The 144,179-nt window shown below is 42.3% G+C and overlaps 1 protein-coding gene across 1 annotated transcript; it reads right to left on the minus strand.

Moving 5' to 3' along the window:
- Window positions 1-4,854: 4,854 nt before the first annotated feature.
- Window positions 4,855-113,105, minus strand: LOC144727988 (polypeptide N-acetylgalactosaminyltransferase 1-like). The gene is made up of 12 exons (XM_078607165.1): window positions 112,865-113,105; window positions 98,195-98,403; window positions 67,459-67,627; window positions 44,920-45,086; window positions 41,381-41,588; window positions 36,874-37,044; window positions 36,282-36,399; window positions 28,002-28,182; window positions 21,241-21,380; window positions 11,477-11,575; window positions 9,988-10,122; window positions 4,855-6,292 (listed from the first exon to the last, which is right to left on the minus strand). Exons 2-12 carry the CDS (start codon window positions 98,334-98,336, stop codon window positions 6,146-6,148), a joined length of 1,677 nt encoding a protein of 558 aa, XP_078463291.1. The 5' UTR covers window positions 98,337-98,403; window positions 112,865-113,105; the 3' UTR covers window positions 4,855-6,145.
- Window positions 113,106-144,179: the final 31,074 nt, after the last annotated feature.

Consider the following 144,179-nt stretch of genomic DNA (forward strand, 5'->3'; position numbering starts at 1 on the left):
GGATAGCTAGTGCTGCATGGAAACGAATCATCAAATAATACATTATTTAAATGCATGAATACAAAGGGCAGCATACTTCAATAGGGATCACCTTTGGTACGGCTATTTTATTACACACAATAGACAGGAATGACAAGTTCAAAGGGCTCGCATAATGCACATACATAATGTACGTTGCCTCAGTCATCCCCCTCCCCTACGTGGCGCAAGAGCGCAGAAGCGTGGTCACCACATCTACGCCTCTATATAAGGAACGAAACAGTTAAGACTTCTCCAAAAATCTGGCTGTCGTCTGATGTAGCTAGTTGTAATTACTGGCGAAACGTCGAACTCAGTTTGTAAATGTTGGGGCTTGCCTCCAACACGCCGGTGTGCTGTACTAGTGACGAATTGGCATGTTCTGTTTACGTGACAACCCTTACTAGTTCTAGATTTGAAGCTTGATGCAGTAATTGTTGCTGTGACGGTCCCACCTGATGACGGAGACTTGTGTTGCCTCCGAAACGTCGTGATTTATTACTTTCTTTTATTTCCATGATTACTTTTATTAACTTTTAATTTTATGTTTTACCTACGTGACTTTACCGAAAAAAACCCTAAGAGTATAACCCTTACTAGTTGGCTGTGTCGGGTGGCGGCGGGTTTTAACAACACATTTATATATTTACGCAATCTATACCCAAAAAACCTCTATTATGGATATCGTAATTTCTTTTTACTATTTAACATTCCTAAAACATTGTCTGCCCTTTTATGTACAGTATTTCCTGTGCGTGTAGGCCATTGTGTGCCGGCGTCATGGTTCAAATATGTCCTGAAAAAATTTCAATCATTGCCCCCGACTGTGAATACTTCAGAATCAGAATATGTATTCATACTGGAGGAATCCGATGAGTTATACATCTATTTTTCCACAGACGTCCAGTAGGGCCGAGTCAAAATGTTACAACAACAAACAATATGAAACCACAATGCGAGTGCAAAGTATAGGAAAGGTAAATAACTAAACATAATACAAATAAAACTAAACTGCTTTCATTTTTATCAGGTAATGCCAACAACTATTAGCTTCCTTTTCAGAAGCGACCTGGCCACAAATGAAAGCTCAACGAAGTGGCTTATCACGTGGAAATGTATAGCAGCTAAATAATCTAAGCACATGAATATAGAGTCATGATATTCATGAAGGCTTAATCCCTGGAGAAAGAAGCTCTCGCGTGTATTCAGCAATATTGGTAGACAACATGTACAACCGTGGTGCCTCTGGCTGATAACGGTTAACGGCTGATCCAGAGGTGAAGTACATGTGTATTACATTATGATTCATCATCATCAGCCATGGTCAATCCACTGCTGGATAAAGGCATCTCCAATGCACAGCCACTTCTCACTATTCTGCAATGTAATGATCCGTCAGGCACTGGCACAAACTGATTTCATCACAAGCATCTCCCCGGTGGACGCACTCTTGGACGCGTTCCATTCCTTGGCTGCAACTCCGTTATTATCCTTGACCATCATCCATAACGCCTTTTCTTAATAATTTTAATGAAGTCATACTATGATTTATTATTTGTACCCTTAGCAACCACTGTGCGGTGATGTCAACACTTACGAATACACATTGGAGATCTCATGTTTAATTGTGCTCTATACAGATATATTCTACAACGTTTATCCGGAATACTATTCATCGTATTGTTTATTCGCACAAAAAAAATAAGCGAAAGACACAGTCCAAATAAAAAAAGGTAAAAAACGTGTGCAGGTGAGGTTCGAACCTCAAGAGGGCTTATATGAAGACCACAGCAAAAAAAATAACAATGTACATACAAAACGGACTGATCAATTAATTAAACAAAGCATACTAATTACAATTAAACATGTTAAACTCAGTGTTAAAAAAAACATGTTTGCTTTTGTGAGTGCATGTGTGCGTATATGAATGATCAGATTCTATGAATTAATGAATGGAAATGACAGTGCAAGTGAGCTGCTCATTGAACTGCATGGATTGTATTGTTATCATTATGATCCCTTTGTATACACGAGTCTTCTCTGGGTACTTCACGTTTCTTTCACGTGCATAGCACACATTAAAGAACTGGTAATTTCCCGTAGTCAATTTCCTTTTATTGCTGCAATGACACAGTCATCAGCTCATGAAAACCAATGACAAAACATGCAACAGCTGCAATGAAATTGCACAGAGGAATTGAACAAAATACGGATTTCTTTTGCATAGTTATTCACGGAGATATTTCAAGGTCGGTTCCCCGCCACCCCACTAATGGATTTGAGAAATAAATGCATCAATTGAAATGTGTGTGTCTGTACAAGGGTTAAGCAATATAATGTGTTGTCCTGGTAAATGTTGGTGGTGGAAAGGTGTCTCTTCTCGTGAGAAGAGAAACATGGAATACAATGTCCAGATAAATTTATATGCAACGCTTACTTCATTCAAACATACCCTTAGGTTGTTTAACATTTATTCGTAAGCTAACTCGTATATGCAATTTACATTTGTTGGCTATAAGAAGTACTTTGAGGCGTTGTGTGAATTGTGCTATAGTAAACCGAGTTTATTATTATAACGGACTATTCCAATATGTAATTCCTATTGCTGTATTGTGTGCCCCAAGCTGATAATTAAGTTACTTTAAAAGTGTGGCTGGTTAGTGTCATTCTAAATTATATAATGATTTCCATTTTTAATATTGTTTGGCAGAATATATATATAGTTTTAACAATGTATCCATTGAACATCATGACACTGCCAGGGCTACCGTGTTAAATCATTCCAAATTATGAGCAAACTCATGGCTAACTGATGCTCATCAAGTCTGCGGTGACGCAGGTGCACTCATGCGAAAGGGCGCGTGACTTACAACTGCAACCCTAAAAGGGTTTCGAGTGCTACCGAGAAATATTCGCGCGTGAGATGCTGAGAACGGCATCAGAGAGCACCTTTGGGCCAAAGAGACATGCACTGCGTAGGCAGAAGTCCAGTTCCCTATGCCTGGGCGTGAGAGGAATGGTGTTGTGTTGGGAAGAGCCGCAGCTTGTCCGACACAAATCAACGCCGTGCAGCTTCCGTCACCAACAAAGTCAATGAGCAAATCGATGAGCAAACCACTCTACAAATGTCATCTCAATAGCTCACGACATCTAACGAGCTAAATCAATGGAAGCACGTCTTTCTATAATCAATAAAAATCGTGCTGAAAGAAACTCTTCAGCCTTTACAGAGACACTTGGAAGTGAATTCTGATATCACCCCCATCACTGGCGCCAACATTGTGCATTGGCTTCATTGCATTGATCGGTAAGGTGTTGTTTCATTAATTTTTGCGATGTTACAAGGGTGTAACCGAATGTTAAGTTGCACAACTGATTGAGATGCGGAGTTCTCTCATTAAACAATATAGATTAGATACACTTTGACCTCATGAGTCATGGTTTTTGTGTCCATATATTATGTAACACGACTCTGGGCCTGCCTGGTTCACGTGGCAAAATCAAACATTTTCGGAAGGCGAGCAGGTATTTGATCAATTATCTTGAGATAACCTTTATACAATCAATCAAAATTTATCAAGATTTAGACTACAACGGGTGGCGGTCAAATTGACGGCTTCCGCTTGGGATTTGTATAAGTTGCTGTGGCGGATTTGTGAGCCCCCATTTGACCCTTCGGGTCACTGCAGCTTAAAGCTGCCTACACTCAAAAGTGCCATTTTTAATTGCAGTCACTTCCACGAGATGTGTGTGGGCATTGATGGTGGATCCATCATTTATGGTATTGCAGAAGAACAATGTGGTACAGTAATTTGCATGTCACCTTGCTTTTTTCGTAGGTGGCGTCACAATTTCACCAGAACCAGGAGATTGTTCATTTATTTTGTTCAACCTTTTTAGGTCAGATAAGCAACGTAGGTTGCACAAGCTCAGAATCAAACTTTATTTCAACTGCCAAGGTCCCTTGAGCTGTACAGCTCTTTTAGAAGGATGACCAGCCCAGGACAAGGTGGATGTGGTAAAAGCTCTGTCATTCTATCGAGATCGGACGGTAGAGTTTCACAAATCTGAACTTGCTTTTTGTTCATGTATGGGGACCAGAGGAGGGAGAGGCTGTGTCCAAGGAGCGCAGTGATGCTCGGTGCAGCCTCTACATTGTGGTGGGCGTGCAGGCTATCGGAGCTACTGCTGAGGAACCGTGAGCCCGTTCAGCGAGAGCCGAGGTGCTTGTCACGTAGATTTGTAGAGTGGCGTCCTCAGAGGGGTCTTCCTCGTTTGCTCCTCATCGATTGGAATCCCCTGTGCTTTTTGGCCGATTCAAAATTTATAATGGTTCTTTCAATAGTTTTGGAACCATAATTTAAGCTGCTCCTCCAGTGGTGTAGGCTCTGATGTTGTTTATCTTCATTGAGGGAGCATGTCAATGGCCACTGGTTTATGACGGCTGTTTATTGGGCAGCCGTTAATTTTCTGCATCACCCCTCCGCCACCCCTATCAGGGGCCTGAGCGTGTTTAGAATCAGAACCTAGATTGTTATTGTGGTTGAATATTTGTGTGTTATGTTTGTTGCAGGTGCGTTATTGTTGTCGTAGCTTGGATTTTCGACTGTTACCGATAGAGGTAAACAGAATGTAACAGGGCTGGAATAAATTTTCATTGTTCATGATTTTGTGTGATATTATGGCAAAGTAGGTACACGAGATGAGAGGGTCATTGTTCTTCCTTGAGGGGGGAGCATGTCAACAGCTGCCCGACGTGACATTACAGCTCTGGAATAGCTACAAGTTAAAAAATAATTACAAGATAGTGCAATCTCCAAAAACAGGACATGGAGATTTGGACTTTGATTTAGTTTATAAATACCTCCACTTTAATTTCAGTCACAAAATATACAGACATCATTATACGAGCAGTCTCGTCGCAAGTAAATCATTATCATCACCTTTAGAATCTCCCCATACAAGACAAAGTCTGACCACTGGGACAAAAAGGAACAAATAAACCCCCCCCCCCATACAACAGCAGCGTACACAGCAGCTACAACAGGTCCCCATGAAAAGCAAGCTGTAAGTCTGATCCCCCCAACACCAGTTTGCCATTGTGTTCATCTGCTTGTTCATGCAGAGGTTCACTGTTTGTGCTATATAACACAACCAAGTTGTGCGCATTAATATGATTGTTAACAAATGAAACACATTGCCTTTTTGTTGTTGTTGCTGGATAAATAAAAAAATCTTTGAAAAGATATTTAATCTCGAAGCATAAATTAATAAGCTCATCAGATTCGCTAAGATATTTGATTTATGAGTATTTTTTTATTATAACCAAGTCACTGTCTTTATGAACGTTGCCTTTGAAGCACTTAAAATACATTGAAATCTATGTTTTAATACACACAAGCAATTTAATAATCTTGATTTTTGTTTAAATTACACATTCAAATAATATTTTGAAAACAACACAATTCATGTAAGGCCATACAGTGTTTACCGACATTAAAATACCCAGAAAAAAAAGTTTTCATAATCTCAAACTAATTTATACTTTACATACTTTATATACAAATGCAGGAAAATGTTAAAAACAAGAAATGCATACGTTGTTCATAAGTCCAATGTTTGATTTTGTTTTTACATCACACTGCAGTAAGGAGCATTATAAAATAAGAGTGGTCAGTTGTTGCAACACCTTCTTCACAGCTTAGAGTGGCAAATCTATAGAAAATTAACTATGGATAAATTCATTTTAACTTTGCACACTTTGATTCCATTACCCATCCGTAAACACACATTTCACAATCAGATAGAGGGTAATGTGTATAGAAAATCCCGAAACTGCATTTGTATCAAAAGCCTTATAATTCTATAATTTGTCAGCAATATTAGCCACTAACAGAAACCCGCAATTGTGTCAAAAATGTGGACGAGGCCACAAGGCATGACGTGCCACACAATTTCGCCGTCGTTACTTATCGCCACATTCAGTCCCAAGCATTGGTTTGGTTTCTGTTTCACGTGTGTTTTTTTACGTAAATATTCCGCTCCACCTTAAAAAGCAAAGGAGGGGTGTGTGATGGGTTATGCACGCGTAATGAAGAGCAACAAAAGCGATGTCGAATGACCCGCTTCAAGATATCGCTGCCACCGTCATGTTGCGCAGGATCCACTGCTGGGAGCGGCCGCCGTCGCACTCTCGCATGGTGGGCACCTGGCGGTCCTGCTCCGTGGCCTTGTCCAGACACTGGTTACTGTTTGTGTGACGCATGATCAGTTTCTGCATTTATAAAAAAAGAAAGAGAAGTGCGCACACAGTTAGCAAGGTCTAGATGTTGCCAAAGAGAGACACAGAAGAGACACATACACGTAATTACCGAGAGAGAGAGAGACGAGCCTGATAAAAACTCTTTAATTATTAAAGGGTGTTGGTGACATTGGCTCAGTAGTATGATGTATCTGCCACTTATTGCAGAGATTCTCGGTTAAAGCCTATTGCCCACCCTGGTTTATATTTGCAGACGTATTAACCATAAAAAGTGCCGTCTGCTTCAGTGGACAATAAAGATTCCATGACGTTATTCCAAGAAGAGTAGACCATGTGTGTCGGCGTCATGGTCCGAATTTGAAAAAACATACAAATGATTTAATTGGGGAGCAGAGAGCAATCGTTGCTCCCGACTGCAAAAGCTTGGCAGGACCTTCCTGACAAAGAGTCTTGAGACTCAGGCTTTTTCTGGGTAAACAAAAGTAATAAGGTTGTTTAAATAAATACAGGCATACTGGAAGCGAATACAAACATTTTAAAAAGTAAAATTTTGCATGATAATATGTATATAACAATACATAGTCAACTTCAAAGCAATAAATATGCTACTCTATGTTGGACACAATTCCTTCGAAGGACTCTACTGCCAGTCTACCACACTTTTGCACTACGTTCATATAAAGACGAACTAGAAAAGCCATTCGCGATATCACACGGTCACAACACTCACTGAAGCTTGAGAAACAATATCACGCAGGATATTGCAAAATCATTTACATTTGCTGCTACGGTCTACGGGAGAAGCCACATGCATTCGTAATCGGCCATCTACCGTTTGTAGAAAGTCGGCAATGCAATTCTGTTACACGCACAGATGGGTACCCTCTCCCACTAGAGCACATATTCATCGGGGCTGTCGAAGACGTTGCGTAGGACCTCGGTGAGCGTCAAGTTGCGGAGCAGCCACCTCTGCGAGTGGCTCTCCGGGTCACAGCGCTGCATGATAGGGGCCGTGTCCCCTCTGCCCTCTGGCTTACTCAGTGACAGGCACTGCTTCGTGCCCGAGTGTCTAAACGTATGCTTCTGCGCCAAATGGTAGCCGCATGAAAAACAAAAGTGCAAGTGCAACTAAAAACCACTTCAAATAATGAACATTTATGCTACACATTTATTTCGATGTTAATGGTCACGTTAAGAAACAGCGACGTGGAAAACAGAAATGCATCACGTTTTAAATGAATAATTATTCGTAATAAGCCTTGATGAAAAGATTTGTGCAAACCACACCCCCCCCACCCAAACTGAACACTAACAGAAGATAAATTAAATCGTGTTACCAGGCTTTTAACAAGTGGTAAGGGGGACACGGAGGAACAAATTCATACTTTAATTTAATTGTGGAAGAATGCTGGCGAACATTACCATATTTTTTACGGTGCGAGTGTGGAGAAAATGTGCACATGTTTTTTCGGCTCAATTTGATTCCAGTTCACAATGGTGCAGTGAAGAGGCTTAACATGGTGTACCAGCGAGCACGATGCACTGGGGAATGAGCCACGGAGTGAGGAGAAGAGGACGGTGGTGTGAACACGCGTTAGAACGCGACACAATGAGACTCGTGTGCAAATGCCTGATTACACACACACACACACACAACCTGCACGGGTATGCACACGCGCACTGGTACACACGAATGCATGGACACACGTGCACATTTTTCAGGGTGTGAGTATGCAGATATTTTCCCATATTGCATTTTGTATGTAAATATACAAACACATACCAGTGTCAATGAAATTTGCGAGAAATGCTGTGCCAAACATAATTTTCCTTGCTTCAACGTATTTGGTAGCATTTCCAAAACAGCTGTTTGTGCAGGAAATCTGGGACCTTGTGACAAATGCTCAGGTGAGATGCACTCTCAGTTACCCCTTCCATTTCTAGGCCCTTGAATAAATAAAAAAAAGAGTGCTGTCAAGTGCTCATTGACAGTGAAGCAGAGGAAACATTTATGAGACAAATGGGAGTAGGTTAAAGAGCTGTTAGAGAAAAGAAAGTTCATGAATATATTCGAGTTACACAAAGGCAACACTAACCAGATGCCCAGTATCCAAATGTTCTAAATAATATGTAAATGGTGAGATTCATCTTTTGAATTCTAGATGAATGATGTGCTTTAATTACACAGAAGCATCACAAAGGGACAAGGAAGTGCCTCTTAAAAGGTGTACGCATGCCTGGCTTTGTCAGGCTTGGCTTAAATGTGTTTACTAGCACATCTGATCCGACCATTTTAGCAGAATAAACTCATCTCTCCTGGAAACGGTGCAATTGTTTCACAGGGGATGACTGAGGAAGCAATCTGCCAACAGGGTTCATTAACCTGCATGGCTTCATAGGCTTCTTAGAATCATCCATTCATGGGATCGCATATATGCATTTACTCATACATATATGGACCATGCGGACATAGAGTATAACTGCCTACATATAGAATTTAAAAAATATGTTTTTGCGAATCTTTCCCTGTCTTATCATCGGATTATCATAATTTCAAATGTGGCCCATCTGAAGCCTTACCTTGAAGTCATAGTCCCATTTGCCTGCATTCTGACACAGTAAAGATGGACACAACAAGTAGACGTAATGCTGAGAGCTCAGCAGGAAAGGAGAGTCAAGGCGGGGAATGAGAGTCAAGGCGGGGAATGAGAGCATGCGATGGAGCGAGAAGAGAACAGCTGGAAGCTCTGACAAAGTGGATGCATGAAATGAGAAAAGGGATTAGTTTGCTCTGAATAAAAACGTGAAACCCATGTATTAATAAATGGTTTGAAGAGCCAGGGTGATTTCTGGATACTCGTGTAAAATATACTGGGCTATGTATATTTTAGCAGAATGTGTTTGCTCTGTCCCAGAGATAAACTCTTTGTCTCAAAGCCAACCCAGAGGTATAATAAATTACACTGCACTGCAAAATGATATTAAAACCTATTCCTTATTAACACAATGGAATAGTGGTGCACACCGGTGCTAAAATGTATCACATTGCCTGTTCTGCCACAGTCGCACGGATTAGACACACTGCACGATCATCCAACTGATTCCAGCATAAAAAAGGGAATCCTGCAGTGCCAAAAGGCATCGTAAAGCAGCGTGTTGTAAGCATGTCACTGTCAATCACTGAGCTCAGAAGGCGTTATATCAATATACTTGGAGCATCCACGCTTTACTACTTCACTCACTCGTGGGAGAAAACTGACAAAGTCACAGCAAGAATCCAGGAAAGCGTTTTATGCAAATAACCTTTTGATGCAAGGCACAATGGGAATCCAATTAAAACACAGCTGGTAAAAGCAATGCCATGAAACTGTTTTTTTATTGAGTAATTGAATTTCATATTTATCCTTAATTTCAAAGGCTTATTCTTTCTTTCACGTAAAGCGTAGCAGTAATTGCAGGTAGAGTTTTGCATTATAACAATGCTCTTTGTCTAGCTGACAAATGGTAAAATAATTATGCACCCGAGCCAATGCCAAATGCACTGTGGGCCCGCATGTTATACTTGCAAGGGACAAATTCACAGCCACTTCGAACGTCAGCCGATAAAACCCTCAGGTATTTGTGTTTCTCTGGACTGGGCTGTGATGTTCTGTGAAGAACACGCAAAGTGATACTTGGTGTCCAACAATGCAGACGCTTTTTTTTACCTGCTGGTCGTAGTCCCACAGCTGGTTGCCCTTCATGTGGTGGCACTTCAGCATAAGCACAGGGCCGTTCATGCGAGACACGTCCAGACAAAGGTCGTCCGTCCGGAGCTCCTTGTCCGCAGTGTACGAAAATACCTGGGAAATGGAAACAGCTCCAATAGGCATCATCGTTTTTTTAAATCAATAAATTGTACAGTGATGGCAGTGTGATGAAATAAATACGTGGGTTTTTTAGTATTTAGTTTAGGGTGCCTTGTGGCGTCATGCAACCACGGAATATTATTAGCATTTTGTGAAGGCGAGCAATACGGCAGAGGTTTCAAATTACAAAATGTATAATGCATGAGACAATTAGCAATGATATACAGCAGCGACATGGTTCATAATTCAGTGATCTACACCATTTGTAATTAGGAGGAACCCATTCATATATATTATAGCATGTGCAACCAGGCATCAAAGGTCGTTAAAAACACAAAAATGCTAAATATATAATTCGTGTGGTTTGATACGTGAACATCTGAACCATCCCCTGAGAACCAGTAGAGGGCATATTTCATGAATCCAGCACAAGAAACATATCATTGAAGCCTGCAACAGCAAAAAACTACATCTACTTTTGCAAGCCACATCATAAAATTCACCCTTCATGCATTTATTTTCATCATTACCCATTACACTGGTTGGTGAACACAATTAAGTCACATTAAATGTGATATATAAGCCCAGGTGCTCATCAGAATCTGCCCTGCAGGTAATTTACTTCGAGAGATTTGTTTTAAGTCTTGGAGAGGGGGGGGGTCGGGTATTTCTTGAAAAAAAAAGAGAATGAGAGTACAATAAAGATTTTAATAAAAATGGGGGAGCCAGCAGGAGACGTGTTTATAGACATATGTTTTGATTAATATTGTCTTAGTCAAGACGGCAACTGAAAGTAGGGGTCGGTGGCAGTTTGAAAAGGCATAAAAAATTATAACAAATTACTGACAACTTGTGCGTGTGCTCAGTGTTCTGTTACATTAATGTATTTGACAGGTTCCAGCATATGAGTTTGTAAGTGCTAAGGCGAGGTCTTCACCTTAGCACTTATACAACTTATAACAGTGAATCACATAATAAAAAACAGTAATCCTATATCGTGAGTAAAAGTGTCATTTATTACTACAGCATGGCTTTTCCTGTAGCACTTGGCCTGCCAGCCAGGTGGATCAGTGGTTACAAGCAGTGGTTCACAATCAAAAGCTTGCAAGATGAAATCCCAGCTGGGGGGGGGGGGGTTAAATTGGCCCATCATCCCTCTGGGATTGATAAAATACGTACCACTTTGTGGGGAGGTCAATAGTGGTTGAACCTACGAATACTCACCCTCACCACAGGAATGTGGAATTCCATCAGTGGCTCAGGGCTGTAAATGGGTAATGAGCAAATGAGCACCACCTCAATGCCAATTTAAGTAGGAAATCACATTGATTTCTTCTGTACAACTTACCTGGTTTCCACCCATGCTGTGGCAGTTGAAGATCCCAATCTTTTCATTCTCTTTCCGACCCATGTTGTCCAGGCACTGGTTTGTCTCCACATTTCTCACCTGCAGTCACACAGTATGCATTGATCTCCGCCAGAATATTTACATGAACATCATTTGCATGCACATGCTAATCTAACGTTTCTACATTCAAAATGAAATGGAACCCCGTTTGCAAAATACAGTTCTTAATGTACACATATATGTCTCTGAAAAAAAAATCTGCCTTTTCGCCATAAACAAACATCCCAAATATTTAATTGATATGCTTGAAAGTTTAACTTTGGCGCAAAAAAGAGTTGTGAGAATTAACGTCAACAAAAAAAACATTTTTTTCTGGCCTGGACTTTTGCAGCTGTTTTAGACTAATTTCAGGGTGCTGATTCCAAATCTGATCTCAGATTTGCTCTATCACATAATTTTTATGCTATCCGCATACCCCATTTTCATTGATTTTACCCGAAATTAACTCTATCACTTATGATTGCAAGTTGTTGCGAGTCAGTGACTGCTTTAGTGTTAAAATATGATGCTGTATTTTTAGGATAGTGTGTTTATAATATAATTTTATGTAGATATCCACATTTATTTAATATTTTTCTTCTTCAGTTTTTATTGAAAATGCAATATTTGATGTCTCAAAAACCTGATGTGATAGACAAAAACTGATGCCAGATTTGGAATCAGCACCCCAAAATTACCTTAAAACCGTTGGAATACCTTATGCCAGAAAAAGTGTGTTGACCAGTGTAATCAGTGCTGAGATTCCAGCACAATTGAAGCATGCATTCAACATTACAATGTACAATGCACAGGACAATATACACCAACATTTGCTAAAATCCCAACAGTGTGATGAGAATATCAACCCTAAAAATGTTTACAGACCTGCATAACACACATTTTTTTTAAACACATTTCTCTTCATATAACTAAGTATTGAGAACCACTAAAGTCTGATGTTCAATGCACAACCTACTCAAACAATTCGGTGACTCAAAAAGTGTTTTAGGTTTATGTATTAAATCATGTTTGGTTTTCCGAGCGACTGCAAGCAAACGAAAATTGAGTTGCAAGCTTGGAATCTCTTGGACATTAACCTCTGCCTCATAATAAATGGCTGATAATATATTGCACGCAAGACTAATAATTCAGGCTGCAGTTCTGGCCAGAAAATGTAATGTTGCAGATTTCCTGTTCCAACAGTTACATGCTCAATTAAGAATGCACGCCAGGCACGGTTTGTACAATCTCGCAATCAAATCACTAAAAACGCAATCTCTGCCAGCCCAAACCAAGCCTCCTAATACCTGCAAAGTGGCACATCGCAATGCTTGAAATTAACATTTACATCCACTTCTGCGCGCCACGAAAACCCAAGCTCTGAGAGAGCAATGATAGCAGATTGGCTCGACGCGTCCCCTGCCAGCAGCACTGCCATGTGGCGGCGAGGAGTGACTCGTAATGAGATTGTATCAAAGGGCTCCGGTTCCACACGGTGACAACGGTAAGAGGTCTGTTCAGCATACGGTACACCTAAAACTAAAACGGCAGGAAAAAAAGGTACATGCCGTATGAACTGACCACGTTTTACATGTGCACCATAGTCTTATGGTTATGACAACATGCATTTCATACTGAACAAAACCATTTTGTTAAATGTAAATTTTCGTACCAAGGTTTAATTAAATTATGGGGCACATAAAATACTTAACCTCATAAAAATGCTCTTGCCACGTAACTGGAACCAGACTGCAATGTGCCGTAAATGTGACAGTTTTCATTCCTTTGCAGAAATGAGATCCCTTTAAAAAAAAGTTGGATTTTCTATTTAGATTGTTTAAATAACATGCTGCTTAAAACAGTCCTATTTGTCTGTCCACCTTCATATTTGGCCGTGGAGGCAATTAATTTGCAATTACAACATAAATAACAGTTGTGTGGAATTTTCACAATTGGTTGAGTAGATGAATTTATATTCAAGCACTGGCCACGTATATGATAATTTTATTCTGGAGAAACACTTCTATTTATAATACTTATACTAAAATGAATGATACTCTGACAAGAAAAATCTACTGTCGTGGCTACATCCTAGGGTATTGAGTGTGTTCAAAGGAAGAGTGCATGCAAACTTTTAAACATGTGAAGTGACATTGAATGAGTCATTGTAGCGCGTGGCGCTGGGAGAATGGTAAACAATGGAATTAGGGGTAGCAGCCCGTTCTACCAGTTGGACCAGTGGGCCAAGCCCAGAGCCTTCTGGGGGATCAAGAAGGGTGCCTGGCCGAGGGCGGAGCCTGGCCACGCTAGGGAGAATAAAAGGCGAGGTCAGACTCCCAGTCGGGGCCGGCTGCCATCAGGAATGGAACTTGTCATGCTGCTGTCGTCGTGGTCTTCGCCTCTTTAAGCTGTGCGTCATCCCGACCCGGTATGGAGTTATCCCCTATGACTGTGAGATCCGGAATAAACAAGATGGATAACGCCTCCTACTAGTGTCTCTGAATTAGTACACTACATTTGGTGTCAGAAGCGTTAACGAAAATTTTTTTTTGTTAGGGTTGATAGGAATTTTCTTTTTTCCTTTGGAAATGCTTGTGGGGGGAATAGACTATGTCGAAATCCGCGAAGAGGAGGGCCCACATCAGCATATCCTCCTGGGCAGCCCCGGCAGCCGGGACCCCAATGGGGGGTCTCGGAGAGGCGGTCTCAGTGGGGCAACAGGCGAAGGACGACGATCCCACGCCGCCGCCGGCTGGAGAAGGGCTGCGGGCCACTCAGCGCGTGCATCGTGGAGTTGCTCTCTGTGGTGACGGAGCTGGTGGAACAGCTGGGTAAGCAAGAGCCGGTGGAGGGGGCTGTGACTCAGTGGTAGCGAACAGGCGACTCCGCCATCACTGCCGACCAAGGGCGGGAATTGAGTCCCGCCGAATGTAACTTGCCGCCGACAGCTCATCCGGGGGCGCCTTCCCTTGTGCAGTGGCTGCCGTTTATGAAGCAATTTTTGGCTGCGGGGGGTAATTGGGTGGCCTTCTGGCGGCGTTTTGTTCGGAGGAAGACGACCTATCCTTGATTCAGGCAGCCCGATGCATCCAGGCCCATTGTAACCTGCGACGGTGTGCCGGGGTGGCGGCCTGGGCTGTATTCCCGGGAGAAGGGGGCATCCAGGAGCACCGAGAGTCTTCTCGGGTCTGCACATCGGGGAGTTGGAGCCCGCACGGGAGAGTCGGCGTGGGACGACGATGAGACCAGCGGGGAGGGGACCTTCCCTCCGCCATGGCAGGGACCCTTTACCTGTTTCAGATGTGGCCTACCGGGGCACATCTCCAGGGGCTGCCATGCTGATTTGGGGCAGTTTTTCCCGGCTTCGCCGTCCTCCACCCTGCCAGTCTCCGCTCCTCTGGACCCAAAGGCAGGTCGCGATACATCACTCACCCGGCCGATACAGTCGCCTCATGCATCTCCATTGCAGTCGGTGTCGATTGCACATGCCATTGCCCCCCATAGGGATACGGGGTGCGAAGATGGTGCTTCGGTGTGCGATTGTTGGCCATGGGGGTCCGGGCAATGGACTGCATTGGCACACCGTGTTATGGCAGCGGGAGCAGGATCATCCACAGTCAGAGGATTTGTGCAGGGTGCTGAGGTACGGGTGCTCATAGATACGGGAGCATCCGCCACCATTGTTTTGGAGTTTGTTTACAGGACTTTGCCGTCGACGGTGGGTTGCCTTGGTCCTGTGAGTAGTGTTGCCGCTAATGGCAGGAGCTTAGGTATTATGGGCCAAATTGCGGCGTCGATACGGATGGAAGATATTGAATGCACAGACCCGGTGTTAGTTTCAAGTTCATTGGCGGTGCCGTGTTTATTGGGGACCGATTTTTTTAAGAGAATGCCCCTCTAGATTTTGATTGACCTGGGTTGTGTTGAGTTACCGTTGGGGCTTCGGTTGAACTTTTTGGAGTCCCCTACTGGGTTGCGTATGGCTAACGCTGTGGTTCGGGCCCTGGTGCGTGAAACTGTTTGGGTTCCCCCGGGTGCACAGATGCTCGTACCCTTGAGGCTGCGGAAGCGGCTCGGCCAGAAAATCACTGGGGGTGGGGTTTCTTTTAACCCCTTCTAATAGAGCGGTTCATGGTCTCACTTTGATAGGGGCCCAGACGATAGTGAGAGGGGATCAGGGGCCCTTCCTGCAAGTATTAAATGCTGGGCTGGGTACCGCAGTCATACAGGTGGGTATGGTGTTGGCCCATCCAACGGCGGCGTGTTGTTGAGAAACGAATAGTGTAACCACTCGGGTCGTGGCCGTGGTTGAACGGAAAGCGGTGTCGGATGATTCATGGATGCATCCGCTTTGTGCGGGTAATCCGGATTTGTCGTGGGAGCAGAGGGGCGAGTTGTGGGCATTGCTTCAGGAATTCTCCGATGTATTTAGTCAGGGTAAATTCGATGTAGGCCACACGTCCCTGATGCGTCACCATATTGATACGGGTGGCGACGTTCCCATTCATCAGAACTCATTTCGGTCCGAAGGAAAAGGACTACGTTCGTCAGGCGGTCGACGAGATGTTCGGTTGGGAAATGGACCGGTACAGCCTGGATCTCTGTGGTATTCAGGAGGTCTGGTAGACCGGCTCTGGCTCCTGCCACCATGAGAGGAGGACAGTCCTCTACTCAGGGCAGGAGACTGCCAAACAACAGGAAGTGGCTCTGAACAAAAGAATGAAGGGGGCGTGGGAGCGTGGCGGTGAGGTGTGGGAAGCTGTAAGCCCCAGGCTACTTTGGGCTCGCCTTCCCATCAACCAGAGGCGAGGAATGGTGGTCGTGGTTACTTATTTCCCCACCGAAGACGAACATCCGTGGAGGGATGCAGGCAAGACCATTAAGTCAGATGCCTTCTATGATCTCCTGTCGGGATAGAGTCATCCTGTTGGGTGACTTCAATGCCCGAGTTGGTCATGATGCTGGCACCTGGTCTGGAGTGATTGGAAGGCATGGGCCAGATCAGCTCAATAACAACGGCAGGAGGCTGCTAGATTTTTGTACAGCCCATGGGCTTCTAATTACCAACACTCTGTTCCGGCATCGGCGTATCCACACAACATCATGAATGCATCATGGATGCATAATGTTGTGTGGACATCTGCTGGACTACGTAGTGACGGAACAGCGGATGCGGGCCCATGTCCACGAGCTACCGTGGAGCTGATATGCCCACTGACCATCGACTTGTCATCTGTAAGATGCGCCTGCCATGCTTCCGCTCCGGTCGTGGGTGTACACCCAGGACCCCATTCAAACCATAGTGGCATGGTCTCAGCTAGCTGATGAAAGGTGCAAGCGAGAATTTAATCATCGCTTGCGGCCGGGGTTGGCATCGTCCCCCACTCCTCCTGATGTCGAGGGGAAATGGGCGAGATTTAGGACTGTTGCTCATGCAGCTGCAATGGCTGCTTTGGGTACGCGGCCAGACCTCCCCAGAGACCTTGGCTGACAGAGGTGGTGTTCAGGCTGGCTGAGAAAAAGCGACAGGCCCACTCTAATCGGCTACAGCATCCCACATTGGAGAATGAGGAGGCTTACCGCAGCCTTTGCACTGGAGGTTCGGAGAACCGTGAGGCGCTGCAATGATGGGTGGTGGTCGCGGGTTGCGGAGGAGATGGAGTCTGCCTCAATGGCTGCAATCACAAGTCGCTCTTTAACTCCATCAAAAAAGTAACCTGCAGCACCATACCTATTACCATAATTAGGGGAAATAATAGTGATCCAATCTCCGACACCCAGGAACAGGTTTACAGATTTGCTGAGCATTTCTGTGAGGTCCTGGGGAAGGGGAAATCTCTCAGCCTGGAAAACGTGGGACAAATTGGGGATGACCCTGCTGAGGCTGCAGTGCCTCAAATATTGGAAGAAGTCACTCCCTGTGAGTGGCTGGCTGAGGTGCCATCTATTGAGGAAGTACTGAAGGCAATCCGGAGTCTGAGACCAGGAAAGACACCGGGCAGAGATGATCTCCCAAGCGAAATGCTGAGGGAGGGTGACGTTTGTGCACAGACTGCCCTACATGACATCATAACAGTCTGGACCACTGGACAGGTTCCGTAGGATTGGAAGGATGCCCTGGTGGTCCCCTGTAACAACTAGAGGGGCATCACACTCCTCAGTGTGCCGGGAAAGGTCCTGGCAAGAATTATTCAACATCGCTTTGCTAGGTTCGCTGAGGAGAGGGTTGCGGAGCCCCAATGCGGTTTTAGGAAATGGTGGTCCTGCACAGATGCCATATTTTCTGTTCGCCTATTACAGCAGAGGTGGAGACAATTCCAAGAAGACCTACATCTCTGCTTTATTGACCTGGTCAAGGCCTATGATACCATCAGTAGGTCTTGGCTCTAGGTTGTTCTTTGTGCTTTCGGAGTCCCTGACCCTCTGCTAATGATCATTAAGGACCTTCATGATAGTGAGCGGGCCCAGGTAAAACTATGTGGCCGGGAGTCGGAGCCTTACCATCAGCCCCACCAAAACTAAGCACCTGCCTGGCTATTTTGTACCATCGGACACTCCACCCCTACAACTCCCAATTGGTGATGGGGCAGTTGTGGAGAGAGTGGAGTTTCCCATACCTGGGCTGTGTGCTTATGACCGGCTCCGGTTTAACAGCAGAGGTCTCACTCCAAATCAGTCGAGTGGCATTATCTTTTCATCGGTTGTGCAACACTGTGTGGAAGCTACCTAGTCTGTCGCTCCGCACGAAGCTTCAGGTCTTCTCGGCCACAGTCCTTCCCTCCCTTCTCTACGCTTGCGAAACGTGGACCCCCCTAATGGAACATCTTCGCCGGTTAGAAACATTTAGGCTGGCCTGCCTACAATACATCCTGGGTTTAACCAGGCTGGATTGTGGGAGGAGCTCACAAATCCTTAAAAGATCTGGACAAAGTCCCATCGGTGAGCTCCTCCAGCAGGCAAGGCTGCGTTGGATGGGTCATGTTGCCCGCATGCCCACCCACCGCATGCCTGAACAGCTTTTGTTTGGCCGGATCGAGGGGACTAGATGGGCGTGGAACGGGCTAGGGAAGAGATGGAGTGATGTGGTACAGGAGGATGTGGAGCTGAGTGGACTTACCGATGACTGGTACCAGCAGTGTCAAGATCGGCCTCTGTGGAGGAGGCTCGTGAAGGACGCTACTGGGCAGTTGGAGGCAGTCGCCCTCCAACAACAACGGAGGGCGGAGGTGCAACGCTCACAACGAGCGGAGCGCCGGGTGACTAAAGCACAGCAAGTAGGCACAGTAGGGGACACAGGTGGTGCATCAGCCACTCATTTCAGTCCGTCAACCTGTGGCACCTGGGTCTGCCCCGTGACCTCGTGCCAGCGGGCGTTCGACACTTCACGTGGCCTCAACGTGCGCATAGCCTGGCACAAGCGTCGTGATAATGTCACCGCCACTTAGTGGTGAATGGCGATTGTTGTTCCTCCATCTGCAGGATCCCAGGGCCTGACGCCCATGGAACCGCCGGCGGCACCACCCACAGGCGGATCGGGGTGGTCGGGACGACCGCCACCCGCTTCTTCTTTTTCTCCATCTTCATCCCAGGAGGGACCGTGCCCGTTGGGCCATCCTCGGGTTACCCCCGGGGTCCTCGGAGGACCCGTGGCTGGGCCCATACGAGGGGCTGGCAACAAGGGCCCGTTCCAAGACGGTTCGGTTCAGATGGCCACTCCTACATGTCTTTGGGTTGCTGTTACTTTGGGGGCTGGATTGTTGCCATGCATTGTGAATGTTGCGTGGATATTGTTGTATTTGTCATCCCGCGACGTGACGTATAAAGGTCAGCCGTGACAGCTGTTTTTTTTCATGGGGGGGGGGGGGGTGATGTAGTGACATTGAATGAGTCACTGTAGCGCGTGGTGCTGGGAGATTAGTAGACAATGGAATTAGGGGTAGCAGCCCGTTCTACCAGTTGGACCCGTGGGCCAAGCCCGGAGCCATCTGGGGGATCCAGAAGGGTGCGTGGCCGAGGGCGGAGCCTGGTCACGCTGGGGAGAATAAAAGGTGAGCTCCGACTCCCAGTCGGGGCCGGCTGCTATCGGGAATGGAACTCGTCATGCTGCTACCGTCGTGGTCTTCGCCTCTTCAAGCTGTGGGTCTGGAAGCATGTTGGCTGTCCCGACCTGGTATGGAGTTATCCCCTATGGCTGTGAGAACTGGAATAAATAAGAGGGATAACGCTTCCTACTAGTGTCTCTGAAATAGTACACGAGATATGCAATCACCCTCACTTTGTCCTTGCCACTCTACTGCTCACAAATAACATGCTTCACTCGGAGTTTATTATACCTGAAATACTAAGCTATTTTTGTCTCGTAACCACTCTCCCCCCTGCAATTTTGATACTGCCAAAAAAAAAAACTTCATGCAATTCTTACATACTTCTTGATATTTGGATCGGAGCCTTTAATAGTAAAACTCTACGAAAATAATGCATAAAATGACCATGCTAGCACTCAGAATAAATTTTGCATAACTCGCTAAATTATCATGACGAGAATAGATATATATGTTTATCAAAAAGCACATATAAAAGGATAAAAACAAGAACACAAACCCACATGCACAACAAGGCTTGAGCAATCTGAAGGTTTGAGCTTGGGGGACTAAACTCATAAAATAATTTTAATAGAAGTCATTAATAATAAGCTCTTGTGCAACCCTTTCAAATGTAACTTAATATTGCAACCATCTGCACAGCAAAGCAACAAAGTGGTTATTACAAACTGTACGATAATAAGGATGAAGATGAAAAAATCAACCCATGCTTTTGTCACTGTTTTAAAATAATAAATTTAGTAATGCTACAAAGAGACCAAAAGTGAAAATCTCCCTAATAATAAAGCAAACGCTGCCTCCAATGAGAGCTTCAGTTAAATAACAGCCATTACTAGTAAAGTGGTGCTCCCATCCACTGCAATAACGGATTTGTTAAAAAGAAATCATCGTCGATGAATTGTAACTATTGTTGATATTTGCTGTGCTGAAGTTCAACTTACTTTATTCAAAACCAAACTCTGTTAATGACTTATTTTACACATAAGATAACAATGTAAGATTCACTTTATTACATGTATGCACGACACTATTTTAAGGAAAAACATGCACACTCATCGTGCTTTAATAAAGGGAAACTCTTGCACCGGTTTTCCTGGTGTACGCACGGAGAACACTGGGCCACCAAACATTGCAGACGTGTGCTGCAAAAGGGGTAAAACACATACCAGCTCTCTTCCCAGAGGGACAGCTGTAAAGCCCAGACCTAGGATATCTGGCTATATTGAAAGGCTCATTTACTAACACCTCCAGGGAGATATAATGGTGGTGTAATCAACTGGTAACATCTCAGGACAGATTTACTCTTGTCCTTGGAGCAATCTCAATGGCCGTATTGTCTGCCAAGAAGAATAGGGGGGGGGGAAGTGCTTCAATTGCTCATGTGGTCCTGGGGGATGTTAACGTATTTTTTAATTGCAAGGGAAAATGCAGCTTGCCACTATACCAACTTAACAGCAAAAATAAAAGTATCTTCTGCGAATTTGAAAAGTATAAAAATGGGATTGACAGATGAGCCTCGCCTTGAGAATAGAATTTTCGGAGTGCAATCTTCTCTCAGGATTGGAACGTGCTTTTACTTTAAGAGGTGGTTGAGGAAAGGGAGCACGCGCTTGGTTTACCCACCTCGCCCAGTGAGTAGTAATGCCTGGGAATCTGGGAGTTGGGGTATACATTCTCCAGGAACCAGGAGAATGGCTTGCACTTCAGGCGATCGCGTAGGGCCTTCCTCTGCGAGACGTCGCCATACTCCACTTTGGTCACACCTATACAGAGCCATTACACCACATGCAGCAACATCACAATGTTACATTTTCAGCTTCAAATTAGCTAAACACCCTTAACTAAAATAACCAGGTAAGAACCTCTTGAGGTAAAATATCCTCTTTATGAAAGGGAGATATTGAGGACCATTGCAAAGAAGAACAATTATTTCTTTTCTTAACGGATAATTCAAAAATATTGGCTGGCTCACAATATTCTGCTCTTGCAAATGATGTCCCGGAGTGTTTAATGTCCACTTAAAGTAGATGACATGGCTTGTTAGACCGCCATAAAAATGAGCGCGTGACTGCAGGAAACCAACCATCCACTCGATGCAAACTGGCTCCATGGAGTGTGCAGACCGCTGGGCTTTCTAATTTACCTAAGGCTTAATTGGTCATGGCTGGATACAAAGAAGCAAGGTCCTGCCCTCTACAGTTCCAGCACACTGGGGGAGTCACTGGAAGCATCGGCTCCAGTTTATACGTCTGCCTAGGCATTTAACATTGTCTCCAATTCAAATTCGGACCCGAGAAAGTGCCATGAACACTTAAACCGTAAATATCAGAACAACCTAAATTATTCAGTGACCTGTCTGTCAAAATTAATATATTTCTTCTTCTTCCTAGCGTTGTTCCCGCTGTGGCGCAGGGTCCGCTTTTCGGCATTGTCTTCTCCATTTGGCTCGGTCCAGGGCATCTTCAGGGGATGCGTTGACCGTCTTCATGTCTTCCTTTATTCGGTCCATCCATCGCTTCTTCGGACGCCCGCGTGGACGGCGGCCCTCTGGCTCAATACGCAAGGCAGTCTTGGCCACTGATGACTCTTCACTTCGCATCACGTGGCCGTACCACCGAAGCCTTGCCTCAAGCATCTTGTCCACAATGGGGGCCACACCAAGTCGCTTCCGAACGTCTTCGTTCCTGACACGATCCCATCGAGTGAGCCCGAGGCTCCATCTGAGCATCTTCATCTCCATGGTGTGGAGAGCTTGTTCGTGTACAGTTGTGGCTGGCCAGCACTCGGATCCATAGAGTGCCACCGGTCGGACGATGGTCTTGTATATTTTTCCCTTCAGCCTATCCGGAATTTTCCGATCACAGAGGACTCCGGTGACTTGCCTCCATTTCATCCACGCCGCATTGACTCGTGACCTCACATCAGTCGTGATGCTACCATCTGAGCTGATGGTGGAGCCCAGGTACTTAAAGTCCGTCACTTTCTTCAGATCTTCTCCGTCAACACTGATGGTGCCGTCGGTTTGGGGGCCACACTCCATATACTCCGTCTTTTTGATGTTGAACCTCATCCCGTTTTCGTCCAAACGTTCCTTCCACAGGCGCGTTTGTCTTTCCACTTCTCCTCTCTCTTCATCTGAGAGGAGGACGTCATCCGCGTAGAGAATTGACCATGGAAGGGGCGTGTGCAGGTCGGCAGTGATCGTGTCCATGCACAGGATAAACAGGAGTGGTGACAGGGCCGATCCTTGGTGCACTCCAACGCTGATGGGAAATGGCGGTGATATGCCCACTGCACACCTGACTGCACTGGTGACGTTCTTGTATATGAGTTGCACCCAATGCACGTAGGTTTCAGGGACTCCATGGGATCGAAGCGAGTGCCAGATGAGGTCGTGGGGGACCCTGTCAAATGCCTTTTCAAGGTCGAGGAACGACACGTGCACAGCTTGGTTCTTCTCTCTGTGCCTCTCCAGCAGGAGCCTCGCCGTCAAAATTAATATATAAAAAGGGCATAACAATGCAAAATTGGTCTTCAGGCTCTTATGTACAAGCCAGTTTTCAGAGGCGGCTGTCAACTCCATCCTGTGTCTGCACTCAGAAATCTAACACAATACATTGCACCCCTTAGGGCATTATTATATTACACAACTGCCCTATCTCATAATTCCCGAGCCGCCATTTTTACTGTGAAATCACCATCCTGGTCAACCTCACCAGGGTATGTCGACTCATTCACCAAAATAATGCAACACCAAATCAAGGCCCACAAAACCAACACGAGGTCTATAACAAGAAAGCAGTAAACAGCGTCCTTCTTGCCATCCCCTTATACAATGTATTGCTCAGCAGTTGAGAGAGTGGAGTGTAGACAGCTGCCTAAAAAAATAGGCTTAATATCACTAAAGCCCAGTGTTTCATACGGTGGCCATTGAAATGCCAATCCTCATAAATAGATAAGCTAGTAACAAAGCCCACGTAAGGTGATGGAAAAATCAATAAAATGGAGAAGGCAGCTAACAGTGGCATTGCCGTTGGGAGAAGAGCTAAAGCGGCCATCGGACATACCAGCGTGTCCAACCTATAACGCCTTGTAAAAGTGTGTGGTGACCACTATTGATGCTGCTGCCCTAAACATTTCCGGCAGGGACACCCCAGCCATGCTTGCCCTTGAGGAATGTGGTTGCATTTGCAAAACTGCCCCTAACCCATAGACCTATATGCTTCCTGGATCGACTTACAGTCTTGGGGCCAAATAATGCATTGAAAGCCTGATCTCCTCATCTTCTTTTTCAAGTCATGAGGGACAAAGAACTGATTCAATTCATACCAAGCCTCCCGTCCTCAAATGATCTCAGCGATGCATCCTCTCCGCCATCTGAAGGTCCTGGAACGTTCTCTTTGTGGCCACACTTGTGGAATTACTTGACATCGATTTCTGCGGTACCTCCTGGGATAACTACCTGGCATGTGCCATGTACACACCTTCTCACATTGACAACGCCACTGCTGAATGATTGCCTCACTTTTCTGTCCAAGGACTTATCCATTGTGTGCTGTAGAAGCAAGCAAAAATCACCGTGCAACCGAAGGCTTGTGTGGTAGCTGGCGTCTCCCATTCATGTTTAATAGGATCCACCATATGCTGGTCAAAGAATAATTATGTAGACCCTGAGGCCCCTTCTCATTTAAACACCAATGTCTTTGTATTTTCTTTATTATGATATTTTAAATTACGGGGTGCTTAAATGCCTCAGCTTCTCCAATCGCCTGACATTTCATCTCAACCATTCGAAGGAGCAACAGGAGCAGCTGTCCTAGTGTGGCACATGGTTGACTCTGCGCTAGGTTGCAAGTGGGCATTAGTCTGCCTGTATTGAGCCATGATTGCTGTGTAGTTCTAATTGAGTAATTTGCAGGATTCTTTTCAAATATGAAGTGGGATGCTGGCATACAACGGGCCAACCCTTAATGTATCTCTGATTTTCAACGATAAAATTGAAAAAAAATCCTCCTCCTCTCTTGGGGAATGGCCTTTATCTGTTGATAAAGAGGGACACGATGCAGAAGATGACTGGGATAAGGAAGATGGAGATCCTTTCCTCTTCGCCTATTTGCCTTAAAGTCACGTGAAGAGGAGGCTGCCTTCCCGTGGCTTCTCTTCCTGGAAAGATCTCCAGCAACATTCCTGCTCCTAAATTCCTTAAGAATAAAATCAAGTGAACACTCTTCATGATTGATATCTCGACCTGAAAACTGTTTTTGTATCCTTTAAAACTTCCAATTCAGTTTTCTTACTCTCTCTCTCTCTCTCTCGGGCCTCCACTTCATTCACCGCCACTTCTTCATATTCCGAGGTATATGCCTCCCAACAATGAGGTTCTACCATCACTGAAGGAACCCAGGTGACTCATACCCTCTCACTCCTGGTTTTTGCTCTCTGCAAGGTACTCTTCCACAACAGCATCCTGTCCTCTAACATGGCCGGCATGGAACCCGTGGGAGTAAGCGGTCCTTGCCCGGTGAAGGAACCCGCTGAGCTGCTCCGAGATCTCTGTCAGCTCACTGGCACCGCACCGTGGCTCCACTCGGGTTCATACCCAACCCGAAAATTTCCAGGGCCCTGCCGGTCTGGGGCCACGTCTTTTTGTGGGCCCGAAAGGCGATAGTGCTACAGGCACTATTCCCACGTGTCCAGGGTGACACTGCTGCTGTTGCCATCTATGCTCTGGGCCTCCACCTTTTCCGCACCAAACTTTTTAGGCGTCACACTCGGTCGTTACCATCTCGCGGTGCCAGCGCGATACACGGTGCGTACTCGTCCATCCCGTGGCTGGTCTCGAGACACTTGACAGCACAGGGAGTGGGGTCACTCACTTTGAGAGAAACCACACTCCCCACACCTTCCCACACACGCAGCCACACTTCGCAGGGACAGCGTAGGTCATGAGTAGCAATGACGGCCAGCGGGATACGCTTGTCCACACAAAAGTGACCTTGCCACGACAGCCGCTGCAACTCTCTTGGAGTGCAAAACTTTGCCCTAATTCCAACAAACGGGGCAAAAGACCCAAAAATGTTCCTCATTCTGGAGCCCAGAAAAAGACATCTGGGCACAGGACCGAAAATATAACACACTGACAAAATGGCAACTCTGAATTAACATGGTCGGGTGGGTGTGTAACAGAATGACACCACGAGGGAGCCTTGCATGTGGTTTGTGTCGTGGGTGTGGGCACCGGATGGAGTTCATACATCTGCTGTATGAGGAGCGTGTCACAATGGCACCCATATAAAAACCCTTCATTTAAGGAACTAATGTTTATTTGTGTCTAATGCATGAGATGAATGACTTTATATGCACAGTTTGAAAATTTTAGTTTTTTTTAAGTCAGTACCAGTGTTCAGTGAATATTTACATTTTTAGGATACATTTGTTTCTTAGTAGAAACTTAAAATAGCATATATATTAGACGTAATACAAATGAAAAAACAGTAGTTGATACCTCTGATATAAAGAACATCACGAATACAACTAACACATTTTAAAATTATATACTCGTATAACTTTCAAGTATAAAAGTAAATGAAGAAGACATGGGCACACATTATTCACCATTCACAATGCTGAAAGCCACCGATGCCTTAAGTGTGATATACAGCAGTGGAGCCTGCCGCGAATGAGTTTTATATTATTTAATAGGTTTTTGTTGCTGCGCACCCAGGGGATTTCAGGTACAAAAAAACCCGTAAAGTTTAAAGGACAAGTTTCCTAAACAAATTTCACACAACACACAACAAAGATTCATTTGTAAACACATTAGGCACGGATGCTCTTTAAAGAGCCCAGACATAAAAAAAAGGAAATGAGTATGAGAAGTATATCCCAAGAATTCCATTAGGATTTACTCTTCTGCAAAACAATTTTTGAGGTCAACATTTCTCATGGATAGCTCTTGCCAATAATATCAAGCCACTAGGTAATATTTATTTAATAGGCCAGAACCTGCCGATGACATGAAACCGTCAAAACCAATCCAGGGTTTGCGTTGTTTAACAAAAGCTATTGGAATACATTGATCCAGAAGTTCAATTGGTAGATTAATTCATCACCATCGTCATCAATGATCGATCCACGGCTGGATGAAGGTCTCCGTAAGCCATCGCCATCCCTCACGGCCCTGCAACGCAACAATCCATCTCGCGCCTGCACACGAGACGATCTTCTCGATTCATCTCCACGGCGGGTGTATTATCCTGTGCGTTCCGTCCCTTGGTTGCCACTTCGTTTTTGTTCGTCTCAACCACTGGCCATAATTTCACTTGGTGACTTGTTCTGGCAAGTCTAATTATTAATGGTCAAAGTGATGGATCTAACTTTCTGATTGTTCTCCGATCCGTGTGTTCTTCGCTCTGTCTCTCAGTGTAATTTCCAACATGTGCTTAACGCATATTTGCACACTTTTCAACTTTAATTAAAAATATTTTTTGTCTAATGTTTCTTATCCATGTAACAGCAGGTAAGAGGCACTGATTAAATATATGCTTGTACTTACCATCAATCAGGTTCCAGAAAGACTACAGAATATCAAATATCATTTAACTATGAAGAAGGATTTGATTCAGTGGGCAATTATGCCATTATCCATGCTATCACAAACCCAGGCTTAAAGAAAATACACACAAATAATCAAAACCATATATAAAGATGGAACTGCGTCACTGAGGTTTCATAACGGAATAAAATATAAATATGAAAAGAAGTCAGAACATGCGATTTTATCTCACCAAGGCTTTCAACAGCAACACTAGAATACATTTTGCGGAAATTATTTTGGAGAAATAAAGCCATAAATATAAATAAATAAAGTATTACACACCTCAATTTTTGTTGACCTGGTCATTGCAACAACCAATGGAAGTTAATTACATAAAATTACTGAGGAACTTTAAAAATAATGCTGCCAAGTGGGGTTCAATGTAAATATGAGCAAAGAAAAAGCCAAGTGCAACAAAAGTTCACACAATGGGAAAAGATAAGGATGGCAACCAAATTAATAAGAGCCATTTTTGTCCGAATTCTGTAAAAAAACTCAATATTTCAAGACCTGCAATGCACATGAATACGAGACAATCCTTAAGAAATAACGTCATGAAGCAGTCCTTAAGGAGCTGCATTCAGCTCCGGAGCCACAGGTTGCCGACCCTAGGACAATCATTGAAGGTGGACCAGGAACAAATAGGTCAATGGATTAATGCAATTTAATTTTCAGAAAGGGAAATGCAATTCACATTAATTTCATTATTCACAATCCACCAGAACTCACGATAATTTTGCATCACATAAGCGGCTCACACGCCAAGCGCGTGAGATTCCTGACAAACCTGGCGAGATGATGTAAAAGAAATCTTTAAAGTTGTCCATCCACACTTCGGCGAGCCTGCGGTTGTTCTTGTTGATGACTTGTCCCGTGCCTCCGGGGAACGTGTACGGTGTCGCCTTGCGGAACACGTGGCCCACGTGGGAGCAGGTAACAATCTCCAGTGTCCCACCGCACTGCCAGATCTGCTCGTATGCACCGTTTAGCACATGGGGGGAAAAGGCACATTTAAAACCTATACTTAAAAAATGAAGATTGTTGTATCACAGGTGTGGAATATCAACTTCATCATAAATGTCACCATTGCATCTACAACTGCTCTCCTAGCGATTGAGAGCTTAGTTCGAGCAAGACGGCTGTCACTTTTTGGACACGTCGCCCCATCTTGATGCATAAACTCCAGCAAATTGTACACTTCAGTTGCCGGTTGACGTTCGAAGTGGACTGCGACCCTCAAAGGAATGGCGCCGCCCCCGTGGTCGCCTCCGTGATACGTGGATCAAACAAATCACTCGAGACACGGGTACGGCAGCAATAGCAGTTTATGCGAATGCTGTCACAAGAGGTCACACGTTTGGCACAAAGGTTCTTTGCTATGCATGATAAATGAATGAACGTGGAATATCAACGAAAATATTTCACGTGTCTAACAGCTTAAATATTTGATGCAGGGATATTTTTTATGAACCACCACACATTTTCAACAAACTAATGCACGTATGCACTAATGGCTGTGTGCACATTGCACGTATAATGATGCACACGTTAATTGATATCACGTGTATGATCGCATGCATTGAACTGTGTGTGAGAATTACTTATTTACAATTTGTGCAAATTATATGCGTGCGCTACATATACCCGAATGCAAGCTAAATTGTACAAATGAAATAACACAAAAAATGAAAAAATACGAGATAGAAAACAGGACCCAAAATTGTGACAATTAATGAGATTTATACATCTATTGCATTAATACAACGCAATTAGTATGTATTCAAAAGTCAAGTCAAATTGTCTCCACACTCAAAGAAGCAGTGGGGTGTAGCCCTCATGTTGGTTGGCAACTCTGAGCCATGAGTAGAAATTGTGATCCCCATGGAGAAGGCTGATGAACTACGGCAATCCCTCGCCAACTGTGGACTTGCCAAACGTGGAATTCACATACATCCGGTTTATTATTTATTCACCGATTTACCAATCACGGCCTGGAAATTGTGTGTATCCATGAGCAACCGCGGGTGCGCAACACGCATTTACAAATTTTGTGGGGCCACGGTTCTCCTCCGTGCCACCGCTGCGTCATAGCTCATCGGCTGTCCGTCTGTTTTGTTGTGATTCGAGCAGCGCATAGACCCCGTCGCATCGTAACATGGTCTCGGTGTACCGGGACGTACAAAAAATGCACCAGCCAATTAATCCTCACTTTTTTAAAGAAAAGAATCAGCACCACCAGTTCAGCCACCAGCACCAGTGATCGAGCCAACAGCCCCACTGTGCCTGCCTCCTCGCCTGCCCACTCATCTGTCATTGATGACCGGGAGGAAGAGGGGAGGGTGGGCTGAGCCCCTCCTCCTTTAAACCACCCCTTCCCCCATCATCTCATTGTGATTGTCACCATCGTCATTATCATGGACTTCTACCCTCAATAGGTATGTAAAGTTACTTTAATGTTCATTTTATATTATGTAATTGTGTAATGTACTGCATTTTATTTTATTCGGTGTTTAGTGAAGAAACAGGCGACGTAGTTAAGCTATGATGAGTCTAACCGCAGCTGTGGTTCCCATAACCCCCTATTTTACATAGGCCATGTACTTTACCAACCGCGGATTTGCCTAACACGGCCTTTTCCAGGAACCTTAATCCCCCCGTGGTTGGCATGGGATTACAGTACCACAATCCAAATCTCCACTTTATCAAACGTGGAAAGGGATGATCGGCTGAGACAACCCACATTTGGGAATTGGACTTGCAACCTGATTTCAGATAGATAGTAATACTTTATTACTTATAATCACGCAAGAGCTCATTGAGACAAGAAATCCCTTTTTCAAAGGAGACCTGCGATTACTTGCAAATCGAGAGCTCTGCCACAGAACTATCCAGCTGAAGTGTTCCACGTGAAAAAAAATACAATAATTATCCCTAGACTGTAATTCAGTGCAAATGTTATAGCTTCCAAATGCATACGATTGAAAGGTGGATAATTTTTCTGATACAGTTGCATTAGAAAATCTCAATCACATACATCAAAGCCACTGGAACATTTCTGTTCTTATTATATGTGACCTAGAATGCACAGCATACACGCAATTCCAACACAAACAAAAACACACACACCAACACTTTAAACATGAGATAAATTGACAGTTCCTTGTAGTAGTACCGATACTCATATGCACAGTTACATTAATTAGCGCTCGTAATAATGTTACTGCAGACTGCATTATGGAAAGTGAAAAAGAACAAATTGGTGTGGTCGAATGCAACATGGCAAGCAGCTATATTTTCTCTACTGCCATGGTGATAACACCCGAGCCACATTCGTTTTTAATACACTATATGTACAGCAATACAGTTGCATTACGCCACAACGCCGGAGTCTTTTGATATACAATGAGATTGGTTATGACCCACCCACGTACGCATGTGTAATGAGCGACTTCCACGACACATCGTGTCGAGGGTACATCTTCTTTATTACTCAAACTGGGCACAACACAGGCCAACACTTGTTCTTCCTCAAACTTGAGTATGACTCTAGGTATTAACACCTCTACTGGCTACACACACAGCTGATCACTCGGCGTGGTCCCATCGCCCTTACTCGGCTATGCCGCTGACTGGCGGCATGACGATGACGGCGATGGAAACCACGCAGGAGATCTTCCATGTGGCCGGAAGACAGAGAGAGATGTTGGCAAGCAGCAACAGAGTCAGGACCCAGAACCCCACACACGAGCCCCGAGCCTGCTCCCCCTTAGATCCCCCCAGGCGTGGCTAGACCCCGCCTCCAGCCACACCCTCTCGTGGAACCTTCGAGCAGGTTCCCGATGTATCTCGGCTAGCCCCACCTTATACCTTTGCCCCAGATACACCTCCTTCTCTGATTGGTTGGTACTTAACCGTGCCCGTACCCGTGATTCCCTTTCTGGCCAGCAGGTGTCACCCTGTCATTACACATGCACTTAGAATTTAAATGAGTTTTGAGAAGTAAAAGCAACATAATAAACTATGAAAAAAATATTGAGACTGCAAGAATATTTTAAAATCTTCAAAATAGGACATACTGTATAGACTTGAATTTCTGGGAGTAAATTATTTTAGTTACACATTTTTTGTAAGAATGCATGAAATTTTTATTTTATTTTTTGTTTTATATATTTCTTATTTTATTACTTCCCTTCTACGTGACTTTACCGAAAGAACCAAGAAGATGTTTTCTGTAACTTAGCAAGTCAGTTTATTAAATGAGTATCACACTTAAATGCTCAGTTTACAGATGCTGCTCAATGAGCCTTGGCTAATCGCTAAAATTATCATTTTAAATACATTCTAAAATACTGAGAGCATACAAATAATACCATCATAAGCAATGGTGCTTTCGATGCACGTACGTGGCACCGATAGTGTATGTATGGTGAACTTCTTTCGCACGGTACGTAGCCAACCATGCTAATCGGAGGTACGGGAAATTGGAGGTGATTATATGAATTAATAAAATTATCCAACTTAGACTGCAATACTGGAACAAACAGAATAGGATGCAACCATCAAAATAAAAGATACAATATATAATATTATAAAAAAATTCAAATTACAATTGTACTCATGTCTGTGTAAGGAAAATTAATCGCTACACAAAACAATTACATAAAGCAACTAAAAGAAACCAAACATCACACTGCAATGCAAAGGTCAAGAGCATCTAGACATCATTTCATAGAAACGTGAGCTGAGAGTTTTAATTAGTATCACATTTCAAACACTACTTAATTACATTAGACTCTGAATGCTTAAATTACATTACTGTAATAATTCCAAGCTTAAAATACAAACGACAGTGTAATTCCGACTACTGTATTATCTACGTATAATTTGAGTATTAGAATACCACTTGCATGTTTGCAATCTATTAAAAAAGCATTATTCCTCACGTGAAAGATCCAAATGGTTTACACAAGACGACATGCTGAAATAATTACACGTGGCTTAAGCTTGTCTGACCAAAAATCTACAAAATGAAAGAACAGTGATGATGACTGTTTTAATCTGAAGTGTGAAATAGAATGTGTTAACTCATCTGTTATTATTATTTGGTTCTTTCGGTTAAGTCACGTCTAAAGATAAAATAATAAATTAAATTAAATAATAGAATACGACGTTTCGATTGCAACACAAGCAATCATCATCAGGTATAATGAAATAGCGACATAATATCTAACCAGAAAACTATAGACAGACATATTAGCAGACAGATATCACAAGATACATACATAGCGAGAGCAACACAGGTGACAGAGAGGGGTGATCGTCTCTGTGGGGTGGCCTTAAATAGACAGAGGGGGGGGCGGAGGCAGAGAGAGGGAGGGGGGTTAGAAAAAATTAGCATATCAATGAGTGGTCCAAAAGAAAACGTGGTGCTGCGAGTACGATGGCACAGCAAGCAAGCCTGAAAATCAGGAGAAAGACACACTAAAATTAAATAACCTAGTAAAATATCGAAATGTAATGTAATACAACACAGAGGGTCGGTCAACACACAATTAACGCATAGCCTGGTTGATTACGTATTTCAAAGATTGCTAAGTTAGAATTTAAGTGTGAACATTCTAAAGAGGACACAGGCAGAGAAAACAAGTCGCCAGAGAGAGAGAAAAAAGATAAGCTTAAAACTTCCCCGTAGAAGTGGTTCAATCTTAATTTTAGAACTTTCGTGACTGCAGGAATTATTATTTGGTTCTTTCGGTTAAGTCACGTCTAAAGATAAAATAATAAATTAAATTAAATAATAGAATACGACGTTTCGATTGCAACACAAGCAATCATCATCAGGTATAATGAAATAGCGACATAATATCTAACCAGAAAACTATAGACAGACATATTAGCAGACAGATATCACAAGATACATACATAGCGAGAGCAACACAGGTGACAGAGAGGGGTGATCGTCTCTGTGGGGTGGCCTTAAATAGACAGAGGGGGGGGCGGAGGCAGAGAGAGGGAGGGGGGTTAGAAAAAATTAGCATATCAATGAGTGGTCCAAAAGAAAACGTGGTGCTGCGAGTACGATGGCACAGCAAGCAAGCCTGAAAATCAGGAGAAAGACACACTAAAATTAAATAACCTAGTAAAATATCGAAATGTAATGTAATACAACACAGAGGGTCGGTCAACACACAATTAACGCATAGCCTGGTTGATTACGTATTTCAAAGATTGCTAAGTTAGAATTTAAGTGTGAACATTCTAAAGAGGACACAGGCAGAGAAAACAAGTCGCCAGAGAGAGAGAAAAAAGATAAGCTTAAAACTTCCCCGTAGAAGTGGTTCAATCTTAATTTTAGAACTTTCGTGACTGCAGGAATTATTATTTGGTTCTTTCGGTTAAGTCACGTCTAAAGATAAAATAATAAATTAAATTAAATAATAGAATACGACGTTTCGATTGCAACACAAGCAATCATCATCAGGTATAATGAAATAGCGACATAATATCTAACCAGAAAACTATAGACAGACATATTAGCAGACAGATATCACAAGATACATACATAGCGAGAGCAACACAGGTGACAGAGAGGGGTGATCGTCTCTGTGGGGTGGCCTTAAATAGACAGAGGGGGGGGCGGAGGCAGAGAGAGGGAGGGGGGTTAGAAAAAATTAGCATATCAATGAGTGGTCCAAAAGAAAACGTGGTGCTGCGAGTACGATGGCACAGCAAGCAAGCCTGAAAATCAGGAGAAAGACACACTAAAATTAAATAACCTAGTAAAATATCGAAATGTAATGTAATACAACACAGAGGGTCGGTCAACACACAATTAACGCATAGCCTGGTTGATTACGTATTTCAAAGATTGCTAAGTTAGAATTTAAGTGTGAACATTCTAAAGAGGACACAGGCAGAGAAAACAAGTCGCCAGAGAGAGAGAAAAAAGATAAGCTTAAAACTTCCCCGTAGAAGTGGTTCAATCTTAATTTTAGAACTTTCGTGACTGCAGGAATTATTATTTGGTTCTTTCGGTTAAGTCACGTCTAAAGATAAAATAATAAATTAAATTAAATAATAGAATACGACGTTTCGATTGCAACACAAGCAATCATCATCAGGTATAATGAAATAGCGACATAATATCTAACCAGAAAACTATAGACAGACATATTAGCAGACAGATATCACAAGATACATACATAGCGAGAGCAACACAGGTGACAGAGAGGGGTGATCGTCTCTGTGGGGTGGCCTTAAATAGACAGAGGGGGGGGCGGAGGCAGAGAGAGGGAGGGGGGTTAGAAAAAATTAGCATATCAATGAGTGGTCCAAAAGAAAACGTGGTGCTGCGAGTACGATGGCACAGCAAGCAAGCCTGAAAATCAGGAGAAAGACACACTAAAATTAAATAACCTAGTAAAATATCGAAATGTAATGTAATACAACACAGAGGGTCGGTCAACACACAATTAACGCATAGCCTGGTTGATTACGTATTTCAAAGATTGCTAAGTTAGAATTTAAGTGTGAACATTCTAAAGAGGACACAGGCAGAGAAAACAAGTCGCCAGAGAGAGAGAAAAAAGATAAGCTTAAAACTTCCCCGTAGAAGTGGTTCAATCTTAATTTTAGAACTTTCGTGACTGCAGGAATTATTATTTGGTTCTTTCGGTTAAGTCACGTCTCTGGCGACTTGTTTTCTCTGCCTGTGTCCTCTTTAGAATGTTCACACTTAAATTCTAACTTAGCAATCTTTGAAATACGTAATCAACCAGGCTATGCGTTAATTGTGTGTTGACCGACCCTCTGTGTTGTATTACATTACATTTCGATATTTTACTAGGTTATTTAATTTTAGTGTGTCTTTCTCCTGATTTTCAGGCTTGCTTGCTGTGCCATCGTACTCGCAGCACCACGTTTTCTTTTGGACCACTCATTGATATGCTAATTTTTTCTAACCCCCCTCCCTCTCTCTGCCTCCGCCCCCCCCTCTGTCTATTTAAGGCCACCCCACAGAGACGATCACCCCTCTCTGTCACCTGTGTTGCTCTCGCTATGTATGTATCTTGTGATATCTGTCTGCTAATATGTCTGTCTATAGTTTTCTGGTTAGATATTATGTCGCTATTTCATTATACCTGATGATGATTGCTTGTGTTGCAATCGAAACGTCGTATTCTATTATTTAATTTAATTTATTATTTTATCTTTAGACGTGACTTAACCGAAAGAACCAAATAATAATTCCTGCAGTCACGAAAGTTCTAAAATTAAGAATTCATCTGTTATTCATGCATGTATGACAAAAAAAATACTGCATATGCTCTCCTGATGACTTATTTATCTGTCCTTTTAAGCCAAAATAATAAAAAGTAATGGAGTACTCGTATGCACAAGGCAAAGCATGAAAATGCCAAGCAGTGCTAATTAACCAACACAAAACCAGATGTTTAATGAGGACATTTATTTTCCTGGTTCAAGTACAGTTTTGTAATGGTGACCTCTACTGAGACACATTCATGCATGACTAGCGCTGTAATTCCATCTCGATACGCAAGACCTGCATTTGCAGAGACAAACTACATGGGAAAGGAAGCACCACTCATCACCAGGTCAATGCCACGACATGTACCAGAGGCAGCGATGCTCAGAGAAACCACAGCGACATTGCTACGCCTCCTTAGAAGTCTTCACTAAATGACTGCCTTCAACATGTAGTTATATAATTGTATTCACCTTAGCATTCTATTATTATGACATTAGATTGCACAACTAGACTGGTTTCTACATATTATTGGTTCTTTCGGTAAAGTTACGTAGAAGGGAAATAATAATAATAACAATTACACGTCCTAGGGACCAGGTTGTTATCCATTATCCCTGCATGGAGCTCATGAATCGGCGGCTAATATGGAGACCCAAATGCGTTGAAAGGGTCCAAAATATAATAGAGGCTCAGCTTAGGTCCCAGGCTGTTTAATTGTTTTACTTCATATTGGCATCGTGTATTGACAGACACAAGTTGTTAAAGGCAAAGGGTATCGTGAGTGCAGCAGTCACTGACCCGAAATGACATTTCCAGGTTCTCTCCACCCCAAATGTCCATGCCGGCATCATACGTGCCAATCTCTTGAAAGTAGTCACGATCGATGGCAAACAGCCCTCCTGCCATTGTAGGTGACCTGCCAAATGCACCAAAACGTCACTCTATTTCACATGGAACGATGTTAAAGCATCATTGTCTCTGCAGCCACACAAATGATTACGTACTTCTGTGAACAGGCTGATGGTTCTTTATCTTTCACGATCGAGCCATTGGATTTTATGTAATTATGTAATGCTTTTTTATATAACGACCTGAACGTCCATTACAATACACGATACCAATATGAAGTAAAACAATTAAACACCCTAATTAAATCTTGATTTTAAACTTTCGTGACTGGAGGAATCCACTCTTTGGTTTTTTCAGTAAAGTCACGTAGATAGAAAAAGCCTAATTAGGGTCCACAGATATTATAAAGGATGAAATAGAGGCTCAACATGAGTGTGAAAACTGTCCATATTGTTTTGTTCAAACATATAATATGTGAACTGGCACAAAAGCCACCACTGTACTTAATCTCTTATACAGTACAATACCATCTCCAGATTACCTGACAGGTATTGTCCGGTCTCCTTTCCGTCGGTCCATCTCACTCTGGGGCACTGGGTACCAGCGGAAGTTCAGTTTCCAGTTGAATCCACCATAGGTCATGTCAGAGCCAGCAAGATACTCAAATGTCTCATCGCTGATCACATCAATAATGGGACATACCACATTTTTCCTGCAATGACAAGGACACAGATCCAGTGAGCAACGAGAACAGCAAGATCAAAGACGAGATATTTTTTTAAATCTGGTTCGACGCTATCGATTTATTTCACGTGTTTATTATGCATGAATTACATTCTGGCTTACAAGACGACACAATCCAATCGGATTCATAATTAATCAATATACTGTTGCAGCTTGGTATACTGGACAAGAAAACAGATGACATGAATCATGAGGCCTTGTGAAGAGAGGGGTTGTGATCAGCGAAATTGAGGAATGATTTTTTTTTCTGCATGAGAAAAAAGAGGAATTTTGGGGGTATTTTGCTAAACAAAATAAAAAAAAAACTGTTGAAGGAGAATTGGGATCAAAATGACAACATGATCATGAAAATGAGATACCAATGTGTCCGAAGAATAAAGTTTTCAATAAGCGCATACGGCCAAATATGGCACAAATCAGAAAAAAAGACACTGACAAAGTTAACAGAAAAAAAATCTGCAAAGTGCAGAAAAACGCATGGGGAAATGCAACTTTGCATTACACCAAGGGACAAAAAAGGAACCCACACATGAGGGAACAGACACAAATCAGAGATGCGATATTAACAATGGACAATATTGAAGACGGAATGGCAGCCAAAAGAGAGAATGTGTCCAAGAGGAAGATCACCGTGGAGATGTAGTGATGAGATCAGTTTATTCATAGGAGTGAAATGGATGATAGCAGTGGTGGACTGTGAGAGATGGGGATAGCATGCGGAGGCCTTAATCCAGCAGTGGGCAGACAATGAATGATAATGAACGGAGGGAGTGATAAAATTATACATTATAATTTTGGTTAGAATAATATAAAACAGATAAATTATTGTACGCAGAAGAGAAGACAAAAAGCACGTATAAAAAAACAAAACGTGAGTTTTCCATATCTGCTACAGGCAAGTCAGCACATTTGTAATAGCCTTTGAACATTCTTTAAAAGGGAAATAAAGTCTTTAGAAATTTTAAGATGGTGCCATGGGAGTACTATATTTAAAAAAAACATATCTACTGGAGAAAACACACAGAACTCTGCATGTCACAAGGCATCTTTTTTGCTAATTAGAGAAGACAATGCATGCCATCTATAATCAAACGAACTAAAACATTTAATTTACACATAAAAGGGATAACTCACTGGCCAAGTGGTACATCCTTTGCCTCTAGGTTTAGGGATTGAGCTGCCATCTCGGCCCCACCGTAATGATCCACTGATGCATTATTAATAAATGTGGCTTCCTCAAAGCAGATGCTAAGCCTGTTGTTCCATCTGCTTCCAGGCAGCTATGAAAAAAAAATCCCTTTAACTCATGTAGGCCATCGTGTGCAAGGATAGAATCTTGGCATAAAGACTCTCTTAGAACACAATAGTGAGTAATATAATGAATAAAACATATAGTAGGCCGGGGAATAAAGTAGATGACAAATTGTTATTTTAACACATTATTTTTAAAACAATGGATTCGTATATGTGATGGAGTATCAGATTTTTGGCTTTTTAGATCATTTATTTTACGTACTAATGGAAACTGTCTCTCTGTGCTAATGATAGCGACATCACCCAATGTCATTTTGGTGGCAAAAGCGTGGAAGTGACGTTGTGTCAATTACATCACTTACCATTTTCAGATTAATCTGGATTGTCTGAAATGTCATAGCTAGGCCTGATTTTGGGATTTTTAGGATTAACATGAAATTTGGGATTAAATCCCGAGCATATGTAAGTATATATTTATATCATTGAACACGTAAATATATTTATATCTTTGAACACATATAAATATAAATAAAAGCCGTGATTGGATCATTGCAATCATAAGTTGAGTCAAGTGGCCTAAACATGATAATGCCCTATCTTTCTACCCTCTGCCAGTTTTTCCGCAGCTTCTGTACAGTTGACAACCTGACCTCCAAGATCTGCCTGAACAATATCCCACCATCTAGGACGGTGGCGACCACTCCAATGTATGTCTCGGCATTGAGCCCCCCCCCCAACCACCTATCCCATACACGCCCCACCCGGCTAACCGTTTTTGCCTCTCACATCAAAAACACTCACCTGCCATGTGTTCTTCCAGACTTCTGCATTACTTATTCTGTCTTGCCATGCAATTCCAAACATCTGTCTCAGACACTTGTGCTCACGCAAATGTCAATTTTTTTTGAACTACTTACTTAGCGTCCAGCTCTCTGATCCATACACTAATCCAGATAAAACTCCTGCCTCAAATATCCTGTTCATTACACTCAAACTTCTCTTTTTTATTCCAAAGTAGTTTTTCACAGCCCATCAAAAACCCACTCTGCAAAAGTAATACGCCACATTTGCTATATCTTTTCCTTGCTGTGTTCCTTCAACGTAACCCACATCCTCCCCTGTTCTTCCCTACTGTTCTCACCATGCAACTTTGGCATTAATTCCCCACCCATATCTACGGCTTCTTCAGTTTAAACACTTTTCCACTACATTATTTAAAGATAGTGTTTCTGCTGCTGCCTCAACTATAATCGCCTTCAAGTTTTCCCAGAGTCTCTTTTGCTTCTGGCTCAGTCCCCTTCTGCTGTCAAGTTCACAAGCACTGCAAACCTACCTCCAATGCTAACCTGAAAATGTTGTAACACCTTGGGGGTCTTTTGCTTTGCTGTGTCAATGCTAGAAACAATAGCTCCTCTGGCTCGCTTACCGCCTAGCTTCACAACTAGTTTGTTGTCTGAGTAGATATCTGCAGCTCTGTAAGCTCTCATCCTAAGAACAGATGTGTTATGCTGCTCACTGGTTACAATTAAATCAGAGCTTCAGTCTTATCATCGGCCGATTTTCATGTCAGTTTGCGTGACTTCTTCTGTTCCAACTGTGTTACAGATAATTAATGTGTTGCTGCTGCACAACTCAAGTCTCATGGTTCCATTATCATTCAGCTGTCCTACATCACGTCGCCCTAGAAAACGCCCCCCACTCATCATAATTAACTCTTTCCTGGGCAATGGCGTCCCCGAGCTTGGGTGCTGTGCCCAAAACCGACTGTAGTGGATTATCAATTGCTTTGCCATCTCCTCTTCTGTGGTCTCAGAAGATGAATTAAGCTTCCACAACTCCTACATTACAATTTCTGAACCGTAGCCCGACTGTAATGATCCACTCACCCACTGATACAAACCTGGACACGGTACTTCACTATCCCGTTACTAAATGACAATCCCTATTTCCTGCCCGATGCCTCCTATGTAGTCCTTTAATCCAGACCTGTCCCGAGTCAATTCACCTCGTTTCACTTGTCCCACAATTCGTGACGTACCGTTTTAGCTCACCAACAAGCATCCTTGGCTCCTCCCTTTCTGTTGCAGTGTCCTGACATTCCCAAGTCCCATTCTGGTTCTTGTCTTGCCATTGATCTCTAGTCTTCCCCTTGAATCTTCTTTCATCTCAGTCGGTGAGTCGGTTCATTTCTGGTAGAACCCATTGACCTCAGAAGTTCTTTTTCAATCGCAATCTACTTTCTTCCTTCTATTATCTTTCGTTAAGTGCCCTAAAATGATCATTTACGATATGACCATTTTTGTAACCAGAGATGCATTACATTAAATGTATCATCTATAACGTACAATTCTAAGGGTGCAGATATCACTAATTTGCCGCAAAATGTTACAATTCATACCATGATGCCGCCGTCTGTGATACAATGTCAAAAAGGCACGTGACATTTGCATGCATTTTTCTAAATAGACTGTGGGTAAAAAAAAAATTAGGGGTGCATATGAAAATATAATCTGAGAAAATCCCATATCAAGCACCTCACAGTGTAAATTTAATTATGTAGATTTACACGTGTGATAATGGGGTGAAGGGATTACTTTTCAATTTTAACAGTTAACATAATGGTAATGCTCCCTTGTCAATGCTGAAAGTATTGCCAGTCTAAATCACCTAAAGGTAAAGCATAGCAGGAGCAATTATTGTTAATCATGTGAGTTCTCATTAGTATAAATGTAATCGATCACTGCACCACATTTCGTAATCAGTTACATTTATTCCATTTCTACATTTCTATTTATAGCTTTATATGTGTTATGTAAATGATGATGATGGCCTATCTACACCCTTGAGAAAGACTGTTTTTATAAGATTCATAGGTAACAAAACATTATCGGATCGTCCAATAATATATAACTGGCTGTGGACGGTTGGCTATGTATGGTGCGAAAAAAGTTCAACATGCATACATACATACAAAATCCTTTTATCATTAATAAGATTCATAGGTATTGGGCTATGCACTGTGGTCAATGCTTAAGCTCACGCGGTCTCACCGGTCAGCCTTGATGCGTGCAAGGAGCGGCTCCAGCCATCCCGTAGTGCACTCACAGTGCGCATCCAGGAACGTGATCACCTGACCTCGCGACACGGCCGCCCCCCGGAGCCTGGCACGGATAAGGCCGGAGCGTGACTCCATGCGCACGATGTGCACCGGCACCGGCAGCTTGCTGGCGTACTCCTCCAGCGGACTCTTCAGAAAATCTACCAAGAAAGAGTCCTCGGAATTATTCTTTAGCGACAGTAACGGTAAGTCTTCTTGGTTCTTTCGGTAAAGTCACGTAGAAGGGAAGTAATAAAATAATAAAAAACAAAACATGATGAAATAATTCTCACGACGTTTCGGCCACAACGCAAGCAGCCGTCCTCAGGTGAAGACGGCTGCTTGCGTTGTGGCCGAAACGTCGTGAGAATTATTTTATTATGTTTTGTTTTTTATTATTTTATTACTTCCCTTCTACGTGACTTTACCGAAAGAACCAAGAAGATGAATCCCTGCAGTCACGAAAGCTTTAAATCGAAAAGTAACGGTAAGCTTCCGAGTCGACGTGTGACGGCGCAAGGTGACGCTACAACACAGGTGCGTGACGTCATCGCCTTAACGCAAAGGGCATATCCATTTAGCACTGTTTTTTTTGTTGTTGTTGTTGACAAATTATGGGCATACCTTTCAAATCAATTTAGCTTGGGTTTTTTTTGGGTAAGTCACTAACAGCAAAACAACATTTAACAAGACTTTTATTTATACTGGATAAAAGTTGAAGACAAAGATATTGAGACAGACAAGGCTTATGTTTTAAAGCTTAGTTAGAAAGTGTCAATAAACAACACCATTTCACTAGATAAATATCAGCTTCACGAATCATCTATCTGACATTTGTATAATTGATATTTGAGTGTTATCTCATCCTCTGTGGGTTTTCTTTGGACACTGAGGTTCTCCCCACTCACCCAAATAGAGTATTCATCCAGGAATTGGCCAAATATCAAAAGGAGGGCTGTAGTGAAATTCTTGAAACTACAAAATGTCATTTATTTAAAAAAAAAAAAACCTTTTATTTAAGAAAATAGTTTATCAAGCCATCTCCCTTCACGAATGTAACACCACTAATTACACAGCCAAACATGAACTAAAAAACAAACTATCTTACAATTCCCTTTGCAGCACAAACAAATAATGAAATCATCAGACACAATTCTTATATAAGTGGCTGAGTGTTGCAGAGGTCTAGTATAAAGCATACTGGAATCAAGACCCAGAAATGACAGGTATAAAATAACAGCTATTGCATATCTTTCAAAAGGTTGACTCGCATATTGCCAGCTATATCGTCTAAATCCAGTAACATACAGCTCGAGGGAAAGAAAAAAAACTGTCACAAAATGTAAGTTAATATGAATTGTAGATAATGAAGCAGAATTGTGTGCCGTCAGTTTCTTTCCGGGGCTTCACCCCATCGAGTCAAAACCCCTTGCAGTAAGTTAAGCCTCCAGCCAGAAGGCTTATAGTAGCGTACTTATTGCTCACTAATTGGATTTGAGAATTAACAAAAGTTTCTTCTCAGCAGTTGCACTTGCAGAGTTAACTACTACAGAGGACATGACTTCTGATCAAAGCTAGCGCTTGTCAATCCACCTAAAACAAATGTTTAATCCAAACGCAGCCATTTAAGCGTTGCACTGCCTCTTCAGGAAGCATGGCTGAATCTATCAGAAAATCCATTCATCAGGGTGATACCGAAATGTCCACGGACAAGTGCATTGTGCGCATGTTGATCGAAGAATTGCAGCGTTCACTTAGCTGCTTCAGGCTATCTCCTTTTGGCACCGCCTAGGGACACTGTTTATTAAGATGGAAAGCGACAGCGGACAGATTAGCCCTGAGCATTCCTCGACACTCAACATGCACACCACACACTATTCCTTAGCTTCAGGATGTAACGCTACACTTTGATAAATAGGAGCCTAATTATGGCCAACATGAAAACAGGAGAAAGAAATACTGAGCAAACAAAAAACTGGAAATATTACATATGTTCGCTAAATATTGCGAAGCAGAGTAGTTAGTTTACATAACGACGGGCATCTGCTATACATTATTAGATTTACTGTATCTCAATCAAAGCGTGCACCATTCATTACAAGAACCGGAAGAAAATGGACACTTTTATAAACAGATGCTTCTAAAATGACATCTGTAATGCGGAAATGGTAGGAAATCACACATAAACTATCCACTATTATAATAAACCTGGCAAAGCACCATCATTACTGTCAGTTACTATAATCTACTTTAAAGGTCACCTTGACCTTTTCAGGAGTACAGAAGAATCTGTATCACATTCAGAGCACGTCTTTGTATTCGAGCACATTTACTTTCCTCCAGCAAATGCAAACCAATGGCGTAGTCCAGATTAAAAGAATTACAGTCTACAATTTACTCTGGCAAAATCCTTCCACATGCGACTCGTGGCGGCAATGACCCAGACAAGTGTGTATCGATCACAGTCACATTTATACTATTGAAACCACCATGGGTCACTCTGAATTCTCACGTATTATCGGGAAAGAAAACCGACAAATATAACACAAAGGTTATCCATCAATATGTTCCGGTCACGAAAGGAGGGAGTAAATACAGCACTTCCTCTGCCACAGAACGTCTCGAACAGTGTCTCACGGTGCGCCCCCTAATAACCGTGCAGAAGAACAGACATCCATATAGAATTGAAAACATATGACAAAGTGCTTATCAGGCAATTTATAGCTACAGGACTGTTCTGTTCCTATTGTTGCCCAATAATTTAGGTAAGTAATTACCATAGTATGCCATCTGCTGTAAAATGGAAATTAAAGGCTCAATTAAATGTTGTGCACACATTGTCTACCGTTTCATAACCCAAATAAAATTTGACAATCTCATGCAGCTAACATATGAAAGTGTTATTTTTATATTCATGTGGGTGTTCCTTTTTATTAAATTTATTCCCCCTATTTTTTTCCAATTCCCCCAATTTTATCCCGATTGTGCTATAGGCGTCACGGCAAGAGACAAAGGGCGCTGTTGGATCTGTCGCAGTGTAATGCAATCCTTCATGTTGGAGAATGGCCCTCGGAAATAGATATCACAGAGTAACCTCTGATCAACAAAAAGCAGATGGCTGTACTTTTTGCTCGCTCTGCTGATGAGAGCAAGGTTTGTAGCATGACAGTGAAACAATATTAAATTCTCGGAGCTGAAATCTAGCCAAATAACGTGCAGAACCAAATTGAATGTGATGGATATTTTTTTTGGTGCAATCATCGGTGACTGGGCGGAGACCATCATTTCACTTAACTTGAGGACCCAATTTAATCGCAGGAGGCTGCCTGGAATTGAACCCAGGGACCTCGACGGTTGCCAAGTCGGCACTCTCACCTCCAAGCCACGCCGCCACCCCACAACGGGTGTTCCTCGCAAAAGAGACAATGCGCCACCCAGTTAAATTAAGGCCACCGAGTTAAACCGAAGGGTGCTATATGCACGAACGCTTACCTCGCTCGCTGGCGTCATCCACCAAGATTATCTCCTCGAGCATGTGGCGTGGGGAGCGGCCAATAATGCTGTGCACTGTGCGCAACAGTGTGCTCCAAGCCTCGTTGTGAAACACAATCACCACACTCGTCTTCGGCAGCCCGTCTGGGTACACCTTGGTTTTGCAGCTGGAAAAACAGAGTTGTGCAGGGAGGAAACAAATGGGAGAACCTTGAAACTCTCAACAATGAGCATTCTTCAGAAACGTAATATCCAAATCATAGACTGTTGTGTCGAGCTTCAAATGACTATCAGCATGTCAGTGTCAAAAATAGCAGTCACGTATTGATATTTAAACTTGTTCTAGGGAGGTCAATAATTAATTCCCAAAACCAGATGCATCTGCATTATTTACTGGAACAACAAAGAAAACAACAATTATCATCAATTACTTATAATGTCTCGTGCAATTAAAAGTTTGTTCTCTATGCCTTACACAAGCATGTCAGAATGCTGACCGCATGTTCCAATTAAGAAAATTATTATCTTCCTGTCTGAAGTGTTAAAGGAGCTGTCAACCACAAGCACATTATTGTAATGAAATAAAAAAAAGGTCCACATTCAAAATCGGTAGTAGGTAAATTTACTGTCTACTCCTGAGATTGGTTACCTTAATTTATGCATTTTAACAATTCCTTTTAAAGCTTAGTTTTTTTGCTCCAGCTGTCTATCAACCCCCGGCTTCTTTAGGGATTCTAGGCTGCAGGTTGGTGTGCAGATTAAGCCATTAAGGCAATGCAAGGGGACGACTGCAGATTAGGCCTGAAGAGCTTTTCCAGATGCTGGCTCCAAGCCCGGCTTGGGCGACCAAAGTAGCACGGGTCATGGCTCGAGCCCTAATTGAAACATTGCAGCACTCTCTGCCATTAGGGACAATGTTGGTAGCTAATCCAGTTTGTCAGATATAACTTAGAGCTGTCAAAAATCGCAGGCAAATATTGAATAAATGAGCGTTCTCATGCAGATGTGGTATTTCATTTTGCAGGAAAAAAATTGCTCCATGTCACTAATTGCTATCTAGAAGGATGTTGCCATGTGATAAATGTTGGGAAGATATTTCAGAAGGATTGCTTGATTTGAAAAAAGAAATTAAATGGGTAGGCGTTCCAAAAAATATTCAAAGGCTGGATGCATAACGCACCATAACTAATTTATGTAATACAAATCATAGTTTTCACGAAGACTCTCTCATTCCGCTGTAAATTGTGAATTCCACATGTGGCTTCAGTTTGCTTGGTTCATGTCCAAAAGGCAAGACCAGCATCTAACACACCCCTAAAAGTGCTGACCTGGATCCAACTACTCTGTTATTTCACACCACAGCCACAGAATGCCACCTCTGTGGTGCCGCCTTTGTTGTGCGTATTCACAATACAAATAAGCAGAACAGTTAAATGCATGTAGTGGTCCTTGAGTGCATACTTTGTGATAAAAAAAAACTGCGGCAGCCACAAAGCGCACAGTCTTGCATTTTAACATTTAAGCCTTCCATGTTTATCCTCCTTGCCCAAGCTCCTAATACCACAGACGAGCTCCAGGACAGTCTGCTCATCACTGGTCCTCTAAATCTTCTTATATTTTTAGATATAATACGAAACTGCTGACTCTCATTAAGTGCGTGCTGCTTCCCCTGAAGATTCTGAAACATCTGGAACCACATATCTTCTGGAAAGCGACTTGGTTTGTTTGTGGATAACAAGTCTGTTGCCAATGCTGCACACAAATGTACTTTAAAAAAGGCAAGTGGTGCTCTAACTCAAATGAGCATTAGGACAATGTTCTGCTCCAGTGGTGGCCCTGAGTGAGTGGTGGATATTCCATGTTATAATGTCAGAGGCCAGTCTCCACATAGGACAAACATTGTTGACTTCCTACAGAATGCAACTAATTTCATGAACTACAAAAAGGATAATATGCCTAAGTGACCACGATCCTGGTTTTAAACTTGCAACCTTCGGGGTTGAACACTCTGCTAGCATCACCAGCAGGCTGAACATATGCATATAATATTTCCAGCCTTATACAACCCATTAAGTGAATTAGTTATACATTAGAATGGTACGACAATTGAGTTACTTGCTCAGCAGCAATACAACATTTAAAGCGGTTGCCATATGTAACCAGTGCTTAAAATTCTGTATTGGACATGCGTTCAGCCTCCCTGCGCAGAGAACGTGCGCTAAGAGAGGAGCAAATGAGGCGGCCTGGTGGCACGAGACCAGAACGGCCTACAGCGACACGGGCTCCGTGCCTTGTGAATAGATGGCCAATGGGCGGGAGCAGTGCTCATGGCCCTGTGAGATACATGTGCCACTTGATATAGTGGCGGTGTCAGTTTTGTGTACACGCACAAGTAACACCATTACCTGTTGAGAAACAGCGAACATCAGTTCGTGGGAAGAAGCGTACGATAGCAAAATGACATGCTTTAGACAATGAATGGACAATTATTGCTGGTTTTGAACAAGAATATTACAAGTGCACACATAGGCTAGATACATTTGCTATTACGTTTGTGTGACGGAATAGCAATGGCTTTGCAAAGAAAATTATTGCATCACATGGACTCAATGGCTAGTGTTCTTGGAATCTGTGTATAATAATTTTGTACTGTGTCACTAAGAAGTACTGTTCATTTGAGAGTAAGTGAATTATCTGCCTATTCATCAACAACAAAGCGAAAGATGATTTGTAAGTGACATGAGTATTTGGCCAGAACAAAATATAATTGTACTCTAGAATAACATGCTGCATTTTTAAATGCTCTCTTCATTGTAGCATCTATTGCAGCTTATACTTTTTTTTATTGTGATCTTCCATAAAAATGAAATATAGCATTACCATAAGGCAAATTCTTCTCAAACATAATTGAAAAATAAACATTGCAAGTTTGGATACTTCAAATAAAAATTAATTAACTGCACAAGCCTTTATATAAAACGATGAGTGAACTGGAAGAGATAAGAGTTATAAACAATGGCATGCATATCTTTCTAAAATACCATGCCCAACCCACTCTCCTCCACCAATGGCTCTACCACATGCACTCCACTTCAGTAGAGCGATTCATGGTCATTGCTCTTCAGAGCAGACAAATCTCATTCTCCCAAGAGTGCCACTCACTCGATAACCCCGCTGTTAACATCCCACCAGTACTGAAAAGTTCTTTATGTAGGCATAACTAGACAATCATACCAAGTCCGTTTTTCCCCAAATGCACTTCTAAACAGAGCCCCACTACCTGAAAATTGCATTGCTGAAACTTTAAATCGTCACCAGATTTTAGGCCATACTGACATCAGCTTCTGACTGAAAAAAAAATAACAACGCATGGGTAACCTCCATGGGCACACGAGGGATTCACAATGCGAGAAATTATCATGTATTTTTGATTATAGTGTGCTGCTGCTGCTACTACTATTGTTACTCCAGCTATTATGGACTGACTCATACAGTTAGCGAAGGATGCTAGGTTTAGTAATATATGTTATGTATGTCGCTATTGTAAACTTTCAATCACATTTCTTATGATCACTGTTACATTGTTTTTTAGCATTATTTTAGTAATTTCTAGAAAGGTTTAGTTTAGCCCGATTTTTTGATGTAGTATAAAGTTATACTTAAAATTTTAATCTATATTGTATTATGATTGTTATTGTGATCTAACATAAAAATGGGATTTTTTGCATATTGTTGTACGCAGCATAAACAAATGGTGCATCTTCTGGAAGATTTTATTGTTTTTGTAGGGGATGTTTCAATTTGCGTACAGTAAATGTTAAATGTATCTTGTAATTTTATTGTTTGTTGTGGTTGCACCCGAATCAAGAGCCGAATGGCTCAGGGTTATTCCAAATAAATGAAACTGATAAATCAACTGTCCATAGAAGCCACTTAGCTGGATTTTTTATTTATACATGGATTGCCATTCAATTAATATCGCTAGAAAAGTAGAATTAAAACATTAATTGTTTTAAATACCAATCTAATGCAAAATTATGATTTGCTTACAGGATAATCTTTAAACATGTGCATGCACCACAGGTGAAAGTGAACAGAGTAGTTTGTGTTCTATGTAATGTACATGTTACCAGCGCCTGATCAACATACCCAAGCCTGCTAAGGCAGCAGGCAGGTTTAATGGGAGGCCTGCATAGTTTGGTTTTAGTAATTTAAGCTGCTATCTGGCCACGGTGTGGCTGGTGACATCTCAAAACAATGGAAGGTAGTTGCCATCTCTTAAGATGCCCCAATGAAAAAAAAGTCAATCATATAAAGGGCATGGCCAGTCTGATGGAGAGCATCAATCAAAATGCTTTTTGTGCAGATAAAAATGAGATTTTACTGAGTATAATGTTTTTAAACGCTGACAGAAAGGCAACATACACAGAAATGTTGTTCATTTGTTGTAGTTTATTTACATACACCTCATTCTAAAATTGTAATCAAGCTATCAGCCCTAAATAACAATAACCCCAAGAGTCAGAAAAGCCTCACTCAGTAAAAAACTATTTCAATATTGTGCTACACCAAAATACTCCACCAGTTTCACTTTGAGTAGTTTTCATGTTGCAGGGATTCGTTCTTTAGTTCTTTTTGGATTATCAGAGAAGGTTAAAATTACACTGCACATGAATACGTTTTAATTTTCAGAGGAAATGTGGTATATAAATATGATAATATCGTGTAAATTATTCCTCAGTGGTTAATATGAAATAGTAAAAAAAAAATCACTTAGAAGCTATCTACCAGAGGTTGATGGGAACATTTTTATTCATGAGCATTTGATGATAATCATCACGTTCTTAAACCTTTTCATGTGCATTAAGTTAAGGGCTGGAAATTCTGTATAAAAATCATGTGAAAAACATCCATTATATTTACAATGGTCAAAAACATGGGTCTGTAAATCCATGTATGCTATGCTATACAGGCATCCCTCGATTTACAAACATTCCAAAGTGCCACACTGGCCAACGTAAACGTAATTGATAAGTTATCGACCCTTTTCAATTAACGAAATCGAATTTCCACGTGAACAAAATTTCACATGGCATGCGGCATGAGATCCAACAAGAACCACCTGGGAGGCTGCGTTATCCGTCCATGACAGTGTCACGGTATTCCTCCAGTTGCAACAGTAACGCCGATACATCACCTTGCCAGTCAATCCAACATGCAGATCTGTTGGTGCGCGTTCTCTGAAAAAGGTTCATTGTTTGAATTTCATTTTTATTCAGTCGTTTTAATATTTATGTTCTTTATCATTATTTTTATATTGTGAAAAGTGATTGCGGTGAATGTATTTAGGCTAGGAGTAGAGTTGGAATGGATGTCCAAAAAAATCCCTGTTTTTAGTATTAAATTAATGGTAAAAGCCATTCTATTTTACAAAATGTTATTTTATGCATGTTTTTTGAAGAACGCATCCCTTTCGTACATTGAGGGATACCTGCATTTAAATTAATGTGTGCTTCTTCGTATTTTCTGCTGTACCGTTTAATTTGAATCATCCGTCTCCGTTACACTATCCGTTGCATATATGCGCTTTCATATGTATCGTCTCTCATTTGCACTGGTTTTACAATCTGCACGATGCAATATGTTTCGTATGATCCGACTGTATTACCTGCATTGTAAGTGTTGTTTTGGTCATTCTCTATTGTTTAAATTGTGTTGCCTATTCTGCCTGTTATTTGTGTGCCATTTGATATCGTTTGCTTTATATTTCGACTTTCACGTGTCTGTAACGTACTGGTTCTCTGGCCCGTATATATTGTCGAATTTGTACCATCTATTTTGGTCCTGCCTGTATCCCTCGTTGATGATTAAATGAAACCTGGCTGTGACATTCCTAATCATAATCTACTCAGCTACAACCCTCCCTTGCTCTCAAATGCAGGAGTGCTGTTGGCCATACCCCTTTCCAGGGCCCAAGGAGAATGAGACCACCCCAGCTCACTGTTCAGCCATTCCAACACCGACCAGTACTCCTACCCCAGGACACAATCTAATTGTACCACCACCACCACAGAGTATGGTGGTGGTACCATTAGATTCCCCAATATTTCAACTCGACCACACACCTCTACCTGAGTCTACCACCCACTTAAACAATCCCATACCTATCTTCTTGGTTCTTTCGGTAAAGTCACGTAGAAGGGAAGTAATAAAATAATACAAATAAAACATAATAAAATTATTCTTACGACGTTTCGGCCACAACGCAAGTATCCGTCCTCAGGTGAAAACCAGGTCTGTCGAGGCGACAGCGTCGACAGACCTGGTTTTTTTTTTTCTTTCATTCAGACGCTGTCGCCTCGACAGACCTGGTTTTCACCTGAGGACGGCTACTTGCGTTGTGGCCGAAACGTCGTGAGAATAATTTTATTATGTTTTATTTTTATTATTTTATTACTTCCCTTCTACGTGACTTTACCGAAATAACCAAGAAGATGAATCCCTGCAGTCACGAAAGCTTTCAATCGAAATTTAATCCCATACCTACTTCCCCGGACTAAAAATGCTCACTGCCGTGAGCTTCCTACCCACTCCGCACATCTCACAGGATATCCCCAAGAGCCCCACGAGTCCGAATGGCTCTGCCACCTCATCACCACGAAGTTTTATCCACAGGGACAGCAGCCACCTCCTGTTCATCTGGCCCCGCCGAATGTCCGCTCAATTAATTCAGTCACTTCTCATCCACGATCTCCTGCAAGAGGGCACCACTGACATCCTCTGTCTCAATGAGGATTGGCATGCCCCCTCTGCACTTTAATCACTCTCTGACACTGTCCTCCCTGGCTACCGCCTCCAACAAGCATGCACCTTCCTCTGGCATGGGTGGCAGGACTGTTATCATCTCTAAACCGAATTCTCTGACGTAAATTCCCAATTAGTACCTCTTTTGAGCATCTCTCCCTTCACGTCGCACCCCTCTACAACATCAAACTCTTCATCGGCTACCAACCACCGCAGCCAAACACAAATTTCATGTCCAACAGATTTAATAATCTCACCTTGGCATTGCCCCTCATCCCCTCCCTCTAACCATTACTGGTGCTTTTAACAAAAAATGTTGAGGATCCATCGCTCAACTCTCTGCCAGCCTCATCTTCTAATCCACCTGTCCACCCCCCTCCCCCACACCAGTACTCCCACCCACTTCCACATGATAACGACTCTCTTCACTGCTTTCTCTCTCAAATCGTTATTCAAACTCTCCATCATAGCAAAAGCCCATCCTACCTACTCTCCTTTGGACCCCATCCCTGCTTCTCTTTTACCTCCACTCATCCCTCTTATCCTTCCCAATCCCTCGTCTCTCGTCAATCTTTCACTCACCTCTGGTGTTTTTTCTGCCATCTTCAAGTCAGCCATCACAATCCCCCCCTTCTAAAATATACCCTCTATCGACCCTTCCAGTCCTGCCAACTACCGGACAAACCTCCCTTCTCTAAGCTTCTTGAACGTCTTTGTCCATTCTTGCCATACTCACGACATCTCATCAAATTCTCATTATCCTAATTTCCTATTTGAATTCCACCCATTCCAATCCACTGAAACGGCCCTCCTTTACTCTATGAAGTCACCTCCCAAACTCTGCCCATTCTGGCCTCTCCTCAATCTCCATCTTTCATTCGATAACCCCACATTTATTTCCTCTATCTCCGGTCTCGGTATGTCCAGCACAGCCCTTTCCTGGCTCCAGTCTTAGCTCTCTTCACACACTTCTGTTTCTTTGAACCATCTTCTTGGTTCTTTCGGTAAAGTCACCACTCCACCATTTCTTCATTTTACTGTTCACATCACTTCTTCGCCGACGACACCCACATTTTATTTTCCTTTTTCTCCTTTACCCCTGACCTCTCATCCCGCAATTCTGACTGCTTAAACGCTGTCCTGGATGTCACACCAGGACCTGGTGGAAGGTTCTGGAAGGAAGGCGGGGCCGGGGCGGAGCAAGCCCCGGACCTGTATATAAGGCGGACCTCTAAACGATAGAGTCAGTCTCCTCCACTCCGAAGACCTGGGCTGAAGCTTGGACCCTGGACCCCAAGCTCCATCGTCCTTCTAAGGGCCAGAGCTCAGTGAGGCCAGTGGTCAGGACCTGACGACCCGGGCAGGGTCGGATCAGCATCGCCTCCACTAGGGCCCCAGCCGGATGTCGGGGAAATTATCAGGGTTCCCAGTGTTAGGGCAGCGTAGCCCGGAGACCATACCTCCCCAGGTATCGGGTAAAGGGGCCACTACCCCTTTGTGTTAGGGACCCTGTAGGAAAAGAGTAATAATATTGTGTTGCCTCAACTAGTGTCTCCCCTGGTTTCTGACCCACTACACCCTCATCTCACTATCTGCTGCTAAACTCCTGGTTCACTCCCTCGTTTTCACTCACCTTGACTATTGCAACTCTCTTCTTCTCGGCCTTCCTGCCTATGCCTTCACTCTGCTCGAACAGATACAACATTCCTCAGCCCGGATCATGGTTAACCTACCTCAGTTCCCACACTTCTACTGTACCTTCCCAACTCCACTGGCTCCCTGTCTCCTATCACCGTCTGTTTCCCTCTAGTATATAAATCCCTCCGTCGTTTTGCCCCACCTCCCCTTGCTTCTCTAATATCTTAATCCATCCCCTCCTCTACACTCCCAGTCTCACTTTCGTTCCTTTTCCCTTCTTGCTCCCCTTCACTGGAACAAACTGCTACTGCACATAAAACAATCATCTTCACCGACCTGCTTCCATTCCTCACTTAACAGTCATCTCTTCTCCCTTGCCCATCCTACTGCTACTCCCTGCCCCCCAGCTACGACCAGGCCAACCGCAACCCATCCTCAACGACTCCCACCAGTCCTCCTAACCGCCACCACAACTACATCACCACTTTTAACAACCCCACTCTTTATTTTAAGCACTATCATCTTAAATACAATTTTATAACGATTGTAAAGTGCCTTGGACTAAGGCGCTATATACATCTATATAAGATACGATATGTAGGTGTCTCTGTAACACTTCTCTCCTGGTTCCATCCTTACTTCTCAAACCCCTTATAGGGTTACATGTAACGACAATCAAACTATATTAAAGTGTCCCACAAGATGCCATCATCAGCCCCCTACACTTACCAATAAAATTCTCCCTTCTACTTGGAAAAATAATCTCCAGGTCTCACCTTGAGCATCAAATTTCATAACGAGGACACCCTCACTCTGTCATCTTAGATTGATTAAAACTTCTTCCAGCTAGTTGTTATTAAAACATTATTTTAAAAAGGCCACGCTTTGTAAATATTCCAGTCTGAGCGGGAAACCTTCTAAACTGAACTCTGCAGGACCTCATGCCTCGACCTGCAAAACATCTCCCACACCTGCCTTAGTTCCTTAGCCTCATCCATGCCTTCATCACGTCGACTTGACAACGGCGACTCTCTCCACTTTGGCCTCAACAAATCCCTCATCTAAAACTTCTGCATGCTTCAACATGCCGCTGCAGGACTTCTCACCCGCAATCCCCTCCATGTACTTTCTGCGACATCAACCAAGGCTTTCTGTCAAAGCCCCCAGTCGACATTAACTTTGTGAGTGAGTGATCACTAATTTCCCTATGCGGTCCTCAATGTGCGAAACTTCCATCCCCATCCAGCTATCAACTCCATGCCTTTATTGCAGTAAAGGCTCAAGAGCTTAATTTTTGCCTCGATAAAAAAAACCCCACTGCCTCTGTAGTGTGCCTCGATATGGGGCTGAATTTGGGTACTATTTTATATATCCAAATTATACTGTATTGTATAGCAGCGTACAATGTCACACAACGTTGCAGAGGAGGTTTGATGCTCAATCAAAAGATAAATTGTGTATCACTTACAGCTAAATGGAAAGTGGCAGTCAATGATTCACGGCCATACAATGTCTCATCTCTAATGGCTGCTGGCAAATATTCTTATCACGCTGGACTGTTATGTTTATCATTTAAATGCTGCCAAAGATCTGTGCTTGAAAATTGTATGCATCTTGACATAGCTGACAAGAACAGTTGTTGAGTTATAGATCACATCATGTCTTTTTATGACCTTTCAAATGGTAACGCAATTAATTTAACAAATGGCCCAAGCTAATGCTATTTATAGTACTTAATTAGTGTTTTCGTTTTGTGATGCATTAATTCAATTTGACTCAACGTTCCTTATTTATCCAGAGCACGGCTCATTACGGTTCACTCGCTTTGCAGGGGAGCAGCTTTCTTGTAATTTAGTTGCAAGGAAACTGTGAAATGTTAAAATTGGAAAGTAAAGCAACACAGCGGCATCCCTATTATAATCATTTTTATTGTAAAAGTTAAAGGATATTGCGCTTCTTGGGTTTCGTTTTTACGGGTTTTATTTGTTGTTAAATGCTCTTTTAATACCCATCTTAAAGGAACTAGCCAAATATATCAATGTAGGAATTTTTCGGGAAAAAAGTATGTGCTCAATGAGGCTGTTCCAGATCAAAAAAGGATATTTAATAATTTCCAAATCATGTCATACATACAAAATACTCCTGCGTAATACAGCAAAAACAATAAAACTTTTTTTAATCATTATCATGCACGTGTAAAATTCAACTACTTAAAACACACAGTGGAATTTGTAGAGCCTGAAATTTTAAACTCGTGTTATTTCTTTTCGCCGCTTGCTATCAAATACCGCACGTCCGTGTCACGTGAAGCCAGATCTGTTCACGTAGCAGTGAAGCACTCTGCGTCAGCTGCCATCGCTGTTCTTAAGGAAATCTGAGAGCTATTACGTGTGTCAATACTCTTACAGTACTATTACTCCTATGTTGTATAATGCGAATACGAAAAATGACTTAAAAGACATCATACGCTTGGTCGTATGAGGTGGCTTCTTAGCAGATTTTGTTGCAGAGGGACAAGAGGTGGAAATGCTTACGTCCATTATTCTGTCAGGGAATCCAGAAGGAATGTTTTATAGCGAGTGGGAACAGTGTGGCGCTACGAGTTAAACGCTGTTCTTAATTTGATGTATAGTCGCCATTACTCAGATGGATATCATCAGAAAGCCAGCCTGAAGGGGTTTTTTTCCATACGCAAGTACAGCTGTAATGTTTTTATTTTGCAACCCAACTAAAAAACGGCTAATTAATACCTGTGCCTGTGGGAATCCCTTGGTGTCCACTGTATAGCGCTCGTTCATTCGCAATTCAAGAACTTGACACAAGGCCAGCTGCAGGTTTTCAATGTGGCATACACAACCATCATCTCATGAACGGATAGGACAGAAAGTGTTTTGTCATCCACAATTGACATGAATGAAAGTGCAACGGATACAAATGAAATATTACATGTTGGCATCCAAGAGGATGAGTTAGCAAATTGGTCTGTTTTGATAAATTACATGATATAGGAGACTAATAGATTCGTAAATTAGTTGAAAGCTATAACTAACACCAAACAGTAATTGGATCATTGCCTAAGTGGCACTGATTAATAATACATTTTACTGTTTTTTATTCCTTTTAGCTAAATACAAATAAATCACCAACCACTGCTGCAATTACAGCTGGTTTATTATTTAATTTGTATCGTAGTGCACTGTGTATAAGCCAAAGTTTTATCCAATAACCGTAATTCAGTAGCTACCATTTACAAATACGGAGGCACTCTCAAAGCAGGCCTACTGCTCAAAATGTATTACTATAAACTTTAAGTTCAAAGGCAGTGTTTGTTAATCAGCACAGCTGGTGGAAAGCTTTTGGCATGTACTTTTAAGACCACAGCTCAGAGTTGTACGTCCTATTAAATAACGTACGAACATTGGTAGCCCGTGACAATATCGGCTACGAACATTGGTAGGCTGTGGTACATACCACCACAAGGCATTTCTAACGCTATTCACAGCTAGACCATATATTGTGGTTGAAAATATTCTTTGGGGAACTGAATTTTTCTTGAGGAAAGCTGAATAATTCTTTTTTTTACAAAAAAAATATGTTTAACATATATATTTTCCAAGTCAATCAATGTCCAAAAACAAGGTTGCCAGGAGCAGAGCACATGGTGGGGGGACTGATGTGTCCAAAGGCACTGGTTCACCAATCGCGCCAGTTGACCACATGCCCTGCTAGTAGTGACTTTGCGCTCTCGAGGTTTTACCCAAGGGGCTGTGTGCGCTTGAATGCTGGCTGGTAAACACGTTTGAGGGGGCTGATCCTGATTAGCCCTAGCCACCTACCACCACCTATGGTAAAGACCACACTCAGCATTTCACAACATTTGCTAAATTCTGCGTGGGATGAGAATAGCAGACTACAGCACATCTCAACAGCAGCACTGTTGATGAGAAGGCAGAGTTGTTTGAATGGATGCCGAGACATAACAATGTAGAAGAGAATACATTTATTTTGTATTGATGTGTTGGTATGCTCATTGACAGTGGAATGGCCTTGCTCATAGTGAATCTCATTGAGACCAATCTTCAAATCTGCCAAAACAATACCTAATCTACTTGTTAGAGTCTGGGTTCTGTGACCTGTTCTGCAATCACACAGACTGCACAGCTCTTAGCCTGTTGTGACAGACACTATCAAAGCTCCAGGGCTTATCTTAACATGTTGTAAAGCAGTTGACGCTTCAGACGCTATGCACCAAACTATCTTCATGCTGTTGCTAAGCCTTTTTTAATTTCATTTTACACTGTAACTGCGAGATTAATGTCATATGATCATAAAATAAATAACACGAAACTACACGTAAAAGGAGCCTACTCTTGTGGAGGAAAACACGAGGCATGTACTCTCCAGAAACCTGGTTTTCTAAGGCAGCCATCAGCATGTTCTGTAACATCGAGAACGTGAATCAGTGACCAGTCAAAACAGAAGGCCATTTTTTAAAATACAATCATCTGCACTGGAACTCTAAACAAATGCCACTTCTGCAGCCCTGTGTAATAGATCACGTGGCCTTCCACAACCAGAAGTCCTCAGTGACAATACCAAAGCGACCAAATACAAAGACAATAATATATCCTGCCAGACCAAAAACGGACTCAACGCAACGTAAAAATTAGAAACATAACTCACAACTCTAACCAATATTCGAGTGGCAAAGAAGGCAGGAAGTGGAACATGCTGAAGGCTGACTTAGAAGACCAGGTTTCAGGTAAGTGCAAACCTATTTTTACTTCCGTCAGCATTTTCAATAATATCGTGAACCAATAGCAGAGCAGTGCCCTAGGGAGGGAGAATAAGAAACGACCGCCTCCAAATTCTGCAAGGCACCAGCACCCAATCGAAGTTGACGTCTCTTGCAGAAGGTGTCCAGCTTATAGCGCACAAAAAATGGGAGCGGGGAAGGCTGAGCAGCCACCATACAAATTTTTCGAAGAGGAACCCCTGCTCTGCTGGCCCCATGACAGCGCCATGGCCCTCGTGCATTGAGCCCTGCAAATCACTGGAAGCTGGATAACCCTCAGCTCATTGCCTACGCAATGCACATTGTGCTGCAATGCATCATATTCAATGTGGCTGACCTCCAATTCTGACTTAGAAGGACCAATTGCCCTTCTGCAGAGACCCTACCTCAGAAAAGATCAGATTCGGAATCAAAACATGAAAATGAAGATAAGGATGAGGTTGAAGCAGCAGAAGAAGCAGAACACGTATAATGAGCAGCAAAATAAAGATTATAAGCCTGGATTTTGGTCTATTCTTTTCCCCTTTCCTTCCCATTTTCCTTCCCATTTTCCTTCCCCTTTGCAGCTGTCTTATTTTTTGATTCAGAGACATTCTCAGAGATATTGCCGAGGCATATTATGCACTTAGCCAGCCTATTATTTTTCTTCCCCTTATGGGCTATAAGCCTGGAATGATCCAGAAGCGTCTTGATCCTTTCAGTAAGGTCACAAGATTGATTAATCATAGTCCTCTTACCCAACATATTTTCAAGGGAGGCAAGTTCGACTTCTGTCTGCTCATCCTCGGATTTCTCTCCATCTCCAACACGTTTCACTTCCTCAGCTCTTAAAACTCAAGCTTTTAAACAGAGGTATGGGATGCTATTAGCATGAATGACACAAAATAAAACAAAAGTATTGTTATTACTATACTACTAAATGCCCCCGCCACAGAAGGCCCAATCCAAATCCGCCTCCCAATTTGCTTAATTACCTTCCTCACCCTCTGAGGGTCTGAAGCCCCCCTGTGTCGGGAACTGTACCTTGGCCTGGAGTCTAACATCTTGCTTATCCACCTTCAACCCCTGATTCTGCTGAGAACACAACTCACTTGAGAGGACGAGTGCGGGGGGGGCTGTGAGGCATCCTGTGTGGTCTGACACCCTGATCCATGAGTTTGGATTGGTGAATTCACCTGTGTGAATCGACGGGTCTAAGGACCCTGCGAGGAAGTCTCCTGGCCCGTTGTGGTATGCCAACCCTTTGTGTCACTTGTACTTGCCAATGTCTCCTCTCTTTGCTCCGTGCTTTTCCCGTAATCTAAACGTGAGAGGTGCGGGTGGCCCGTCGTCGAGTCTACAAACCACTGCACAAGATTGCCAAGCATGGAGCTTGGTCATGCGCTACTGCCTCTCCCACTGGGGTCAAGCAGGAGGGAAGCTATGGGAATGAACATTGGGGGTCCACAAATTCGGCACAGGCAACTGCTCGGGTTGCCACGACGGTTGCACATTTGCGCACTGTTTCCCACGTCACGGCGACGTGGCAAGGGGTGTTGTGGTGGGAGAAAACAAACACTGCTGGAATGTGCAGGGTGTGTCTTCTAAAGACGTTCAATGCAGCACCACACGCTTGTGTTGCGATCGAAACGTCGTGAGCTATTAATTTTCTATCTACGTGACTTTACCTAAAGAACCAAAGAGTATGGATTCCTGCAGTCACGAAAGCTTCAAATCAAGATCGAAATACACTCTTAAACAAATGTAAACGGGAGCTTCCAGAAAGTCACATGAGCTGTGACGGTGGGTTGGGGGGCAGAAATGGCAAGTGTTTATGCTTCCGAGGCAAACTGTCGTTCATTGGATAGGACTTCTGGTGTGACTGGGCAAGGAGGCTTGTTCATGGTTTTATGGAATAAGCTAACGGATGCTAATGGCATATTAAAAAAAAAATCATTTTGCCGTACAACTGACTTTAATAAATCTGAATAAATTATGCTGAAAACACACCCAGAGCTTCTTCTTCTTTAGTGCTGCCTAACGGCGTGTGCGACTTCACGATGAACGGCGTGTAGAGTTTGTGCTGCTGTTGTTAATTGTAGCCATGTTTTGATGTTACTGAGCCATGTCGTTTTTGGCCGTCCTGGTCGTTTTTTCTCTTCGATTTTTCCTTCCAGGATTTGCTTTAATAGCTGGTATTTGTGGTCGTTTCGGGCAATGTGGCCTAGGTAGTAACACTACTCGTGTTTAATGTATGAATACAAGCATTTATTTAATCACGATGTTTTATGGGGCACACCTAAACATGATTACAGAAACAAACCTTAATTAAAGTGCACAATTTTTGGTTGAAATATACAACACTAACATCCAATAGTTGTAATATTTTGGCTAAAACTAAAATGTTTCCTAGCTGTTCATCTTAATGACCACGACAACATTTGTGTGCAAAGAGCACTTCATTAAAAAGCAAAAGTTATGCACCGATGAATGAAAGTACACAACTAAGGCACGTTTATGTTCTGTACAAAAACAAAAAAGAATGGCTGGATAACAACATGTTCTCGGAGCAGCAAGAGCCACATTTGAAATATGTGTTTTTACACAATAATAGATCAACACTAATTGGATTCTGGTTAATTTTGCATGCAAAGGGGGCTGACGAAAGCGGTAATTACCTGACCTACTTTTTTTTAAGCAACAGACGCTGACTGCTGCCCACTATCGTGTGATCTAACCTCTGTGAGTTGCGCTTCATCAAACAAGATCAGCTTTGAAAAGATCACAGATGAAAACCAAGCCTGTTTGCAGATGTACCGCATGCATTTTATAAATACTGTGAATACCAAATAGATTATGTCACGGTAAGAAGCATTAGGGCCAAAGCGCCCATGTAATAATTTTTTTTAGCTTTTTAAAGCACAAAGAACATGACCAAGCATTTACTGCAGTTAAAAAAACTGTGTTCCCTTCAACAACCTGCACCATGTGCCAACCAGCCTGGTACAGGATGGTTTACAAGGTCGTGCTTATTATGCACAAAGTGCTTGCCACAAATGAACCACAATACCTTGCTGATCTCGTCAAGGAGCAGGAACCATCACGCAAACTCCGGGCATCCTCGCAGCGGCTTTTGGCTAACCATCGAACAAAGACAGTCACTGCAACACGCACTTTTAGATGCGCTTCTGTGGCCATCTGGAACGCTCTTCCTTCTGATATTAGGAAGCCATTGGAGCTATGCACTTTTAAATCTGAATTGAAAACTCATTTGTTGAGAGTTGCTTTTTGACTTTAGTTTGTTGTCCTTCCTCCTCACCTCCGATTAGCATGGTTGGCTACGTACGGTGCAAAATAAAGTTCAACATACATACACACCAGATGACTAACAGGCCTACACCATGGTCCCAATTCCCCAGCAGCTCTGCATCAACTAGTCATCGTATTGCCTAGCTAGGTGAATCAGCAGATGATGCTAATATTCACTTGGTATGAATACACCTTTTCGATTTGGCCATTGTTGCACACAAGACACTGTTTGGTGAACACATCTTCGTCAAATCGGAGGAAAAATAAAAAAAAAATTTATTACTACGTTGTCAGGCTCAGTAATGTGAAGAGAAAAACAAAGACCTTTATATATTTCATCAGTGGTGACCTTTTATATAATAGGAATGATGATAGCAATTGTCAAGAAGTAGGCTTTTTAGTTTCCTGTGAATTCAACAATACTTCAGATAGAGTTGACTAGAGAATATAAGGGCTCTCGAACCAATACAAATGAAAGGTACTTCAAATATATGCTCCCACAACAAGCCATGGACATGTAAAAGTAGACAAAATATGAACAAATTACTCAACTTATAAATGGGAAAAATAAACGACATGGTTGTAATGGGTTACTTCGATGCAAGAGATGAGATTGTTTTTGGTGAGTTTGGCAAAGGAGACAGGAAAGAGAAGAGAATGTCTCCAAGAGTTTACAGCCATCATGAAGACGAAGTTTATCAACGTATCTTTCTCAAATAAGTAGTCTAGAGAAAGGACATGTAGGAGTGCAAATGTAAATATCTGAAATTAAACTGACTCCATTCTCATGGACATAACTCAGATTGTCAGAGATGTCCTCAAGAAAGTCCACATGGGAAGTGATCACGGATGCAAGTTACAGTTCAACAACATTGCCAAAGAGACGTCAAATTTAATTACAGGCAAAATTAAGGCAGCTAATAGCAAAAATACACTTCAGGAGACAAACGGAGATGTGAAGAAACAAACGGAGAGACAGATGGAGAGGCAATCCAATGTCCTCCCATATCATCACAGAATAATGGAGTTCCACTCAAGTATATCGAGTGCAGTCACTGAGAGTGGATCTGGATCAAAATGATCAAAATAATTGAGTGCTTTTAGAATACTACACATTACCCACGAATACATTCGGATAACAAACATGGATGCTGACAAAACTAAATACAAACTGAAGAGTACAACATAGAAGCATGGAGTGGTGCTAATAAAGAAAAAAAAGGAACACAGATCAGACAGCAAATGTAAATGAAATACATATTCACTGTTAAGGGAATTAATTGGGCTTGGACACGACCAATTGCTCGAAGGGCCGATCGCCGATGCATGCGACTATTGAAGTGGCAGCCAAAGCAGAGAACAATAATAATAATAATTTACATTTGTAAGGCACATTTCATCTGTAGATCCCAATGCACTCATGTGTGAAAAGCAGGAAATAAACAGAAACAGGGTAAGCGTCCAGAACGAGGGCGTGAAGGCCAATTTAAAGAAGTAAGTTTTCAAGACAGGCTTAATATATCTCACGACTCTGTCTTATTTGCAAAGGCAAAGCATTCCAAAGCTTGGAAGCTGCACCGGCAAAAGCCCGATCACCCTGGGAGCAGAGCCTTGACGGAGAGGATGACCACCACAGAAATGGAGGGATGCAACCTACTCATGTGCAGGATTGAGCCGACAATGAGAGATGGCGACGACGTGTCGAGGCCTTCATCCAGTAGTTGATAGACCATGGCTGATGATGATGCGAGAGGGTGTGCGTTTTGGTGGCTTTTCAACATGGGTAAGGTAAATCGGTACTTGGTAGATTTAGTAAAATGATAACCGATGCTTATTTTAAAACATGCATCTTTATTTTCCATCATTCCATGATCCATAGGCATATATGCTATGAAAGGCACTATATAAAAATATTTTAAATAATATCGATAATATCATTTATGTGTCTCCAACCTATTTGTAAGAAATAAAGGTTGTGTGTCTGTTTGAAATATATAACGGGAATGCATTGAACTGTCCAAAGAAACATCACATTTTGAAGATGCTATAATTCAGAGGCTACCATAAAAAAAACTCCGTTATTGACTTTCCCACTGCAGCTATGTTTAATATTTTTTGAAAAGCATTTTTTAAGGGTTGGATACTATTTTTATGTTACTATTAAAACATCTTAGTTTTTTGTGCTGTATATTGTAGCACTGCAGAAGTTTAGAAAATCACACTACACAATTAACACATACAAAATGTGTTTTTTTCTGAGTAATGAACATGTCACTTTATTTTGATTTAGTACCCATGACTAGTTGATTTGATTTTCCTCTCTTGTTAGTAAAAAAATATAAATATCCAGGGTGATCCATTTATAGATACACGACTGATTTATGATGACCCTCTTAGATACGTGACTGCGGCCATCCGAACCAAACAATGGACCGTATCGTGAACGATTGCACCATTGTATGCCTGCTCTCCGGCGGACTGGACATAGAATTATTCGTGCTACTCCAGAAGCTATCACATGGCTCACAATCTTAAACCTAGACGTATTACTTGCACACATTTGTCATACGTAAGAGGAAGCAGAAGATGTCAATGACCTCAGCCTACGCATCATATAAGCAAATCTGAGCAGCTATGGTGGGGAAAAAGTATTTCAGGACTGTTAAAATATGCATCATGTGTTTTGAGATTGATGGATGACATGGAGTGACTTTCAATTAAAATTAAGTTAATATTCTTGGTTCTTTCGGTAAAGTCACGTAGATAGAAAACAAAAATCAAAATTAAAAGCAAAAAAATCCACGACGTTTCGATCGCAACACAAGCGGTCTGCATCAGGTGGAGAGAAAAGCGGGGGCAAGCCTCCAAATGTCGCTGCTTATAAGGGCTCCAGAGTGAGTGGGTGGGGGAAACTGCTGTGCAAGAGACAAGGGGAGAGGGATGGGGTTGAGCAAAGATGGGGGGGGGGGGTAGAGATGTGAGGAGGAGGGAATTGCACCTCGGTACACCCATCAGACAATGGGGGGGAAGGAATGGGGATACACAAATTCAAGTGCTCCAGAGTGAGTGGGCGGGGGGGGGAAGGCTGCGCGAGAGACAGGGGGAGAGAGAGGGGGTGGAGCAGAGATGGGGGGGGGAGGGGTAGAGATGGGGGGGGCATTGCACCTTGCTACACCCACCCACACTGCTGACGGTAGAGGTTGACAAGGAAACACAAATTCAAGTTATATGACCCAAAGTGGTTGATGACATCTTTCCAATGATTGCTGAGTTTAAAACCGTCGTGGATGGCTTCGTGAACGAATCTTTGTTGATAGCCAGTCGACTTGCAAAGTACCATCGTCTTAAAGAAATCAATTGCATGTGAGCCAGCCGCATTAAAGCAATGATCAGCTACGGCAGAAGGATTGGTCCTGCCGTGTTTCAGATCTGCCTTGTGTTTACGAACACGGTCCGAGACATGTCGTTTGGTTTCCCCAATGTAACTGCTGCCACAGGTACAGCATAGTTTGTAGACGCCGGGATATTGCATGTCAGGAATCTTGTCCTTCACAGATAGGATCAGGTCAAGAATGTTGTGCACTGTGTCGGACCTGGATCTTGTGTTTGTTCAAAATTTTGGAAATATTTTTGATTATCCCTGATATGTAAGGTAAGGTGACGGTTTTGATTGGATCTTCAGATGGCTCCTTCCTCACGGTTGGGTTGATGGCTTTGCAGATTGTGTATTCAGAGTATCCATTAGCCTTGAGAGCCCGGTGTACGTGTTTGAGTTCACTAGTTAGATGTCCATGGCCGGAGATACATTGAGCTCTATGGTGTAGCCTTTTGATGAGGGAATTCTTCTGGGATAGACGGTGGTGGGAATCAGGTTTTAGGTAGGCGTCAGTATGGGTTACTTTCCTGTAGACAGAGTGGCTCATTGAGCCATCTGGTCTCCTTTTGATTAAGACATCCAAGAAGGTAGCATACAATCCTTTTCTACCTACATGGTGAATTTGATGGCTGGGTGTATGGAATTGATGTGGTTGAGAAATTGTTTCAGAGCCGGTCGGCAATGTGGCCAGATGACAAACGTGTCATCCACGTACCTCTTCCACAAGGATGGGCGTAGAGTGGATGCCTGGATGGCGTTTGTCTCAAATTTTTCCATGAAAACGTTGGCCACAACCGGAGATAAGGGAGAACCCATTGGGATGCCCTCAGTTTGTTTGTAGAATGTTCCATTCCAGGTGAAGTATGTATTGGTGAGGCAGTGTCTCACTAGGGCTGGTACATCAGCATTCAGTCCTTGTTGGACCAAATCTTCAATTATTGCAATGGTATCGGGCACAGTAACTTTGGTGAACATAGAAACTACATCGAAACTAACGAGCAAATCACCTGGGGACAGTGAGATGTCTTTAATACCAGGTGAGCTGAGTTAAGAACAGAAGCGATAGCATTACTAGTGAATGGCTGCAAGGTCTCAGGCAGATATCCTCCTCCTCCCATCTCTACCCCCACCCCCCTATCTCTGCTTCACCCCCTCTCTCTCCCCGTCTCTGCCCCACTCCCATTGTCTGATGGGTGTACCGAGGTGCAATTCCTCCCTCCTCCCATCTCTACCCCTCTCTCCTCCATCCTATCTCTTTCCAACCCCCTCTCTCTCCCCCTGTCTCTGGCATGGCCCTTTCCCCCGCCCACTCACTCTGGAGCCCTGAAAGCAGCTACATTTGGAGGCTGGCACCCTCTTTTCTCTCCACCTGATGAAGACCGCTTGTGTTGCGATCGAAACGTCGTGGGATTTTTGCTTTTCATTTAGATTTTTGTTTTCTATCTACGTGACTTTACCGAAAGAACCAAGAATAACACATTCCTGCGGAGGGAGCTGGTAGGAACGTTGGGTTGCTCGTTCAATGGCCAGGGTCAATGGCGGCGTGGTGTATTCCGCAAATATGGCCGACTGTGAGGGCGGGCACAAGCCGGCGAGAGTAGGTTAAACGTTGAGTTTTATAAGGGCACCACGGGGTGACCAGCCCCTCCCCACCCAGCCCCTCCCCACGCTCCCCTCCCCACCAGCCCCTCCCCACCCAGCCCCTCCCCACCCTCCCCTCTCCACCCCTCCCATTTTTGGATGAACGACGGACGGACACAATAATCCCCTGTGGGCTGGTGGAACCAGGTGGTTCCTACCAGTATGAATTCCTGCAGTCATTAAAGTTTTAAGACTAAATACAATTAAGTTCACTATTATTTATTCCTATTATTTTCGTGGGGTATACGTGGATAATAATAATAATGAGTATTTGTTTTTGCTAGGCACCATTTACACTGGGGGATCTCAGAGTGCTTGAATCATGATATGCGACTTACATCACTTCTCAAACATCTGAAAGGGTACCCCCCCCCGAGTAGTTAGCTATCCCTGTGTGGCACACGGTGACTCAGCACCTGGCCTGCAACTGGTTATTAATCTGCCAGTAGGAGGTGAGGATTGCTATGTGCAATGCCAATTGAGTATTAATAAAGGATTATATACAGGATCACCCTGCTTACAAGGGGGGAGGGGCGGGGGGAAATAATCTCGGCATTGTGGCCTCGTTCAATTTAATCCAGGGTGTTCACTCAAGGCAAGAACTCCAGGTAAAGAGAAGCACTGAGAGTTAAACATGTTTACGATGGAGAAACTGTCAAGTCAAGTTTGTTTGTTTGTTTAAACAGGTGAGATCACAAGAGACCAGGGTAGTCTCATTTTCAAGAGTGACCCGTTGCCAGAAAAATGGCAAAATCAAAACAAATAAAAGTGCCTCAAATGAAGTACAGAGAAAACAACAAAAACAACCATGTCACAGGAGAAATGCAATGTATTGCTCAAACATAAATCAATGCAAAAAAAACCCTTTCCCGTAACGTAAATCGGCTTGAGCAGATTGTTTTCAGACTGATCATACACAGGACAATTACAAACCAAGTTAGAGTAACGTTAAACAGACGTAGGGTGCCTATTAAGTGTGACGATGGTAATGACTCACCCCTCCAGACGCACATCAGGGAGGCTCCTGTTGAGAGCGATGCGCTTGCTAGCCAGAAGGTTGAACTGATTGATCTTGAAAAGCTCTCGCATGTTCTCGTGCTCCTCCTTGGGAATCAACACCGCCTTTCCCATCTCCCCTGGCCCCTCCGGAGGCTTCATGTTCAGGTCTGAAAATTACACACAGGTTTCATCACTATTTTATTTCGGGTTATTTTAGCATGTGGCCCAATCCCGGGATGGCGACAGTCAGCTGTAATGTAACTCGAGCAACGAATGTAGAAGACATGTTAATGCACCGACCGACTTAAAATGGCATTGCTGTTGGTAAAAAAAAGGTCTTGGTTATAATCTTAAACAACAGTCAATCCCGTGTTTTCTCAAAGAAAATGTTTACCCCCTTCAAGGTACCCAGGTCGACCGATCAATGTCTTCGTAAAACCCTTTGATGGTCATTCTGTTGACATAAAGGCAGCATTTTACCACGTTCACCAAATGCATTCATAGATGCTTTAACACGGAGACATAAGCAATGCACATTACATAAATATATATATATATGCCAACGTCTTACATGTTTAAGGAATTAATTAATTCCAGAGCTGCACAATAAGAACATTTATGGCTAAACAATGAAATGGCAAATATGTATAATCATCAAAATGACTAACTATGATAAGAACTTCGGACATTCACGCAAAAACTACACAAACTGTTAATCTAAAAGTTTATGTTTTACTGCATGCCAGGCAATTGTTTGGCTTTAATGAATCCATGCATGTGTGATAATGCGCCTATTTATTTCCATGGTCGAATTGACATGAAAACTACGCCACTTCTCAAAACAGCAAAATTAACAACTTCTCACCTGCCACACAAAGAGAGCAGCACACATCCACGCTTGCACATAAATACAGTAATGACCTTTTATACAACAGTAACAAATGTAATATCAAAGAACACGCCTCTCCTCCTCCACGCAAAGATAAGAGTATTTTTTTAACACATCCCATCAGCCACATTGCTTTCTGGTAGTGCATTAATTCAGCAGCATTGGCTCAACACACGCAAACTCTGGACCAGTTTTGATATTCAGTGTCTCATCATTTAAACCAACACTGGTGAACTTATAGATGTTTAGAAATAAGCCTTAGTTCGACACAACAACTATATGTATATAAACACAAAAATAATAAGCGTTTTTGCGGAGAACATTACGTATCAAGCCAATGAACACATAATTGAAATAAACATTTACAGGGTGCAAGCCTGTTATGGCCTTTGAAAGCAACCATTTGACCACTGTTTATAATTTGTATTCGCTTAATGACTATGTGTGTGTGTAACTCATGATGCTGTGTTCTGTACCTTCCCATCTCTCATTGCTTTGGAAATGGCTCTCTCAGTAAAATACAACTGCACAACAATGAGTCATGTCCAAAATATAACAGGTAATGGAGAAAAAAAACTGCTTTTATGCTCCCAATGTCACCAGAGCATTGCCATTACAAACTGATTGACCGTATACGTGTGATTGTGGCAGGACTGTACTCGGTTATTTCCCACCTTACACTATTCACCGTGTACGAAGGCCATCGCCTGAAGCCTAACAGTTGTGCTATATTCCATGCTGTTACGGAGATCAAAATGCATGGAAGACATCGCACGTAAAAAAAGCCCACACACGAATGAATAAATAAATGGTCAAAATGTACACGGAAATAAAGGTTAGTCCTGAGGTCTAGTTTCTTCATAAACACAATTAATCAGAATGACAGAGCCACTTGGCTTACCAAATACACAACACGCAAGCGGTAGAAGTCAGTGCTGCATTCAAAGTATGTAGAATTGCACTTGGCAGGAGGGCATGTTGAGGTGGCTCCTGCGTATACAGGTCACATTGGTGAGAATTGACAGCGAATGTTAATCTAATTTTTAGAAGTCACGCTACTGCTTCACCATTCACGCCGTGGTTCTGAAATACTGTGTTGTATTATTATTATTGCACTGCTGCAGTAATTACTGAAGTATGGTATCTACATGACACAAATTGCCATCTGAACTAGAGTGCAAAGGGAAAACAATGGAAACAAATGCTGACGAATGAGTTTTGTAGATTAGTAAGCCTTGGTGTCGATTGTACATCCAGTTAGATCACACAGTATTTGGCCCAGTATTATGTGAATTACGCTCCAGGAGCTTTCACAATCTGATGAGAAATATGCAAGAACAAATATCCTGGAAAATAACGCTTTGTCAGCTTGAAGCTGGAGATGCGGAAGATTGACCGCACATTGTAGTTTTCGCTGGCCCTGTGATTACGAGCACACGTCATGGGTAGAGCGAAATTGAGAGAGCGTTTTGAGCACACAGACCGCCGCTGCTCACCCACTAAATTTAATGCTCCAGGAACCTGTCCAGCATCAATGGAGGCATTACATATAGGCATCTTAAAAGCTGATTTTATTTTACCTTTTGTGCCGGCTTCCTTTACACCGTATAAGAGGTTTTATATTCAATTGAACATGTGCATTTTTAAAATAAATAAATGGTGAAAAAAGGGGGTGTATAATTAGAAGCCTCTCCACTTTGAGGATATATCAATCACAGCACCACTGAACTCGTAAAACACTATAAAGAAAGGTTAATCTGTGAAACAATCACACATGAAGCTGATTGATGTTGATCTGTAAAAGTAGATTGGAATAAAATCCTTTTTTGTTGTTGTTACATTACCGGTAATCACCTAAAAAACACCAGCTCCCGGTTTAATTGCCGCATGTACAGAAATCTCTGGAAATAAAAAAAAATAACACCGTTGCCTTTTAAACTTAGAAACGAAAGGGAACTGTAATGGTGTCATGGCGAGCACGCCGAACTGGCAATCCTCTGAAACATTGGTGCAATTTTCTTAAATCTGTCTACACCCAGGGGAATAATGGGGTAGCTGATCGGCAGGTCGTGTGTGGCCAATTGTGGTTACACTCCCCCCTCTTTCAACACATGAGAAGCTCACTTGCCACCATGACCCGTTACAATTCCTTGTAGTGGAACGTGTTCCAAATCTGTGCCGAACACTAATTTTAACAAAAGTCTAATTGCATACCAAAGTTAATTGATCGGAATGCCACGTGTGCGGTGGGGTAAAGTGTAGGTAATCCCATCTTTTCCAAGATGTCTGGCTAGGCATGAATGAGTAGACCAAATACCCTGCAAAGATCACTCTCGTGGTGGCCCTTTCGGCCAGCAGTGGAGTGAGCATAGCAGGCAACTGCAGAGTTACATCTTTGCCTTTCAACTGAAAAACGTGGACGAATTTGCCACGTGGTGACTTCAGCCGCGTCTTGCCGTTGGAACGTTCACGGGGGCCATTCAGTGCATTCATTATGAACATTCAAACAATTACCAGTTCCTGACTGTCATAAGTGCTAATCGATTCTGTAAACGGGTACCGGTTTACCATTTAATAAGCCTATATTGTACCTGCCGAACAAAAAAAGAACTAACTAGATTCGAAGCTTTGGTTCTTTCGGTAAAGTCACGTAGAAAATATTTATTTGATTTTATTTTCTACGTGACTTTACCGAAAGAACCAAAAAGTAAAAAAATAACAGCCATAAAAACACATTTAAGGATATTTTTGCTATCACTTTTAAACACATATATAACGTTACTATTTCCAAACATGATCCAAGCAGCGTATTATACCAAGTACTTTTTTACACATGCCCCACCACTTTAGGCCTTTAAGTTTCGGCATCTTGTGACCATTGAGAGGTCGTGCTAACTGGTGATTTTTGTACAGCCTTGATTTGTGTTACGTTGGCGAAATCACAGCTCATTCAGTCAGCCCGGGGTAGTCTCTTTGTCTTCATATCAGTTTGCTGGAAGATATTTGCAGCACTGTTCATGGGCAAAAGCTGGCCAAGTGAAACAAATGGACAATATATACAATAACTATTATCCGTGACCAAATAACCCGCAACTCCGATTCTTCGCGAGGGGCAGTAGGGTCCATGAAAACTCATTATGCACGGTCTTATTCCTTCTCATTCAGTCAGCCCGGGGTAGTCTCTTTGTCTTCATATCAGTTTGCTGGAAGATATTTGCAGCACTGTTCATGGGCAAAAGCTGGCCAAGTGAAACAAATGGACAATATATACAATAACTATTATCCGTGACCAAATAACCCGCAACTCCGATTCTTCGCGAGGGGTAGTAGGGTCCATGAAAACTCATTATGCACGGTCTTATTCCTTCTTATTGTTCGTGACTTGTCCCAGATGTCTACATGAAAACGGTATCAAATTACAGATTCACAGACACACACACATAGACAAGGTGACACCGAGAGAGACACGGAAACATCCGCAGAGACAAGGAGACACCCACAGTCATACCAAAACACACGCAATAACCCTTCAACGGAAGTGGGCTTGGGTAGGACACATTGATAGAGCGGGGGATGGATGATGATACTTGCTAACAGCACTTTCCCCAAAAGTATGTTAAGGCTATACTGTACGGCGGGGGAAGGGGGGGTCTTTGTCATCCAGTTGGCTGTCAGTGTTCTCACCATTGGGTCAGTTTAAACAGGGCTGTTGGTGTGATTTTTCACACTGACCCTCCATTCTCTCAGAAAAATTGGCAAATCACACCACCTGCTGTAATGGCAGTGTAAAAAAAAACAACAATTTGAAAAGTTGACCAAAAATCTCAAACATATAAAGTTATATTACAGGAAAAACTCATGGGAATTTCTTTGACATACAAAGCTGTTCGCCATTAAACTCCTACCTTCACTGATCTTTTATAAAAATGCTGTTAGAGGCAAAAACTGTGTTCATGTAAATCCTTTCTAAAACTGAAATACATTTTCTCTGCAGCTTGTGATGGTGAGCTATTTTGTATGCGTGTTGAACTTTATTTTGCACCGTACGTAGCCAACTGCGCTAAACGGAGATGCGGCGGCGGCGGGGGACAACAAACGAAATACACAACAATCAGTTCTAAAGAAGTGAGTGTTCAATCGACATTCAAAAGTGCACAGCTCCAGTGGATTCCTAATATCCGAAGGAAGAGCGTTCCAGACGGCCGCAGAAGCACATCTGAAAGCGTGCGATGCAACAAAGCACTCTGCTTGTATGCAGCATCAGCGACCTTTTCAGTGCCCAAGATACTGCATGTGGCTCTTTACAGCTCTTTGTCCACCAATAGACACCACTCCAAATACAATGAACAAAACACCATCCACCCTCTTCTTTTAAGCCATAAACTTTCAGGATGTTTTTTTTAATGCACGTGTTATGAAGTGTTGCCACAACACATTCTGTTTTATACCACAGAGCATGATATCGAGTTACATCAAACTGGCATCGGGAATTCTCAAGGGGGCAACAACCACGACTTTGGCAATGAACCGTTTAACCACGTGCGTTGGCACATGTGGGATTCAGAAAAAAGCAGAACGGCTTCGTGTGAAAAAAAATAATAATCTATGCCCATATTTCATCTGTATTATTAATAAGGACGCCTTCAACATAATCTCTGTCATGCATTAGTCATGCCGCAACACAACCGGCCTCATCTCCGACACAAAAAACAAGCCCAGTCCAGTACAGAACTGGAATATGCCCTTGCAATTGTGCAACTGTGCACGTGCTAACGCGTTGGTCAGGAAATTCAGGATTGCTACATTATGAAAAAAAATCACAGCAGGCGTGAGAGCTATGGTTTGTACGGAAAGAGAAAACTGCAACAATCGGTTAATACTCCGGAGAATTCACACTGCACTTTATCCACCATTTCATTCAGTCATTCTTTTGTGTTCAATTCCTCTTCCACTTTACAGCAACGTGAGCAATATCAGCAAGAGGGAATGCCATAAACGACATATACCGTGCCACTTCTTCAACGCGACTACGTACGAGGCTTTGAATTGAATGCTATCGTAATTCTGCACATCTTATCAGAGCTGGTAAAGCATCTATTCAGTGGGCACAGTGGGATACAGAGAGAGGTGAACGGTGGGGGCCAATGTGACGCCAACAGGCATTTTTGTCATCGTGGCTCTCGCTACTTTGACAGGCATGTTCAAGGTACACGTCAGCTTTACAGGTTCACTGCCACGTGTACAAAGAGCATTAAAAATGTCAGACCCAGAAAGCAAGTCGACAAACGTGGCTGGCTATTGGTGTGTGTAAAACGCTTGTGGCGTTATTGAAGAGGTTAAAAACTGGTTTTTTTTCTCTCGTACATACGTAAACATTTTGAGAAAGTTCTCCAGTCACTATTAACGTAATATATTTAGGTCTAACATAATTACATATATAATGCGATGTTATAGACATTTTTATGAAAATGTATGCTTGACTTAAAGAGGGAGCACATTAACAGCGTTAGAAGGAACCTCATGGGTCCCTTAATTGTGGTGAACATTCATAATAATGATTCATTATTAAGCGTAGATAAAACAAGTGCTCGGTCACGTCACTGCCAGATATAGAATCTGATGCATTGCTAAGCCTTCTTATTACATTCGAAACAGTGTATTAAACAAGAAAAACACACCTCCCAATTTGACACAAACTGACATTAGTTTATCTCCATTATAATTAATTAGATTAGATATCGAATTTTTGAAAGAAACACACAGACATGGTAAATAACACAATGGAACCATAATATGACTACAAGAAAACAACAAATTACATATAAAACACGATATTAATTCATTCATATACTGCTGTTGGTTAAGATGGCATAAATAATACAATAAAAAACTCCAGCTCTCTATTATCCAATGGCCCAAGAAAAATCTACTAACCTTGCCAAGAGATGCATCATATTTCAATTTAACAGCATTCTATAGTCCAACCCATCACCCCAGGGGTTAATTACTTTCTTGTTCATCAGACTAAACCTGTGCGAACACAATGGCAATTCCCATATGAGTCGCTTATTTCATTATGCAGTGAGATTTATGAGCTGGTTTGTGCCTTCATAGCGATGGTATAATGTGCTAAGGAAATCTAAGCAATCCTCCTGCAAGCCTCAAGGTGCAAGTGTTTGAATAATGTGATATGTGATGGGTTTTTTTATTCTACACTGATGCATTAAGAGCAATGTCATTATCTCTTAAGTTTATGTTTACCCATTGGCTCAGGATTGCATTATGCAATGTACAATGTCCATGTGTCTTTTTACAGAACACAGCCTATGAGCTGTATTGATAGGATTGAGCCAAATTGTTTGGGTAAATGAGGATAAGAATAATTAAAATCAATATCATACGTTCATTGCTCCATTTCTCTGTCAAATTCCACTACAGCACTGTATAAATATGGAAACAGTTCATGTGTTGTCTGAAGTTTACATTCATATGACAATTATAATTGCCCATTCTAAATATTACAATGCCATTTTCAAAAATACATTCTCAAAGATCTCTACATCATTCTATTATTATAAAGTAATAAACAAAATATATATAAACGTAGGGCCCTTTAAAATTGTATACTTAAAATGTACCAATCACCAGCCGCCTGGTCCCTATTTGCAGACGAGAACCTCCATGCAAATGATGCGACTCGCACCACGAAGCAATATATTCTATTAAAAGTTATCCGGCGAGATATGTCAGGCAACCAGAGAAAAGTAAGGCTATAATTTTTTTCCACTTTGTAAGTTCATATGAACAGAGAGCAAATTACGAGGTGGAAATATTGCTGCAAGTTTTATAAGATGCAAGATCAATTAACATGATGCATTTCCTCAACTTTTCAGTGCTTTAGCGGGAATGTAATTGCAGTGTTATACACCACAATTTTATCTCTTGCAACATTACATCTTAATTAGTATATTATTGGTATCTTACAGTATTTTCAAAGCTCCAACCATGATCAAACGGATGTTGATGTGCTCCGATGCCCTGCTGGTAGATCAATCAATTCCGGCAGTGAGCTTTTGAGTCAGGATGTTTTGAGCTGGAATAGTATAAAGAAATTGTTATAAATGATTTAGGGGTTGAATCTATTTGGAGGGACAAAAAAAAATCTGTGGCCAGGCCAAGGTGGGATCCATGTGTGTATATAATGGACAGAGGAAGACTTTCAGGGCATGATATGGATTCTGAAATGTTAGGAAAGGGGCCAGAGGGAAAGCAAGGACATGACGGATAGCAGGATTTATTAAAGCTGTTAGGCCGCGAAATGACGACAACAAGCCATCTTGGAATAGAACGGGCGAGGACAAAACAGCCCCTTATGCACAAAAGAGCCGTAGAAAACCCAATCGTGATTTTGTGTGACTTGGCAGCAACCTAAAAACCACGTTCACTGTCACACAACCTAAACCACTTTTAACTTTTGCACAGTGCTGTATAGTATTTATTTTAATCTTCCCACACGGACAGTTTATGGCAAGCATGTATGTTCATGAAGTGGCCTAAAATGGCTCGTTATGCGATTTGATTTTGTGACTTTTTTTCTCATTCAAATAATATTTAAGAAACAACGTAGAGAAATGGATTTAGGTATTCTGTTGCTTTATAGTTTTAATATAAATGTGGCCTGTTTCAGTGTACTTCTATTGCTACCTAATTTTCAACCAGGATTTGTACATTGTCCTTTTTAAAACCGATATCCAATAAAAATCTGGCTCATCGATCTCTAAACACATTTAATAAAAGTTACCTTTACCTGTCTTTAAAAATCAAATGAATCTCAAAAGATATATTTTTGTTAATAAAGTTTATGAATTTATTCAACGTAAAAATGCTTTAAAATTTATAATTTGAGCAGTTAAGATCATTCTAAGGAGGTTATTTTCAAATATTCCCAAAGAATAACTGCTATTAACCCAACTTTCTTTTAGAGTTTTATCTTATTTTAACAAAATGTGGTACACGTGGGTTGATTAAAAACTATTCAGGCTCTTCTATTTACTTTATAATACGTCAATACAGACTGCAAGTGTATATTGTTACACTGTGTAGTATTAGGTTTCTATCAACTGCACATTAAATTGCTCGCAAACAGGTTTAACAAGTTACCAGCCAGGCTTGTATTAAAGGAGGCCAAGTTTGTAGAGAGCATTTTTTTTACAAGGTGCAATGAAGCTTTTCACTTGCATTTTTTGTGTTGACTTAGCTCGTGATAATACCGCTGAGTTTGCCTCTTGGCTCATATCCTCTCCACTTGCCACTCCCATCCAGCGTCGATATAAAAAAAATGCTCATGACTGCTCCTACAAGATGCTAATGGTGCGTCTCACTGGGGGTATAAAAAAAATGCATATTAAGCGAACAGCCTCTGCACACATGCAAAAACGAAATTGGAGCAAATGTAACAGAACGACCACCATGTGGCAGCAAGACAGAGAGTCTCAAAACAGAATTTTCCAGGTCTGCCTGTATAGATAGTGGTGCAGTTTACACAGACATACTTATACTGCATGTGTAGAATATATATAGGACCTCTGTTTAACCGTACATAGTCAACCACCATGCTAATCATATACTCACATGCTATATATATATAAACAACCCAGCTTAAATATACGCTGCCAAGCATGGTGGTGTTCATTTAGACGCTGTCTTTCCGACAGACCTGTTCTTCACCTGAGGACGGCTGCTTGCGTTGTGGCCGAAACGTCGTTAGAATTGTATTTTATTATGTTTCAATTGTATTATTTTATTATTTCCCTTCTACGTGACTTTACCGAAAGAACCAATAAGATGAATCCCTGCAGTCCCGAAAGCTTTAAATCGAAATATATACATATAGTTCTTCCAAATATAGGGTTTTAGTCAGCAAAGTAATATTCAATAACACTGCCTTAACAGGAAAGTTATATGCTAGGCGACGTTTTGGGCAATGGGTCTTCTTCACCTCACGTACCTCTGGCCTCTCGATGCGCTGTGAAGAAGGACCATTGCCTGAAACGCTACATATATACTTTATTTTAAGGCAGTGTTATTGACGAATGTGATGAGTTATTTAGCAATTGTAATAGTACGGGTGTGTGTTTCAAAATGTAAATCTGAGGACTAGCTTTCAGCAACCACAAAAATGGCGAGGCAAAACAAAGATAACGGATTAAAATGCCAAAAAATAGACACAATACGGTAGGCAACAACTCTGTAAGAACCATTAGGCAGAGCATGAGAATATACATCAAAGAACATTGAATAAGTCCTAATAAACAATGCAGCATGAAAGCAGAAAATTGGTAAATTACCAATGGCGGCCCTTAGAGAGCATGATGGAACCATACTACATGAGAGCGAGAGAGAGCGAATGATAACGCTCGTGGAGACATTTTATACAGAGCTCTAGAGGAGAAAGAAATACAGAACTGTAATATATCCCAGGAGAAAAAAACAGCCTCAGATGAGGATGTTCCAGATGTCACACTTGAAAGAACCACTGCCTTTCAAAGGCCAAGGGGCCAGTGCATAAACGGGTAGCACCTAAGTTAGCAAACCTTTAGTGGTACTGATTTATTTATATAGCGAATGAGAGGGAATTATGTGATAGCCCACTCATATCAAATGGTTATTTATTGTTATTGGCCACATAAATTACAACCACTAAATGTATGCCACCTCGGATGGTACACAAGCAAAGTGAAATAGTCTGGGTCTGGACACAATGGACTAGACTATGAAAACAAAGGAACACTCCTAGGCAGGATGAAATAACCCTGTGTATGCCATCAAAGAAGAGGAATTTGGATGGTGGAGAAAAAACAAACATTGCACCTATTAATTAAATGTTTTCACAGAAATTAAATACCTCAATCGTTGCACACGACGCTCATTATCATTTTCTATTTAAAACAGGCGAGGAAGCCAATTTGTATAATTTAAAACCCAATAGCCTGCCATCCCATGTAGATTGTTTCCGGAGATCATAGGAACAAAGTAATGGATAGTTTGGAGGACAACAAACTATATCAACAAGCTGGATTTAAATAAGCATTTTCTTCCGATGACCACATGCATATACCATTAAACAGATCCAAGAAAAGACACAGTAACTTCTAACGAGTATTATTGATTAAACAAACCATTTTTCCACTCTTTTGCATATTTTGAACAAGGCAACTGATTCAGTGTAAACTGACCACAGTCATCCAAGTTGTCACTTACCAAGGCCTTAATAAAAAGTTAAATTATAAAAAAAAACATTGACAAGGATGGAACAGCTTAACCAGAATTGCATAACGAAAAAAATGCTCATCTAAAGAGTTAGACAAGGACATATGCAAGAGCAACTGTAGAAAATTGAATGGGAAGAAATATAGCCACAAACATACATTGAGACAACCAGATGATTGACTATTTTAGATGTGCTAATCAGTCATAATAACAACCCTTGGAAAGGTGGTACAAAAGGTGATGAGCTGTGAAGTCGGGCTCAAGATAAATAGATGCGCAACAATAGTCATATTACAAACATTCTAAAACAATAATGAAATACATCTTGGAGAGACAACTGAGAAACAGCAAAAATGTGTAATACTGTACAAAGGAATATTGTTGAAAGAAAAACAGGATACAAATTTATGACATTAAAACGTGAATGAGATTAGGCCGGAGTGCTTTTGGAAAACTGAACTTGAAAAATTAACCCGTAAAAACAAAGTTTTTCACTATAAATCCTTTATACAGTATGCGTGGCATCGGTTTTATTTTATTATTCATTTCTGTTTTTCTTGAGTAAGAGTTTCATTTTTATCACATTGGTATTTAAAATTAAATATGAAAAAAAAAAAATCCTAAAAAGTGGGAAATTTTGGAAAAAAATGTTCACGAAAATAAATTGTCACGCACAACGAGTCTGTGTGCAAAATGTCAGCTCGCCTGGATCACGGGAAGTGGGTAAAAAACGACCGAAAGATTTGCACGGCCGTAAGCGCGCAAGCAAGCAAGCAAGTGAACTTAATATAAAGGATTTAAAAAAAGCAACGTATCCCATGGTTTAGAAAATAACTGCTCGTATCAGTTTATCAGTACCTGGTCTGACATATCGATCAGAAACACACATGCTGACAGTGGTAATAAAAAAAAACTAAAAGCATGCAACATAAATCAGGAAACAAACCCAAATTAGAGACATGATATTGCGATTGGGAGCGCTGTGATCAGCCCATGCGCTGCAGCAATACGAACTGTGGCCTTCAATGAGCAATGGATTGACCTGACCATAGGCCTTCATATAACACAAAATAATCACTCCCAGAAGGCAGTGCAGCTGATGGGAAGTGTAACAAAATATATTAACAAAACAACAAAGCAGACAATACACCTCTTTCACTTATCTGTCCATCGACATAAAAAATAAAGCATTTTTTACACATCCAATCAGCCACACAGCCTTCTGGGGTGCAGCATTTCAGCAACATAGGTTCAACAAAAGCAACCTCTGGACTGGTTTCAAGATTCAGTGTCTCATCAGCAGTTATGCTTGCTTGAACTATGCTGGTGAACTGCCAGATATTTATAGGAACGGGCCCCCTCTGTTAGATATGGATTCAACAAAGCACTATATTATACACCACACAAGATTATCATGAGCATTGTTGTGGAGAATACAAGCAAGAAACTAAGCACACAATATGCCTCCTTCACATATCTGCCCTCTACATAAAACATCAAAGTGATATAATGCTTCGTACAATGAATGTCACAACATTTCGGCTATGAGATTGGTGCGGGTGTCGATATTTATTGCCAATGTCTACAGAAGCCTCTTCACATGAGTATGTCCGCCTACATCAGCCATATCGACTCTATTTTATCCACCTAAAGTTCAAGTTTATTTTGAAAGTCTCATTTTCAAGAGTGACCTGGGGCATTAGCCTGCCGGTAGGGGACGGTGATTGCTATGCATAATCACAACTCGGTAATTTAGCAGGCACATTTGGAAATTGGCAATGTAGGAACCTCACACCGGCCTATTCTGGCGAATTATATCACAAGATCTTTAACGTTCATTGTGATGCATATGGCACATATCATTATTGCTATTACCAAGTAGTCATGATCGGGGCGTCCGCTCGATTCGAATCGTGAACCTCTGCAACAATCGTTGAGCGCGCTACCGCTGCAGCCCACATCTACAAGGAGTGAACTAAACACATTTTAACGATATAGCATTTCCATATGGAAATTATGATCACAGAACTCACGTTGACATGCTTATGTCAAAATAAAACCTCCACATGTGGAAAGCCCCATTGCGAGCACCATGTGTTCCGTACCAGGTGTGTTTATGCACTGGCACAAGATTGTACCAGCAGGAAGCAGAGCCACAACTTTAGCCATGTATAGCTGCCACTTTATGGCTGTGTGCAGAAATGTGCGAGTCGTACTGACTGTGGAAAATTTACATTTTATAAACCTTCTGTGTGTAGCCCTCTCTCATTCTTTGCCACTGAAGTTCTATTATTGAATCCCAATGCAATGTACTTGACCCGAAAATAAATGGCAAACCCACTATCTAAAATGTGGATGGAAGGTTAGGAGCAAGCCTTGACATGAACCCTTGGTGCCAATCATGCATGTGACGAGTCATTCTGTTATATTGGATGTTGGGTAAGCTCATAATTGGTAAGTGCCATGGGCTGTATGGTGATATAAATCTATGAATAAATAAATGCTTCATACATGATATACCATACAACAGTAGTTTTAAAACAATGTATAGTGGCATGCATGCTATCATTAAGGTCACAATGTAAAAGAGACATTTACATTCATTATACGTGAAATGTGTTGCTTCGTATCACAGTTTAAAACAACAAGATATACCCCCCACTCTCTGAGCTTCGTCATAAGCGAATAACTTTTAATGAATTAAAACAAAATCAATATCACAGGCTTTCACCAGCTGTCAAATGTTGGAGCTTGGAAATAGCAGACACATTCTGTTATATTAAGCTTAGCATGAGCTCCAATTTATCCGAAGGCATTTCACAGCATTTCATTGTTGCAAAGCCTCAGCCACAGCACAGTGCTGATAGAACGATACCAATCTCAAACCAGGAAATCATTGGAAACAGAAGAAAACTGAATGCATGGGAAGCGGTAAAATGTCACACAATGGGTGGTTGGATGGGCTCTATGGACTCTTAAGGTTTCCTATACACGCTGTACAGGGTTTAAAATCAAATGTTCTGCCATTTTATAAAAAAAAAAACATCTGCCAATGGATTTGTATTATCCATTTTTTTAAACGCAGGTCCTATTCCCATACAAGTCCTCAAAATACACAATTCTCACAATGTGCACCACACAAACATATAAACCTATCACATTAACTTAGTGTAAGTGCTGATAAAACCTTGCACACGACTGTTAGCTGTGCTCCAGCCATGAAATGAAATGCCATTCACACAAATCAGCACCCTGCCTCGTGTATTGAGCAAGGCGTTTTCAACATAATAAATTACAGTGAAAAAAACGAATCTAATATATTTAACAATATTGTTTTACAATCGACACAACTATTTAAAAATGTATTGTAAGAAATATTTCTTTCCAGAAACGATGACCGTTTGTGAGGTTTGTTATATTAATACCCAATTTTTGATTGGCTAGAAAATGTACTGAATAACAAAAATCCATTGTAATTCAACCGAAATACAAATGTTGCACATCAATAAATGTTGAATAAGATGTCCTATTAAGTTTCATACTATAATATACAATTGTGTACATTTCGCGATTAACATGTATAAAAATGTACTTCTGTAAAAAAGGCGATGAAATATATATATTTTTAAACACACTTTTGGCCCAAAATTTTAAAAAATAACATCTATTTCATAATTATCATTAATTGTACATTAACTTAAATTATGTATAATTATGGAATGACACATTTTAAAAACTGCGTGAAAAATCATTTAAACTAAAATGTGTTATACAAACAAGAAAGTGTTTCAAAAATTATGGGGGAAATGCAAAAACAACATTTTATGGATTTCTTTCTTAAAAATGTGTAACTCAGCCACTAATACCACGAAATGTGGTTGAAGGTTTTGTGAAAACTTGGCAAAGGAAGCAAGCCGAGAGCCCACAGCTAGGAGGGCACTTTGATTCTCCAACTGCCCGACTTTAGCATGCTAGAACTGTAAGAACACAAGTGTACATTTTAACATAATAAGAATATTCAATCATGCTCATGACACACAGAGGGAAACGGCAACCCTTCCAACATTGTTTGGAAGCTTCCAGCAACAATTACTGCAACATTTTGCAGCAGCACATCCACCAAAGTACTGTGCTGTGCAAAGGCAACTACTGCACAAATCAATCTGTGACCAAAAAGAACAGATGGTTATTTAAAGTTGTAATGGGCGCGTGAATTCAAGAACCCCATTATGTAAATATCCATTCATGCTACTTATCAAAGATTTTTAAAGGATTAATTTACATCGTAGTCTAAACGTTGATAAAAACCACACATGCACGGTCTGTTCGTACACATCCATGACTGTTTATAGACCAGTTAATTGCGAAATATTAAAAGTTATTATATATTTTGTTGATATTGCAAATATGCAATACCTGAAGTATCCTATATTGTCAAATTACATAGAGTAATTTACAATTACTTTATAAAAAAAAAAACACTTAATTGTAGGTGCATATCCAGTTGAAGCAATTTTGCTGCTTTGTGCAAATTCAAACTCTTTGTTGAAAGACCTATTTTAAACCAAGAAACCTCGAATTGTCTCTCATACAGCAAATTCATGGAAACACTTTTCCCACACTACTGTGCATTATTTCTTCATGCAAAAATAGAATCATAACGTTCAACGTTAATTCGGTGAAATGTTTTCACTAAATAATAACAACAAAATGTGGCTCTTCAACACCGCCGTCACTTGCCTGCCAAACTGGTTTCAATTACATCTGGTCAAAACAGCCACAAACACAGAGCGACCAGTTTATTCAGATGGAGCACCAGTTCGCCAATGTCCTCTCCACAAGGACGTCCTTGTGAGAGCACCCGCGGGTGTTTGCACAGACCCTCCATTCAACCCCAAGCCATACTTACAGCAGCCAGCCAGGGCTGCTGCACCTGATGCCAGCACAGAAGCAAACTCTCGTCAGGCTCCAGTGTAAACAGGGCAGCGGTCCACGTCATTGTTATACACAAATTTGGCGAAAGGTTTGTTTGCCAAAAGTGTAAGCGCAAACATTTACACTCTCACAAGTGTTGATACTTGAACGGGATTTTAAATTGATATTAATATCAATGTGTTGTGTTTTTTTTTCTGATCCTTGATGCAATTATTTTTTCTCCACAGAACAATGTGTTGCTCATCAAAAGCTCTGATACCAAATTGATTTACCATTATTACGACCAAGCACGACGCTTCGCTGCCATGGAGTAACTGGCCTGAGCCAACAAAATGATCATCTAAATATGGGTTACGTGTGGATCCTAGTCTTCGCGAGTAGTGCCCCCACTTCTACCAACAACTTGGTGAATATTTGGGGCACAGATGTGAGCCCAAACGGAATAATTACAAATAAATGATGGCCTACGCATCATTGAGGCCACCGCCCCCCCACTTCAATGATGATGCTGGTGAAGAAGAGAGGATGATGATAATAAATATTTAAAAAGGATGCGACACACCCCTTGTGCCGAGTCGACTTCTTTGCAAATGTCATTCTGAGACTTATTTTTCTTCCTGCTCTTACTCGGGATTCCCTTGATGCTCTATGAAAGCACTTTTCTCAGGTAACTCTTGAGGGGGGCGCCCTTTCCCAATGCCTTCTTGGCCCTTTTTAGGCTTTCTAGGCGAAACGCCTTCCCAGCATTGTCTTCCTCCCCCTCTCTATCCTACTTCCTCTCCTCGTTTCCCTCCTCTTCCTCCAGGACCGTGGCATAGTCCTCCTAAATCTGTGGCAGCTGAGGTTTCACGCCCTGCCTCGGTGTCGAACATGGCTCATCCGAGTGTCTCCCAGTCAACCGAGTCAATAATAAAGACAGGTTGCACCCCAGGGTCGACCCAGAGAATGAGACGCCATACTCTTGCGACTGGGCATTAAGTCAGTTTTTTCAAGTGGTGGGAGGCTTAAGAACCCCCCCCCCCCCATTGTCCATGCACCTGAGTGCAGCCGCTTGCCTATTCTGTGCAGGGTCTGTGACCCTGAGACCTATCATGCCCCCTGCGTCAGCGTTGATTGCGGTTACCCCCACAGACGCATGGGGGTCATCGTGACCCTGCCAGTCGGCCCAGTCTACCGTCAACCTAAGTATCAATGGTTGCGGCCCAAGCCGCATGCTTGCTGTACCTCTCTTGGAGCTCCCCGATAGGCATCAGCTCAAACGCAAAAAAACCTATCTTGCTGTGAAGTGGCCCTGGTCAATTTTATAATACTCGGAATGGGCATCATTGCTTCCAAGCAGTGTCAAACTCTGCACACTCTCGCTGCTTGTCTATCGCTAGTATACCATCATCTTAAATTTTGTGCAAAAAAGCCACCCTCCACAATGGTGAGGCGCAGACATTTTTTTTCTCTCGTCGCCCGTGGAGCACAGGAAAACCCAATGATGGGGAATTGGCACAAAGAATAGGAAAGACTGTTTCTAGTAGAACAGGTAGGGGCTGACAGCATGGGGTGGCCAAAACTATTTTAGGTTTCAGACATTCTCCCCAGAAGGGATCCGCAGGATGAAGTTATTGATCTCGGATGAGGAGGGAGTGTGTAAACCGCTGTAAAAATAAATACATAAATACAATTACTGCAGTGTTTAAAATGCAATGTATGGTGTACAAGTATAATAGCCTGGGTTAATAATCAACCAAAGCACCGAGTGGTACCATGTTTGTGAGTCTTAAATCCGACCAAACACAAGCATTCAGGGGTTGCTAAGCAGTGTAAAAACGTAAGTCAACCCCTAAATCAGATGCACCTTCCATTACACTGCCACTACCATAGATCAATGGCAGCAAATCCCGCATCCTGCTGGAAATAGTTGAAAAATTCAGAAAAACTCCTAGTTTACTTTTCAGGATTGTGTTCAAAAATATCAACAGATGACCTTTCTAATTAACTAGCCTTTTGCCCGTTCAAGGACGGGTGTATTGCAGTAAATCTGAAACTTGCAAACGAAAAGCAGACTGCGACGTGATATTCATTGCATTAATGCGTGTGCAATTTGTAAGGGCACGGTGACACAGAGCCATTTCATTTTCAGGTTATAATCCCTTGTTCATCATGACGTCCTTTTTACTTCTATGTCTCAATAGCGTTACGGAGATCGCGTGACGTGAGGATTCTGCCTTTGTAGTGAGGGTTGTAAGTTGACGCCGAGGAGGGGGGAGGAGGCGACTCGCCCCCCCCCCCCAACAATGTGGAGTGACGTCAGCCGCTAATTATTATGAATGGGGGGGGGGGTGTCCATTTGGAGGACGTCAGCTGTTAATGATTATGATGAGGGGGGCTGTTCGATGTGGAGTGACGTCACCTGCTCATGATTATTAATGAGGGGGAGAGTGCTCAATGTGGTGACACCACCTGCTCATGATTATTAACGAGGGGGGGGGCGGGTCCATGTGGAGGACGTAACCTCTTCATGAATATTAATGAGGGGGGCTGGTCGACGTGAAGTGACGTCACGAGTGTTAAGAACAGACATTCCTGGGTGATTATAGTAGGTATACTGCAAGCCACACTACTCGTGCAGGGAAAATGGGAATTTGTATTATTTTATGGCATTGACAGACCATGTAAACCAACAAAATGTAGTTAAAATAAGTATCCTGCGTTGCGTGACAAGTACACAGCAGTATACATCCACATTTGGCTTACAGTGCACAGCGCAGACTGAGGTCTGGCCCAGCAGGGCAATGAGATTCTTACTTAGAGGATGGAGTCTTTTGGCTCAATTCTCCAGCTCAATTCAAAATAAATGAAAACAAACAGCTTCCCTTCTGGGTGCTTAAGACGACAAGGGTGGATATTTAGTAGATAATTTTTTTCAATGCCTTCACCGCCTACAGCTTTCTGCGTTGTCTCCTTCTGGCAAAATGTAGCTTCATTGCGTCGTGTACCCTGGAGAGAATCCAGCATTACCACTTCAAAACTTTTCCAAGATATTTGTAAAAAATGGACATGTGATGAATGAAAATTCATTCATAGGGTATTAATAAAGTATATTCTGCAAATATACTGAATAAATTAAATGTTTCACTCAAAAGGAACACTCAGAGTGACGCTTAGATTTCAACATTTGCACATTAATTATATATCATGTGGCCCTGGTGGCCCATGGGCTGATTACATAAAATTTCAAAATTATGATGGAACAATTGTGGATATATTAATATAAATGTGAAACAGATGCAGCTCACGATGGGCAGCACATCTGATGAAAGTGGCCTCATCACACATCTTATTCTCCACAACATTCTGACAGTTTTTTTTTTAAGATGTCCATGTCGAAGCAACATTGAACTGGTTGGTGCGAGAGGTTTGACTCGGGCCTGTGATCAATACATCCTGCTTTAAACCATGCACACTTGATTACATTCTTATACCAAGGAGCTTATAACCGGTTGTGTGTGAGGCACTGGAGCTTCAACACATTGATTCAGACCACAATCTTATATTTTCCTGACAAATTATTTCCACATTCGGAAGAAGTGAAACATCCAATGGCTGGACCTCAGCTTCTGATGGTGCTCATGTGGTTGTCCAATGGGGAAATGTGGCCTCTAAAAGCTTAACAACATGAAGGCCGCTATGGCAAATAATGGAACACAAGCAGCTAAACAGCACGTGGTGTGTGATGGGATGTGGATGCGAGGAGTTATTCCTCTCTTGCACCTGAATGAAGCAATAAGGGCAACATAAACTTTCACCGGTCCTGTTCTATCACCGCACAGAAGCTAAGACAGCCAGTCAGGTTTTTCAATGATAGTGGAGGTTCACACTCCATGCTGAGAAGATTAAAATGACAGTTTCTAGAAATTCTAGTCCTTTTTGACAAACATTTGTCTACATTTCATTGAACTCTTAAGAACTAGAAAAGATGATTTGCTCCAAGAGGGCAAGTGAGTTAGGTCTTAACTTTTACAACTAATGAAGACTTTTGGAGGTACAATCTGTACAACAGAAACCATTGTATGCATGTAACATTATATATAAGGTATAATTTATGTGCGCGTGTACATATTATGTGCATTAATATGTATTTTTCAAATTAATTTTTACAGATTACGATGGAAACGGCAGCTTTAATTTTACATTGCCAATGGAAACGCAGTAGGGTAGTTAAAAGTATAATGCACACCTTACTGTATGTTTCCTAAGGGAACAGATTTGTCGATTGGCTTTCCACCATGACAGCATGGTCCACTTATTGGCTTTGTCGTGTGTTTGGACCTGGGCCGAGTGCCAAGGAGCAACCGATACTGAGCTCTCCGTGCGGTGGAAATTAACATTCTACATGCGCCACCCGCTCTACGGTATTTTGGAGCAGGGAATCTTTTGAATTAATTTTTACAAAAGTCGAAACAATACTTGTGTTAAGACTATGCAAGCTTTCTGAAAATACCAAAGCATATTGTTAAATACGCAGTGTCAATGGGCACATTGTACAACTATATATACGACTGTAAATATATTTATTTATTCTATGTATTAAACTATTTTCTAGACAATAACACAACATTAAATGTGATACTATACCAAATACAAAACACAAATCAGTTACGACATCCATTTTTGGGCTACGTTTTGTTTAAGCAATAAATATAATATAAATATATATCTTTAACTGATTATGATGATGATGATTAAGTAATTTTCTGTATCATGGGCTGAATAATTGTTTTATAATATTGTAATTAATAAAGTAGAACTCCAAAAATCTGTCTTCTAATAAGCCGCGAGCCCTAAAATTTGCGACGCCGAAGCAGTTCGTGTCAACTCCCGTCATTTTCTGGGAGCGGAAATTATAATTTTTTATTTGAAGGCTGCTAAAAACGCCTCTAACCAGTAAAAAAAGAAAATTGCACATTATCGAAGCTAATTTCTCCTAAAGTTTGCAGGAATAATTTTTTTGTAACCAATTGCAGCTTCTTTCAAGCTCACCCCGTGCTTAAAATGTTTTATTCCCATTGTGGTGCCTCACGCCACCCACGCTGTAGCAGCACTTTAGCTAATCTCTCTATCTCCAAGATACAGTGAGATGCAGAGAGACAAATGGAGATGAGAAAAGACATTCGGAGAGGCAACGCAGCTGAAGAGAGACAAATGGACATGCAAAGATAAAATAGAGCTGCAGATAAAAGTTATTTAGATTTTTTTTTACATCACACAGAATAATGCTACTACCTTATTTTGTTGTCTAGTGTACGATATATTTAGACTTCGATTTTAAGTAAAAAAAAATTGAACCCTAAATCCCTATTACAGATTTTCTTACTTTGGGTTTCCAAATAAAAAAGGCAAAACTCCGATGTGCATTTTTGTGGATTATTTGGATGGTTAGTCTCATGTCCCACCACTCATAAACCACAACGTACTTGTGGATTATTGGAGTCGTGTGGCTAAAAAAAATCCTGAAATTTGTGAAAATCCAAGTATTCAATGCGGATTATTGGAGCAATATCATACATTTCCTCAGATTACAGGGTCAGCAACACGTTCCCCTCACATCACCACAGAAAATAGTGTTAGATTGTAATGCATGTTTACAGCATAATACGTAGCAACTAAATGCATTTTTATTGTAACACAAAACAAAGTTATACATGACTATCACGTTTCTTGTAAATAGTATGCATAGTATCATCTTCTTGGTTCTTTCGGTAAAGTCATGTAGAAGGGAAATAATAAAATAAAACATAATAAAAGAATTCTCACGACGTTTCGGCCACAACGCAAGCAGCCGTCCTCAGGTGAAGACCAGGTCTGTCGGGGAGCATGCACACAGACGCTGTCTCCCCGACAGACCTGTTCTTCACCTGAGGACGGCTGCTTGCGTTGTGGCCGAAACGTCGTGAGAATTCATCTTTTTGGTTCTTTCGGTGAAGTCACGTAGAAGGAAAATATTAAAATAATAAAAATAAAACATAATAAAATAATTCTCACGACGTTTCGGCCACAACGCAAGCAGCCGTCTTCAGGTGGAGAACAGGTCTGTCGAGAAGGCAGAGTCTCATTCAGACTCATTCATTACAATGGATATCTATAACTGGTTGGATTATTCATAGGTTAATCAACATACATAATGCATGCATATCATGCATGCACACAATGCATGTCCATCCTGCTAGGTTTTGGGTGCAAGAAATTGCAATACCTGCTATTGTCTGCTCACAGTTTATCACCATCGAAGTATGGTGACCTGTATAGGCATGCACTTAAACAGCTTCCAAGCAGCACTAAGCCTAGAACTATCAGAACAGTTCAAATCATATTTTATTTCTCTCAATTTCGATAAATTATCTAATTGGTCTTGGCGAGTAGTAACTAGTTTAATAAAGAACTTCAACATTATCTAAATAAATTGAGTGTCCATGTTGGGACGCATGTTCTGCCTCTGCCAACAGTTGTATTTGGGAGTATTTAATATTCATTTAGTGTTCTTCGTCTCATGCTGATCATTCATCCTGTCTGACCAACATAGCATTTGACACAGGAACAATTCATCTGGTATACACCTTAAATAATGTTCCCTGCTGCGTCATTTGGTTTGGGCATATATTTCGACTGATAATTGTACAATTAAGTTAAATAAACTTTATACAGCTATAGGGTGACTATTATACTAATATGTAAACAGACAAGGAAAAATGCCAAATGCCACTGAAAATAAACTTATCACGAAAATTTGACAGCTTTTACATCAAACTGTGATTGAGATGGGAGCGTAACCAAGGACATTTTTAAAGGGATGGAATGCCAGGCCGTTTCGGGCATCAACAGCCTGAGTGAGAACAATGTGCGGTTTTTGTCCTTGGTGAAAAGCACTTCGTGGTTGCGGGAAGACTTTTTAATGAAACAATAAAAATGCATTTCCAAAACTACACCTTGTTATCATTTGCGACTGCACTGAGATTAAGCCAATGGCTGCACTTGAACAATTAAAACCGATAAATATATTTATATATATTCTTATGAAAATTGTTCAGCAAGACCAAGAATTTGCTACGTATAAATGTTTTCATGCTTTGTGTTAAAGAGAACAAACCTAAAAGTATCTAATTACTGCAGCTAGTCAATGAACAAGTTTGTATAACTTTGACCGTGGCATAAAATAAAATGATACCAACATTTTTTGCAAATATACAGGTTAAGAAAGTTATGAAATGTTTTTTGCTATTTAAATAATGCACCTACAACAAATACTGAAAATAATATACGTGAACATAGAAACAGGAGTCTACGTTAACCAAGCGAAATTCTGAAAACTTGCCGTCCCAGATGTCTTGAACATTGCATTTGTTGAAACTCGTCTACAGAATACAATGTCTATCAGGAGCCCCAAACACACACACGCATGTGATGCAGCGACTGGAAAACTCCCCACTGAATTTATTTTTAGGCTTAAAAACCGATATTCTTGGAAACAATACGCCAGATAAAAAAAAATCCCCCATGGTCTATACAGTAGTTTCAAAATATGTTGTGCACATTTTACTGCAGATTTCGTGTGAATCAATTCGACATATCCCTTTGAAAAGTCAACACCACAAAAGTTAAATTGGACCAATAACCTTTTCACCACATTTCTAACGGTTGGGAAAAGTTATTCAATTTAAACATTCAAATTAGCTCAATCTGCTTGTTCTGCTCACATGTAGACTGAATTTAGTTGGAGAGATTGTACTTTCGAAGTAAACATTCTGCGTGGGATTTACAGACGAGTTTACCCTCGTATGAAATTATTTTAACATCTTTCCGTGCTCATACCATACCTTCCGTCGATTAAACTGGTCTACAAAGCATATGATTGTGTAAACAATACCAACTAAATACATAGGCGCAGAAGTTAAATGGGCAGCCACATCCCATGTGTGCAAAATTCCCAGGACATCAATAATTCAACTGACCTTTTGTATTTGGCATCGTCCAATGTGGCAGCCAACGCAGTACTTGCTTAGCTATCGAGTGAAAGGGGACAGTTTACTGTACAAGCCCATTAAGATGCCTCCTTCTGCCTTCAGCGCCAAGAATCCTAGCACCCAACCAATTCTCGGCACGCAAGCCGGATGCTCTAGAGCGTGGGGATCACGCTGCATAAATAAATCATCACAGACGACTGCACACGAAGCTGCCGCCTCGTTGATGTCCTCTGGGGAGGAGTCCTAAACCGTACCAAGCTTAAAAAGAGGTTTCCCGGAATTAAGGAGAGTTGGGAAAATGTAATCCCCTAATGATAATCCAGTGAGCCAATTTTAACGCAGGGCATGCAGACAGAGAAGAGATATATTCAATAAACTACTTTATTGTGATTAATTATAAGTAATTCTAATATACAATGACCTATTTTGGTGTACATTGTTAACCTGAAACCATCAAATTAAACAGCTGTCATTTGAATGCATCTTCAAAGTGGATCGCAACATATTTATAAACACGATCAATATAAACTTTTATAATCAATGAATATTAAATGCATAAGTAATTTGTGTAGAGGTACATTTTTAAAAAATACGTGTTTTATTCCCCAGTGAAAGGACACGATCAATTCTTATGCCAATAGTCGTCGTTAAAACTCTTGGAGAATTTCAATTTGAACAGGAAATAATTCATTTACTTTCTCTACAATATTTTTTTCATCCATTTGTATTTTTCTATTATACAGGAATGTAGTTTCTGTAGGTTTTTTCTAAAAATCAATCACATTATGCACACGTGAACATTCGAGTACATTCTCCAAATAGGTTTGAAATCAAAAGCAAGCAAAGTAAAAAAAACCTCAGCTAGCCAGACCCCTGCCGAGCCGAATATCGCATTCAGTCAGACCAATGACCGGCAAAATAATAAACTAATTCAGAACATTTCCATTTAAAGCTTTCATGACTGCAGGGATTCATCTTCTTGGTTCTTTCGGTAAAGTCACGTAGAATGGAAATAATAAAATAATAAAAAGAAAACATAATAAAATAATTCTCACGACGTTTCGGCCACAACGCAAGCAGCCGTCCTCAGGTGGAGAGCAGGTCTGACTTTACCGAAAGAACCAAGAAGATAATTCAGCACAGCCTCCAGCGCGCAACACTCGTTGGTGGCAGCGCAGGTTTTGTAATTGTGCGCAGTGTCCTTTTGGCCTTTATTGAGGTTTTTTTGGGGTTGGATCACACAAATATAATCGTGTAATTCAACCCGCCACCACCCGACACAGACAATTAATAAGGTTCATGACGTAAACAAAACATGAAAATCAGTTACGAGTTAAGAAAACCGGTGTGTTGGAGAGTAAACCCGCAACATTTACAATTTGATTATGACGTTTCGCCCGGAAATTATAACCAGCCTCATCAGGCAACAATCATACTAATTGTCTGTGTCTGGTGTTGGCGGGTTTAATGACACATTTATATTTATGTGATCTAACCCAAAAAAGCTATATTATAGATATTGGTCGCGAAAGCCTACATGTTAAACTTTCCTGTTGGCTTGTCTCACTCTGTAGCCCAATGTCTTTCTTTGTGCGCCTTGCGTTGTCTCTCACTCAACGTTTGTCCCTCTTGCTGTAATTTACTCCGGTTTGATGTTCACTGTCTTTATTACATCTCAGAAAGCATCAACACACCTCACCGGCGAGTACAATGCAGCACACAGACCGATTATTTTCGCTAGTCAAGGTTTTACTGTTTTGATAAAGGCAAAACAGGGCCACAATCGACAGCGTACAACTACAAACAAAACATCTGATCATCTTCACTTCAACAATGGGAAAAAATACAACAGGCTAACATTTCGGTCACATTTAAAATCCTCATATCTTCTTGAAAGCTCTTAGTACACCCGACAAACAAGTTGATTGTTCACGCATCATTGTCAAAACAGAAATCGATTATTCAACTTAAGTATTTGTGTTCTGTCTTTTTTTCATAGCCACTCTTAACCTTAGTGTGAAGAACGCTTTCGTCCTCATCCAGTACTGCTCTGTTGTTATAATGAATTCTTACATTTCTCTCAAACAAATACGGGAGCATTACTTTTATATCTTCTATATCCAGTATATAATACGCATTTTAATGAGCAGATGCATCGAGCTAAATGGTGCTAATGTAAACCTTTTAAAGCTCATTTTTTTACTAAAATAAATATGCGGACCTTAGCTCATGGGCACAGCAAGTGAGAGCACATAAACACGTCACACAAATTTGTCCCCCTGCATTTCATTCCCTGACGTGGAGATTAAAGGAACGCAGTCATGAACAACGTCATCTTTTATGCCCCCCCCGTCCCCACCATCCTATTCCTCCGGTGTGTCACACTCTGTGCCATGTTTGTGAATCATTCTTTTGCCCGGTGCTCAAGTGAAAGGTGTGCTCATGTCACCTTTGCCATTCATCATGCAGGCATCTCTCACGGTAACTTATCTTCAAAGACATGCTATGCGATTCTCCCTTTATTTTCTGCAAGGATGGCTCCACATTCAAAAGATCCACTACACCCAAAATATTCCATATACATATTTCAGGTAAAAGCTGAAATACAAAAACATTTATATAAATCACTTACAGATACTTTTAATGTTTATAAATCATTTAGAGGTGATTTAAATATTTACATATGCATGATACTTTTTTAGTAAACACTCAGAATACAGTCCATGAAATTTCAATATCCTTTTTTCATCAACAGCTGTGATAACTCCACTGCTGGATGAAGGCTTCCCCACATCATAACCATCCATTGGTCTTGTGATAAAATTCACCAAGCTCCTACTCGTGAGTTTAATCTCATCAATCCATCTCGTGGGAATCATTCCTCCTTTGACTGCCATTCTGTCACTAATCTCATCCATCGCCCATCATCCGTTCTCGAGATGATGTCCTATCAGGCCCACTTATTTCTTGACAGGCCATATGTCCCTAATTATTGCTTGCCCTTTCATCCATATCTTCCTCTTTTCGTCTATCCAAGGACTTATCTCCAAGAACTCATCTCCAAGGACTCATCTCCCCATGCTTTTTTTCTACACTAATCAGTTTTCATTTCATCTTCCTTGCCAGTGTCAAAGAGTCTGATTCATGTCATAGCAGGCAATCTATACTGATTGAAAACTTTCCTCTTCAAGCACACTAATTTGTTGCTTTACGTTATAAAAATAAACTTGATAAAAGCAGTGCAACCTGCTCTCACACACCACTTTATTTCATTATTTTGATCCTGATCCACTATCAATTGCCCTTGATATATGTATTGTTGTGCTTTCTAAGTGCGTCCCTACAACAATTTTTTTCATTTTGTTCAGCCAAACTTGTATATGCACGGGTGACCACCATGCATGCCAAGTTGTTACAGACAACTATGGAGCAGTGCAACCACGTCTCAGAGAGCAATGCACCGATTAGAAATTGTACAATACTTCTATGCTCCCTGTCTTCACCAACCCACACTGACCAGCATGGTGAAGTATGGTCAACCTACCACCACAACCCTACATGGCGTGGAAAGGCCTTCATCCAGCAGTGGATTGACAAAAAAATTATTATAATATATAAATCGAGTATTGTATTAACAAAGATCTTACCAAGCTAATGTCAATACTTGCGGTGTTAGATTAAAACACTAATAAAAATCCAAATAAGACTACAATCCTGTGTCCATTGCTGCACGCTGCACTAACTGGGCTACGCTTTTATCAGCGGATACCAAATGAGCAAATACGTGCTTTCTCCTCGGCAAAATTGTATACTTCGGGACGTTACACTGCAGGCTGGCGGCGGTGACACGTTCGCCGTGGGACTCGGGGGCTCTCGATGATGGACAGCGCTCCCGCATTAATTAGCCGATAATGCTCGGCTTTATATGGGAGGATTACAGCTATGGCAGTGTTAATCCAAATATTATCAGCTGAGAGCCATGTATGTTGCATTATACCGAGAAGGTACCTTTGTTAAAAGAAATTATTTACTTTGATATTGAGCATTTTATTTATATTTTTTGTTTAAAATCAACGATGATTTACAAGGTGAGATTTTCATTGTATTAATTGGTACTGACGTACAGTATTTTAACGTCAGTAAACAGATACATTATTAACAAACAGCTAAGTTATTTTTTTACACACGATGGCTATAACGGATTTTTTAAAGTAGGTACGGTATACAAGAAAAATGGTAAACCTTCTTTATTCGGCTTTAGGGACATGTTAAAATCAATACATGTAACCAACGGCAACACACATTGCTTTGGAGATTAAACTTCAGTCACAGCAAAAAATGTTTTTAACAATATCAATTGCTTCAATAGCTTTTCTGTCACATTGACAACTCATGCAGGGGGAGCAAGGGGGCATTCAAGTGAAATCGGAACAAATCATTGGACTTCAGCCTCTCAACATGAATCAGATGAATAAGCCACCTAAGTAAATGGCACAAGTATGTAATTGCACGCTATGTTTCTTGATGACGTTCCGCTGCATTAGACCGATTTGAAAAATAGAACCAATATATATCACGCATTTTAAGTCAGCGTGTGTGCTACATTCACAAAATTTGACGGAGGGGGAGGTCCAAAAATAAATTGTGTGCGAGACACACAAAAGAGAGACACATTGAACCAATTAACACTCACGAATCAGAGACGCCATATTGACCGTGAAGAAAAGTAAGCGAGCTTGGGCAGCAGCACACGTCACTCCGAGGAGTGATGTCTTATGGTTGAGCCTAACGGCAGTGGCAGCCAAAGGGGACAGGACCCACTGCTGAATGAAGGCCTCCCCATGCCATGTTAATTATAGGAGTTGTTCACCATCCTTCACCATGCTGGTGAGTGTTGGTTGATGAAGGAGATGAGGGGAGAAGGCACCAGAACCAGTTCAGGTATCACTCATCACCGATGTCGCTCTGAACGGGAATCGAACTCAGGTCACAGCACGATAACGACTGAACTACCGCCCCACTCAAAGTGTGACATACCAGGATAAAAAATAACTCTTGAGAGTCCAGAGGAATAACATATGGACAATGACATGTGAGTGATTTGATGAATGAAAATACGAGGAATGTGTCACCTCTAATCATCAAAAAACCCTGATAGTTTGAAATGTGGGTGTACATCGGATTCTAACATGACACCAAAATAGAGCAAAGACCAGGGCACCTTTTGCACAGAATGGTGTCACCAGTAGCAGTTACTTTAAGTTTATTTCCATGCATTGTGGTCAATGACAATTTACGCAGGACAGTTATAGGACTTTTTCAGGAGAGTCCTGCAAGATGTTTTCAGCCAATATACAAAGTGGGAGAAACCCGGAACACCCGGAGAAAACAGACGCATGTGAAGGGGCAACCCTCCTATCTCCATACAGATGGAAAGAGATGGTGATTAGTCCACCTGCTGTACTGCCGTCTCCTGGCAAGCCACAGCTTGGCACATCGAAACCCATGGGAAGGGAGTTTCAGAACATTTGTTTAATCCACCAACCTTTGCCTCCAGTGCTGGATTGCAGGCACGCGTAGCTATCACTGCCTGACAAAATAATTATCATGGCACACCAGTGTCATAGTAATGAGTGGCAGAGTGCATGGCAGACAGCACTCAAACAACTCTAAGAACAACTGTGCAGCAGAGTGACTGGCAATGTAATGTTGCAATGCCAGGACATAATCCATGCCAAACTGTTGCCCCCAAGTAAGACAAAGTTGGCTCAGTACAACGCTGACACAACTTAAAGAAACCCATGCCTTACAAACAATGTGGATTAATGTCCTCACACAAGCAGCTACCAGATAGAAACACATGATGAAGAAGGTATATCCATCAAATTTCCGTTCCAGATTCCACCACAAAGAGTTGCTTATACATTTATAATAACTGCAAACGTAAGGGTATTTTCTATAAAGATGACTCCGTGTAAATACATATTCTGAGAAACATCTGCTACACTCAAGCAATGTTATGCTACACAATTTGATATAGCAATATATAAAAATTTACATGCACTTTTATTAACTAGGCTACATCAAAATGGGAAAGTACATATATGAACGCCTGATATTTATATTTAAAATGAGAAATTACAGCAAAAAGCGACATTTATCATAGGAAAACAGTTGAAATAATGTATTTATAATTCTGACATATTTTAGCAAATAAGGATTAATTGAGAAGAGTTAGTAAACAGTGAATAGCGTTAACTGTAAGACCAGTACATTAAGTAATGAAAATTGGAGGCAATCATATAATTATGCCCTTATTATTCTTATAATACACACACACACAACCTCAAAATCAGGACACTTGCCACTAAGCCAATCTGGACAGGTGAGATGGGTTTATTCCCAATCTCTTCCAGAGATTCTGCTCAGCACGTCGTAAGTGTAAGTGTGCTAAAAAAAACGCCTGCATGCCAATGTAAATCTGTGTTGAAAGCCCAAAACCCCAAACAAAAAATATACCTACATTTATAGAGGAAAAAATATGCTAATGCAGGTCTCCTTTGCAAACGGCAGAATTAATCTCCAAGTACTCGTCCCTGCTGATTAATGTGGTAATGATTAATTGAGCTCACCTCCCATCCTTGGCTGCTGCCCATGCTCCTTCTTCTCCTCGCACTTGTTACACTCGCTGAAGTACAACAGCAGGAGGACATCCACCAGCACCCACACCAGCGATGTGGCCAGAACAACCTTGCAGTACGCAAACTTCCTCATGGCTCCGTGGACGGCTCAGGCTGAGAACGCAGAAGGGACGGCTCGATGTGGCTCGCGTGAAAGAGACCTGTTCAGTTGGGAAAGGTGTTGGAACACGCAGATTTGTTTGGTCAACGCACTTCTAGGATGAAAACTTATTTCTTTAGAAACATACACACATAAAATGAAAGGGAAACTGCGCATTGGCGCCGTTAATTACCACCGATGGTCCTAATCTGTGCATAAACTAAGTGAAATTGTAATTGCCTGCTACTGTTGAACAGGATTTTTTCACAGAGTGAACACAATTAATTATCAAAGCCAATGACCTGTATTGAGCTGTAATTTTAGACAAAACGATTAGATGTTGGTAAAAATGGCTAGAGTTTACCACCACCCTCAAGAGAAAATTAAGGTTCCTTTGTTTCCTTGGCCAAGTCTGTCAACAAGACCTTTGTTTGAAAATATAGAATTTTTAAAAACACACACGTATGATCCCTTCTTCACTCATTGCACAATTTCACATTCAGTATTAACAACGTAGTGCATTCATATTCTGCACATCACTCAGGGACTCGATATGAACACACTGCACAGTGGAAAGCAGCGTGATGAATAAAACCATCAACCCACAGCAGTAATGCAATGTCATTCATTAACACACAAGTCTGTCGCTTCACTTGCAAAGAAAATTGCACGAACCAATTTTATATTTGCATGCTGTCTGAGAGAGAAAAGTAGGCACCCACACACAATATGTTCAGCTCAAGCACTACATGTACAGAATTTGTTGATACTCAACAGTTGACTTTGCGGTTGCATTTTTTTTCTTTTATAAAATATAATCACCTACAGTAGTTGTTTTGGATGCCAGTCTTATATAACCGTGTCTGCAGAAGCACCCGTCTGACAGAAAAATTGTGAGATGAGACATCTCCAGGCAACAAGTCTCATTATCCACATATAGGAACAAAGGAGCGCGTGCACTGCTCAAATCACATTGCTCAACTGCTGCCCTTTCATATCAATCAGCTGCACAGAAGCATAACACCACGTTGCTGCGTACCCAGATGGTAGCAAGTGGATAATTTAAATGTCATTTTATCTCACAAATCTCACACGTAAGGCTTCGGCATTTCCCCCCCCCCCCCCCACAATTATTCTACAGTGGCATGGTGTCCATCAACAAATGTACTCACAATAAGTGACCTTTCACACATTATACGAGTATTTTGCGGGAAGCAGTTTAAAACATCTTACAATTAAATAAAAACAAACAGGTACAAACTATATTTGACCGGCTGAACGGGATAAAAAAAAAGACAATGTAAAGGCACTTTTTTTAAGTTTGTACTTTTCCCTCAGTTTTAAAGGCACTTTGAAAGAAAATCCTGTCAGTTATAACACTTGGCCAGCCAACGTGTGTGTTTTTGGCAATTATTTTTAAAACATAAACGTGGTCTTTATTCGACAATGAAACTCTATCTGAGCAGCTGAAAGAAATGAACCATTATAAAATCACTCAGCCTGGCTTGATAACATCTGTGTCTTGGCCAGAGCCACTCCCAACACTCATGCAGCACATATCGGAAGCTAATTTGCCAACATCTCAGCAGGCATCAAGTACAACTTGAAGCATCAGCAATGCACACACTTGATCTTCATAAAACAAACTGCATTATTCACACACCACTGCAGCAAAGCTATTCAGCGTGAATGGCGTTTATTACAGCACAACAGGGAAATCAAGCAAAATTGTTTCATGGCTTCCAATTACTTTTAATGCATTATATGGTGTAGAGCATTGTTCTCTTCTTGCAATATAACTATTCATTTTTTATTATTACATTTCGATTGTTATTTTTTGGTGAACAGTTAATGCGAAAAATAATTAATTAGATTTAATATATAATATTGATCGGCCTCATTCACTTGGTATACGCAACCTCATCAAGCACCATTATAGCTTTGAACTGTGTGCTTGGATAAATCCCTCATGTCATTGCTTTTGATTAACAATGCTTATTTTTTTAGGCAGTATTAGGAGGTACACCGTCGTGCGTGAGTGGTGTGCTCCCCATGTCAGAGGTGTATTTTCATCTGACTTGCACTGACCAGCGTGATGAAGTACAGTCACATATTATTTCATAATGGTCGTGAGGGCCTGAACCACGGTCATCAGCAACTGTGGTTTCACCAAGCTTTGCGTCGACAGAGAAGTTGAAGGAACACAGGGGGTGTTATAATAAGCACTGGGTAGGAACAAGGCACCTTCTTTTATCTGACCATTGCTACATAACAACACATGGACTCGACCCGAATAATCAAACCTTGTTGAACTGGAGACAGACTTAAGATAAATAAATTTGGGACATACGTTGATTCGGTGAGGTGAGAAAGAGAACTCCTTACATCTGAAAAGTGTCTGCTGAGTCTATCTTCGGTACAGACAAATTACAGTAATTATGGAAGTGGAATTTTAGTTTCTCCGGAACTCAAACATGTAATTTTAGGATTCAAGAATACATTGGATACAGTTTCTCAGCTAATATTAAAGCTCTCCAACAATGACTTAAACATTATTTAAGTAGATCATGGGACCTCCTTTGTCAGTAGCAAAATATGAGAATAGATTTTTCCCCTTTTATCTGGCAACAAAACAGGTGTTAAGTTTTTTACACCATTGGAACCTCATTTGCCAGTAAAAATATGATAATTGGTTTTTTACCCTTCTTCTGATAATCTGATAATGTGCACATTATCAGAGTTATGTTTTTTGTTTGCATTATGACTGCAGGTATTGTGGTCTATGCAAACATGACTCCTTGTAAAAAGGTGTCAGTTTTGTTGCCAGATAGAAGGGTAAAAAATCAATTATCAGGTGTTAAGTTGTTAAAACACCAAACTGAAACCTTTTACAAGGAATCATGTCTGCATTAACCACAATACTTGTGGTCAAAATGCCAAAAAAACATACTCTGATAATATATGCATGAAACTTGATTTGAAGCTTTCTTGACTGCAGGAATTACTCTTTGGTTCTTTCGGTAAAGTCACGTAAAAAGAAAATAAATTAAATTATATAATACGACGTTTCGATTGCAACACAAGCAACCGTCACCAGGTAGAACTACATTTGAGAGAGAGACAAAACACAGACACGGAGACACACAGACAGACACACAAGCAGAGAGACAACACAGACACACAGAGAGAGACACAACATAGACACACAGACACAATGCCTCTGTGTCGAGGCCTGAAATAGAGAGAGAGGGGGGGTTGGGCAGAGAGCAGCAGACCCACCTCTCTCTCTCTGCCCCCCCCCCTCTCTCTCTATTTAAGGCCTCGACACAGAGGCATTGGGTCTCTGTGTGTCTATGTTGTGTCTCTCTCTGTGTGTCTGTGTTGTCTCTCTCTGCTTGTGTGTCTGTCTGTGTGTCTCCGTGTCTGTGTTTTGTCCCTCTCAAATTTAGTTCTACCTGATGACGGTTGTTTGTGTTGCAATCGAAACGTCGTATTCTATTATTTAATTTATTTTCTTTCTACGTGACTTTACCGAAAGAACCAAAGAATATATGCATTGTCTTTGAAACTGATTGGTCCACACCAGAGACAGCTTTCTTTTGATCCTTGTCTCAAACGGTGTTAGAACAGAGGACGCCTTTTGGCCTTTTGGTGTCCTCTGGTCAACACCGTTTGAGAAAAGGCTCAAAAGAAAGCTGTCTCTGGTGTGGACCAATCCGTTTCAAAGACAGTGCATATATTATCAGAGTATGTTTTTTTTGGCATTTTGACCACAAGTATTGTGGTTAATGCAGGCATGATTCCTTGTAAAAGGTTTCAGTTTGGTGTTTTAACAACTTAACACCTGTTTTGTTGCCAGATAAAAGGGGAAAAAAATATTCTCATATTTAATTATATGTTCTAAAAATCCTTTAATATGTAAACATATAGCAAATGTGTAAATAAATTAACAACGTATAATGGTAGGTTTTTACCCTTTTAACTGGTACAAAACTGACACCTTTATTCAAGGCATCATGTTTGCAATGACCACAACACAAGTAGTCAATAAAGCAAACAAAAAGAAGCAACTCTGATAAGGATAATAATATGCACTGTCCTTGAAGTTGATTGGCCCACACCCGAGACGGCTTTCTTTAGAGCCTAGTCCCCATTGGTGTAGGGCCAGATGACACCAGAAGGCGTACAACTCAAAAACAGTGCAATATCAGAGTATTGAGAGTTCAGGGTAAACATTTACACTATGCGATCTCTTTTACCAGTGGCAAAATATAATGGTAGGTTTTTACCCTTTTAACTGGTACAAAACTGACACCTTTATTCAAGGCATCATGTTTGCAATGACCACAACACAAGTAGTCAATAAAGCAAACAAAAAGAAGCAACTCTGATAAGGATAATAATATGCACTGTCCTTGAAGTTGATTGGCCCACACCCGAGACGGCTTTCTTTAGAGCCTAGTCCCCATTGGTGTAGGGCCAGATGACACCAGAAGGCGTACAACTCAAAAACAGTGCAATATCAGAGTATTGAGAGTTCAGGGTAAACATTTACACTATGCGATCTCTTTTACCAGTGGCAAAATATAATGGTAGGTTTTTACCCTTTTAACTGGTACAAAACTGACACCTTTATTCAAGGCATCATGTTTGCAATGACCACAACACAAGTAGTCAATAAAGCAAACAAAAAGAAGCAACTCTGATAAGGATAATAATATGCACTGTCCTTGAAGTTGATTGGCCCACACCCGAGACGGCTTTCTTTAGAGCCTAGTCCCCATTGGTGTAGGGCCAGATGACACCAGAAGGCGTACAACTCAAAAACAGTGCAATATCAGAGTATTGAGAGTTCAGGGTAAACATTTACACTATGCGATCTCTTTTACCAGTGGCAAAATATAATGGTAGGTTTTTACCCTTTTAACTGGTACAAAACTGACACCTTTATTCAAGGCATCATGTTTGCAATGACCACAACACAAGTAGTCAATAAAGCAAACAAAAAGAAGCAACTCTGATAAGGATAATAATATGCACTGTCCTTGAAGTTGATTGGCCCACACCCGAGACGGCTTTCTTTAGAGCCTAGTCCCCATTGGTGTAGGGCCAGATGACACCAGAAGGCGTACAACTCAAAAACAGTGCAATATCAGAGTATTGAGAGTTCAGGGTAAACATTTTGAGTTGTACGCCTTCTGGTGTCATCTGGCCCTACACCAATGGGGACTAGGCTCTAAAGAAAGCCGTCTCGGGTGTGGGCCAATCAACTTCAAGGACAGTGCATATTATTATCCTTATCAGAGTTGCTTCTTTTTGTTTGCTTTATTGACTACTTGTGTTGTGGTCATTGCAAACATGATGCCTTGAATAAAGGTGTCAGTTTTGTACCAGTTAAAAGGGTAAAAACCTACCATTATATTTTGCCACTGGTAAAAGAGATCGCATAGTGTAAATGTTTACCCTGAACTCTCAATACTCTGATATTGCACTGTTTTTGAGTTGTACGCCTTCTGGTGTCATCTGGCCCTACACCAATGGGGACTAGGCTCTAAAGAAAGCCGTCTCGGGTGTGGGCCAATCAACTTCAAGGACAGTGCATATTATTATCCTTATCAGAGTTGCTTCTTTTTGTTTGCTTTATTGACTACTTGTGTTGTGGTCATTGCAAACATGATGCCTTGAATAAAGGTGTCAGTTTTGTACCAGTTAAAAGGGTAAAAACCTACCATTATATTTTGCCACTGGTAAAAGAGATCGCATAGTGTAAATGTTTACCCTGAACTCTCAATACTCTGATATTGCACTGTTTTTGAGTTGTACGCCTTCTGGTGTCATCTGGCCCTACACCAATGGGGACTAGGCTCTAAAGAAAGCCGTCTCGGGTGTGGGCCAATCAACTTCAAGGACAGTGCATATTATTATCCTTATCAGAGTTGCTTCTTTTTGTTTGCTTTATTGACTACTTGTGTTGTGGTCATTGCAAACATGATGCCTTGAATAAAGGTGTCAGTTTTGTACCAGTTAAAAGGGTAAAAACCTACCATTATATTTTGCCACTGGTAAAAGAGATCGCATAGTGTAAATGTTTACCCTGAACTCTCAATACTCTGATATTGCACTGTTTTTGAGTTGTACGCCTTCTGGTGTCATCTGGCCCTACACCAATGGGGACTAGGCTCTAAAGAAAGCCGTCTCGGGTGTGGGCCAATCAACTTCAAGGACAGTGCATATTATTATCCTTATCAGAGTTGCTTCTTTTTGTTTGCTTTATTGACTACTTGTGTTGTGGTCATTGCAAACATGATGCCTTGAATAAAGGTGTCAGTTTTGTACCAGTTAAAAGGGTAAAAACCTACCATTATATTTTGCCACTGGTAAAAGAGATCGCATAGTGTAAATGTTTACCCTGAACTCTCAATACTCTGATATTGCACTGTTTTTGAGTTGTACGCCTTCTGGTGTCATCTGGCCCTACACCAATGGGGACTAGGCTCTAAAGAAAGCCGTCTCGGGTGTGGGCCAATCAACTTCAAGGACAGTGCATATTATTATCCTTATCAGAGTTGCTTCTTTTTGTTTGCTTTATTGACTACTTGTGTTGTGGTCATTGCAAACATGATGCCTTGAATAAAGGTGTCAGTTTTGTACCAGTTAAAAGGGTAAAAACCTACCATTATATTTTGCCACTGGTAAAAGAGATCGCATAGTGTAAATTAACAACATTTCAATGAGACATCATTATGGGTGATGTCAACATTTTGACACAAAAGTGTTTAACATGAGCATGGATGACATGATGTTGGTAAGTTTGGCATTGGAATGAGGATTGACAAAGAGCATCTATTGGCATTTGCAGTCAACGTGGGTAGTAACATTATATCAAAAAGGAGTCTAGGAAAGGGCCACGGAGGAGCCCAAATGGAGGAATTAGAAATTAAACGAACTCAGAGACAAACTCCAGATTGTCGGACACATCTCTATCCTCGCCATATTCAACACGGGAAGTGCTCGCAGGTGATACAATTCAACTTACACTTCAATGTAGCCAAAGGGAGGATAAAGCCAATCACAGGCACAAAAGGCAGTTCACATCAAACATCTCAGTCATGACGTAGCAGAATTAAGACAAGCTTTAGGGAAATGGATGTCTCCACTTAAAAGGATTAAATAATTTCCTCCTTTAAAAGAGTGCACTGAACGCGTTTTTGTAACCACAAAACATGTGATGAAGAGGAGAGATACGACATGGACAAATATGCCAAGCAAAAGATCGAAAACACAACTATGTAAAACTATCAATTAAAATCGGAAAATAAATCAAAGCGCATAACAAAAATAATTGAAGATGTCATAGCAAACAATGGGGGCTTAAAGCAACAACATGGAAGTTGATGGCTGGTAATTCACAAATGGTACATACCACACCAGGGATAGAATCCTGAAATTAATAGAGGAGGTTTAAGTTCTCTAAAGATAAAAAAAACACATCCCAGGAATAAAAGTACTTTATTTGTCGGATGAAGAGAAGAAAGTACAGTATCATAAGTAACACTTGAAAGTAGTGAATACTGCTCTTGGCAGTGTGAAAAAAGATAAAGCTCCTGGACCAGAAAGAATAACTTTGGAAATTATCAAATAAGCAGAATCGGCAGTTGTAAAAAATAAATTGCAGACCTATCTACCGCATTCTTACAAAGCAATTAAATTACTCGGTCATGGAATGATGCCTCAATCATTATTCTATATTTTAAAAAATTTGAGACAAATTGACTTACAGAGTTACAGACAAATGTGCCTTTGATTTCGCACACAGAGTATTCAATAAGTTGATTGGGAACATAATAATGGGCACTTTATATGCCAAGTAACTATTTGAGCAAGCTGGATTCAGAGAGTGTTTCTATCATCAACCGCATACATTGGAATCAATCATATTTTCATAAAGACAACTCAATAAATGTATCTAATTATGCCAAGCCTTTGTAGGCTATGAAAAGCCAATTGACAAAATGAATGCAATCTAAGTAGGCAAGCTCGCAAACCGATGGACAAGCTCCACCAAAAATTGCACGAACAATAATACATATTTTCGATTTGAAGTTTTCGTGACTGCAAGGATCCATACTTTTGGTTCTTTCGGTAAAGTCACGTAGGTAAAGAATTTTTTTTTTTAAAATAAATAAAATTTTCTTGCTGTGGTGTTCACACCTAATGATGATTGCTTGTGTTGCAATCGAAACGTCGTGATTTTTTTATTTTCATCTTTTATATTTTATTTTATTTATATTTTATTTACCTACGTGACTTTACCAAAAGAACCAAGAATAATACATATCAGAAGGGGAATAATAACAAGGATAAACGCTCTCACTAAAGTTATTCAAGGTGACGTGAGAATGTCATCCATTGGTTGGATTGAAGAAATAAAGACGTAAACATAAGTAGATGCTTTAGTCATCTCTGATTTACCGATGACGGTCATTATGACAACCAATGGAAATTAAATGCAGGGAATAATTTAAGAAATTTACTGGACATCTGTGAAAAAGAGCTTCATGACTCATTGGATTCCTCCGGTCTAAATACAGATTCTGATAAACGTAATAAGTTTAATATTGGGCCTCATAATAAATGAGTAAAACGAAATGCATGTACAAAATGTTAACTGAATAAAGTAAGATATTTGGTGGAGGGACACCTGGAAAACACATCAGTGAATGTATATCTTGGGCGATTATTGAAGGCGCACCAGGATCAAAATGATAAAAATAAATAGGCATACTACAAGCGGTTTGGAGTGTTAAAATTTAAAGCTTTCGTGACTGCAGGGATTTAAGAAATTGAATTCTTAAATTAAAAGCAACATTCAAATCTGCATGAAGAAGACATTTATCAATCAGTGCATCCATCTGCTACGACATGTTTATTGGAAACATGAACATTCTCAAAGACCCTTGGAAAAAGCTGAAAGGTACACCAAACATGAAGAGGGTGCACGCTTGGAATCCCAGCAAGAGACAGCAAGAGGAACACGTAGATCGGAGAACAAACACAAATTAGAGACATCATCTTGACTGTTAAGATAAATAAGTGGGCTCCAGGTAATGACAACCAGAGGTCGGGACTTCACGATGGAGTGTCAGTCAACTTTTGGAACACACCCACGAGGATTACCACAGTGGAGGAGTAATGAGATTAGCTCATCTGCGCGAGCTAGAATTGTTATATAATGAAACCGTAAGGGATAATTAATGACGTGGGGGGCATTTATCTAGTAGTGGATATATCACAGGTGATGATGAATGTATTTTTCACAAGCAGATTGTGGTCTACCAAACTGAAAAAAATGCAACTAAGAACATCTAGGACAGATTTTATATCTTTGTTTAGTGATCCTTTTGCACAAATGCAATACACGTCAGAAAGACCTGGTGGCAACTGTTCAGATTTTGGAAGGCAGTGTTTCCATCACGCATCTACACACTAGATAGGTAGCTTTGGGCTGAGATCAGGGTTGCCATTGACTTTATTGTGCCTTGAACCTTACCCCTCAAGTTCAAACAAGCCAACAACCGACAACATCGCAAGCCAACCCTTAGCCCGAATAAACCGAAAATGGGTATCATGCCTGCCACGTAGCGGCATTACAGAATCGCGCGTAAGGTATTTAACGGGTTGTACACGGTGACATGGGTTGATAACATGAGCCACCCAACTCGAGGCCTTGAGCAACATTGTAGTTGGTCCATGGTGCATTGCTCGACAGCGCAGGAAATACATCCCCCCCCCCCTGGACCCCTGTCCACTGGGAACCTTCTCTCCAGCCCTGTCGGGGTAACCTTGTTTAAAGGGGCATAGAAAGAAAACCCAGGAAGTGGGAAGGAGCATGACATCGCCAATGTTACATACACTTACTATTTGGGTCTTTCGGTAAAGTCACGTAGATAGGTTCAAATAAAATTACAAAAAGTAACAAAAAAACGACGACGTTTCGATCGCAACACAAGCGTTCGACAGCTTTTTTTTTCCTCCTGATGACGAACGCTTGTGTTGCGATCGAAACGTCGTAGTTTTTGGGGATTTTTTGGTATTTTCTTTGAACCTATCTACGCGACTTCACCGAAAGACCCAAAGAATATGAATTCCTGCAGTCACGAAAGCTTTAAGTCAAAATTTACATAGACTTGTTTAACCAAATGTAAAGCACTGAAATCAATTGAGTAACGGTACGAATGGCTTTTTTTGATCGCGCGTTATGCCCCAGCGAACACTCCCCTATGTACGGGTAAAGGCTTTGATGCCTCATCACTTGATTGTTGCCTGTGTTAAATATTGTATTGACGTATTATGCCTTAATCAGAACTTAGAAATGGGGCAGAGCCTTCATGGTGGGGGGGGTAATCCTTCTCAAGCCCTCCCCACCACCTCTACGGAGCTGTTGCCCTTGAGAAGACCGTCTCCCAGCAACTTTGGTGCAAGGTTCCCAATGTTCACTCCGAACACACGAAAAGTACCAAGAACAACTGACAACACACACACATTTCAGCACTTCTGCTGATACAATTACTGTCAAAGTCTGCCTCCTCAAGAGCGTGCCCATCATCACCTTCTTTGGCAGGCTCGGAGCCAGAGGAAGAAATTCCACATTCCTATGGCGGGGGCGAGTTTTTCATCGTACAACCTAGTCAACTTCAACTACAAGGCGTTTACTTATTTTTCGACCCAAGGGAGATGATGGGATGAGTCAACAACCCCTAACCAGACTTTGAACTTGCAACCTGCAAATTGTCAGCCACTCCCTACTGCTATGCCACCTGGCCAGTTCATACAGCACAATGTCGTGCTATCGATAGACTGTACTTTGACAATGTAACAGCAAACATTAACACGTACCTTGTGCAGTGGTATAATTAGGAACAGCTAAATACACACACACGTATGCACCAGCACTACAGCACTATATCCTGACATTTATAAATGTACAACTCAAGTTGTCATTACGTGGCCGGCTTGGTATTTTAATGGTTAAATCTTCCACACTTTTACACCCGCTGGCCACAGTGCGTGGATGAAGATGGTTTTGAGAAACCAGGACTCTTTGACTTCCCACCAATGTCATCGGATGCCGGTGATCGGAGTGTGTCAACCACTGCGCCACCGATCCCTACTTACACACAAACGCAGTTACATACCCGTGGCAGCATAGTCACACGCGTACGGCAAACTATTAGCACGGTTGGCTACATACGGTGCGAAAGAAGTTCAACATAAATACATAACCATTCAAATCACACATCTGCTGCTCGGTTTGCATATACAGGACACGCGTACACCAACAAACGATCCCCAGGAAGGCATGCAGACTTGTTGGGCAAGGGCTGTCAGGCGAGCATGATGTGTGACAAGTATGCACACGTACTTTACACGCGGGCCGATACAATACAATAGCACACACACACACCCTGCTCGACTTACATCCTTACACACACCCCGTACATCTTACATCCTTACACACACACCCTGCTCGACTTACATCCTTACACACTCCCCGTACATCTTACATCCTTACACACACACCCTGCTCGACTTACATCCTTACACACTCCCCGTAAATATTACATCCTTACACACACCCCGTACATCTTACATCCTTACACACACACCGTACATCTTACATCTTTACACACACCCTGCACGACTTACATCCTTACACACACCCTGCACATATTACATCCTTACACACACACCCTGCTCGACTTACATCCTTACACACACCCCGTACATCTTACATCCTTACACACACACCCCGTACATCTTACATCCTTACACACACACCGTACATCTTACATATTTACACACACCCTGCTCGACTTACATCCTTACACACACCCCGTACATCTTACATCCTTACACACACACCCTGCTCGACTTACATCCTTACACACTCCCCGTACATCTTACATCCTTACACACACCCTGTTCGACTTACATCCTTACACACACACCCCGTACACCTTACATCCTTACACACACACCCTGCACGACTTACATCCTTACACATACACCCCGTACATCTTACATCCTTACACACACACCCCGTACATCTTACATCCTTACACACACCCTGCACGACTTACATCCTTACACACACCCCCTGCATCTTACATCCTTACACACACACCCTGCTCGACTTACATCCTTACACACACACCCCGTACATCTTACATCCTTACACACACCCTGCACGACTTACATCCTTACACACACACCCGTACATCTTACATCCTTACACACACCCCGTACATCTTACATCCTTACACACACCCCCTGCACATCTTACATCCTTACACACACACCCTGCACGACTTACATCCTTACACACACCCTGCATCTTACATCCTTACACACACACCCGTACATCTTACATCCTTACACACACCCCCTGCACGACTTACATCCTTACACACACACCCCGTACATCTTACATCCTTACACACACCCTGCTCGACTTACATCCTTACACACCCCGTACATCTTACGCAGTGAAATTCCTTTGCCGCCCCCCCCCCAATACGGTATAAGTCTTAACACGTCTGACCCAACTCAACATACAGTACTTGCTTCGTGAATAGCAACTTGATAGCCACACGAAAGGCAACGAGGTGCTCGTAATTCATCAATCACGACGCACTCGTGCTGAAAATTAACACACACGCGTATAATATAAATACAATATCTGCATTCACGGACCCATACACACTCACTCACGGCATCGACAACGTTACACGCAGTGGACATGGCAAGACTGTGCTCCTACATTAACACAAAGATGCTCCGACGTAAAGGAATAGACACTGGGAACATCACGGGCCACGCTCGCCTACAGAGAGACACGCACATGTCCAGCAGCCCAATCACACGCAGTCATTGTCCACGTACACACACACACGTAGCAGTACACACACACACGTAGCAGTACACACACTCACGTAGCAGTGCACAAGCGGACAGATATACATCACAGAGACAACGCATTAACAGAGACCGATGGGGAAAGCGTTGTTTATAGCGAGCGAACACGTAGGGAGCACTCACCCACACATACACATTGACTCACCCACACTCACCCACACATACACATTGACTCACCCACACTCACCCACACATACACATTGACTCACCCACACTCACCCACACACACACATCGACTCACCCACATTGACTCACCCACACTCACTCACACACACACATCGACTCACCCACACACACACATCGACTCACCCACATTGACTCACCCACACTCACCCACACTCACCCACACATACACATTGACTCACCCACACTCACTCACACATACACATTGACTCACCCACACTCACCCACACATACACATTGACTCACCCACACTCACCCACACATATACATTGACTCACCCACACATACACATTGACTCACCCACACTCACCCACACATACACATTGACTCACCCACACATACACATCGACTCACCCACACATACACATTGACTCACCCACACTCACCCACACATTGACTCACCCACACATACACATCGACTCACCCACACATACACATTGACTCACCCACACATTGACTCACCCACACTCACCCACACATACACACTGACTCACCCACACATACACATCGACTAACCCACACATACACATTGACTCACCCACACTCACCCACACATTGACTCAACCACACTCACCCACACATTGACTCACCCACACATACACATTGACTCACCCACACTCACCCACACATACACATTGACTCACCCACACATACACATCGACTCACCCACACATACACATTGACTCACCCACACATACACATTGACTCACCCACACTCACCCACACATACACATTGACTCACCCACACTCACCCACACATACACATCGACTCACCCACACTCACCCACAGATACACATTGAATCACCCACACTCACCCACACATTGACTCACCCACTCACCCACACATACACATTGACTCACCCACACATACACATCGACTCACCCACACATACACATTGACTCACCCACACTCACCCACACATATACATTGACTCACCCACACTCACCCACACATACACATCGACTCACCCACACTCACCCACACATACACATTGACTCACCCACACTCACCCACACATACACATTGACTCACCCACACTCACCCACACATTGACTCACCCACACTCACCCACACACACACATTGACTCACCCACACTCACCCACACATTGACTCACCCACACTCACTCACACATACACATCGACTCACCCACACACATCCACATTCACCCAAACAAACAATACACAAAGATCCCCCCCCCCCCCATATTATCCTCATCAGACTTTTGTGGGCAAGTGGTGTTGGCGAGCACTTCTGAAGGACCCCCCCACACACGCACAATCACACTACCACACACACACATGTTAATTCACCACACATTCATTCAGACACACGTTCACGTACAACCCACCCACTCACTCACCGTTCACCGGGCTCGTTGCTGCCGCAGCCAGCCACGCATTGATCCTCCTCCCTCGCGGTGTCCGAGCCCCGTTCGCGAGGATTCCTTCAAACAGCTGCGGCTTCCTCAACAGCAGCAGCAGCCTCAGCAGCAGCCTCAGCAGCAGCAGCAGCAGCACAGCAGCTCCTGCACTTCCTCCTCCTCCACCTCCTCCTGCTCCACATCGCCCGGCGCGGCGCTAGCTGACGAGCGCGGAAGCGCACAACTCACAACCCGCCTACACACAACCCCCTCCCCGCCTCGCCCCTCCCCCTCCTGCCTGCCCCCGCCCCCTCGGGAGGACCGAAGCGCACCGCCGACGGCGGCGGAGGAACACAACGCTCTGTGGTTGGGGGCCGTGACGGAAAGGGGGCGGGGACTAAGGAGGCAATGGGTGTGACGTCACAAGCCAACAAATTTGCATATTATGTAAAATATTAACGATCTTCTTGGTTCTGTCGGTAAAGTCACGTAGAAGGGAAATAATAAAATAATAAAAATAAAACTGAATAATAATAAATATTATTTTATTCTTTTATTATATTATTTATTATGTTTTATATTTTTTATTTTATTATTTCCCTTCTACGTGACTTTACCGAAATAACCAAGAAGATGAATCCCTGCAGTCACGAAAGCTTAAAATCGAAAAATATTAACGATGATGATGATTTTTTTTATTTAAAACTTTCGTGACTGCAGGGATTCATATTCTTGGTTCTTTCGGTAAAGTCACGTAGAAGGGAAATAATAAAATAATAAAAAATATTAAACATACTCTGATAATATTGTTGTATATTTGTATTATTTTATTATTTCCTTTCTACGTGACTTTACCGAAAGAACCAAGAATATAAGATGATGATGATCTTGATTTAAAGCTTTCGTGACCGCAGGGATCCATACTCTTTGGTTCTTTCGGTAAAGTCACGTAGGGAAGAAAAGAAAATAAAATATTTTAAGAACCAAAAAGTCACGTAGAATATTTTATTTTACCGAAAGAATCAAAGTGTATGATGATGATGATGATCGTGCACGGACTTTGTCCGCACCGCATTACCACCAATGCCGCTGATTTAGACGAACCCTTTCTGAGAGCCGCGTGGCCAATGCGATGTGCAAAACATTCGCTTCACGTGGAGGGACTGAACGTGAGAAGGAGACGCGTTGTATTACGTGCGCCGATTCATTCGGTAATATAATTTACTCGAGGGCCAGGCAACCTGCACCTCCGGACGGCGTGAATCTTGCCCATGCAACCAATTGAGACACTGCCCATAAAGCCCGCACAATCCCCAGCCGCTGCGCGTATGTGTTTCGTGTTATATTTGTTTGTTGTACATACAGATACTGTGAATAATGTATCATAATAAGAATAGAGTTTTCCCCTTTTTTCTGGCAACGAAACTGAGACATTTTTTTTTACAAGGAATCATGTCTGCATTAACCACAATAGTTGTCAGAATGCAAACAAATCTAAATGAAAAAAACATACTCTGATAATCTACGCATTGTCGTTGAAACTGATTGGTCCACACCAGAGACAGATTTCTTTTGAGCCTCATCTCAAACGGTGTTAGACCAGAGGACGCCAAAAGGCGTACAGCTGTACGCCTTTATTATCAGAGTTTATTTTTGGTTTGCATTCTAACCACAAGCATTGTGGTTAATGCAGACATGATTCCTTGTAAAAAAAAGGATTCGGTTTTGTTGCCAGAAAAAAGGGGAAAAACCTATTCTTACATCTTGGTACTGGCAAAGGAGGTCCCAAAATGTATCGTAATCTTCGATGTTGCCACGGTGTTGTGGTGATCACGCTAGATTTGCAAACAAGAAATCGCTGGTTCAAATTCGATCTCCAGACGCGGCAGCTGAAACGATGGACACGTTTATTAAATCCCCCCCCAGCAGTGTAAATGGCTACACCACAATGAGTCGATCGGCAGGTGACGTGTCGTGGGGTAAAGTGTGGGGGGTGCTCACACCTCTCCAGAGATGTCTGGCCAGCTTAGAAGAGCAGGCCAAGATAAGAAGACTCTCTGGCGAGACTCTCTGAGATCTCTAGAGCTGCTCCATCTAGCGGACGCCCCCCCTCCCCTTTGGGGCCGTCCATACATGACGTCACGCACCTAGGAGGTGGGGGGGGGTCAGATATTTGTGACGATGTGTGACGAGGGGGGGGGGGTTGAGAAATGTGACGTCACATCAAAATGCGCAACTTTAAATAAATATACACAACACGTTCTACTTAATTAAATCGACTTTTTAATAAATGTTTTCTCCTACAACATCAGAGTGCAGCGCCACATTAAATACGCACTACAATGACAATAGTTTAAAGCGATTTTAAGCATGTTTTATTTTTGGGGGGGTCAGAGCTTTGTGACGTCATATTTGAGGGGGGGTCTGACTTTTTGTGACGCCGTGTGACGAGGAGGGGGGGGGGGTAAAAAATCGTCCAAAATCGCGTGACGTCATTTATGGACGGCCCCTTTTCGCCATCAGTGTCGTGAACAAGCAATTGCAGGGCTGCACCGTTATCTTTTATATTTATCAGCAATGATCGATCGACTGCTGATGAAGGCAACCCTCGGCCCACTTAATCTCTCATGCGATGCAACACTCCATCTAGCATCTGCACCGGAACAAATCGCACCCCCTCTTCATTGGACATGAGGAGGGGGAGCACTTGCCATTCCTTGGCGGCCACTCCATTGTTATTCTTGACCATTGTCCATCATCCCTTCAAAGCGACGTGCGCTGCCCAAAAACATTTACAAACAAGTGGTGTCTGTGTGTGTGTGTCTCCGTATTTATTCCTCGAATTTCTCTGTATTCGTGTCTCTGTGGATGTCTTCGTGTCTGTGTGTGTGTCTCTGCGTATGTGTTTCACGCTGATCACCTTATCCTCGAGTGTAACACAATGCGGGTGTAATTGGACGCCGTTACACGGGAACTTATGGCAAAGGCCGCGAATAATGTCGGAAAATAGAACATGAATAAAGCCGCGGGTAGCGGGAGTTTTCACGGACCGTACAGCTCCCGCGTATAATTAATAGGAGTCGAGGGTAATATGATTGCGAATGAGGAGTTCTGTATGTGGTTGATTGTAGAGAAATATCCCAGTAAGCGTGGAACTTTGGGCCAAAGCTGGTCCAACGGTTCCAACCACTTGTCAACGTTGGCCCAAAGTCGCATATTTTCTGGGATTTCTGTTTGTTTGTTCCCAGACATCTTTGAGACCACAGGGAACAACACAACAGAGAATGTTGAAGCCAACCAGCCGCACGAGCAAGCTGGCCTTTAGGGACGTTTTCGTGACCGCCGATCACGTACATCAATATACGCAAATGAATCAAGACATCAAATCGGCTGCTGTTGCTATTGCCCTCTGTGTTTTATAGCTCGGCGTGAGCCCATTGAGACATGGAGCCAGAGGGTCGCTTGTGCACAGTGCTGAATGAAAGTCCAGGATGCTCCCCAAGTTCCTATTGCGAACTCAATGAACAAATCCCCTTAATTTACAGGTGGCTCTCAGCTCGGACGTACTGTTTACGATTTTCAATAACGCCCGCGTCGGTTTTCCGCAGCTACGCTGCAAAGCTGTCTCCCGCGTGAGCGATGTCAGAGGTTGCGTGAGCGCGGCTATGTGTGGTTGGGCACGATGTCCACATGTTTTCGCTCCACGTTCAGGTCCTCATGAAGCCCCCACAACACGTGTAGCGAAACGTCCAGGCAACGGTGCCGAACAACACGTGATACAACCTGAAAACACAGCAGATGTATGCAATCACTTTCAATTATTCTGTAGTGATACATTTGCCTTTGTTTGCAAATTGAAGCCCTACGTGATGTTTTTTCCACCTTAGCCATAGCAGCATTCTTAAAAAACACATATCCCTCAGATTCCAGTGGTAACGACAGAAAGTGTTTAATTTGTATTTTATGCAACCTGCCACGGGGTGTTACATTAATCATGCATCTGGAAATATTATTCTTGTTTCAGGCATATCTTATCTACAAACACTGCAGTCTACCTTGAAATCAAGACATGCCCAAATTGCCTATCATCTTGGAGATGGCTATATCGTATGGTAATGTGGAAATGTTACTACTACTGTATATATGGAAATGCTTGTGCAGTGCAGGATCACATTGCCCCTTTAATAATCTACTGCTGGATGAAGGTATCCTCATGCCGCGTCGGTCATGGATGTTGTTTGGCCATCCTTCACGACCATGCTGGTTCGTATCGCACTCGCCACTGATGTGTTAGCCACACCTGAGAATCGAACCCAGGACAACCGGGCTCATAACCCAGTATCCTAACCAGTGCACTATCGTTCCACCCAAATTACCACGGCATTATTGCACTACGATAGCAATGATTGTATACAATGTTATTAAATAAAATTAAATATTGAACACTCTGCTATATTTTTCAAATAAATTGACAGATTATATATTCAGAATTTTTCTTTAGTCATACGAGAGTCCAATTCATCATTATAGAGTATATCTGAGAAATACTTGGATGATAATATTCGGTACAGAGGTACGGTATATTTATAAAACGTGTAAATATTACACTGTACGGTGCTGTATTTGGGGTGCTTTACATCATAGCGATGCATGCAATGCATTTTCATTCCTTTGTCAATCCACTGCTAGATGACGGCCTCCACACGCAGTGTCGGTCGTGGGATTGTTTGACCAAATTTCTCTCCGCTGGTTAGTGATGTTTAATAAAGGGGGGGGGGGGGGGGAATCCGTACTCAATGAGATATCACATGCCCAGTATTTCAACTTTATTGTTTCACCATGTGAGAATTTTAAGGGACCAGGATGAGTCTCATTTGCAAGAGTAACCTCGGGCATTAATCTGCCATCAGGGGGTGATGATTGTTTTGTATAATCTCAATTTATTAATTTGTAGATAATATAAAAAAAAACATGACAAATTTGGACCCTAACGCCAGTGCACAATGGTCTATTTTTGCAAATGGCATCAAAGTATTCTCAACGTTCATTGTGAAACATACAGTGTGTATTATGAGGATTATTAACACCCACAGTAATAATCAGCGCGGCCACTGTATTCGAACCGTTAACCTCTGCACCAAGGGGAGAACGCGCGACCCAAGTAGCCTGGTCCAATAGTGCAACGCGCAAACCACTGCACCACTGGAGTGAAGGATTTTGAAACTCCGTGTATGATTACGTATACTGCGGTAAAGAAGAGACATGTCTTTGAATCTAAACAAGAGAGTATAACTACAAGCATGAGGCAGTTACAAACGTTGAGATCATCGGAAGAGGAAGAACAACATCCCATCATGTTGACTAATGTGATGCTGGGAGAGTCGGCAGTATTCGCTGAATAATGCACGACCACGTGCTTCACGACTCCACTCCCTAAGTGGTATGGAGAGCTGATCCGATCACTTGCATTTTCCACTGTGATGTTGATGGACTTTACGAAAGCAAACTATTGTATTTCCCCCCACCCTAATTAAAACCATACAGAATCCTATACATTTGATGGTTCACGCTCGATATTTATTGGCTGCAGAAGTCCATCAAATGTCGCTATAAAACGGGCAATATGTTTGACAATGACAAATTGAACTCCAAACAAAATCAATTAGTCATGTGATAAGCGGTAAATAATTCGACTTACACAAGCATTGTGATATAAGTGGACAGTCAGGGCTGCATTATAAAACATAGCATGGTCATCAGGGATAGAACAGAGTATCCCGAAACACCATCCAAGCATACCAACAGCAATAACGCATCGTTCGCATTACATTCAGCTCTTGATTCTGCATTGCTAGGTTAGCTCATTAAATACTATAAAATCATAACCCAGGTAGAGCCAATTTACCAATTGATGTCATGTTTGCAAGGGAGACCGATGCACAAGACACATGAATTAAGGTTATATGTAAAATAGCATCAAAGTCGCCTTAATTAACGCACAGCTTTAGCCTTTCTTTTTTTAGACGCAATTATTTCGATGAAAGGCGTGTTTGTATTGATATCTTATTTTATGGCCAACAGACTGAAATGCTTCTGACAGGATGTGATGAAGCAGGATGAAAATGAATTGTCAACCCGTAGTTATTTTTTTTTCTATCGCACGCGATCGTTAATTACAGACGTTAGTAGCAATCACGTTTCATTTATATCTATTTACGGCGGAGTTTCAGTTGTCTGCTCTAAAACAACGAGAGTGGTGCAGAATGGGTCATGTGGAAGCTCAGTAGGGGTGCGTGCGCGTACGGAGAGGTGGGCCCACTGGGTGACTTTATACATGCCTGGGTGCGCTCTGCAAGAGTTCAAGTTCAAGTTCATTTATTAGGTATAGCCCTGTGAGCCATTCGGCTCTTAAATCGGGTGCAACCGCAACAAACAAAAAACAAAAACATGAACAATAAACATCTTAAAGTGAATATGTGACTAAGTGCAAACAGAAAATCCAAGAAAAGACAGCAAAATATTGCAGAAAAAACACCGTACACCAACGCTGTGTGCAAAAATCCCAGTGGGATGCAAGTCAAACAACAACAACAACAACCACAAGACAACTTAGATTAAGGCCATCAGTCTAACTCTGTACTACAACAAACAAACATGGCTAAACCAATAAACTTTTCGAAATCACCAAAATAAAGCCATGAAAGCAATGAGTGAAATCAGGAAGGCGTGCAGAGGCTATTTACATGCACACGATGGGAAGTCGCGGTGACTACACTTCATAGCTGCCAAGCTCAATCACTCTTAACAGAAGTGACTGCTGTGTGATGCGGAGGTCGCTGGCTTCACAATGCCGTGAACATGTGACCAGCCTAAATTTCGATTTAAAGCTTTCGTGACTGCAGGGATTCATCTTCTTGGTTCTTTCGGTAAAGTCACGTAGAAGGGAAATAATAAAATAATAAAAATAAAACATAATAAAATAATTCTCACGACGTTTCGGCTACAACGCAAGCAGCCGTCTTCAGGTGAAGAATGAGACACTGCCAAGCTAGGAGCTTATATATAAGCTGGGTTGGAGGTGGAAGAAGAAGAGAGCCTTAACAAAAGAATGTGCTAAATTCCTCTTGATATGCACATTCTTTTGTTAAGGCTCTCTTCTTCTTCCACCTCCAACCCAGCTTATATATAAGCTCCTAGCTTGGCAGTGTCTCATTCTTCACCTGAAGACGGCTGCTTGCGTTGTAGCCGAAACGTCGTGAGAATTATTTTATTATGTTTTATTTTTATTATTTTATTACTTCCCTTCTACGTGACTTTACCGAAAGAACCAAGAAGATGTGACCAGCCTGTTGTTGTGTTCAGTCTGAACAAGCTGGACGTCACCTGGACGACAACCACGGCCACAACGGGAGGCAGTATTCTGTCTCTCACTCGCTCCTCTCACTTTCAAGTTGCTGACCGCATTGTAGAGTTTAACGATTGGCGGCATTATATATATGTTTTATCCGAACATGGTGTTTTGTGAGATCATCCATCTATTATTTACTTAAAAAAACCCTAAAATTACCGCGATAACAACCTAGTACATCCTGTATAATTTGCAATGAATGATACGGTACTGCATTAACTCATGGATTTACGCACCACAGTGGTAAGGAACAGATCCATTTAATTTGGAAAACTTTTACATTTCAACTTTACAAAAAAACCCACATCAGACGTTCTTATCAGTGCATTGCTATATAGACTGAACACTCGTTTCTTTAGAACTGCTTTTTGTGTTTAGTGTGGTGTCCTTCCCCCACACCGATTAGCACCGTTGGCTACATACGGTGCTAAAGAATGCCAACATATATACCCACATATTGGTATAACGTAACTTCATGAAAAGGCCGTAGGGGCCGTCCATAAATGACGTCACGCACCTGGGGGGGGGGGTCAGACATTTGTGACGATGTGTGACGAGGGGGGGGGGGGTGAGAAATGTGACGTCACATCAAAATGCGCAACTTTAAGTAACTATACAACACGTTCTACTTAATTAAATAGACTTTTAAATAAATGTTTTCTCCTACAACATCAGAGTGCAGCGGCACATTAAATACGCACTACAATGACAATAGTTTAAAGCGATTTAATTTTGGCGGGGGGGGGGGGCAGAGCTTTGTGACGTCATATTTGAGGGGGGGTCTGACTTTTTGTGACGCCGTGTGACGAGGGGGGGGGTCAAAAATCGTCCAAAATCGCGTGATGTAATTTATGGACGGCCCCTTAGCTGCACACAAATGTTCAAATGTTGAGCGTTTAGCGCCTCTTGATAACTATTCTCCCCGAGCTCTGTCATGGGTGGTAGTTGCATTGTCACCACGTGACACTCGACGGCTCCCTCCCCAAGGGTTACGAAGCAAAAATAATAATAATCTCCTGCACAGTTACATTGTGAGACCACAGGCTCTTACTTTTTGACAAGAGACTATCCTGGTCTGTTGATCTGACCTGGTTAAACATGTCCGCCTGCTTCAGCAGTTTTCCTGTTGTGATTGTCTCACCTGATGACGATCGCTTCTGTTGCGATCGTAACGTCGTGATCTATTATTTTCTACCCACGTGACTTTACCGAAAGAACCAAAGAGTATGGATCCCTGCAGTCACGAAAGCTTCAAATCAAGATTAAACATATACACTTTACTAAAACGTAATTTGGTCATATGTATAGAATAGCTTATTTATATATATATATGTAGTGACATCGGGGATGTGACTGTATGGTGCCGGCCCGGGAGGATCGTGGTGTGCGATGTTCCTCCATCACGGACAGCACTCGGTGGGTTGCTGCGTGATCCCGGCTTAACTATTGCACGGCGTACAATGCCCTGTCATCGCGTACACCCCATAGATGGGTGTAGTACCAGCCCTAGCGGGGCTTGGTGAGCGCTGGGATAGCGCGGGCACCACGCATCGCGTGCAGTGCGGGCTCCCACAAGGGGGAACGGGAGAGTGTCAGCCCAGGGGCAGGGTTGCTTCGGGCCATGGGACTCAAGTTGACCCCGTAGACACGTGATCTGGAGTGTCCACATAGAGGGCCCCAGGTGGGAGGGGTTAGGGGGTGATCACGTGTCCGGGGAGAGCTCTCGAGAGGGATCGAGAGGGAGCTCGAACGCTCGCGAAGGTGGGCGGGGCCAAGGGCGGAGCCAGCCCCAACCCGGGGGGATATAAGGTGGGTCCCTGAGAGGGACCGGGGTCGCTTCGTTCTACAAGCTGGAAGCTCCACGTACTACAAGCTGGAAGCTCCACGTCCTACAAGCTGGAAGCTCCACGTCCTACAAGCTGGAAGCTCCACGTCCTACAAGCTGGAAGCTCCACGTACTACAAGCTGGAAGCTCCACGTCCTACAAGCTGGAAGCTCCACGTCCTACAAGCTGGAAGCTCCACGTCCAACAAGCTGGAAGCTCAACGCGCTAGAAGCTGGAAGCTCCATGTCCTACAAGCTGGAAGCTCCACGCGCTAGAAGCTGGAAGCTCCACGTCCTACAAGCTGGAAGCTCCACGTACTACAAGCTGGAAGCTCCACGTCCTACAAGCTGGAAGCTCCACGTCCTACAAGCTGGAAGCTCCACGTCCTACAAGCTGGAAGCTCCACGCGCTAGAAGCTGGAAGCTCCACGTCCTACAAGCTGGAAGCTCCACGTACTACAAGCTGGAAGCTCCACGTCCTACAAGCTGGAAGCTCCACGCGCTAGAAGCTGGAAGCTCCACGTCCTACAAGCTGGAAGCTCCACGTACTACAAGCTGGAAGCTCCACGTCCTACAAGCTGGAAGCTCCACGTCCTACAAGCTGGAAGCTCCACGTCCTACAAGCTGGAAGCTCCACGCGCTAGAAGCTGGAAGCCCCACGTCCTACAAGCTGGAAGCTCCACGTACTACAAGCTGGAAGCTCCACGTACTACAAGCTGGAAGCCCCACGTCCTACAAGCTGGAAGCCCCACGTCCTACAAGCTGGAAGCTTCATGTCTACAAGCTGGAAGCTCCACTTCCTACAAGCTGGAAGCTCCACGTTCTACAAGCTGAAAGCTCCACGTGCTACAAGCTGGAAGCTCCACGTCCTACAAGCTGGAAGCTCCACGTCTACAAGCTGGAAGCTCCACGTCCTACAAGCTGGAAGCTCTATGTCCTACAAGCTGGAAGCTCCACGTCTACAAGCTGGAAGCTCTATGTCCTACAAGCTGAAAGCTCCACGTGCTACAAGCTGGAAGCTCCACGTCCTACAAGCTGGAAGCTCTATGTCCTACAAGCTGGAAGCTCCACGTCTACAAGCTGGAAGCTCTACATCTACAAGCTGGAAGCTCTACGTCTACAAGCTGGAAGTTCTACGTCTACAAGCTGGAAGTTCTACGTCTACAAGCTGGAAGTTCTACGTCTACAAGCTGGAAGCTCCACGTACTACAAGCTGGAAGCTCTATGTCCTACAAGCTGGAAGCTCCACGTCTACAAGCTGGAAGCTCCACGTCCTACAAGCTGGAAGCTCCACGTACTACAAGCTGGAAGCTCCACGTCCAACAAGCTGGAAGCTCCACATCTACAAGCTGGAAGCTCCACGTACTACAAGCTGGAAGCTCCACGTCTACAAGCTGGAAGCTCCACATCTACAAGCTGGAAGCTCCACGTCCAACAAGCTGGAAGCTCCACGTCTACAAGCTGGAAGCTCCACGTACTACAAGCTGGAAGCTCCACGTACTACAAGCTGGAAGCTCCACGTCTACAAGCTGGAAGCTCCACGTCTACAAGCTGGAAGCTCCACGTCTACAAGCTGGAAGCTCCACGTCCTACAAGCTGGAAGCTCCACGTCTACAAGCTGGAAGCTCCACGTCTACAAGCTGGAAGCTCCACGTCTACAAGCTGGAAGCTCCACGTCTACAAGCTGGAAGCTCCACGTCTACAAGCTGGAAGCTCCACGTCTACAAGCTGGAAGCTCCACGTACTACAAGCTGGAAGCTCCACGTCTACAAGCTGGAAGCTCCACGTCTACAAGCTGGAAGCTCCACGTCTACAAGCTGGAAGCTCCACGTCCTACAAGCTGGAAGCTCCACGTACTACAAGCTGGAAGCTCCACGTCCAACAAGCTGGAAGCTCCACATCTACAAGCTGGAAGCTCCACGTACTACAAGCTGGAAGCTCCACGTCCAACAAGCTGGAAGCTCCACATCTACAAGCTGGAAGCTCCACGTCCAACAAGCTGGAAGCTCCACGTCTACAAGCTGGAAGCTCCACGTCCTACAAGCTGGAAGCTCCACGTACTACAAGCTGGAAGCTCCACGTCCAACAAGCTGGAAGCTCCACGTCCAACAAGCTGGAAGCTCCACGTCCTACAAGCTGGAAGCTCCACGTCTACAAGCTGGAAGCTCCACGTCCTACAAGCTGGAAGCTCCACGTCCTACAAGCTGGAAGCTCCACGTCTACAAGCTGGAAGCTCCACGTCCTACAAGCTGGAAGCTCCACGTACTACAAGCTGGAAGCTCCACGTCCTACAAGCTGGAAGCTCCACGTCTACAAGCTGGAAGCTCCACGTCCTACAAGCTGGAAGCTCCACGTACTACAAGCTGGAAGCTCCACGTCCAACAAGCTGGAAGCTCCACATCTACAAGCTGGAAGCTCCACGTACTACAAGCTGGAAGCTCCACGTCTACAAGCTGGAAGCTCCACATCTACAAGCTGGAAGCTCCACGTCCAACAAGCTGGAAGCTCCACGTCTACAAGCTGGAAGCTCCACGTACTACAAGCTGGAAGCTCCACGTACTACAAGCTGGAAGCTCCACGTCTACAAGCTGGAAGCTCCACGTCTACAAGCTGGAAGCTCCACGTCTACAAGCTGGAAGCTCCACGTCCTACAAGCTGGAAGCTCCACGTCTACAAGCTGGAAGCTCCACGTCTACAAGCTGGAAGCTCCACGTCTACAAGCTGGAAGCTCCACGTCTACAAGCTGGAAGCTCCACGTCTACAAGCTGGAAGCTCCACGTCTACAAGCTGGAAGCTCCACGTACTACAAGCTGGAAGCTCCACGTCTACAAGCTGGAAGCTCCACGTCTACAAGCTGGAAGCTCCACGTCTACAAGCTGGAAGCTCCACGTCCTACAAGCTGGAAGCTCCACGTACTACAAGCTGGAAGCTCCACGTCCAACAAGCTGGAAGCTCCACATCTACAAGCTGGAAGCTCCACGTACTACAAGCTGGAAGCTCCACGTCCAACAAGCTGGAAGCTCCACATCTACAAGCTGGAAGCTCCACGTCCAACAAGCTGGAAGCTCCACGTCTACAAGCTGGAAGCTCCACGTCCTACAAGCTGGAAGCTCCACGTACTACAAGCTGGAAGCTCCACGTCCAACAAGCTGGAAGCTCCACGTCCAACAAGCTGGAAGCTCCACGTCCTACAAGCTGGAAGCTCCACGTCTACAAGCTGGAAGCTCCACGTCCTACAAGCTGGAAGCTCCACGTCCTACAAGCTGGAAGCTCCACGTCTACAAGCTGGAAGCTCCACGTCCTACAAGCTGGAAGCTCCACGTACTACAAGCTGGAAGCTCCACGTCCTACAAGCTGGAAGCTCCACGTCTACAAGCTGGAAGCTCCACGTCCTACAAGCTGGAAGCTCCACGTCTACAAGCTGGAAGCTCCACGTCCTACAAGCTGGAAGCTCCACGTACTACAAGCTGGAAGCTCCACGTCCAACAAGCTGGAAGCTCCACGTCCAACAAGCTGGAAGCTCCACGTCCTACAAGGCATCAACACGTGGCCGGGACCCGAGTGAGGGTCCGACCCTTCGTAGCTGTAACTCCTCCATATAGTGTAGTTAGCTGGGTGGTCACCGCCCTAGGCTGTATCTGGTAAAGGGGCAGTTACCCCTTGTGTGTATTACGTGTTGATATCATAAATATGTTGCCTTTAAAGAATAACATCTGCAACTCAGTTGAACTCACTACATATAAACACCTCATCGTATATAATCATTCCACTGCTGGATGAAGGCCTCCCAAAGCTTTCACGATCTCTCACGATCCTGCGATGCAATGACCCATCTAAGCACCTGCACACGACTGATTTCATCACTCCATCTCCTCAGTGAATGTCCTCTAAAACCGGTTCCATTCTTTGGCTGCCACACCATCATTAGTCTCGCCCACCCACTGGTCATCATCCCTGCGAGCGACGTGTGTTACCCAACCACCAAATTTACTTTCCTTAACAGTTTTAACGACAGCACGTCATTAACCTGCATATGTTTTCTATTCCTCCTCCGGAGATAAATACTGAAAGACGTATACCGATACGAATATACTATTTTGCCACCTTCATTCGATGCTTTTAACTCGAACCCCAATGGTTTTATGGTTGAAGAATGACCGCACGCGTTGAGCCTGGATGAAGGCGAATTACTCAGCAGTTCGTAGCTGTGGTCAGGGCCCTCATTGCCGCTGTTGACCGATTGGTGGTTGATTGATTGGTGGATGATGATTGGTGGTGGATTATTGGTGGATTATTGGTGGATGATGATTGGTGGATGATGATTTGTGGATTATTGGTGGATGATGATTGGTGGATGATTGGTGGATGATTGGTGGTTTAATGGTGGATGATGATTGGTGGATGATTGTTGGATGATGCAGCCTTTGTGCTCCAATCCAGTGTGGATGTGATCCCCGGAGCCCCGGAACAATCATCAACTTATACGACTGGAGGCCATCCTCATTTCACCACCTTACCCCATGGGATGGTGGGATGCCCCCGACTGCATCAGAAGCAGCGGCAACCAAAAAATCAGGAGGTGCATGGTCGTACGAAGACGGAGGTTAGTCAGAGCTACACTGACAGTATGAGCCGGCATGAAATTCAGCCGACAGGGAAATAGAGATGGGAAGCTGTGATAAAGCGAGGTGTTGATAGTTTGTGATGTCTCGCATTACACTGGCTGTCACCCCTTCTGTAGCGATACATGCACGTGGCTTTACATATGAAGGTGTTTGGCATGGTGAGCATGTTTTGTAATGTAGTAATGGGACATTAAAAAAATCGAATCTTTTAGATCATCACGAGTATTACAATATCTTAAGTACATGACAATAAGCTTCAAATTTGACGCAAAAATATACGATATATCGTGCCGTAAATTGAGTTATACGGTAGTGTACTCGTCTCACAGCTTTGACGTACATTTTTGTTTGCCATTGCAGGTACATTAACCAAAACGTAAAATGGGAACGTCTGTAATATCTGATGAATGCATTCGACTTTAATTTATGCCACTGCAAGTGTAAAAAAAGGATAATGATGAAAAATGTAACCTCTGTCTCTTTATAGCTGAGGTTTGATGGTGCATAGAATTATTGAATGCTGCTGAATAATTCCACGCAATTCATGTGTGAATATTGTAGAACCATCCAATGAATCTAATTGACATTTATCAATGTATGCTGGCATTTATCTTTATATCATCATAGAAAAGGAGATACTTACTATATGAATAGCTTATTATTTATCAGATTGTTATACTGTGACATTTGTCATGATTACGTCTCTCATTAAATGCATAGGGGCTATACATGGGCTTACGTTGCATGAACATTTTCATTGAGAATAAACAATAGTGCAATAGAGTATGTCAGCTTAGATTTGTATTCAATCGTAAGTATTGACATTTGTTAGTTAAAACTGCTTTAGTTAGTTAATTATGGGTATAATGGTGCTATTTCTATTTGGTTAGAGCTGCGAATGTATGCAGATAGACAGTCTTGTACATTTCCATCCTTTGCTTTATAATTAAAGGAGATGGATGGTGTTCGCAGTGAGGGTGAAGATTGGTTCACATGGAGGCAGCATTTTATCTGGACCCTCACCAGCCAGGAACAACTCAAAATGCAAATTATGGACATGCAGAAAACGTCACCTATATGTAAAATTATTTAATGACCATGCACCATATTTGCATCATTTTGATAATATCCAAACATTCTGGAACGTGTCTGTGCATACTTATGATTAACACTCATCCACATTTTACTATCAACTTAAACAATGATAAGCTTCACACGTCCTGATGATGATCCTCACTTCTGTTTTCTTGATTGGTGATTACATAACCACCTTTCAGATCCGTATTGTTTGCAGTGACAGTCACGGAATGCAGGTGTCTTGTAACATTTCGCTTGACTAAAACGCAGCTGCACCAAGCAAACACAATCCAAAATGGTAAAATGTTACTGCCAGTTGCTGTTGTTCTCGCCTAAACATGTGGAGGTGCAAATATGCATTTGTGCATTGTGTGCACTGTGGCTGTTGCTACCTTCCAAATATTGATGATAATTACATTTGTCAAGCGTATTTAACCATTGTTTGTAGAAAATTAACTCGTATTTGCTACATATGTTTAATAGCACTGATGATATTTTTAAACATTGGCCTCTGGACCAAAGCGCTAACAATGTAACGAAGCCTGCATTCTGGAATGTGTGAGCACTGAGCACCATTTACCTGGGGAATACGTTGTAACATCACTGTCAACCAGTGAAAACCAATGCCTGTGGGGATAAAATATTTATAGGAAGGATAGTGACTAATTTGTTATGTATGCAAATTAATACATGGCAATCAAAGGGGGTTCTGTAACCAGAGAAAGGAAAAAGAGTACAAATATCGCGTGAGCATGTAATACTCCACACAGAAATGTAAAAAACTGAATAGGTTTTTCTACAATATGGGTTGCTTTACGAAGGATGCATTTCCACCACATTCCAGCTATTCTTTGTGACATTTGTCTGCAAATTACTTTTATCCAGCAGCTGCCTCTTCTCTTAAAATGAATGCAACTCCGAGATGAGGAGAGGTCATAGGGGAAGACTATCACAGCCCTTCACCAGGAGCTTGACTCTTTTTCTGAAAATCTATTGGGGTTGAATCGGTGGCAGGGAGGGAGGCAGCGGAGTCGACACAAAGGGGGAGGTGGGGCTGGAGCAAGTCCTGGATTCTAAGTCCCAACCATACAGCCCACTGACTGTATGCAGCTGGACCATATTCACCACGTTTCCCTGTACCAAGAATGGGCATTGCAACCGTCTAAGTTTTCACAGTTGTGCTGTGGAGCTCACCGATGTGCGATCGGGTTGTACATCGTTTTGTTCGGCACGATGTTTGACGTTTCGCTCCACTCGCTGGGAGCTTCTTCACGATCTGAATATTCAGTTCGATTCAGTTCCTGAAGAAGGTCCCAGCACGCGAAGCAAAACTTTGGTAATTATGCCAAAAAACACAGTACGAACAGAAAACGGAGGTGAGAGCTATTGGTGTTCCTGCAGGGGTGTGAGCGATGTTTGGCTTCGTTATTCCTATTTCGTGTGGCATGTAACAGAGGTAAGCAACTGATTTTTGGAACAGCAACGAATGTTATAAATGTATGTCTACGTTTTTTTAGCCATTTTACAGCATTCATTGTGAGCCGATGAACGGCTTCGGTGCCACCGTTCAATTGTCTTAATGGGCAGCAGTTGACCATGCACTCCGTTGTTTGTTCCGTTCTGCAGTCTCAGGCGGAACGGTGTTTTATCTTTTGGAATGGTGACATGGCCCGGCGGTAGGACGTTTGCCGCTTGTCGTGGCGGTTCCCATCACGACTCCAGCGGCCACCCTGGTTAATACTGAGGAGTGTATTAACCATGAAGTACCCGCCGTCTGCTTCACAGTGGACCTTAAAGGTCCCGTGACGTCATTCACAAGAGTGCCATTGTGTTGCTGGCATCATGGTCCAAATTTGACAAATTACACGTAATTTACACAATTGGGATTTTACAAATTCAATCATCGCCCGCTGCAGAGAAAACTCGGAAGGACCCCTCCTGAAAAATAGTCACGAGACTCGCTGAGGCTTTCCTGGGTAAACAAGCGTAGTCACCTTCCACTCGTTTCGAAGATGAGTACATCAGCCATGCAGTGTCCTTCACCGTAATGCGATTACAGGATATGACAATTTAGTTTACATAGGACATAAAACATGGAGTGTTTTTTTCTCTCTCTCCCATGTATAATTTTAGTTGAAAATTAAACAACAAGGGTTATTTGGACCCCTGTAAGCAAATTGCTAAATGTGAATCCAGAATTAATTGTTATCGTTAATTCTGTTGGCATGAATTTTACAATTACAGATTCGTGCAAATTGTATGAACATAAAAAATAAAGTAGTAGACTGGACATCCATCATAAAGTAACAACACTTCCCACCACAAACACAACGATGCACTTTAACACCAAGTACAGGTACGGTGAAGGTCTTGTAAAAGTACATCTACATAAATAATAACTAAATAAACAAACATATAGCAATACATTTTCTTGCTGTGGTTTTCACACCTGATGATGATTGCTTGTGTTGCAATCGAAACGTCGTGACAATTTTATAGTTTTATTTTTATGATTGTATTATTTCCCTTCTACGTGACTTTACCGAAAGAACCAAGAATATGAATCCCTGCAGTCACGAAAGCTTTAAATCGAAATATAAAAGGTTACTTCATATAAAGGTAACTTTAATTATAAAACACTTTACAGTTTTATTAACCTGTGTTTTAATGCTCTCAATTTAACTCAATAGTAATTACAATATCATATTTTACGATGAGACTTCAATTATATTTACAATCCACAGTTAACTGGAGATACCATAACTGCAGTACAGTACTGCAATGCTTATTAACACTTACCTGGAGCAGTTAACTACTACCATGAACCCACTAATGCAGTAATGCTATACAGTACGATTGTAACCATAAAAGCTAAAGATAAGGCGCAGCTCTGCAACTACCTACTCACGCCACTGCTGGCAGAAGGGCCTCCACTAACGGAGCTCTTAACAGTCCGTCCAGAGGATATTTGGCCTACTCTTCCACGTGGACAAAAGCTCGATATTTCCTGAATCGTCAAGCTTTTTGTGCATAACGAGACCGTGGATGAGTAGGCTAAAGTACCCTCGTGCGGGGGTCTTCATAGCTGCCACTGGTGGAGGACCTTTTTCCCAGCATTTACAGGAGTGAGAATTTCAGGGCTGCACTGAACATTTGCACCTTTTTATATTACAGTCTGTTTGCCTACAGCGCGGTAGTGGAGTTCCTGAAGAACACTGCGTTATGGGAAAATAAATCGCGTAATAATAAATAATATAGGGTTAAGCACAGTCCGAGATAACGCGTGAGATGCGTATGCAGGCTGAACAAAGACCAGAGGTCGCAAACGGGTTTTGATTCCTTACCCGTACCCGGCCGCACCAGGGTCGCAAATGGGTACCCGTTCCCTACCCGTACCCGTACCCTACCCGAAATGAGTGACAAACGGTTACTCACCAGTGACTCACGGCCTACCCGTACCCGGCTGCACCAGGGTCGCAAACGGGTACCCGGCCGGGTACGGGTACCCGGCCGGGTACGGGTACCCGGCCGGGTACGGGTACCCGGCCAGGTACGGGTACCCGGCCAGGTACGGGTAGCCGGGTATCGGGTAGGGTACGGGTATCGGGTACCCGATTGCGACCTCTGACAAAGACTGAGGCGTGTGGGTAGCATCCAGAAGCATCCAGCAGCCGTACAACCGATTATAATCGGCGAGTAGCAATAATTATTAATTTGAAGAGCAAATTGCAGAGTAGGCATATGTATATTATATATTTGCACGTGTTCCCCTTTAATTGGGGGGGGGGGGGGATTTTATATGCCTTAGGACATCGCCCATCTATTTTATAAATGGGATATCCCAGCATCCACCAATGATTCTTTGAATTTTCGAGCATGAAAACTACGTTTGGAAAGTTATAAGGAAAAACTCAATTTAAATTATCACAACAATCTGTTAACAATGTGCCTTTCATGCTCACAATACCGACAGTAATTGAGTTTAAACATGGAGAGTGTTGCAGTGGTTCCTGGGTTTCCATTATATTTCATTAAATGTTAAACCAAATGGGGGTATTTGCAATTTCCATTACAGCCAGAAATCTGATTTCCCATTAAGTGGATTAAAGGCATCTCAAAGAAGTGATGAGCATTCTACATAGTCACATATAACATTACATTATATTTTTTTGGTTTAAAAATAATTCTGTGATCTAGGAACGGCATTGATTTTGCAGCTTGTTAATGGTAATCTATGGATATATCAGTTAAGAACCCAATTTTATTTCCACTACTCTTTGATAAAAAAAACAGGATAACTCTTATCCGCGGTGATATCGGAAACAATATCACAAATCCTATTACTTGTGAGTTTACTCTTGTGCGCAACAAAACATTCTGAGTATTAGGAAGCTGTTTTCCTATGCATTATGGGTACAATTTCAGATAACTGTGGATACTGGGGAGAAATAGGGTCGCAGATAAGAGGAGTTTTTTCGGGCAATATGGCCGTGGATATGAGTAGTTCTGTACTGTATTTACAAATGTGCTGTGTTGTCCCCTTTCACAAATGTGACGATTTTTTTGATGAATATATAAAGATTTCCTTATTTTATTGCTATCAGCTACAAAATTGTGAAAAAAAATAATGGGAATGGTTAAATATGTTGGGGAGCTGTGAATAACACAATCTGCAATGTAAAAAAAAACGATTTCAAATATCCATGTGCATTATAAATACAAATATGAAAGCTTTGGGGGAGGGGGGGGAGGGGAAACAAGATTGAAAAAATAGACATTACTAATGCATCCCAAAAACTTTACATTATAACTGACAATATTCAGGCCAGTCTTGTTCAATGTTCTGTTGTGTCTGTCCAGGATAGTGACAATAACTGTTTGTAAATAATTCATTTTAATGGTTCCCCTGCAGCACTGCAGAATCGTGAGTTGCCCGTGTAATGTTCCCTCCTGCACGGCATCCACCAATGAGTCTGTGAAATTATTTAAGGAATTTTTGGAAGCATTGGACTGTCATATATGACCCAAAATGACCTTCCTTTTTTTCTCTATAGAATTATTAATGAATATCCAATGCAGAAAAGTTTGCCCTGGATTCTTGTTTTCCCTAAGGTCCAGTTAAGGGTAGAAATGTCACTCCTGGTAATTTCAAAACCAAATGCAAAATGCAGTACAGTGTTCAAGTTCTGGCCACCACAAGTTAACCGATATCATGTTTTTCAGTATTTATTCTTCCTCTCTCTATATATATGTATTTTTAAATATATTCATTGTCAACCATCGACGAGCTAACTATGGAATTCAACTTGAACATATTCATTAACCCTTTAAGTGTAACAAAAACCTAGCCAGAATGGATAATTCATGGGCAACCGGTTAAATAATAGCACACATTTTTTTTATATATAAAATCTTGCTAACAAAAGAAGATATTGCTGTTTTGGATGATGCACCTCCTTCAGGATAATGATATACCCGAAGAAGGAAACATTTGGTGGCTATACATGCTTGTAAATCATTCACTGTTGAGGTGGAGGTCTGTTGATTGCAACATTAGCAAAATTCCCTTCCTAGGTTTATCGAGGTGCCATACACAAAGTTGCCAAGAGAAGGCAGCACATCAAAGTGCGGACAAAATAACTTGCTCCTTCAATATGGGATACAGTGTTTCCCCCTCACACGTGTGGGTTTTCTCCGGGTGCTTCACATTGCTCCCCACACGTATAAATACTTGGGCAATTGTTGACTTCGGCTCACTACCTTGTCGTTGATTCCTCTGCGATTGTGAGATACAATTTGCACGAACAACACTATAGAAAACTAAACATGATTATTATTGTTGTCGATGATTACTGGAACCACAAAAATGCAATTAGTTTAAATTACAAAAATGTACCCTTAATGGAAATACACACCTGCCATGGAGAATGTGGACGATCCACGGGACTCTCTCAATTAGGTGTCAGTTTTGTTGCCAGATGAAAGGGTAAAAAAACAATTATCACATTTTTTACTGGCAAATGAGATTCCAATGCTATAATGTTTTGAGAATTACTACTATAAAGAGCCAATAATGTCTGTTTGTGTGTAATGCGCGTGACGTCACTCCACATGCCGCACCCCCCGTCATTAATATTCATGAGCGGGTGGATTTTTACACTCGCGCAGAAGAAGGTCGAGCGGAAACATTTTTTGTTTGCAAATTCGCTTTAATATTCACGTTTCTTTATTGAAAGTGAATCTAATACATAAATATACACAGCAACAAAGTGGATTTAGTGTCTTTATTTATTTCTTCAGCACTTGAAACAAAAGGTAAGTCTAATTATTGCTTCTACATTATGGTAAAATAGACATTTCTCGGTGATTTCCCAGATATTGTATTGATTTACAATTGATTTCAACCCCGGCAACCGAAAGCAGAAGAGAATAAAGTGTCAGAGCAGTGAATTTGAACAAATTGAAGGTCAGTTATATACAGTGCTACAGTGACATGAAGTGAAGTGTTTTATGACTTCGTTTTATGGCAGATTCACTGCCATTAATACAGTGCTACAGTAAAATGCAGTGAAGTGTTTGATGACATACTTTTGTACAAGATTCACTGCCATTAAATTTACACAAGACACAATTATACTGTTGCATTTTTTCGTAAATATTACAGCTTCCGTCCTAGGACAGGCAAAGAGGCTAGTAAAGGCGATGTTGCCCCCTTTCAGAGCAAGTTTATTGCACAATTCATGCACAGATCTATGCCTATACAGCAGAGGTGGGACAAAGTCATTGTTATGCAAGTCCAAGTCGAGTCGCAAGTCATCAAATTCATGACTCGAGTCTGACTCGAGTCCAAGTCACATGACTCGAGTCCACATCTCATAGGTGGGACAAAGTCATTGTTATGCAAGTCCAAGTCGAGTCGCAAGTCATCAAATTCATGACTCGAGTCTGACTCGAGTCCAAGTCACATGACTCGAGTCCACACCTCTGCTATACAGTACCTGTAATATTTTTGGATCTTTCGGTAAAGTCACGTAGAAGGGAAATAATAAAATAATAAAAATATAAAACAATAAAAATTCTCACGACGTTTCGACTGCAACACAAGCAATGATCATCAGGTGTGAAATCCACAGCAAGACATTTTTGTGGATTTCACACCTGATGATGATTGCTTGTGTTGCAGTCGAAACGTCGTGAGAATTTTTATTGTTTTATATTTATATTATTTTATTATTTCCCTTCTACGTGACTTTACCGAAAGAACCAAGAATATGAATCCCTGCAGTCACGAAAGCTTTAAATCAAAAAGTACCTGTAATGTTTGCAGATACAGTTCAACGTTGCATTTTCGACCGTCGCATATTCTGCCCTGATCAATTAACCACCCACATACCCAGCACAGAATTCGTGGGAGGTGAACTAATTTGTTTTAATATAAATGTACCGAAATCCGACCTTTTCACACATGGTAATGTATTCTTTATCGTGCATATATTTTCTGAAGTCTACACTATAGTGAAGCATTTTCTCCAAGTTTAAGGCAATTTATATTTTATTTTTGTTCAGTAACTTGTTTTGCACGATGGTATAAGTAGCATTTTCGATTGATATACACATATACGCCTTCACCTCATTCCCCAGCGAGTTATATGTTTATGCGCTGTGCTGTAATTGGGAACAAATTTTACAATGCTCCACTCTTCAAATAGCTTATTTGGTGATTATTTAAACAGGTGTTTTTTTTACTTTTCTTGGGAGATTAACAGGTATAAATTAACTAGTTTTCACAGTCACTGCACGATTTTATGGAATGATCTTGCTCTTTAGAAAATGCAATCACTTGAGCTGAAATAACTTGATAATAGTTTATTTTGTATCTCGAGGCAAGCTACACATATAGTATTTAAAGGAGATCCTCATATTGGGTGATAACAAAAATATCACGAAGCTGTTTTACAATAATAAAAAAACATACGTGTTGATTATAATTATTTGGCTGCTTTACATTTCCACATGTTAAGCGACTTTCTTGAGTTATGATTTGAGGCCAGGTCGCTTATGAAACATAGCTAAATAGCTCAGTGGGCCTGCCCTGGTAAACTAAAAATAGTTTAGTTTTAGTTTAATAAGACTAATATATATCTCTAAAGATGTTACAGCTCTTGATATACATCCTATCGACATAACTTTGCCTTTCAGTCCAAAATGTTAAAAACATAGTTTTTAAGATTAATACTGCACTGAAGACTGCATATGCAAATTAGTAACTTGAATAAGAAGCAGTACAGTATTACCGAACACGTAAGTTTTTGCAGCAACTAGGAGAGATTTTTTTTATGTTCGGCCATGGAATAATCTGACCAAATATGTCTTAAGACCCCCTCCCACCCAACACAGCCAAATACATTCAATTGTTACGTGTACCAACCAACGTTTAACGTGCCAATTATTATTGTTTCAACTCACTGTTAAGTTGGAGAAGAAATCTCAAAACCAATTTCAGCAATTACATACAAATTACTTGTGAGAATCGTTCTTTAACTGATCGGTTAGTGAGCTGAATCAATAGCAATTGGCGCGTTGAACGATTATATACGTGGCAATTTAAATGTTTTGGTTGTGCTGGGTGGTGGAGGGTCCTAATGACACAACTTTGGGCATATCATCACGTGGCCTAACACACACTAGAATTATGAATCAAAAAAATAATACTCAGTATTTTTACCCCCGAGGCAAAGAGTGGATTTTTGAAATGGCTTCATCTGCAGCAATTTAGGGTCCACTCAGAATGCTGAAATGCACTCAGAGTTGAGCTTTCCACGTTTTCAGTGAGCAATGTGGCCTGGAGCCTGGCACCGTAATACGGTAATCTCTAGGATATGACAGGAGTTGCACAATGTACCCTTTGTCTAGGCTAGCGTTGTTATACGACAATTGGTCAACTGTTAACTGTTTTTTTACCCTTTTATCTGGCAACAAAACTGACACCTTTTTTTACAAGGAGTCATGTTTGCATAGACCACAATACCTGCAGTCGTAATGATAACAAAAAACATAACTCTGATAATGTATGCACTGTCCTTGAAGTTGATTGGTCCACACCCGAGACAGCTTTCCTTAGAGCCGAGTCTCACATGGTGTTGGACCAGATGACGCCAAAAGGCAAAGTTATGTTTTTTTGTTTGCATTACGACCGCAGGTATTGTGGTCTATGCAAACATGACTCCTTGTAAAAAAAAGGTGTCAGTTTTGTTGCCAGATAAAAGGGTAAAAAAAACTATTATCATATTTTTTCTTCTGGCAAATGAGGTTCCAATGGTGTAATTGGTAAACTGTTAACTGTTTTCCGAATCTATTTGCCGATTCTGAAAGTCGGGGAACCGGTAATCATTTCTAGCTGAATGGTCTTAATTAGCGCACTAATTGGCATCCACAAACATACAAACGGCACGGCGGTCTAAGTCTTTGGCCCTCGTGTCTCAGTTAAAATGTGCAGCCTTGCAATTGCTCGCTTGCTTTGCTCATGCCAATTGCTTGCAGATGAGTCTCTGCTAAAGGGAGCACTCGAGGGTATTTGGCCTACTCTTCCATAGTGACCAGACGTCTTGGAAGATCTGTGGATTGCGATGGTATCACAACGGCGACCTCTAGATTGTAAGTCCAGGGTGCTAACCATCACACCATGGCAGCTCCATTCGTTTCTCAGTTAAAAAGGTAATAATTTTATATGCATTGCCAGATATTTCATTACGTGCTGTAAACCAGTAATCGTGTTTTGATTCGGTTACTAGTCATGCAAAAATATATATATTTTAAAGCACTAGTTGATACTCAGGCATAACAAACTATTAAAATGTTCCAGAAAATTAAAATAGGGATGCGGTGGTATTTCTGTTGTCACTCTATGCGAATTATAAATTGACTGCGGACAAGATAAGAAAACTTTGTAAGGAATATTTTCTTAGTTAGAGATTTGCCTGTGATATATTCTGGTGCTGTTCACTACTTGGAATGCATCCTGCTACCAATAACCTTGTCAAGAAATCCATAAAGAGTGGTTCTGGGTATATATTTTGTATATGAATGTGTTTGCTTGTGTATATATATGCACGTGTAACGCTTGCATTTTAGCACCGGAGTTCCATCATCATTGGTGAACAGACATGTCGTACCCTGAGGGGAGTCGTATGCAGTTGATTAGAAAACAATACTGTATTTTCTATTTTCGAGTGACGCGAATTGTCTTGTGTTAAATCATTGACCTGGATGAGAGTGTACACAGCAGTACAAAGACAAATACTCCCAGTGCAGCCTTAACAGACTGTTGGGGCAAGCGCTGTTAGCGAGCAGCTATGAAGGCCGGAATAGCACACGAAGGCCGGCATAGCACGTGAAGGCCGGTATAGCACGTGAAGGCGGGCATAGCACGTGAAGGCCGGTATAGCACATGAAGGCGGGCATAGCACGTGAAGGCCGGTATAGCACGTGAAGGCGGGCATAGCACGTGAAGGCCGGTATAGCACATGAAGGCGGGCATAGCACGTGAAGGCCGGTATAGCACGTGAAGGCGGGCATAGCACGTGAAGGCCGGTATAGCACATGAAGGCGGGCATAGCACGTGAAGGCCGGTATAGCACATGAAGGCGGGCATAGCACGTGAAGGCCGGTATAGCACATGAAGGCGGGCATAGCACGTGAAGGCCGGTATAGCACATGAAGGCGGGCATAGCACGTGAAGGCCGGTATAGCACGTGAAGGCGGGCATAGCACGTGAAGGCCGGTATAGCACGTGAAGGCCGGTATATCACATGAAGGCCGGCATAGCACACGAAGGCCGGTATATCACATGAAGGCCGGCATAGCACACGAAGGCCGGTATATCACATGAAGGCCGGCACAGCACGTGAAGGCCGGTATATCACATGAAGGCCGGTATATCACATGAAGGCCGGCATGGCACACGAAGGCCGGTATATCACATGAAGGTCGGCATAGCACACGAAGGCCGGTATAGCACATGAAGGCCGGTATATCACATGAAGGCCGGCATAGCACATGAAGGCCGGCATAGCACATGAAGGCCGGCATAGCACACGAAGGCCGGTATAGCACATGAAGGCCGGCATAGCACACGAAGGCCGGTATATCACATGAAGGCCGGCATAGCACATGAAGGCCGGCATAGCACATGAAGGCCGGCATAGCACATGAAGGCCGGTATAGCACACGAAGGCCGGTATAGCACATGAAGGCCGGTATATCACATGAAGGCCGGCATGGCACACGAAGGCCGGTATATCACATGAAGGTCGGCATAGCACACGAAGGCCGGTATAGCACATGAAGGCCGGTATATCACATGAAGGCCGGTATATCACATGAAGGCCGGCATAGCACATGAAGGCCGGCATAGCACATGAAGGCCGGCATAGCACACGAAGGCCGGTATAGCACATGAAGGCCGGCATAGCACACGAAGGCCGGTATATCACATGAAGGCCGGTATATCACATGAAGGCCGGTATATCACATGAAGGCCGGCATAGCACATGAAGGCCGGTATAGCACACGAAGGCCGGTATAGCACATGAAGGCCGGTATAGCACATGAAGGCCGGTATAGCACATGAAGGCCGGTATAGCACATGAAGGCCGGCATAGCACATGAAGGCGGGCATAGCACGTGAAGGCCGGTATATCACATGAAGGCCGGTATATCACATGAAGGCCGGTATAGCACACGAAGGCCGGTATAGCACATGAAGGCCGGTATAGCACATGAAGGCCGGTATAGCACATGAAGGCCGGCATAGCACATGAAGGCGGGCATAGCACGTGAAGGCCGGTATATCACATGAAGGCCGGTATATCACATGAAGGCCGGCACAGCACGTGAAGGGGGTAGGTGGCCATCACCACGGACCGGTCCCCTCTGTCTACACACCGCACCAGGTACTCATTTGAGGCTGAGCCGTCCTAGAGGAGGCTCAGACACGGTTCCGATAATATACTGATGAAAATCAGCCCCGGTGTTGGCCGTGAACAGGAATCGAACTCGGGTAGCCGGGTTCATATCGCAGTGTGCGCTAACCCCTACACTACCGCGACCCCCCCCCCCCTCCTGAAGTTTAAAGACGGCTATTGTATGTCGTAGACCATTTTTGAGAGATGTTTTTGATTGTTTCATAATTAATCAACACATATTTACAATTAACACTCTTAGAAAGACAATTATATATGCCGTCTGAAATGTATTGGTTGGCCTGGCACTCACTGTAACTGTGATGCAGGTGCACTGTATACATACACAGAATAGTTTTGGCTCAGAGATGCCAGCTATTTCAACCTCAATAAAATTGGAATCTAAGTCTGTAGCCCCAAATAACATAATTTCCATGGCATGGCGAGGCTTCCTCCCAGTGCACCCATGGATTCAAATCATGTCAGCTTAGGACTGCTGTCCTACACGGAGGCAATTTAGGCACGAGGTTGGAGGGGCTGGGGGTCTGGTCTATAAGCCTGTCAGCTTAAAGCATGAAATTGAACACTCCATACAGGAAGACACCCATGGGAGCTTCAGTGGGTCCAACACTGCCCGCACTACTCCTCAAAAAAAATATTGTGCAAATAACCAAAGTAGAGATGCAGGGTATGTGCAGTTGCAGCTGCGGTGTCGTTAAGAGGTATTGGCGTGAAAGTTTTCTTCTCCAGCACCCAGCTCTGTCCTCTTTGAAATGTAAATTTTAAGGATTCTCATCGCCATGAGCTAAATTACATTATGAGTGTGGTGCGGAACGAGAACATCATAATACAGTGGCCAGTTGTTGAGGCCTGGATGTATCCATCCTGCGAGGCACACAGTGGCACAGAGATTAGCTATCTGTGAGCCCCACAACAACACAGATTCAAGGATGTCTTACTATTCACTATGATGATGTTGCTGGACCCAGAGCTGGGCCAAGACCCTCTCACGCTTTGGTTGTCTTGGAGAATTTCCAGTAGGCTGCTGTGATCTCACAGAGTTCAGAAGAGGGTGGGCATTAGTAGACCCAAAGACATGGGGAGCAGGAGGCCAAAAATATACACTTGGCATGCGGCCCAGAGTGATCTTTATTCAGACCTGCTGATTTTTAAATCCGATTAGCCAAAGCAAATTAACTGAATTGTGTTCACAGGCTTTGAAATAGCATTTAGTGTTAATAGAGCTTGTTGTTAACATGTATATATATTAAAAAAGAACATCTTTGTATTATTGTCTACTAATCCTGTCCCATGGTAACTTTATAGAGCAGCCTTCCCACTCGTATAAATTTATGCCATGCTGTGTTTCAAGAGTAACCCCCCCCCATCCATAGCTTACAATTAAATAATGTCCACTATATGTGCACTGCAGTACAGTATATACCTATAATTGGGGACTGTTGAGAGATATAACTGAAATGACAGCTGTCACTGGCTCTTTCAGAAGCCTGACAGGGTTGAATGAGGGTCTACATTTACACAAAGGGTTGTCGGTAGGTGAGGGGTGGCGCATATATGGATTGGGGGGGTATGGGTGATCCTGTGGGGGTGCGGTGGGGGGGTGAACTGCAGTGCCTCCCATGCTCTGCACCAGTCCCAGTGTGGGCTCTCTTGGCTTTAAACCAGCATGTAGGGCGGGGGGGGGGGAATCAATACTTCTTCCACATTTTTCTTTTGTTTAAATATCACTAACTTTATAGAGTACGGTATACATCGTTGTGTTGAGTGACGTGCGCTCTTTCGCATAACCTATATGCGGTAAACTCTATAACACATTTTTCCATTTTGCTTTCATCGTGTGCCATAAACCGGTCGTCGAAAACAATGTACTCCTGCGTGCTATTGAAATCTGAGTTTTTTTGTTAAGGACGACGACGACGACTTGCACTAATGTCCCGCGGAGGAAGCCGTGTCACTTCGCGGAGCAGGGCTCCGTAGCTGATAAAGCTGGCCCCGATGATAGCCTGCCAGTGTGCGCATGATAGGGCACAGTCAGCCGAGCTGTTAATGGAGACGAACGAGCGAGGTAGCATTTTCAGCTCATCGTTGTCATCTGATTTACAGCAACACCGGCGTGGCGATATGGAAACGCCTCTTTTTTTAAATGTTGTTCACGCTCCATCAAAACGCACGCAAGAGCTTTCCCCGCACTTGTTGATATATAATTAACGATTGCGCGTCAATTAAAGTTGTGGCGACGAGGGCGCATCGCTGCTGACTACGGTGAACTGTGTTTGTGTGCAGCGATTTGGAGAAAATGACAGTGTAACAATTTTTTTTGTTCCTGGGTAGTAAGTGTTATTTCCTAATTGCTTATGCCTCAAAAGTACATAAAATGGCTATTATTCACCACAAACTTTGCTTTTGTGACCAGGACAGTGATATTTTGAAATTTACCTATTTTTCAGAACATTCCAGATAGATTCTGTGCTGAGTAAACTTGGAGTAACTTCTAGAACATTCTAGAAGTTTCCAGTAATATAGATAGTAGCATAAATACCGGGCCTTAAGCCCACCAGTTCAGTTTAGTTCCAGCTGCCTAAGTGGATACATATCTGCATTTTTCTGAGATGGTATCAAGAGGCTGCAAGCATCCAGCAGACGCATTTTGCTATGTATGCGGCCAATTTATCAAGACAAGAGCGAAAAAATACTCTGTGGAAGCATCTGCTAAGATGTGTGAGGTCTACAAGGCATACTTCGGCATGTCTGTCGGGGATCAAGACAAACCTGGGCACCTCATTTCACCTGCGAGCAATGTAAAAAAACTCTGGAAGGTAAGATGGACAATTGTTGCTCGAAATTTTACGTGATTCAATTTGTTAAAAATTTTAGAATTATAAAAGTTTTTCATTTAAAAATGTTTAACAATTTTCAATGTTATTGAAAAAAGTATATCATATATGAAACATGTTGCGAGAATCTCTTACACATTAGTCATGGATGAAATAAATGTATTTTTGTAGGATGGTACAGAGGGGAAAAGAGAGCCATGAAGTTCACTATCCAAAGAATTTGGTGGGAACCCACTGACCACTCCAGCAACTGCTACTTCTGCATGGTGGACCCTTCCAAACGTCGGACTGGCAAGAATGCACCTGCTATCACGTATCCGGACATTCCTTCATCCATCACCCCGGTGCCACACTGCCATGAGCTCCCCATACCCACTCCTCCGCCGGAGAGAGAGCAGCCGTCTTTAGAAAAGAGCAGCAAGTCAGAGAGCGAGGGAGACGTTGTAGATCCAGATTACAAATTCAGAGGTGGAGCTGAGGAGAGAAACCCATACTACCCCAACCAAAAAGACCTCCACGACGATCAGAGATCTTGGTCTCACCAAGTCCAATGCCGAGCTTTTGACGTCTATGTTCAAGCAGTGGATGGGCTCTGCTTCTGCCACAATGTGACCAGTCTGTTCGAGGCAATCGGAATCGCCTGTAACCAGAATGAGTGGCGCTTCTTCATTGACAGCTCATCCAGGAGCCTCAAAGCCATGCTGCTCCATAATGGTAACAAGTACCCGTCTCTACCCCTGGCTCACTCGGTGCACCTCAAAAAGGATTACAACAGCATGAAGACCTTGCTGGATGCCTTGAAGTATGATGAGTACGGCTGGGAGGTCATCGGAAACTTCAAAATGGTGGCATTCCTGATGGGTCTCCAAGGTGGTTTTCCCAAGTTTCCCTGCTATCTTTGCCTTTGGGACAGCAGGGACACCAAGGCGCACAACCACAGGCAGAACTGGCCAAAGCGGACCGAGTTTTCTGTGGGGAGGAACAGCGTCAAGTGGGAGCCACTGGTGGACCCCCGGAAGGTGCTGATGCCACCACATCAAATTGGGCCTCATGAACATTTTGTCAGAGCTGTAGATAAGGAGTCGGCAGCCTTGAAGTATTCTTACCTAAGCTGTCTGAGGCAAAGGTCAAAGCCGGTGTCTTCGTCAGACCACAGATAAAGAACATCCTGGAGTGCAATGAATTCCCCAAGAAGCTCACTAGTAAGGAGAAAACGGCTTGGGACAGCTTTGTCACAGTGGTTCGTCACTTCCTGGGCAATCACAAGGTCGAAAACTATGTGGAGCTGGTTGAGACTGGTGAAGAACTACAGCACAATGGGCTGTAGGATGTCCCTCAAAGTCCATATCATTGATGCTCATCTTAATGAATTCAAGGAGAACATGGGAGCGTCCTCGGAGGAGCAAGGCGAGCGCTTCCACCAGGATATACTGGACTTTGAATGCCGCTACCAAGGACAGTATAACAAGAACATGATGGGAGACTACATTTGGAGGCTGATTCGTGAAAGTGATTTACAGTATAATCGTAAATCTCGAAAAACAACTCCTAAATCTTTTGTATTAA

This window comes from Lampetra planeri, chromosome 2, assembly GCF_965212315.1.
Source record: "Lampetra planeri chromosome 2, kcLamPlan1.2.h2, whole genome shotgun sequence".
Lineage (NCBI taxonomy): Eukaryota > Metazoa > Chordata > Hyperoartia > Petromyzontiformes > Petromyzontidae > Lampetra > Lampetra planeri.

What these genes read in the sequence shown, in the direction of transcription:
- LOC144727988 (XM_078607165.1), bottom strand. Translation starts at nt 98,336, where the DNA reads ATGAGGAAGTTTGCGTACTGCAAGGTTGTTCTGGCCACATCGCTGGTG. An exon ending in ACAGCATGGGTGGAAACCAG is followed by an intron (nt 10,123 to 11,476) that starts GTAAGTTGTACA and finishes TCCATTTCCCAG; the next exon opens with GTATTTTCGTACACTGCGGA. An exon ending in TGTGGGACTACGACCAGCAG is followed by an intron (nt 6,293 to 9,987) that starts GTAAAAAAAAGC and finishes TTATAAATGCAG; the next exon opens with AAACTGATCATGCGTCACAC.